This window comes from Anolis carolinensis, chromosome 4, assembly GCF_035594765.1.
Source record: "Anolis carolinensis isolate JA03-04 chromosome 4, rAnoCar3.1.pri, whole genome shotgun sequence".
Classification (NCBI taxonomy): Eukaryota; Metazoa; Chordata; class Lepidosauria; order Squamata; family Dactyloidae; genus Anolis; species Anolis carolinensis.
In genome coordinates this window covers 147,687,642-147,813,431 of record NC_085844.1, presented here as the reverse complement: position 1 = coordinate 147,813,431, position 125,790 = coordinate 147,687,642, and the positions used below count along the sequence as shown (strand labels likewise).

Below are 125,790 nucleotides of genomic sequence, written 5' to 3'. Positions count from 1 at the left end.
TTTTAAACAGCCCTCCTTCCTTTCTTTTTTTAAAAAAATATGCTTTGTTTAATTCATTTTATAGATTCTGTTTTTTTATTTTTTTTTAAAAACAAGTCAATGTAAGTGTCTTTTAAACTGACACTATCTAAAGATATTGAGGTCCCCACACACAAGTTCCTGCACTCTGACATTTGGGAGTCATCAAATGAGACAGCGTAATGTCAGTTTGATATTTGTCACGCTATGCAAATATTAGCCGCATGTCAAAGTTCCAAATCCCATCTAAACGTAATACTTTCTCAGGTAGCCACAGACTTGTGAAAATGCTAAATATTTAAATCTGAGATGAATGTCTGTTCTTAGCCTTCACATTGCATTATTATTATGTGGGAAGTCAAGATCTCTTTTCCATTAAAAAAAAACCCCACACAATTCTTCCAATACCCTGCTATGTGAAAACTGAATTTTTATTATCAGCACTCTCACATAGTGTGTGCATCATAGCACACTTAGCCCTTTGCAGATTTCACTTAAGTATAGTAGGCTGGTATGCAGAAGGAGTATAGACCTAGAATTATCATTAGGCAAAGTTAGCCTATGGCAAGGCAGCAGCACCATTCTCTAAAGCAGAGGTTTCCAAACTGTGTGTTGGGACACACTAGTGTGTCGTCTGTAGTCCACAGGTGTGTCGCATGAAAAATGCTTGCCCTGCGCCCACAAACAAAGGCTGTCTGGAAAGAAGGCACATTCAAAGTCCTCCCAATAGACGGCCATCCAGTCCCAAGAGGAGACCTCACTGGACCCCAGGCAGTTTGTACTTCATTGGAGTTGGAAGACATCACCAAAAGGAATTTAGTACAACTTCCTTCTGCCATTAAGGAAGTACTGGTGTTGTTTAGGTGTAGATGCAGTTATAATTTGCACAAATTGCTGACTGGGTTGCAATAATTACCACTAAAATGGATAACTTTCTAATCAAGGGTTGGAATGGATTACCACAGTAATTATTTCATATTACAGTAGAATCTCACTTATCCAACATTCGCTTATCCAGTGTTCTGGATTATCCAACACAGTCTGCCTTTTAGTAGTCAATGTTTTAAATTCATTGTGAAATTTTGGTGCTGAATTTGTAAATAAAGTAATTACAGCATAGCATTACTGAGCATTGAACTACTTTTTCTGTCAAATTTGTTGTATAACATGATGTTTGGTGCTTAATTTGTATAATCATTACCTAATTTGATGTTTAATCGGCTTCTGATTATCCAACATATTCACTTATCCAACGTTCTGCCGTCCTGTTTATGTTGCATAAGTGAGACTCTACTGTATATTTATAATCGTATATTACCTGCTTAGAACTGGATTATATGAGGCCCCTTCTACACAGCTGTATAAAATGCATACTGAAGTGAATTATCTGGCAGTGTGGACTCAAGATAATCCAGTTCAAAGCAGATAATATAATATAATATAATAATATAAGATTATAAATGGGTAATATAGCTGTGTGGAAGGGCCTTGAGTCTACACTGCCATATAATCCAGTGCAAATTAGATAATCTGTGGAAGAGGCCTAAGTGAGGCCTAACTGTGCCTTGTAACTGGCAGCAATTGGATAAAAACAATTATGAAGATGATGATAATAATAATAATAATAATAATAATAATAATAATAATAATAATAATAATAATAATAATAATAAATCATCCGAAAATACATCACACAGTCTTAGACACTTGGGAAGTGTTTGACTTGTGATTTTGTGATATGAAATCCAGCATATCTATCTTGTTTGCCGTGTCATAATAAAATAATAATAATAATAATATAAGCATAGAATCCAAGAGTTTGGAGAGACCCCTAAGGGCCATCCAGGCCAACCCTTTCTACTATGCAGCAGGACACAATCTAAGCATTCACAACACATGAACAACGTATAAATACTATACAATGCTACACAGGGACATAGACCCCCTCTACCCTCACCACTTTCACAGTACACAAACAACCAAATGCATACTAAACATAAAGACAACCATACAACAGACATTCAATACCACCACTACCTCAACAAGTTCTCACCAACACCACCAGACAAGCCACAGCAACGCGTGGCCGGGCACAGCTAGTGTATGTATGTATGTGTGTGTGTATGTGTGTGTGTATATGTGTATATATATATATATATATATATATATATATATATATATATATATATGTATATGTATAAAAACATTTCGGCCTAGGACAAAGCAACAAAAATACACATCCCAGAAACACTAAACTTGGCAGCATAACCCCTCATCCATGCCTCTACGTTCATACAACAAAAAGAAAAGAAAAATAAAGTCCTAATTAGAGGGAGAGGAATAATTGTTTTTATCCAATTGCTGCCAGTTAGAAGGCTAAGCTCCGCCCACTTGGTCTCCTAGCAACCCACTCAGCCCAGGGGACAGGCAGAGTTAGGCTTCACTTAGGCCTCTTCCACACTGCCTATAAAATACAGATTATCAGATTTTAACTGGATTATATGGCAGTGTAGACTCAAGGCCCTTCCACACAGCTATATAACCCATTTATAATGGACTTAATGTAAGGTAAAACCTTTACCCTTTACCTTAACTACCACCAATTCCTCAATACTTTATTTCCCATACCACCATACTTCGCCACAGCAACGCGTGGCTGGGCCCAGCTAGTATATATATATAAATTTAATGTGCCTTTTTACTACGGAGTAAACAACAAAACCACTGAACCAAATCACACCCAATTTGGCCACAAAAGATATAGTCATTCAGTCTATGTCTTTCAAAGAAAAAAACCTAGAAAAATAAAGCCCAAATTATGATCGAGGTGACCCCCCCCCCCCCCAGGACTTTGTAAAAGATAGTTCAAAAATCAAGACTTTATGTTCTATATTTCATAATTTATAGTAGAAGGTGATTGAGACTTTTTACTGGAGTTTACTGTGGATTATCCCTGCACAGAAGGTGTTTGACCTTTTAGCCTGAGGCAAGAGATAACAACTTCCTTAATCTTTTCTTTAACCAGTGACAGAAGCACTTCCTTTTGTTTACCCAGACAAAGGAGTTAGCAAAGGGAAAAAGCCAGTTTTAAACCACATGCTTTACAATCTTTTCCCTTGGATCCTGGATTTTCTTATGAAACTTTATGAACTCTCGAACTTTGGGTGGCTGGGAGTGGGCAATATGATTTCTGATTCTATGAATGTATTCCTATATGTCTCCCTTCCCAAAATGCCTCAAATATGAAAAATAGAGTGACTGAGGTTTGACTCAGCTACTTGCAGACAGCTCCCCCCCCCTCTGATGGGCTGGAGTACCCTGCCCAGAGGAGATTATCACCTACTCTTGCATGGACAATTATTCAGGCTGTTCCTCCTTCTGAGTTCGGAGCAGGCCATCAGAAGGAAGAATAGCTCACCCTTCATCCACACAATTATTCAGGCTGTTCCTCCTTCTGAGTTCGGAGCAGGCCATCAGAAGGAAGAATAGCCCACCCTTCATCCACACAATTATTCAGGAAACAGCTCTCCCTTTGTCAATAAACCAGATCAGCGTGTCAGACAAATATGTAGATTGGACATATTGACTCATCCATCCTTTTCATAATCTGCTTGGCTGTCCATTAAGCGCTGCTCAGCCCGCCCCTCGTCCCTGATTGGTAGACTGTAGGAAGCCATCTGATTGGGGGGATTTTGAGCCACCCAGTCAAAGAGCCAATCAGAGTGGAACTGGGCGGGGAAAGGCGGGGAGGGAGATTTGAATTGCTCCGCCTGTCTTTTTGCTTATAAAAATTGCTGCAATGTATTATGTGACATGTCATCACGGCGAGCGATTGCGTCTTGACATCCGCGTCAGCTGACTCGAAATAAAGACAACTCGGTTCTCTCTTTTCAGGATTTGGGTGAGATTATTGTGGGAAATAGGGTTTTAATTTGCAGTGCCCCCGCTGGCCAGGATCGAATCCTGCGGTCAGAGGGCATCGGTTCGTCCCTGCTCCAGGGACAAACCCTAAATTTGCTCGACAACAATTTGGCGACCACGAACAGGGACAAGCTTGGGGTCCCAAAAACCAAATTTAACTCCAAAATCCCAAGCTGCTTCCTGGTCTAGAAGCTTTGAGCCAGGTCTCTCAGGAGAAACGTCTGGGAGGGGGACGCCCCTGTGAAAAGGACCCCTTGGTCCGCTCAGACCTTACTCCTGTCAAACCTAAGCCAGACCTCTAGCACAAAGAAGCGGGGGAGAGTGCATTGCGCGCCCCGAAGAGAGATTACCGACTTGAGGGGGGAATTTAAAAGAAAACCTAGGAAAAAACAAAAAAGCAGCCAGGAGGATTGCACCAAAACCTAGGTGGGAGGGGGTCTGAGGAAGAGGGAAATCTTTGGATCTCAGGAACAAATCCTAGTGAGGTGCGGGAGACATCTAGGCATGGAAGGCGAGGTGAGAGCAATCTAGTTTTGCCAAGCACCGCTTTGGACTGTGGGTTGTGGGATTTCCCTCCACTCCCATAGGCTTGGCATCAGGAGTAGTCAGTCATTCATTTCTGCGCACCGTACTCTTGGGGGACCGTCTGTGCTGGCTGGTGACCTGTCCCCCATTAACCTGTAGGGTAACAGGGGGCTGCGTTTGGAAAGAAATGGGTGCTTGCTCTTCTCGTCAGAAATGTCTCATTCCAAAGGAAACACCGCTTGCTAAGGTCCTGTCTGATTGGAATGAGGTTGCAGGAAGGTCCCTCCTGCCAGACAGGATGGTCAGATTCAGTGTAAGCCAAATGACCTCTCAGGCCCCAAGCCACTTGAGGGAGGCTGAGTTGGCCTAAAAATTGCCTGTTTCTGATCAAAATGCCAGGGGGAAGCTCGAGGGGGAGCAGTTCTCCAACTTTTGCCATGCAAGGAAGTTGGGGTCTCTGGCTCTCTTCCGGGGGCCCTCCTAGATCCTCAATCTGAGGAAGACCTAATCGACATAGTAGCTTGCTTCCCCTTGTCCTACCTCCCCATCCGCTTCCCTGCCTGTCCCTTTTTGCCCCCCTTTAGCCCCCACCTCCATCACCCCCAACAAAAAAACCCTCTCCAGACTCTTTCCCCCTCCTCCTCGCACCGTCCATCTTTCTCAGCCCCCATCCCAGCTGTTCCATTGAAGCCTGATGCACCCCCAAAATTGTATCTGCCCCTGCCACTCAACTCCTGCCACATTCTGAGTTTTCCTCAGATGGGAAGAATCACCCGACCATCCTCCCCCTCCTTCTCTTGCCCCCACCAGGCTCTCTCTCTGCGCTCATTCCTCTCTTGGAGAGAGAGGAGAAGGAGGGGCCGCGGGGAGATTGTGCAAAGAGGACCCTTTTTTTTCTCTTCCTGTTTTTGGAGGGGCAGAAAGGAGAGAAGATTCAGCCCTGAAGCCTGCCACCAAGATCTATAGTTCTCCAAGGATCCCTTCCTTCTTTCAAATCAAACCTTCTCCAATTTGAAATTCTGCCTTGCCTACCCTCAAATTGTACCCTTTTTTTCTTTTTCTCTCTCTCTCTCTTCCCCGGCCTGAGTGAAAATCTCTCTCTCAAATCTCAAATCCATTTCTCCTCTCCTTCCTCTCTTCCCACTTTCTAAAATCCCTTATTTCCCTTTGTTCCCATCTTCCAGACACTATCCCTAACGTTTTACCTCAGGGTTGTCTTATATTTTCCTTTGGTCCTTACAAATGGGGGGGCCAATCCTTTAGCCGCTTCTGTTTCTTAATTTCCCCTTTTCTTTCTCTCCCATCTGGGAAGCATGGCAAAGGATTTGGGTGGGGGGGGGGGGGGACTCCCAGAAAAGTGTTGGTTAAATTTTGTGTGTTTATGTAATGTGTGGACTGTAAACTCTTCTCTACTCACCCCTTTGCCTTAAAAGCCACCAGTGATATATAGTTTTCTGGGAAGGAGGGCTGGAATGGACTAGCTTAGTGCTATGCTCTCTCCCTTTTCTTCTGTGCCATCTCACCTCCCTATTTTCAAAGGTTCAAGCCCTAATATTTTGTGCCCCCCCCCCAGAGAAATCCTGCTGCTTCTGTGGTTTTAACATTTTCTTCTCTCTCTCTCCTCAAACCTCCCTTATCTTAGGGAGAAAGGGGGGTGGGGGTGGAAGAATGGATGTATTTTTCTATATGTGAGTTTTTTTTCTCTGTCTCTCTTCCACTTCATGTTTTCCTAGGCCAAAATGCGCTTCAACATTCTCCTTTTTCAAAGCTTTCTCTCCCCCCCCCTTCCTTCCCCTGTGAAGGGGACTCCCAGCATCCCCATTTCTCCTTATAAACATACAGTCAAAATCCTGGTTTACTTTTATAGTAAAGGCACTCTTTCACTCTCCAGTTCCCCAACAATCTCTTTTCTTCCTTTCGGGTCCTTCTCTCTCCCTTTCCCTGAGTGCATGCGTGTGAATGTTTTAAAAATCCCTCTAACTGCCTTTAAATATGAGGAGGGCACTACAGAGTCCAGGGGACCTTCCAGGCACAGCTGAAGAGATCCAGAGGACCGGACCCAACCATCTGACTGAGGACATCAGACCAGACTGCAAGACCCATAATCCATACCTGCCACCATGAACAGTTCTAAGACCTGGGTAAGGGCTCTCGGAGTGCGCTGTGGATTTCATGCAGCAGCTAGAACCCAGAGGCCATTGGAGATGGTCCTGTGAGGGTAAGCCCGGACCCCCAGTCACCCAGAAGAGACAGCCCCACCTGTGGCTGATCTGAGACCCCTATGGGGGAAGCAACACCATCTGCCTGACTCAGGGGCTAGAGGCTAAGACACTGCTGAAAGGATTCTTGCACATGGCAGGCTTTTATGGCCAGACCACCGTATGGTGCCCTCCAGCTGGCCTGGTTCTGCCCTGGCAAGGGGCTACTGAGTGCAGGTCTGCCTTTGACGCTGCCAAGGAGGCCCTCATGACATCACCAGGGGACAGAATTGGCCGCCATGGCAGGAGATGTCCCAGAAGAAGTGAACAGGATTCTACCAGTGACCACCATGAGGGAAGGATGTTCCGCCCTCACCAGAGCTGTGCCAAAGAAGGACCCCAGGACTGCTGGAGCCCTCACAAGGTATGAGTGACTTCCCTGACTAACCCCACCAGGGGAGGGAGGGGGGCTTATAATCTCTCCTTCTTAGTTTCCCTAGGTACTCTCTATCCCATCTTTTCTGTCTCCCCTGTTGGAGTGCTGGACCTGCCTGCGGTCACCAAGAGGCACCGTGCTGTGAAGTGGGATAAAAGTTGTGCCCAGTCTCCTCCCTCCCCAATTGCCAAGGGGGGGGGGCAGCCAGAAGAAGCCAGCGCCCCCAGGAGGCCAAAAGACCGCCGCCTGTGGCCAAGTGGAAAAATTCTACCACGTGCTTCAAATCGTCATCTTCTCCACTGGGGACCCACACAGGACCTCCACACGCTCCACGCTGACTACCCAAAGCCTCCACAAGCTTTGAACACCATTTCTACCTCCACCCATGCCCTATGACTCCAGACCAAGGGACATCTGCTTCAACACCATGGGATCACCCACCACTGGCTGAACCTCAGCTTTCACCTCTTCAAGCTCCTTCCCTCCAACAAAAAGGCACAATCTGATCTACCAAGGCAGAGGCCCTGCATGCAGTGAAATGTCGGGGCTTTGGGAAATGTTCATAGCCATTTCCAAGCCCCGAAGGGGGGAAATGTGATCGAGGTGACCCCCCCCCCCCCAGGACTTTGTAAAAGATAGTTCAAAAATCAAGACTTTATGTTCTATATTTCATAATTTATAGTAGAAGGTGATTGAGACTTTTTACTGGAGTTTACTGTGGATTATCCCTGCACAGAAGGTGTTTGACCTCTTAGCCTGAGGCAAGAGATAACAACTTCCTTAATCTTTTCTTTAACCAGTGACAGAAGCACTTCCTTTTGTTTACCCAGACAAAGGAGTTAGCAAAGGGAAAAAGCCAGTTTTAAACCACATGCTTTACAATCTTTTCCCTTGGATCCTGGATTTTCTTATGAAACTTTATGAACTCTCGAACTTTGGGTGGCTGGGAGTGGGCAATATGATTTCTGATTCTATGAATGTATTCCTATATGTCTCCCTTCCCAAAATGCCTCATATATGAAAAATAGAGTGACTGAGGTTTGACTCAGCTACGTGCAGACAGCCCCCCCCCCCTCCGATGGGCTGGAGTACCCTGCCCAGAGGAGATTATCACCTACTCTTGCATGGACAATTATTCAGGCTGTTCCTCCTTCTGAGTTCGGAGCAGGCCATCAGAAGGAAGAATAGCCCACCCTTCATCCACACAATTATTCAGGAAACAGCTCTCCCTTTGTCAATAAACCAGATCAGCGTGTCAGACAAATATGTAGATTGGACATATTGACTCATCCATCCTTTTCATAATCTGCTTGGCTGTCCATTAAGCGCTGCTCAGCCCGCCCCTCGTCCCTGATTGGTAGACTGTAGGAAGCCATCTGATTGGGGGGATTTTGAGCCACCCAGTCAAAGAGCCAATCAGAGTGGAACTGGGCGGGGAAAGGCGGGGAGGGAGATTTGAATTGCTCCGCCTGTCTTTTTGCTTATAAAAATTGCTGCAATGTATTATGTGACATGTCATCACGGCAAGCGATTGCGTCTTGACATCCGCGTCAGCTGACTCGAAATAAAGACAACTCGGTTCTCTCTTTTCAGGATTTGGGTGAGATTATTGTGGGAAATAGGGTTTTAATTTGCAGTGCCCCCGCTGGCCAGGATCGAATCCTGCGGTCAGAGGGCATCGGTTCGTCCCTGCTCCAGAGACAAACCCTAAATTTACTCGACAACAAAATGAGAAAGAGCTGTTTTCCCCCTTTAGAAATGGCTCAGAAAGGTAGGCCCCGCCCCCTTTAGACCCCGCCCCCTTCATATCCTAGCAATTCCCTCAGCCAAAATGGTGCCCAGGGCACAGTGCACTTAGGCCTCATCCACACTGCCTATGTAGAAGGGGCCTCATATAATCCAATTCTGAGCAGATAATAGAAGATTATAAATATAAGATCTAATAATTACTGTGGTATAATAATACAGAACAATATCTATATATATAAAAGAGTGATGGCATCAGGGCAGCGGACAAAACAACAAAACTACAGGCCCCCCAACCTTGAAATTTGACAACACAACCCATCATTCACGGCTCTAGGTTGATACAACAAAAAGAAAAGAAAAATCAAGTCCTAATTACAGGGAGAGGAATAATAGTTTTTATCCAATTGCTGCCAGTTTGAAGGCTAAGCTCCGCCCACTTGGTCTCCTAGCAACCTACTCAGCCCAGGGGACAGGCACAGTTAGGCCTCACTTAGGCCTCTTCCACAGATTATCAGATTTTAACTGGATTATATGGCAGTGTAGACTCAAGGCCCTTCCACACAGCTATATAACCCATTTAGAATCTTATATTATCTGCTTTGAACTGGATTATCTTGAGTCCACACTGCCATATAATCCACTTCAGTGTGCATACTAAACATAAAGACAACCATACAACCGACATTCAATACCACCACTAGCTCAACAATTTCTCACCAACACCACCAGACAATGCCACAGCAACGCGTGGCCGGGCACAGCTAGTAATCTCTAAAATCTGGACAGTAAATAAAGATCAACACTCTAAAAACAGGGAAATTCCAGAAAGGAAACAACCAGGGCCAACTAACACCTCCCAACAAAGAATTCCCCCAGGCAGGAAGCAGGCAGACTCTGAAGCTGCAAGGCCATTAAATGTTAATCAAGGTGGCTAACTGCAGCATTCATACTTGCTGCACCCAGACTATTAATTGCTATTCAACCTGGCCAACCAAGAATTCCACAAGGTAGAAAGTGGTCATGCTTGTAAGCAGCAAAGCAAGCAGCAGTGCTGTTCAATCTGGCCAACCAAGATTTCCCCTAGATAGAAAACCCCCAGACTTGAAGTCATGAGGCTATTCCATCCCATTCAACCTGGCCAACGAAGGATGGCCCTATATAGAAAGCGGCCAGGCTCTGAAGCAGCAAAACTATTCAGTGCAGTTCAAGCTAGCCAACCAAGATTTCTCCTAGATAGAAAACCCTCAGGTTTTGAAGCCACGAGGCTACTCCATCCCATTCAACCTGTCCAAGGAAGGATGCCCCTATATAGAAAGCGGCCAGGCTTTGAAGCAGCAAAACTATTCAGTGCAGTTCAAGCTGGCCAAACAATGATTCCCCTACAAAGCAAATAGCCAGGCTTCAAAGCAGCTCTCTGATTGAGGGTGCTACTCCAGTTGCCAAACAAGGATTACCCTAGCTATAACACAGCCAGGCACTGAAGCTGCAAGGCTATTCAGTGCAATTCAACCAGGTCAACAAAGGATTAACCTTGGTAGTAGACAGCCAGGCTTTGAAGCAGCGATACCACTCTGTACTATTGAAGCTGACCAACCAAAGATTCCCCTAGGTAGCAAGCAGCCAGGCTTTGAAGTAGTGAGGCTATTCATTGCAATTCTAGCAGCCCAAAAAAACATTCCCCTAGAACGCAATTACCCAAGCCTATTCCGTTGCATTCCAGTTCACCAAACAAGGATTCCCATAAGAAAAAAACAGCCAGGCTTTGAGGCTGCAAGGCTATTCACTGCTATTCCACCTGGCCGACAAATGATTCCCATAAGCCACAGCAAGCAACGCGTGGCCGGGCACAGCTTATATATGTATGTATGTATGTATGTATGTATGTATGTATGTATGTTTCACCTTGACACTAAATCTAGTCGTGTCTGACTCTGGAGGGTGGTGCTCATCTCCATTTCTAAGCCAAAGAGCCAGCGTTATCCGTAGACGCCTCCTAGATCATGACAATCCAGTTCAAAACAGATACTGTGGATTATCTGCCTGGGTTAGAAGCAAGGCTCAGCAATATTGCCACATGCATCCAGAAATCACTCTGATTCTTCATGACTTTGATAATATTCTTGTAACATCTATGCTAATAATACTACATAACATGAACAACATAAAATAAAGACAAGTAATGAATGGACATTTTAAAGCCATTTTCACATGTTACTGAACCTGATACACCTAGGAGCCTTTTGTGGGAATTACACTTTGGGGAGAACAAAATTAAAAGGAAATAAACTCTATAAACCAGTGTTAGCGAAAACCATCCACAAAAGTTTTGCTTCCAATTTTATTTGCTGCTATACAAGCAGCCAGCATATTTCTTTGGAGTATAAACTGTATTCTGCAAAGGTCAGAGGAGAATTAAAGGTTGTAAATATAGTTTTAATCTCTTTCTCATGGCTCCTGAACTTCACAAGTATCTGATGGTCTACCATGACATTTGTGGTGTTCATGCAATCACAATAGCATCATCCTGTGGAATTAATTCAGATCTACAATTCGAAAAAGGTCAGATTTAAATCAAGCCCATCTGCATCTTCATAAAATCTTAACTGCAGGTTTCATTTCATAACAAGAAAGTGACAGAGCTGTCATTTTAATAGAAAAATATGCTAGTTTGCAAGGTGGAGTTAAATCATTTTGATCTGAGCAAATGGCACACAGGTGCTAACATATTCCTCAATTTCCTTAGAAGTAAAAACTGATTAGAGACTCAAGGCAAGAAATATACACCTTTGGTGCCAAAACAAGCAAGCTGTGTTATGAATGCCTCTTTTTAAAGAAAGAATGAAAATAAAAATAGAAGAACAGTACAGAGCACAACATAGAATTCAACATACCAGACATAGTGGGGGAAAAACACAACTTTTTTTTTTCATGTCAAGAGCGACTTGAGAAACTGCAAGTCACTTCTGGTGTGAGAGAATTAGCTGTCTGCAAGGACGTTGCCCAGGGGATGCCCGGAAGTTTGATGTTATCATTCTGTGGGAGGCTTCTCTCATGTCTCCGCATGGGGAGCTAGAGATAACAGACAGGATCTCATTCCGCTCCCTGGATTCGAATCGCCAACCTTTTGGTCAACAGTCCTGCCGACACAAGGGTTTAACCACAACCACTTATTTATTTGGCTTATTTTAAACTGAAGCAACTAACAATCAGCCCTCAGTATCCAGTGGGATTTGGTTCCAGGACCTCCTTTGATAACCTAAATCCATGGGTGCTCCGGTCCCAATATAAAACACTAGTCACAAATCAAGACACCATGATTTAAACAGTTCAGATCTTCCAGAGCCTAGATCTCAAGCACTGTGGGACCTGTGTTCAAGATATAGATGGGACATAGAAGCATTAACCTATAGGACTGTGAGGCTTAAAGTTGGGATGCCTAAGGAAAATTACTCTCCTCCCCAGGCCCATAGCCAGGATTTTGATTCGAAGGGGGGGGGGGGCTGGGATTTTGGTTGGGGGGGAGGCTGAGTCTGAGTGAACGAGGATCTACCCTAGGAAACCTTTTGTATCGTTATCCCAATACCCCCATGCATATGGGATGTAGTGAGCATGGTGATCAGATCATGATATGAATAAACATAACAGTTTAAATAATAAATGTAAGCCCCTCAAGCCCCCCCCCCTCCCGGCTACATGCTCTTCGCCCTCCCCTACTTTTTAGTTTCTCTTATAGTCATCACTTACGCAAGGGGAAGGAATGGAAATATTCCCCAGCTCCGGCCGAGTGCATTTATCTAATAACTGTCCCAAGCATTTGGCCTGATACATTAAGTGCATCTCTGTATATATTTTCCACTCTTTTTCTGATCACAGTTACATACAGTCAATAAACGGCTCTGGTTCTGCCCAATATTGCCGTCTATCACTTTATTACTGTTTCCAACTGCAATCTTTTCAATACTTCAGCGGAAGAAAACCAAGGAACATCTCCAGGGATGTTGGGATATGACTAACTACAATAAATGCATATTACATGGATGCATTTGACATCTGAAGGTAGGTACCTTAACCTACTAAACATGTGTATTACTTGAGGAATGAGTAACCAGGTAAATAGAAATCCCTTAAGTACAATCCTGTCAGGGGACAGCAAAATGTTAAATGGTCCCAGAGAGCTCTTTCATTACACTTCACCAGCTGTCTGCAACACTTGTTTTTCAGTCATGCTGCAATCCAGGCAGACGATTCAATAGCAGCAGAGGCCCTCCTGCTCTTCCATCTATGGCATTCTGTTCCTCCTGCTGTCCTACCGTGTTTCCCTGAAAATAAGACAGTGTATTATATTATTTTTTGCTCCCAAAGATGCTCTAGGTCTTATTTTTAGGGGATGTCTTATTTTTCCATGAAGAATAATTCACATTTATTGTTGAACAAAAAAATGAACATTTATTATATACTGTACAGTAGTTGTCATCACAAACTAGCATAACCAAACTAGACAAACTATGACTCCTGTCAAAAATTTCTTGTTACTACATAAATATAAATAATATAACATTTTAATATATTATTACCATTATTTCCATGTACAACTGGTATGTACATTTACCGATCCCTCAAGTTCTGGTGTTTTGTTTGGCTGGCGCCGGGCATGCTTCCAAACAAAAACTTTGCTAGGTCTTACTTTCAGGGGAGGCCTTATATTTAGCAATTCAGCAAAACCTCTGCTAGGTCTTATTTTTTGGGGATGTCTTATTTTTGGGGAAACAGGGTATGTGAACTTCTTTTACATAAGTAGCATATAGCATAGCGTTCTCCAGAAGGATGCATTGCTGGATTCTGAAAGTATGAAGGGGAAACTTCAACTGCATTTAAGCCCCCTTCTACACTGCCATGTAATCCAGATTTTCAAAGCCGATAATCCACATTGTCTGCTTTGAACTGGATTATCTAAATCTACAGTCATATAATCTGGTTCAAAGCAGAAAATATGGATTTTACATGGTAGTGTTGATATGGCCTTAATTGCCATTACATGGGCATTTGGTATCTGTTGGAATTTTGTTCAAACACACACACACACACATTTTTGGCCCCTTCCACACAGCTATATAAAATCTACACTGAATTGGATTATATGGCAGTGTGGACTCAATCCAGTTCAAAGAAGATATTGTGGATTTTTGTTGTTTTTTCATTCTGTTGCTTCCAACTCTTCGTGACCTCATGGACCAGCCCACGCCAGAGCTTCCTGTCGGCCGTCGCCGCCCCCAGTTCTTTCAAGGTCAAGCCAGTCAATTCAAGGATACCATCCATCCATCTTGCCCTTGGTCACCCCCTCTTCCTTTTTCCTTCCATTTTCCCCAGCATCATGATCTTTTCCAAGCTTTCCTTTTTTCTCATTATATGGATTATCTGTTTTGATATTCCGTTTTACATGGCTATGTGGAAGGGCCCATAAATACCAACATCCATGGATGTTCAAATCCCATTATATACAATGGTGTAGTAAAATCCCTTATATAAAATGGGATTTTATGTAATGCTTGCTTTTTGGATTTTTGAAATTACTCTATCTTCAAACAGTGGATGGTTAAATCTGTAGATATGGAGAGTTGATTTTATACGCTACAAATGATGATGGACAAGAAAATAAGTTCATAATAGACTGCTAATGTAAACTGCTCTAAATCTCCCAAACAGATTGATTTATAATAGAATATCAATATTCTTTCACATAATTGTGGCAAGAGAAAGGAATAACTAAGGTCTTTTCTACACTGTCATATAATCCAGATTATCAAAGCAGATAACCCAGATTATCTGGTTTGAATTGGATTATATGAGTTTACACTGCCATATAATCCAGTTCCCATCAGATAATCTGGAATTTATATGGCAGTGAAGAAGGAGCCTAAGAAAACAAATAATATAGCAAGTTTAGGGGGGAAATCATATATGGCATCGATACATTTATCACCAACTCACAGAAGTCTTAATATCAAGACATTAAAATCAGGCAGATAAGTAAAAAGGAATTTATTGAAGTCAGACTTAAGCACTGTCAACATATAATTATATTGTATCTGTCTCTATTGACATAGAACAGGAAAAACTCACACAGCAAGTGTACCTTTTGACATGAATCAAATTCAACATTTGCCATACATTAAAAGGTAAAATTATTTTTATATTTCTGAACACTTGCTGATTTTATGCCTATTCTGTTTTTTAAAAAGCAATTGAAGTTTGAAAATCAATTCTGATTAAAATTGAATAGGCATAACTACCAAATAATAACATTATTTGATATCCTAATCAATTTCTTCACTTATAAATGGTATGCTCCAGTAGTAAGAGCACAATCTGTTGCTTGTTTTCCCCACAAATATCATTTTCAACTGTCATTACACCCTCTTCAGTTAGTAGTAATCGTTTCCCAAAGCCTTTTTGAGAAATATACTCACTGCAGATGCAGAAAAAAGAGGTCATACAGCCAAACCTATGCACACTGTCCCTTTAAAGTTCAGGGATGATGGAAGACTGCTAAGGTGACATAGTAGTTTCAGCATTGAACTATGACTCTAGAAGTCTGCCTCAGAGGAAGGGTAAGGCAAACCCGCTCTGGCTAAATCTTGCCAAGAAAATTCTATGATAGGTTTGCGTTAGAATCACTGTAAATCGGAAACAACTTGCACTCCCACAACATCAATGTACAAAGGACAGTATGCGTCCTCTTAATTTGATTGTATTGTGCTTTCAAACAGCAGCATTAAGTGTACACCAGCTTTCAATCCACTTGCATAGATGCACAATGTAATGTCACATCCATAGTAATATGAACAGGCAGATAATATAATAGGCAGACACAGTTTATCATAAAAGTATTTGTCAGTTGAATAAGCAGTAAAGAATATTTGTACAGGGAGTCCCCGAGTTGCAAACATCCGACTTACAACTACCCCTCAGAAAGGAACTTCACTCCTGAAAGAGTTATCATGGGGAAAAGATGTCTCCACTGAAACTTTATCACCAATTCTTGTTTCAACAAGACATTTTTTTAAAAATCTAATGATTACAGGGAGAGAAAGTGATTTTTTTTCTGAACAGAGCCACAGATAGCAAAACAAACCCCAAAGGGATGTCAACCCTTCCCTATGCTGCCTAAAGCTTACATCCACACACACACACACACACACACACACATATGGCTGGTGTTACACTTAAAAACATTCCAAGTTACATACAAATTAAACTTAAGAACAAACCTACAGAATCTTTCTTGTTAATAACTTGGGGGATGTCTGTATTTGGAGTAGTACAGCTTAGTATCACTGGTTAGTGGGATTCTTGTAAACAAAAAGCCCTTCAAAACTGAACTAAATCTTTGAAGAACATTCATTGGATTTTAAAAATTCTTCCTATTGAATAAGCAGCTTCCTATACTGGTATGCAAGATATTGATTATCTTAAAAGGGCAATTACAACAGTTCAGCAAAAATCCATAGTTCAACATTTGAAAGCTCTCTTTTCCAAAAGCCTGCATAGAAAATACTCATTTTATTGGGGAACATTTAATTCATGGGTTGATAGCATAAATGGATATTCTGCAGAGTTAGTGTATGTCAGCATGCCAGAAGTCCTAAATAATGCACTCTGTGAAGTGAAATTCCTAAGACACAGATTAGTGTACTAATAGGGCCATTATTTATTATATTTCTCCAACACACATTTTCCCCCATATAAACATCTCTAAAAATGGGGTGTGCCTTAGAATCATGAGTGCTTTTTTATATAAATAAAGTTTTTTTCTGTTGATAATATTGGAATCAGTGCGTCTTACATATGATGGCACTTCAATATAAAAATATGGCAATTTGCTTTCAGTTGCATACACTGAGAAGTAAATGTTTTGAAAGTCAACAAGGTTGATAGAGAAGAGCCACTAATAATTTACTTCTACCTTAATTTAAACTACGTATATGCAAACAGAACTCAAGTCAAATGAAGTCTGATTGCTTCAATGTCAATCCACTGAGCAATGCATGCATTTCTGTGTAAACTGTTGTTACAAGTAATCTGGGAGAAAATTTAAGGCGGGATCGAATGCTTTGCTGCTAATGACAGAAAAGGAGAATAAAATGAAAGAAGGAGGGGATCAACACATCTTCTACGGTAACACTTCAGAACCGTCAAACTTGTGGCCCTTCAGTCCTAGCCAACTTGTCCAATGGCGATGAATTCTGGGAGCTGAATTCCAAAACACATAGACGGCCACAACTTTGACACCACTGTCTGAACCACAAGAACACATGCTTCAGAGAACAAGGAAAACACCGGGACAAAGTGTTCCTAGGGCTGCAGAATAGGAAGGAAGTTCCCTCAGGCAGGAACTGCAATACTAGCACCATATTAGACTTAGGCTTCAGTGTACAAATCAGTCAAAAACACATTTAACCTTGTTGATTTAAACTATATGTTGTCGCCTTTGCCTCCTTTTTTGCTAGAAAGTATTATTTTAAATAATACTACATTCTTCTTCCTCAGATAAAATTACTGTAATTCAATATGAAACTCTTACAGAAAAGACATACATAAGATTCCCCTTATTTAATAAGAGATCTCCAAGATCTCCATGTCCAAGCAGTGATGCTTGAGTCATTAGCTTGAGTGCTTTCTGTGCATCCCTTACTGAACCATCTGTTTTCCATGACGTTTTCTAGTTTCAGTATAATATCACCAAAAGCAGAGCGCAAATGTACTGTATTTTGTTTCACCAAATCCCTGCTTAAAGAAATATAGTTTGCCCTGCAATGGTAAGCACAATATTAAGAAAAGGGTTGTCACCATAAACTTTATTAAAGTCTAAGGTCAGTGCAACACCACTCTGAAATAAAACAGTTCTAAACGTTGTTCACACTAGACCAAATTAGTCATGAGGTCCAGCGCCACCATGCCACCTTCATTCTGTCCCACACAGCAGTCAGGGAATCAAAAGCAGGGCGCACATCCAAAATGGTGAACTGATAATTCTTGTCTACTTCTCCTCCATCATAATAATCAATGACATATCGGACTTCAGTTCCACAGCGGTTAACAATCCAATCATGTCTATCGAAAGGCAGCTCGTACCTAGAAAGAAGCACATATTGTAATGGTGTTGAAATTAAAATGGACAGCCCAGATGTATAGAATCATTACTATAACACAGACCTGGAAAGTACCTTGGGGGCTACCAAAATCCCCTTGGTCAACAAGGGCCACCAGGTGTAACTATTATGCAGTTCTACAGGCTCTATTCCAAAAACATTTCCAAACCCTAGGATATCAAACATTCAATTTAAGGTAAAGTTATACATCTCACCACATCTCAGTTATCACCCAGGTTACCTACAGGATAGCCTTCTCCTTTACATTTTAGCTGTGTATTCTGTTATATGTATTTTAATAGTCTTGTGTTTTAATCTTGTTCTATCTCTCCTCAAGCTACTATCATCATGATCATCACCCACTGAATACAAAGATTCTAACTCTTAAGATAATCTCTGTTTTAATCTATTTTTCACAACATACCCCATCCAGGATCGTATTCTGGCTCTTGGTGAATACTCCTTAGCTTTACCTCCAAAGCGAACAAGTGAAGGTCCACATGGGCACTCCCTGAAAAGTTGTTTGAGAAAAACACAATCACCCATCTAGGCAAAACTAGTACATTAAAAATTACGTGCAGAACCATCCTGTGTCTGTCTCCATTTGGGTAGAGAAAGTGAAACAATACTGGATTGCATCCTTAACATATTTAAATCATGATGAATATCCAATCCACTATGTAGCCAGTGATACTCTTCTTGATCTCAATGTCACAGCAATAAATTGGTACAATTAAATAACACACCCAAATATTATGAAGCTAAGTAGTTGTTGCGGGTCAGTGCAGCACAGTGATTTGAATGCTGGACTAAAACACACTGGGATACCATGTTCTTGCCAAGAAAACCTTATAATAGGTTTGCCTCAAGATTACACAAGTTGAAAATAACAGGAACAACAAGAACAACATAATTCACAACAACATAGTTAGAATGATTTTTTATTATAAGTATTCTAATTGTATCTTTAAAGCGGTTCTGCAATAAAACATTAATCATATCTAGCTATACTTTTATTCTAACTGGAGAAAAGCTAAGACAAACTATGCTAAAGCCACTTGAACATCATTAAAGGATATAAATTCAGGATTCAAACAGTGTTGAATTCATGCAGTGGCTGAAATTGTAGCAGGTGCCCAGAAGGGGAAAAGATCTGTGCTCAGAAATAAATAGTGCAAGTCAAAGGATATATCTCATGGCTATTCCTACTCCTCAGCCATTTCTGGAATAAGTGGCAAGTATTAATTTAAATGAGGGAAAGTGAGAAGTATATTCAGGAGGAACAGGAAATTGTGGTCATAAATAGAACCATTTTTACTTTTCTGTGACATTAGAATGCAAGATCAGTTGAATGAACCACTGAATCGTTGTACTGTTATTAGACCAAGGCCAAAGAAATTGGAACACAAATACTTCTGAGAAGCATGCCATGCATAAAACTAAGTTTTCTGCATATCATGGAAGGAAGGAAAGTTGAAAGTTTCCAAGCAACAGACCAGTTTAGAATCTTCCCCACCCCACTAAAGATCTCATGATTAATATTCAGCAATTGTTTTGTATAATTAAATGCTCTTCCATATTGGCACATACATGTAATCTAAAATGGTTGGACTGCAAGTTCAGTGTCCCAAATTTGCCGCTAGTTCACTATCTCAAGAGGAACAAATTCTATGGCCAAAACATTAAATTCTGTGAACACGGTTAGCATATTCTTGTCTTCTTATAATAAGCATTTCAAGGAAGCCTGAGCAACTGTGAAACTGTTGAGAGGTGGGCAGCCGGGGAGGGGGGGGTATCCAAGATGAGTTCCTCTGTTGTAGTCACAACCCTGACAAAAATAGTCTCCCCAGAAACTGAATACTTCTGTGTAAATACAAATAGTTGCTTTTGAGAGGAAACTTCATCAGAGTCTTTCACCCCCTTCCCCCCCCCCCGAAAAGCATGCTAACTGCGCTCACACAATTATTATCTTATGCTGATTAGTTTTTCTCATGCTAAAGGAACTATTTCAGGCATCTCAGAACCACTTGTAGCAGCTTTCAAGAATTATAAGATGATGAGTTCTATTCTAAAGCCAGGCTTCTTAAACTTTTTCCACTTACACCCCCTTTCCACCTGATACATTTTCACATGGCCATAAGTATATAAGTATATAAAATAGGTATACAAATACACCAGCTTTCCCCATTTTCAACTAGCAGTCCAATTCCTTCTCTTTCTTAATCCAAATGCACTTTTTGTTTTTCAAATAGCCCAATTCCTTTTCTTTGTCCTTATGCTTTTTTGGCCAATTTTTCTAGAGAAGGCCTGCACAACTTGGGAGTAGCAAGGGATCAAAATTGAATAGGCTAAGCGTCTCTGGTCGCAAATAGATTTCGATCACCTCATTTTCCAAGTACGTTATAACTACTGATTAATTAGGGTTGTTGTTGTTGTGTGCCTTCAAGTAGTTTCAGACTTAGGGCAACCCTAAAGTGAACCTATAACAGAGTTTTCTTATCAAGATTTATTCAAATAGGATTTGCCTTTGTCTTCCTCTGTGGCTGAGAGGATGTGACTTCTTAAAGTCACCCGTGAGTTGGGCGCTATAGTCCAAGATTAAAACAACTATACCACACTTTCTGAATTCTGTATTCCTTCCCTCTTTTTCCTAGTTCTTTCTTTCTCTTTCTGCCTTTTCATCCTTCCCTGTTTTCTACCTACCTTTTTCTTCCTTCCCTTTCCTACTTACCTTTCTTCCCTTTTTCCTTTTTCACCCCTTTTCCTTCCTTCCTTCCTTCCTTCCTTCCTTCCTTCCTTCCTTCCTTCCTTCCTTCCTTCCTTCCTTCCCTCCCTCCCTCTCTTTTTCCTACCGCTATTTATTTATTTCCCCCTTTCCCCTGCTTTCCTCTCCTCCTCCTTTTGTCCCCCCTTTTCCTTCGTCCATCCTTTCCAGGGGTGGGCAACGAGGAAGGCGGCGGGGGTGTGCAACGGTTGCGTGTGGACGGATGCAGGTATACAATAGCGGCGGGTGAGAGCATGTAATGGTGGTAGTGGGTGCATGCAGGTGACAACAACAGGTGAGTGCAGCGGCAGCTGTGTGTGATGGTGGTGCAGGGGAAAGCCTCAAGCAAGTGGCATTCGGCAGGCTGCACCAATGGCTTGTGCGAGTTGCGTGCAGCCTATGGGCCGTATGTGCAGGCTTGTTCTAGAGTAAAGTTGGAATTGTCCAACCCTCAATTTGTGTGCAGGCCCCAAAACAAAACAAATCTAGGATCTCAAACTCATAGGTCACACCAAAACCAATTTTGTGACCTATAATATACGTACTCCTATGCACAAAAAGCTACTTATCTTTATTCTAAACTTACAGGGGAAATGACCAACACACTTCCGAGAGTAAGGCTAAATAATACTAGTGAAATTATCTAGTAAATATTCCATCAGTTTCCCATTTCTGTTCTTCTTTTGGAAAGTATACAAACACCTGAAATTATTATTGTAAGAAAATCAAAATTCACCTGCACATTATTTGATAACATAATTTCATAACACAGTGTGGAGAGGGAAACACATTTATAGGTCTACTTGCCGAGCATGAAGTGCTTCCCATTTTAAAATTTCCTTCCAAGCCTGCTCATTATTCTGATTATGAATCTTGATTATATTGGTCATATCTTCAGGGTTTATGTCATCATTTTTCCATCTCCATCTAAAGAAAGCAGTATTGAAGGTGTTAGTAAGCATCAAAGACAAACTGTTCTTCATCGCTCCAAGCTTTTGTTTTAATTAGAAAAGTGAATTGGAGGAATCTTATAAAACAGAAAGAAGTCTATAATCTATAACCAAATTACAAGTAAAAACTATATTTACCAAGCAAGCACAAAGTTGAAATATGCTTCCAAGTGTCTACTATTCTAACACCAAAAAACTAATAGGTAAGCCTTTTGTAGTTTTTCTTTCTTTAGCAAAATTATAGATTAGTCCTGACTAAACTTAAGTTCTTACATATTTTAATGACTGTGCCCTAAATATGACTAAATCTGATTCCAACACTATGTATTTGCAAAACAGATAATTTCCTGTTTTAAAAAAATCCAAACTAATTTCCTAGCCTTAAAGACCAAATATATCATATTTTTATTTAGATACGATAAGCTGTTCCCCAAAAAATAGCTTCCATATGATACACAAAGAAAAAAATTCTAAACATTCAAAAGCATGTAGTATAAAAAAAGCAAAATTTGAAAATGCATAGCCACATTGCAACAATAAATTTAAAAAATGAAAACCAAAAGACCCAATCAAATAAAATATCCCTTTGAGTGTGATATTAAGCTGTAGCGTGGAGCCATACAATTGTCCAGGGTGATAATAGTTTCGTATTCTAAGAGATGTGTTGTCAAGTCCCATCAGTTAAAGCCAACACAGAAAATGGTGGCAGATGATGGTAATTTCAGACCAACAATCTCTGGTTGCCCACATCCATGATTTGGATATTTTGGCCTGTATCACCACTAACAACTCCTGACAACAGCAGGACATGGCATAAGGTCTCTCTATTATCTCAACAGATAGAAGAGCCTCACAGCACAATGATGTCTTACCTTCATAAAAGATGTTGTTTGCAAAGTCTAAATAATGTGGCTATTTAGCAGACCCTGATGGCTTCTTTTGGCCAACCAACCACCAATTGGTTAGAAAATCCTAATTGCAAAGATGTCTAGATTGCTGGGCATATATCTAGTAATTTTATTAAAATGAAATCTTGGCAAGATTAATCTTTTGGGAAGTAATGACATCTGATTTACAGCCAAGAACTATCCAAATATTCCCAACATTTAAGTACCACTGTGCTCCATGTGGTTAATTCATGCATAGCTGTGCACAGGAACACAGTCTTAGCAATTTATGTCCTGTTCACACATTCATCATTTGACAATGGCAACAAGTAAAGACTTGCATGAATTAGTGAGCCATTAGAGACACAGTTTTCTTATCACCCAAACCTTGCTACCTTCCCTTAAGAAGTTGATAGTCTATATTTCAATGGGGAGTTGCTAAGTGAAGAAAAAAGAGCCTAGAGCAGAAGTGCAGAGTAGATAACGTGAGAGACACAGCTAACAAATGATGAATGCAAATTGCACGTATTTAGATTCCTGTGAATCAACCCCTATTTCCAAAGGACAAGGAAGAACCCCTTTCATTATTCACTTCTATCAGTATCAGTAATAGCTCTGTAACTGATACAGAACTTAATGCAATCCACATACCCTTTTCTTAGCATTGCGTTCCAAAACATCTGCTCTGAAGGATACACCCATTTTTGTTCAGAAGCAGCTCTAGGAATGGAAGACTCTTCTCTCACTGTAGATAATGGAAATGGCTGATCAGAGGATGGAAGCTGATTAGGAGGTGGCATCTAAACAAAGTCAGGAGAACAAGAAATTAAAGCAGTGAGCAATATGCTGGGAAGAACAATATATCCAATTCCATATACATTATATTCAAGGTTACTTTTTAAAAGGTTTTAAATACATTTTGTCTAGAGTACTTCCAAAGGTCTCAATGAATTCATCACTTGTTATTCAAACAATGTTTTACTTCGTAATCATTAGTAAGATAAGACCAGTTTATATGTGCAGGCACCTAATTTGTGTTGCTACCATCATAAAACCATAGACATCAGAAGAGCTGCAAGGCCAAGAATAAATCACGAGAGTAAAGACAAAGATCCACCCAGAGAAAAAGTGTTCTTACCATACATCAAGGGAACCACTGATCACATAGGGAAGCTGAAGAAGAAACACAATCTACAAACGAACTACAGGCCCACTAAGAAAATCCAACAAATGTATATTCAGCAAAAGACAAGATGGATCCTCTCACTGCTGCAGGAGTCTACAATATACCATGCAGCCGTGGACAAGTCTACATAGGGACCACCAAACACAGCATTCCCCAAACACTAATCAAGGAACATGAAAGGCACTGCAGACTATCTCAACCAGAGAAGTCAACCATGGCAGAGCACTTGGTGAACCAACCTGGACACAGCATATTATTTGAGAACACAGAAATGCTGGGCAACTCCAGCAACCACCATGTCAGACTACACAGAGAAGCCACTGAAATCCATAAGCATGTGGACAATTTCAACAAAAGGAGGAAACCATAAGAATGAACAAAATCTGGCTATCGGTATTTAAAAATTTATAAAACCAGGACAGTATAAAGAACAACATTCAGAAAAGGGGAATTACAGACAAGAAATAATCAGGGCCAGCTAATACCTCCCAACAAAGGATTCCCCCAGGCAAAAAGCAGCCAGCTTTGAATCTGCAAGGCCATTAAATGCTAATCAAGCTGACCATTTGCAACATTCACACTTGCCTCAAACAGACAAGAGCTCTTTCTACCCTGGACATTTCACAGATATATAAACCCCACTTGCTTTGTTTCCAACAGATCTCACAACCTCTGAGGATGCCTGCAATAGATGTGGGAGAAACGTCAGGAAAGACTGCTTCTGGAACATGACCATACAGCCTGAAAAACTCACAGCAACCCATCATAGAACTATTTCCTTTATTTCCTAACATACTGCTTTCTGAGAATCAGAAGACCTGTCTTCAATCAAATACGCCTTTCATGTTTAAGTGTGGTAGCTTTCTGGGATATAATTATTTGAATTACGTCAGGAATAGTTATAAACATTTTACAAAAGTTGTGTGGAAGAGGTATAGGGTATCAGAACTTAATAGATTAATTTGGGGGTATATACCCCTGTGGCACAGGGGATTAAACGATTTAAACCACTGAGCTGCTGAACTTGCTGATTGAAAGGTCAGCAGTTCAAATCTAGGGAGCGGGGGGTGAGCTCCTGCTGTTAGCCCCAGCTTCAGCCAACCTAGCAGTTCAAAAACATACAAATGTAAGTAGATCAATAGATATTGCTCCAGCGGGAAGGTAACGGCATTCCATGCAATTATGACAGCCACATGACCTTGGAGGTGGAGGCGTCTATAGACAATGCTGGCTCTTCAGCTTAGAAATGGAGATGAGCCACCAACCCACACAGTCGGACATGACTAGACTTAATGTCAGGGGACAACCTTTACCTTTACTATAGATTGATAGGAAAGAACAGGGAACATAAACATGGGTGCTCATTGATATCATTCACATAATAAGTGAATGTGATGGAAATTGATAATAGAGATTCAGTTTCTAACAGAGCCACCTCTGGTATTTAAGTACAAAAACAAAAACTCTCTGCAAAAGTATGCATATAGTTACTTTCTTCAATCTGAGCTTTGTGTCACACACAAAGAGCGAACTGACAGTTAGCTAGAAATTACAAACATGTCCCTTGACATTTTAATCTTCTTACAAAGCAGAAGACACTGTAAATACAGTTGAGCTATCCTCTCCTAATTGGCTTTCCAGGAAACCATACTTTTCCAGAATATCAGCTATTTATTGGTTCTGTTACAAGAGAACAGATGTCCTTTATCATCTACAGAGAATTCTGTACAATAAAAAATAAGATTTAATTATCTCACTAGGGCACATTTCTTACTTATTAGCTTAAAAACGCCTATGTATTCTTAGAGCTTCCAAAACCAAACCATATAACTGGTTCCTTAAACAATGTACTGAATACAAATACTCACAGAACCATATATGTTTTAGGGAACATACTTATATCCCAATCTTTTAAAAGCAGAAACAAATTTTCCTAATTTTAAGGAATTCTATTGTATATGCTTTTAATGGTATTAGAAACACGAAAAATAGAAACACTTATTGGACCGAGCACAAATCTACAAAGAATATTTGCATAGGGAAAGGATGTAAACACATACTACGTTTTCCCATTGCTTCCAATGCCAATGGTCTCCGTGAGTTTTAACTCACTGAATGCAGCAGGAAGAACAACCACTAGAATGAGAAGATAATTCTGAAAAAAAAATCTACTCCTAGAACTTCTTTGAATAAGCTCATCCTCATCCCATGCAGTCTGCAGGGAGCAAAATGAGGATTATGATACCATCAACCACAGCTGGAAATGTGAGTTACCTACACATATTCTTTTATTACTGTTGAGAATTGCTATAAAAGGAAAGATGTACACAATAAACTAATGTAAGTGGTTTGCCTTGTCCTTTACACCTTTGCGTTTCCTTTTACTGTACTGCTGTATTATATTTCTCAAATGCAAATAACTGGATAATTTTAAATTTATATGGAAATTAAGACATGTCTAGCAACAAGAGGAATAATCAAGACAGCAGCAGGATTAGTTGTCTATCGAAGGGATTTGACTGGAGAACAAGGCAAGGAGTTTGAGAACTGCTGTATTCCTGCAATTCCCACATAGACAAAAAAACAGTAAAAATACTTCAAAGTTTTAAAGACTTTGACTAGGTGATATAAGAAATAAACACTTCCCAAGACTCCAATCCTATACACATACACCTAACAGAAATTCCTATTAAGCACAATGGGATCAATGGGCATAGGATAGCAGTATCAGTGTCTCTCTTTCAACCTGTGCTGCCAAATCACAAGTCATGATTCCATGGAAATGTTAATGATGCTGAGCTAAGGCTCTGTGAAGTAAATCCTTCTGGTTTTCAACACACAGATGTTCTTTTAAATCAGGTGGCATCATAAACCCAGGCACGCTTTGGGATGGCTCATGAATGTTTTTGGAGTTGAAATAAGTTTAATATGTAGCTTTACCACGAGGAAGCAAACTGATGAGATGAGAAACATGTAAGTATTTCTTAATATTTAAGATATAGACAAGACACAAATGACCTGGGTTGCTGTGAGTTTTTCAGGCTGTATGGCCATGTTCCAGTAGCATTCTCTCCTGAGGTTTTGCCTGCATTTGTGGCTGGCATCTTCAGAGGTACTATTAGTAGTGAAGCAAGTGAAGTGTGTGTATGTCTGTGTATCTGTGGAATGCCCAGGGTGGGAGAAGGACAGGTTGCTCACCTGTAACCATGTTTCTTCGAGTGTACTCTGTGAATTCACACTAATGGAGAAGCTGCGCCTGCGCAGGTTCCGACGGAAACTCTTCCAAGCTGAAGTTCAAATTTTGGCGGTAACCACGCCCCCCCCCCCCCTTCCCAAGGGGCATATAAGGCGGCCCCAGGCGCCCGCTCTCCAGTTCCTACGCCGCCAAGGCAACGAGAAAGGGAGAGGTTTGCCAGAGGGGAAGGAAGGGCGGGTTTGTGTGAATTCACAGAGTACACTCGAAGAAACATGGTTACAGGTGAGCAACCTGTCCTTTTTCTTCGTGTACTCTGTGAATGCACACTAATGGAGACTGACACGCTAAGGTCCCGGATGGTGGGACAAGGCAAACTCGACAATTTAGTGAATGTCCAAACACATATTTATTAGGACATAATGAGATAACAGTCCCAAGAGACCAGTGCAATCAATTGTCCGAAAGGACCAGTGCAATGCAAACATGAGCATAGTAGAAGAGGAAACATAACATAGAAATTTTTCAATAAACATGATAGAAAAAGACACTCAATTGCGTATAGTGCATATAAACGCTCTCCCAGGGGGGAGAGGGACAAATACATCGTGGTCTTTGACATATCCGCCAGGGTCAATAAGGCGGTACCAAGTAACAGAGCAACTGCTCAACACAATCAGGGAAAAACACATCCCTAGAGGTAGGTATGGGGAAAAACGACCGGCCGAAACTTGAAGGAGAGGTATAGAGAGTCACCTGTGGGTGAATATAAGGAGAAAAGACGTTTGAGAGTCAGGAGAGGCAAGATGAGAGTACTGATCTTGCGAAGGCCGAGTCCTTTAAGGCTTTATTGTCCAGCCTGTAGTGAGAGACAAACGTAAGAGGGTTTGACCAGATAGCCGCTTTGCATATGGAGTCAAGCGGAATACCCCTAAGGAAGGCGGTTGAAGCCGAGAGGCCCCTAGTCGACCTCGGGCGGATGGATGGAGGAGGAGGTCGCTTGGCTAGTTCGTAGGCCAACTCAATGGCCTGAGTGATCCAGTGGGACAGTCTTTGGGAAGAGATGGGATTACCCAACTTGTCCTGGGCATAGGCGACAAAGAGTCTTTGTGTCTTACGGATGTCTTTGGTACGGTCCCTGTAGAAGAGAAGTGCCCTTCGAACGTCGAGAAGGTGCAGTTTTTGCTCTAGAGGAGAGGAGGGGTTAGAGAAGAAAGCTGGTAGGACAATGTCTTGATTGAGGTGGAAAGCTGACACCACCTTAGGGAGAAAGGTAATGTCCGGGCGAAGAACAGCGCGGTCATGGTGAAAACGTAGATAAGGCTCGTCGACCCTGAGAGCAGCAAGCTCGGATGGCCGTCGTGCCGACGTGATCGCCACTAGAAAGGCCAACTTCCAGGAAAGCAGACGGAGATCGGTCGAGGCAAGCGGTTCGAAGGGAGCAGAAGTGAGTTGAGAAAGTACAAGTTCGAGATTCCAGCCCGGCGTAGGTGGTAGCGACGGCGGGCAGATGTTATTGTAGCCTCGGAGAAAGGTTTTGATCAAGTGGTGAGAAAAGAGAGATGGCTGACCGTGGCGTTGAAAAGACCAGGAAAGAGCTGCGAGATAAGCTTTAATAGAAGCGAGAGAGAGTTTCTTCTCGACGAGGGTCATGAGGAAGTCGAGGACCACCGATACTGAGGTCGGGAAGGTGTCGACGTTACGGGATCGAAGGAAGGCGTGAAAGCGAGAGAGTTTATAGGAATAAGCCTTGGTAGTAGACGGCTTATGGGCTGCCCGAAGGACGTCTTGCAGGTTCTGCGGAAGGGAGGCTAGGTAAGAATCCTCCATGCAGTGAGATGAAGGGAAGGGAGGTCCGGGTGAAGAATTTTGCCGTCCTCCCTTGAGAGAAGGTGCGGCGAGGGAGGCAGAGGGCGAAACGTTGCTCTGGAGAGACGAAGAAGGGCCGGATACCACGGTTGGCGGGGCCAGGCCGGAGCTATGAGAATCGCTGTGACCGAGATCGAGAGAAGTCTTTCGAGAACTTTCGGTATGAGAGGAATCGGTGGAAAAAGATAAAGCATCTCCGCTGACCAGTCCAGTAGAAAGGCATCTCCTAGACAGCCGGGGAAGGAGTTCGGGGGAAGTCTCGCCCCGTAGCGGGGTAGCTGAGCGTTGTGGGGAGACGCGAAGAGATCCAGAGTAGGGCGTCCCCAGTGGAGGAACAGACCGTCGAGGATCTCGGGATCGAGCTTCCACTCGTGAGAGGAAGATGTCATCCTGCTGAGGGCATCTGCTAGGTCGTTTTGGGCGCCCGGCAGGTGGATTGCAGAGACCTGTACGTCGTGGGCTATGCACCAAACCCAGAGACGGGAGGAGAGGAGCATCAACTTCCTCGAACCCGTACCGCCCTGTTTGTTGATGTAGAATACTGCTACGAGGTTGTCCGATTGAATGAGGATGGACTTGTGACGGATGAGGCGGGAGAATGCTTTCAGGGCTTTGAGAATGGCGAGAAGCTCGAGAAAGTTTATGTGGTTGGCCCTCTCGGATGGGGACCAAAGATCTTGAACCGTTAGACCGCTCATGTGGGCTCCCCAAGCGTAGGTGGAGGAGTCCGTGGTTATGGTTAGCGACGGCGGGGCTGGATGAAATGGGAGGCCCCTGCACACGTTTTGGTGAGACGTCCACCATGAGAGGGACTGGCGGACGAACGACGGTACCGACAGATATCTGGAGTTGTGGTGGTAGAACGGCTTGAAAGTGTCTATAAACCACCTTTGCAGGACCCGAAGGCGCAGCCTGGCAAACGGGGTCGTGAGAACCGTGGAGGCCATGTGGCCCAGAAGGACTTGGATGGCACGGGCTCTGACCCTCCGGGCAGATCGACAAAAGGCAATGTGGTGGCGGAGAGCTAGGAATCTGTCGAACGGAAGTGAAACAGTCTCTGTGACGGAGTCGAAGAGGGCCCCGATGAACCGGATTCGGGTTGACGGGGAGAGATTTGACTTCTCGGAGTTGAGTTGGAGGCCGAGAGATTTTAGAAGACGCAGCGTGAAGGAAACGTGGTTTTCGAGAAGAACCGGATCGGGCCCGACGAGAAGCCAGTCGTCCAGATAAGGAAAGACCGTGATGCCATGTAGCCTGAGGTGGGCCGCTACGGCGGCGACGACCTTGGTAAAGACCCTCGGGGCCGTAACGAGACCGAAGGGTAAAACGGTAAATTGGTAGGTTTGGTCGAGAACTTTGAAACAGAGGAACCGTCTGTGCGCCTCCCGTATCGCCACGTGGAAGTAGGCGTCTCGTAAGTCTATGGAGGCAAAGTAGTCTCCCCGCTGCAGCATCGGGAGGATAGAGGCAATAGAGACCATCCTGAATTTGGAAGGGCGAATGAATATATTGAGGGCCCTTAGGTCCAGAATGGGGCGTAGCCCGCCTCCTCTCTTCGGGACTATAAAGTATCTGGAGAAGAAACTTAAAGGGTCCAGTTCGGGAGGGGAGGGACGGATGGCGCCTTTGGCCAGTAATGCCTCGACTTCGGCCAGTATCTCTGGGGAAGGAGTTGAGTGGAGAATGCGACCTGTAGGTGGGAGGTCCATGAACTCTAAGGCGTAGCCGTCTTGGACAATGCGAAGAACCCATGCATCTGAAGTAATAGACTCCCATTGATTGTAGAAGGGGGCTAGGCGGTCTGCAAAGGCGCCGGAGGGTCGAGGCAACGTGGGCTCTGCATCGGTAGCGGGCGAGGAGCTTTGGCAGGGGTTGGCGTCAGGTACGCCGGTTAGCCTGCGGAGGAGCGGGGGTGGTTCGACCGCGTTGCTTTTGCGGATGAGGTCCCCGACGAGGTTGGTGATGGGTTTGATTATTCGAGCCCGAAGGCCGCCTGAAAGAGTGGTGTCTGAAAGATTGCGGCGGGAAGCGGCGGGAGCGGTGCGGGAACCAGCGGGTGCGCTGAGGTTGCGGTTGGTCGCCACATTTAGACGCAAGAATTTTAAAGTCATGATTAGACTTGAGTTTGCCATCGGTACCGGAGTTAAATAGTCCGAGCGCGTCAAAGGGAAGGTCTTCAATGACCTGTCTGGAAGATGAGGAGAGACCCGAAGACCTCAGCCAGGCGTGGCGGCGGATGGATATCGCGTGGGCAATCATCTTGCCCGCAGTATCACCTGTATGTTTCGCCATTTGTATTTGGTGGTGAGCAAGCGAGTCTGCTTCCTGTTGGAGGGTAGTGAGGACGGAGCGGTCTTCGTCCGACATCTTAGCGAAGAAGGGCTGTGCCTTCTCCCAGATAATCTGCTGGTAGGCACCCATGCAGGCTCCATAGTTCGCCATGCGGCAAAGCAAAAGGGCTCCGGAGTAAAGTTTTCGACCCACGGCGTCGAAGCGCTTCCCTTCTCTGTCGGCCGGAGTGTTCGACTGACGACCTGAGGATTGAGAGGCCTTAACGACCAGGGAGTTGGGGTCGGGGTGGTGTTTGAGCCATTCCAAGGTATCATCGTCGGTACGGTACCAAGTCTCGATCCTCTTCGAGGTCGGAGGAATGGAGGAAGGGGTTTTCCAGGAGGCCTGGATAACGTCCAACAGATAAGGCAGGAAAGGGAGTAGCGTGGCCGGCGGAGCTTGGGCCTGCACCCTTTTGAAAACTGGATCAGACACTGCTTTGGAAGTCTGCTTGATCTCCAAACCCAGGGCGTCGGCCATTCTGACCATTTGATCAGAGAAAGCACGAATATTGTCAGTAGGAGAAGGCGGGTCCGCCTCATACGCATCGTGGGGAGGAGAGAGGTTGAGACCGAGAGAGACCACCGAGGCCGAGAGGACAGAGTCTGGGCGGTCAACATCAACATCTTCCTCCTCAGCCCCTTGGGGGGACTGAGGGGGAGAAGAAAGCACAGTCTCGGGAGGAGGCATGGCCTCGCGGGAAGAGAGGGTCGGAAGCCGAGGATCCTTGGAGGCTGAGGCCTGAGCTGCTCGAGCCAGGCGAGCCGTTTGTCTGCCACGCTCCGGTGTCGAGGTGGGAGGGAAGAGCTGTTGGCGCGACGAGTGAGGCGGCGCAAGGGGCTCCGGCACCGGCACCCTGACCACCGTTTGGGTAGAGTGGTGGGGTGAGTCCTGCAGCTCCCCGTCAGACAGGGGGTGCAATGGAGATTGAGAAACATCTCTAGGCCTCTGTGCTGGCACAATTGGAGAGGATCTTCTCGAGGAGGTTGCCGAGGAAGATGGCTGGTCTCTCCTTCAGGAGGCCGAGGAAGAGGAGCGCTGAGTCAGCCGTTTCTTTGTCAGCGGTTGCTTGGAAGCAACCTTCAAGGACTTGCCAGGTGTGGGAGGAACCACAGCTGAGTCAGATTGCGCTCGACGAGACTCCTCGTGAGCCCTTTTAAAGGCTATTTTGATAGCAGAGGAGGACGGAGGGGAGCCGATACGAGAGCGGATCGAGGTCACCGAAGCCAAAGAGCTCGACGTCGAGGAAGGCCCCACCTTTCCGGAGCGGGTCGATACGGTAGCCGTCGTCACGGTACACGGTGGCTTGACCGGCTTAGCGGCCCTGGAGGTCCTGGACGCCCTGGACGAGACCGAGGAGGCTTTAGCTGACGGAGGCTTAGCTGGTGGCACCGACATAGCTCTTAGGGCTGAAGACGACGACGTACCCGACGTCGACGGAGTCGGTTCTGGCGCGAGAGATTTTTCGTAAAGTGCCGCTCTAAGCCTAGCGGCTCTGTTCTTTCTGGCCTGAGCTGTGAGAGCTAGGCAGAAACGGCAGGTACTGACCACATGAGCCTCGCCAAGACAGAAGAGGCACTTGGCATGGCCGTCCGAGTCAGGAATTTTAGCAGCACACTGCGTGCAACGCTTGAAACGAGTAGTAGACATGCGAAGAGTCCGAAGTGAACCTTGCGGCGGAAAAAAAGGAACTGGAGAGCGGGCGCCTGGGGCCGCCTTATATGCCCCTTGGGAAGGGGGGGCGTGGTTACCGCCAAAATTTGAACTTCAGCTTGGAAGAGTTTCCGTCGGAACCTGCACAGGCGCAGCTTCTCCATTAGTGTGCATTCACAGAGTACACGAAGAAAAAAGAACACTTGTCTGTTTGAAGCAAGTGTGAATGTTGCAATTTGCCCCATTTCCAATGGACGTCTGAACAAACCTCTGAGGATGTTTGCCACAGATTCAGGTGAAATGTCAGGAGAGAATGCTACTGGAACATGGCCATACAGCCTGGAAAACTCACAGCAACCCAGTGATTCCGGCCAAGAAAGCCTTCAACAACATAAATGCTCTGGTAGGAAAACAATGAAAATCAAAGACATCACAATAAAAGAGACCTTATTTCAATACATATATTCTAGCCAAAGAAGAAAGGAAAGGGGGATCTAAAACTGAAGTCCTCCCCTTCCATGAGAGTCATCAACATTATTACATATACAGTTGAAATGACAGCAAAATTATAATGCAGGAAGGAACATGTCTGTACCAAAGGTTCTATCTTCTTGCAAGACTTGCACATAACTGAAGAACAGTAGCCCTTTAAAAATGATGACACTGTGGTGGTTTCATAAATATTTCTATTTCTGGGAGCAGCCAAGTACAACAATGCAATTTTCAACAGCAGTTTCAGGATGGCTGCATTTCAGCTGGAAGATTCAGGACTTGTCTGCACTGCACACGAAGCTCAGAGTGTTCTTAGTTCATACATAACTGAATCAATATTTTTTTAAAAAATCATCTTAAATGCAGCAAGAGAAAAACATAAAAATAGCTTTAGACTTGTGAGGTTTAATAGATCACAGTATTTGACAGAGCAGTAGTCCCCAATCTTCAGTCCTCCTGATGTTTAGGATTTCAATTCTCAGAAACTCCAGCCAGCTTGGCCAACTGCCAGGATTTTGGGAGCTGAAGTCTTAAACACCTGGTGGACCATAGATTCGGAACCACCTCTGAACTTACCATATTGCTAGGATCAATCTTCTCTGGTATTTGAGCATTAACAGGACATTCCACATATTCATATGCTCTTTCTTGATGGGCAGGAACAGAAGCATTCTGATTCGAATTAGGTTTTATGTGTATTGGACAGCCTAAAGCAAAGCAAAGTATAATTCATGTGGCAGAATGTAAAGGCAGTTAAACCAACTCCCTTTTTTCACCTTTAGCTTTTAACTCAGTATATCCTGCTGCTACTATTTCTATTTAAACAATCTGCATGTGTGGGACTGGCAATTAATTTTGCAAGACAACCTTCATGGCACCTCTCAGGCCCTTCTACACTACCATATAAAACAGATTATCAAAGCAGATAATCCACATAATCTGCTTTGAACTGGATGATATGAGTCTACACTGCTATATAATCCAGTTCAAAGCAGATAATATGGATTTTATATGGCAGTGTAGAAGGGGCCTAAGAGTGCAGTGTGGATTTGAGGTAGTTACTTTGAGCAAGGAGAGGCAACCATTAAGACAAGTGTGCCACAAGATTGTTCTGCTGCACATTATGCCTCAGGGCTGCCGTCCAACTAGGAAACAACTGTTTGGCAAGTTGGTGAAACCCAGTTCAGACTGGAAAACAGAACATGTGAAAATAACTCTACTAATATAAACTATTCTGCTCCAGTTGCTGTCGTGGATCTGCAAGGAGTCTTCTGGGGGCTTTCTTGTCCAGCAAAAACACTGGGAGGAGGCCAAGGCTAAAGCCTTGTCCTCTTCTCAACAATTCTAAGGGATTTCAGGGGGTTAAGAAGTTTTAACTTCATCTGCATTCCAGCTCTTTTGGTCACTGTCAGTGAGAGGGGAGTGAACTATATTTCCTCCTTACCACTGTAACAGGGGCAATTGTGCAGATATGGAAAGGGACATGCAAATTTGCATGATGACTCCCTCCCACAGTAACTGCATTCAAGTTATCATTACACTACACTACACTACATTATCTAACATTGTCTGTTTAAGCAGGGCTAGGTCTTGTCAGCACTTGGCAGAGAAACCACAAAGAATGCCAGTAAATATCCTGGTAGCACTAGGGAAGTCTTGCCTAATCTGCAGTCAGTTAAGGGTGGGTAATACAGGGTTTTATGTGGTAAAACGGAATGAAATAATATAACTTAACTCGATATTGCCAAGTACTATGCCTAACGCACAGCCACAAAGCAAGGTTTCTGGCTTCCTTGATTTCACTAAAACCTTAGGCTGGGCTTCTCATGCTCACTAGAATGAGAACATATCAGAATGTAGAATGAAATGTCCAGGTTGCATAAGCAATTACCTTCCATTTTATTTTGGTGCATTGGACATTCTGAAGGCGGAGTCTTGGGCTGCTCTGATATATTTGCCTCGAGCGCAATTGAGGGAGAGGATGCAGACAAACCCATGGTGATCTCTATTTCTTGCTTAAATTAGATTTCTGGGCAGGACATCTGAAATGCAAAGAATAAGAATATGGTTTTCAGGAGAAGGCAATATTAAAACCAGAAAGATTACTTGCAGAGAAAAAATAAGCAGAAATGTATCAACATATGATTTCATAAATTATAAAACCAGAAATATAAATAGATGAAATGAGAACAAGTCAAACTGTTGCCTTTATAATACTACACAAGTACTATATGAGATAAGAATCCCACATTAGTAGTCCAAGTATGGCATGCTGATCAGTATCTGATTATAGTGATATAATCTACTGGTACTGTACTTTGCATAATCCCCATAACACACGAATAAACACAGTTGGGACACTTTCAGGCTGGATCTACACTGCCATATAATCTAGTTTCTGAATCCAAATTACAGGCTTTGAACTGGATTATATGAGTCTACACTGCCATACAATCCAGTTCAAAACAGATAAACTGGATTCAGAAACTGGATCAGTGTAGATGGGGTCTCAGCTCTGACAAGTGTTTCTAGGATGGCAAGAATCTTCGGTCTGCAAGGTACCTAGAAACAAAAGACCAAACATAAAGGGCAACAGCACTTGAGGCCTCAAAAATAAAAGGAGTGGAAGAAAATGGAGTCTTTGAAATATTTTCTTAGTTTCAGACTGTACAAGGAATTGGTACTTAAAGATTAGCAGACTACATGTATTGAGATAATTCTTGTACTTTTTGAAAAAGCAGAGGAACACACATCCAACCAAACTGATGTTAACAAATTGAGCGTTGAACCAGGACTCTTGGAAACCAGGATTTAGCCAGGAGAATTTACTGCGTGACCTGGTAAAAGTCAAAGTGACATTCTCAGACTCAGAGGAAGTCAATGACATCTTTTCTAAACAAATCCTGCCAAGAAAATCCTAATTGACTTGAAAGAACACAAGAAGAAGGATTTCTCCAACCTAATACTTTCCATATATATTGGACTAAAACTCTTCAACCCTCCCTGGAGATGATGGGGAAGGCAGTCCATCACAACTGAAGAGCATAATATTAGAGAAGTTTAATTGTGCTGTCTTCTCCCTAAATAACTTGACTATCCACCATGGCATTACTCTGTTTCCCTGAAAATAAGACATCCTCTGAAAATAAGACCTAGTAGAGGTTTTGCTGAATTGCTAAATATAAGGCCTCCCCTCAAAAGTAAGACCTAGTAAAGTTATTGTTTGGAAGCATGCCCGCCGAACAGAACACCAGAGCATGCAGGATCGGTAAAGGTACGTATTGTAGATTGTTGTACATGGAAATTCTTGATAGGATTCTGATTATGCTGGTTTGTGATGATAACCACTGTACATTATATAATAAATGTTCATTTTTTGTTCAGTAATAAATGTGAATTCTTCTTCATGGAAAAATAAGACATCCCCTGAATATAAGACCTAGCGCAACTTTGGGAGCAAAAATTAATATAAGACACTGTCTTATTTTCGGGGAAACAGGGGTATGTAAGATAGATATGACATGAAAGGAGCAGGTAATACTGTCCATTACTATACTTCTAGATAAATTGTAAGCAACAAAGAGGGAGAACACTGGAAAAATCCTAAGTGTACTTCTTAGTCACATTTCATGATGAAGCAGCTCTTCACAAGCAGTGACTTTTGGCATATCATTCAACAGCAATCAGAGGATGTGTTATGCAGTTTGCTACTAAAATAACCGAAGGTCATAAAAACATTTTAAAGAAATGTATGCCGGTTTTATAAGAATATGGCTTTCTAAAACTAAAAATGATCTCAGTCTTGCTCCATCACGTACTGATTTTCACAACTTAATTTGACGTTTCTCAGATGTGACTGAATGAAATTACAGTAGTATTGAAATGAGTAATGCAGTTTCTGAAGGAACGGTGTGTGGTATATTTTGACAGCTTTTAAAAAAAAAGTTAGCACCCATAATTAGATTTTAAAAGCTGCAGTGCTAAAAAATGATTTCTCAAAACAGACCTGTGAATAGTCCCAGTTACTACACTGGTCAAGATACATTTGGTGCCTCAAATGTTAAAGCTGTTTCTGGGTTTATTCGACCTTCTGATTCCAAAAAATGGCACTAGATTTCCCTGAGAAGCTTTACTATTTGAGATACAGAACATATGGCATCAACCAGTTGCCTTCTGTTCACCCAAAGAAAACCATAACCATATCTACGGTAAGAACCTAAAGCTGATGCGTGTCCCATATAACCCCAAGAATAGATCTAAAATAAAGTTTTTGTTGTTAGGCTGTGTTGTTTGCACCTGGGTGAATATACCAATGTGTGTGTTCACCTTCACTTCCATGAATTTCATAAGGTTTTCTTAGGAAAAAAAATACTCGAGAGATGGTCAGTTCCTTCCTCTGAAATATGGTCAACCCTCCATATCCATGGATTCTGCACCCACCAATTCAACCATCCATGGCTTGAAAATAATAATAAAATTCCAAAGACAAGCCTTGATTTTACCATTTGATATCAGCGACACCATTTTATTACACCATTGTATGGAACTGGACTTCAGCATTGGCAGATGTTGGTATCCACGGTGACTCCGAAACCAAACCAGAGAGGATACCAAGCCAATAGCACCTGGTATTCATTGGCAGTTCTCCATTCAAGTACAGGCAATCCCTGCGTTACAAACATCTGACTTACAAACAACTCCTAGTTAAGAACGGGGGTGAGATAGATGGATAGATTAACCCCGTTATTGTCACACCATCAAGGAAAATCGAAGAAGCAAATGGATTGGCAATCAGTGATAGATCATTTGAAGTGAAAAAAAAGATGAAAATAATGATATAATTGAAGAAAGGACTCAAGGAAACAGTTGTTCCATGAGACAGCAGAATAGAAAGGAGAAGAGAAGATGAATTAAGACTACTTGAAAGGACTATTTCTCCCCTTTTCTCTCTTTTTTCTTTTTCTATTTTACATCCTTTCCTTCTCCCAAGACCTCACCATCTCTTTTTAAGTATACTGTATTTTTTATTATTTGTGTCAATAAAAAGTATTTTAAAAAAAAGAATGGGGGGTGAAACAACAGGAAGTGACCAAAATCTACCCCTCAGAAGGGAAATTACTCCAGAGTTATCATGGGGGAAAGGTGCCTCCACTGAAGCTTTCTCACCAATCCTTGTGAACAGACTATGCTCTGACACCACGAGATGCATAGCCAACCTTAAGAAATGGGGCCACAAAGTGGAGCCCACGATATGTGAGTGTGGAGAAGAGCAAACCACAGACCCCTATTACAATGCAGTCTAAGCCCTGACACATGCACAATGGAGGACCTTCTTATAGCAATACGAGAGGCACTCTTAAGTGGCCAGCAATTGGTCTAAGGACATTTAGTATAATGCCAAGTTATTAACTTTGTGTTTTTAAATACATTAAAACTGTACAATAAATAAATAATGAATCACTGTTTCCACAACAAGCCATGTTTTTCAAAATCCAAACCTCACAGGGACAGAAAGTGAGGTGCAATCTTCTGAACAGAGGCATAGTCAGAAAAATAAACACCACAGGGGTGTTAACCCTTCCGTGTGCTATCCAAAGATGGATGGATGGATAGAGAAGATACATGGCTGGAGTTCCTGTTCCGATTTACATACAAATTCAACTTAAGAACAAACTTACAGAACCTATCTTTTTTTTTAACTTGGGGACTGCCTGTATCAATCAGGACTGAGTCTACTTAGTTTCCAAGATCAGACAGGATTTTTAGGATAACAATAGCTAGCACTATTATTCTTCAACCTCTTCCCCACAGCTGTATAAAATCCACATTGAACTGGATTATATAAAATCATAGAATTGGAAGAGATCGCGTGGGGCGTCCAGTCCAACCCCCTGTGAAAAAGCAAGAAATCGCATTCAAAGCACCCCTGACAGATGGCCATCCAGCCTCTGCTTAAAAGCCTCCAAAAAAGGAGCCTCCACCACAGTCCAGGGCAGAGAGTTCCATTGCTGAACAGCTCTCACAGTGAGGAGGTTCTTCCTAAGTTTGAAGCCATTGTTCCGCATCCTAGTCTCCAGGGCAGCAGAAAACAAGTTTGCTCCCTTCTCCCTATGAACTCCCCTCACATATTTATACATGGCACTCATCACATCTCCTCCCAGCCTTCTCTTATGCATGCTAAACATACCCAGCTCTTGAAGCCACTCCTCACAGGGCTTGTTCTCCAGACCCTTGATCATTTTAGTCACCCTCCTCTGTACATATAGCAGTGTGGACTCAGATAATCCAGTTGAAGGCAAATATAGACAGGCCCTATATTTCAGGATATGATCCCAGGTTTCCTGTTTTGAACTGGATTATAAATCTGCGCTGCCAGATAATCTGGAATAAACATAATCTGGGATCGGATCAGATCCTGTCTGGAAGAGCCCCCAGATAACCCAGTTCAAAGCAGATATTATGGAATGTCTGCCTTGATATTCTGAGTTATATAACTGCGTGGAAGGGCCCTTAGTATGGAAGTACTACAGAGGGCCCTTCCACACAGCCCTGTATCCCAGAATATCAGGGAAGAAAATCCCACAATATCTCCTTTGAACTGGCTTATCTGAGTTCACACTGCCAAATATTCCAGTTCAAAGCAGATAATGTGGGATTTTCTGCCTTGATATTCTGGGATACAGGGCTGTGTAGAAGGGCCCAGAGTCTGTCCAGAATAACCTTGAGGAGCTGTTCCTTTTAAAAAAGGCACCAGTTCAACAAATGAAGACTTATCCCAAATACTTCTCGGCTCATTCTATACTATGGTTTTTCTTTTCTTTTCTGGACTATAACTCCCAGAAACCCTTGGCCAGGTTAGGTTGGGCAAGGGGTTCTGGGAGTTGTAGTCCAAAAGCGCCTCGTGGCTTTATTCCCATGCCTATCTCACCGCAGCTAGTCAAGTATTCAGGAGTCCGGTCTCGACCTCCCCTTTTTTGGAAATGGTTCAACCCTAATCCTCCTTTCCACTCCAAAGGTAAAGGGACCTTGAAAGACACGTGAAAGGGGTAGGGGGGAGAAATAATAGTGGGGACGCCTGACAGATATGGCAGAGCCAAACCCGGCTCCCCTCACTCACCTTTGTAGGCCCGGCGGTCACCCCGGGAGACGCCTGAACCTCTCACTTCTCGCGAGATTCGTCGTCCGCGCGAGAGGAGCGGAGGGGGGGTGGAGAGAGAAGGGAACTGTGGGGGCGGGGTCTAAAGCGGCTGAAGGGAAGAGGGGCAGAGTGACGGGCTCGTTTCTCAGTTGCCACGACAACCGCCTAGGCTAGCTCTCTACTGTCACGATTCCACACGCCGCTTTCTGCCCAAGAGAGCAGGCCTCGAAAGAGCACCCCCATGCTCTCTCCACCCCTCTCGCCCCCCCTCTCTCAGGCCCCTTCTACATTGCCATATAAAACCCCAGGCCCCTTCTACACAGCTGCATAAAATCCCACATTATCTGCTTTGAACTGGGTTATATGGCAGCGTGGACTCCGTGTGAACTGTGAACTTCCACACAGCCATATAATCCAAAATATCAAGGCAGATTTTTTTTTAATCGTGTCAAAAGCGAATTGAGAATATACTGCAAGTTGCTTCTGGTGTGAGAGAATCGGCTGTCTACAGAGACGTTACCCAGGGGACGCCCAGATGTGTTACCATCCTGTGGGAGGCTTCTCTCATGTCCTTGCATGGAAGCTGGGGCTGACAGAGGGGAGCTCACCCCATCTCGCGGATTTGAACCGCTGATCTTCAGGTCATCAGTTCAGCCAGCACAAGGTGTAAGCAAATGCTCCACCGCAGCTCCTATCAAGGCAGATAATCCGCAATATCTCCTTTGAAATTGGTTATCTGCGTCCACACGGTCATATAATCAAGTTTAAGGCAGATATTGTGGGATTTTATACAGCTGTGTGGAAGGGGCCCCAGTTAAAAGCAGATACTGTGGATTAGCTACCTTGATATTCTGGGTTTTATGGCTGTGATATAACCTAGAATATCAAGGCAGAATAACCCATATCTGCTTTGAACTGGGTTATCTGTGTCCACACTGCCACATAAAGGTAAGGGTAATTTTTTTCCCCTGACATTAAGTCTAGTCGTGTCCGACTCTGGGGGTTGGTGCTCGTCTCCATTTCAAAGCCGAAGAGCCAGTGTTGTCCGTAGGCGCCTCCTAGGTCATGTGGCTGGCATGACTGCACCTTCCCGTCGAAGCGGTACCTATTGATCTACTCACATTTGCATGTTTTCAAACTGTAAGGTTGGCAGAACCTGGGGCTAATAACCGGAGCTCACTCCGCTCCCCGGATTCGAACCGCCAACCTTTTAGTCAGCAAGTTCAGCAGCTCAATGGTTTAATCCGCTGCGCCACTGAGGGCTCCACACTGCCATATATTCTAGTTCAAAGCAGAAAATGTGGGATTTTATTCAGATGTGTGAAAGGGGTCATAGATGCCTGGAGTACATTTGAAAAAAAAGAGAGAAAGCCGTCATATGAAAGCTTGAGCTGCAAACTTCTTTCTCTCAGCCTAAGGGCTACCAGGTCCCTTAACATTGGTTGGCGTTGCAATGAGCACCATTTAGGGCCCTTCCACACAGCCATATAACCCTGAATATCAAGGCAGAAAGGTCTGCAATATCTGCTTTGAACTGGGTCATCTGAGTCCACATATTCCAGTTCAAAGCAGAAAATGTGGGATTTTATTTGGCTTTGTGGAAAGGGCCCTAGAGTGTGGAGATACCCCAAGAGGCGATCCAGCCCAACTACCTTTTGCCAGGACCAGGGCCCTGCAAGGGGGCTCATATGTCTTTGGGGCAGAATTCTCTTTTTTTAGCTGGATCTGCCCCCAAAGCATGTCCTAGAAGCACACTTTGAGAGCCGCTGTACTAGCATATATGCTTGGGTGTTGCCTACTTTCTCCCTTCTCCAGCTCTGAGAAGGTCTCCCTTACAATGTCTCCATGGCAACTCTATTTGGACCAACTAGATTATATGATTCTCCACTGCCAGATAATCTGGGATAGGCAGATACTCTGGGATCAGATCCTGGGATATATGACAGTATGGCAGGTGCCCCAGTTACATCACAAGTAGTCACTTCATCTAGCCACAGCCAATATGCTTTGTTCTTTTTCTTTCCCCCTGCTCTGGGCCCAAAAGGGGTGAGTTTTTCCCCCCGCTCAAACCCCTCATGTATTTTTGGTCGGACAATGAAGGGCACATGCGCCTACTTTGGTCCAGATACATCAAACCATATAGGAGCCTTTCTGGTGCAGACCAACATATATACATATTTGTCTTTTATAGAGAGAGATTTTAAGCTTTTCAGATATAAATTTTACCCATCTTCTAATTTAAATTGTAAGCTGTCGTGGATCTGTAGTGAGCACAAGTTGAAGTATTAACAACAACGTTCCAGTAAATACATTTACACAATTCTAGCCATTGTTTTATTGACACTAAACATGTATAGTACCAACCTCTGTACATGACATTCATTGACCTTGCAAAGGCATTCGACAAAGTGAATCGCAGCACTCTCTGGACCATCCTCCAAAAAATCGGGTGCCCTGACAAATTTGTGAACATCCTTCGGCTCCTCCATGATGACATGATGGCAACAGTCTTGGACAGCAACGGCTCCCAAAGTGACCCATTTAAGGTGGAATCAGGTATCAAGCAGGGATGTGTTATTGCCCCTACCTTATTTTCCATCTTCATCGCTATGATACTTTACCTTGTTGATGGGAAGCTTCCCACCAGAGTGGAAATCATCTATCGGACAGATGGCAAGCTATTTAACCTCAGCAGATTGAGAGCCAAAACCAAGGTCACCACAACATCTATTATAGAACTCTAATATGCCGATGACAACGTAGTCTGTGCGCATTCAGAAGAAGACCTACAAGCCACTCTAAACACCTTTGCAGAAGCATACGAGAAGCTCGGCCTCTCACTGAACATCGAGAAAACCAAAGTGCTCTTCCAACAGGCACCAGCTAATCCCTCTGCAATGCCAGGAATACAGCTTAATGGTGTAACATTAGAAAATGTTGACCATTTCCACTACCTTGGCAGCCACCTCTCCACAAAAGTCAAAATTGACACTGAAATACAACACCGCCTGACCTCTGCGAGTGCAGCATTTTTCCAAATGAAGCAGAGAGTGTTTGATGATCGGGACATCCGTAGAGATACCGAAGTGCTCGTTTATAAAGCCATTGTCCTACCAACCCTGCTCTATGTCTGCGAAACGTGGACAGTCTACAGATGCCACACTCAACTCCTGGAGCGTTTCCATCAGCGTTGCCTCAGAAAAATCCTACAAATCTCTTGGGAAGACAGGCGGACAAATGTCAGCGTGCTTGAGGAAGCAAAGACCACCAGAATTGAAGTGATGCTCCTACACCATCAACTCCGCTGGACTGGCCACGTTGTCCGAATGCCCGATCACTGTCTCCCAAAGCAGCTACTCTACTCCGAACTCAAGAACCGGAAATGTAATGTTGGTGGGCAGGAAAAGAGATTTAAAGATGGGCTTAAAGCCAACCTTAAAAACTGTGGCATAGACACAGAACTGGGAAGCCGTGTCCCTTGAGCACTCTAATTGGAGGTCAGCTGTGACCAGCAGTGCTGCGGAGTTCGAAGAGGCACGAATGGAGGGCTTAAGGGAGAAACTTGCCAAGAGGAAGGAGCGTCAAGCCAACCCTGACTGGGACCGCCTTCCACCTGGAAACCAATGTCCTCACTACGGTAGAACATGCGGGTCAAGAATACGTCTCTTCAGCCACCTACAGACCCACCCCCAAGACACTAGAAATGGAAGAATCGTCCTCGACCTACGAGGGATCGCCTAAGTAAGTAAGTAAGTAAAGTAAGTAAGTATAGTATCAGGATAGCAACCAAGTTGTATGTTTTATATAAAGGGGTCAAGCATTTATTACTTCTGAATGAATTAATTTGGTGCATTAAAAAAGGGAAATTTATGGGGGACAGTGAACAAAGTTTGGAACCAACACATTCTATTTTATATATAAACAAACAATCCCTCAAAGCCCACATTACATTCTGATAGCCCTGACAAACTTGATTGGCTTGGCTTTTGGTTCTGTGCTGGCTGTAAATATTTTTTATTCATTATGAAATGGTAGCTTGAAGCAGTGAATACAGTGCAACTGTACCAGAGACTATGTTATGCTTTGGGCTTGTACACTCAATTGCATAAAGTGCTCAAAATGAGAACATTGTGTGTGTTTGCCTACAGAAGCCATTACTGCAGCAAAGCAATCTCTGCTATCTATTTGCTTTCACATGACTTTGGCTCACTAAGTACTTAGATTAACCAAATAATTAAATCTTATAGTTCCAATTTCTTACAACATATATACAGAGGTACTGTACTGAGGTATGTGTTTGTGCCACTGCTAAAGCTGAATACAGTTCAAATAAGCCAACAGTTCCTTTAATGCTGCAATGCAGATTTAAACTCCAGAATGCCTATGAGTGAAAATAACCTGTCTCTACAGAGCACAAGAGGCACAACCTTTTATGTAAGAGAATGTTTCTCTTTTATGGCCCTTCATATACTTAAATGAAATCTCAGTTTGAGTAATTTACTAATATCACATTATGACAGAAGCCTGCAACATGTAAACAGATGTATTTTACAAAGAAATGTTAGCAAGAAAGAATGAAGACAAAATTTTGGATTGCGGTATGCAGGTCAAATCAACTGAAGTGAATACAATTTAAAAATACAAAGTATAAAAATCGCGATAGTTGCTTCTGGTGTGAGAGAATTGGCCATCTACAGAGACGTTGCCCAGAGGACGCTCAGATGTGTTATCATCCTGCTAGAGCTGACAGATGGGAGCTCACCTTGCTTCATTAACATGAGAAGTTAATTAAGCCCCATTACTAAAAAGCCATGTTTTCATTTGGTGCTGGAATGAAGCCCACTTCAATGTCAATTGGGCATCCAAGGTGCTGCAATTAGAAGGTAGTTTATTTTTCCCCCTCACTGGTGAAATAAAGGAGGCCCTCTCTAACAGAACTCAGTCAAATGTTTACAGTAATACCTTAAGAGTTTACTGTAATTCAGTCTGTGACTGAGCGCTTAATTCAAATTGCTCTTATCTCAAAGCAAATATTTGCAATGAAATGCTGTTAATCCATTACAGGGGCCTGCCTTCCCCTCCCATTTTTTGTTATGTGTTTTAAATAAGGAAATGTACTTTATAAATAACAAATAATGTAGAAATGCATATTCACATGCAACATTTTTGTTTAAAGATCAACTTTAGAATGGTAGAAGCACAAAGTTGTGGCAAGGCAGCAGAAAGCAAAAGCAAAGAGGTAGAAGCATTATTTTCTTCATACTGTACTCATTTTAGCCTTCTTTCCTCTCATACTGTCTCCCCTTCTCTCTCTTCATGAAACCAAGCATACCAGGAATAAAAACCACACAAAATCAACTAACCTAAAGTTCCTCAAAGAGAACAAGAGCAAAGAGGACAGCAATCTCCCAAAGTGGACAAGAGCATGAGGCACAGAGGCTGCTCCCTTGAAGCCTAAAGCCCTATACTCTGGAACTAGCACTCCTTCTGGTGCTAGCTTTTAACTCAAAATGCAGCTCTTACATCAAAGCAAAACCTGGCCGGGCAACAGGAATGCTCTTAAGTCAAGTTCTGCTGTATAAGGAGAGACTTTGTTAACTCCTCCAGGGAGACAGGTTTTAAGGGATTCAATTGATGCTTTATTTGGTCAGTGCTCGTTTTATTTATTTAGTCAGTGCTAGTTTTTCATTAAGCTTATGAGTGCCTTTTTGTAAGGAATATTGGAAGGGAGTGCCTCATACACTTATAGCCATAGCTTGTAAGGGAAGTTTTTGCATCAGTAGCTGTGACTGCAGCTACGTGGGTCAATGCATTTTTAAGGGAGGAGGATACTACATTGGCCAAATAAAAAGCTGGACACGTGCATTCGGCCTAGAAATGCACAGTACTTTTGCATTACATGATTGGCATTATCTACTTGTGAAAATAAGTAGTGTTATTAGATGAAGATGTCTCCAGACCTCATCCTTTGTGTCTTAAAACTCCGTTTTAAGTTTTTCTTCTCAACTCATAGGCATTTTGTCGTCTCTATAGAGTTCCAGAAGAACTATGGACAGAAGTCCACAACATTGTTCAGGAGGCACCAACAAAGTACGTCCCAAAGAAAAAGAAAACCAAGAAGGCAACATGGTTGTCTGCTGAGACACTGGAAGTAGCCCAAGAAAGAAGGAAGGCGAAAGGAAACAGCAATAAGGGGAGATATGCACAATTAAACACACAATTCCAGAGGCTAGCCAGAAGAGACAAAGAACTATTGTTAAACAAGCAATGCATGGAAGTGGAAGAAGACAACAGAATAGGAAATACAAGAGACCTCTTCCAGAAAATCAGAAACATCGGAGGCAAATTTCAGGCAAAAATGGGCATGATCAAAAACAAAGAGGGCAGGGACCTAACAGAAGCTGAAGAGATCAAGAAAAGGTGGCGAGAATATACAGAAGATCTGTATAGGAAGGATAATAATATATAGCTTTGATGGTGTGGTGAGTGAATTACAACCAGACATCCTGAGGAGTGAGGTTGAATGGGCCTTAAGAAGCATTGCTAATAATAAGGCAGTAGGAAACAACGGTGTCCCAGCTGAGTTGTTTAAAATCTTGGAAGGTGATACTGTCAAGGTGATGTATGCCATATGCCAGCAAATATGAAAAACACAAGATTGGCCATCAGATTGGAAAAAATCAATTTATATCCCCATACCCAAAAAAAGGAAACGCTAAAGAATGCTCAAACTTCCGTACAGTGGCACTTATTTCCCATGCCAGTAAGGTAATGCTCAAGATCCTGCAAAGCAGACTCCAGCAATACATGGAGCGAGAGTTGCCAGATATCCAAGCTGGGTTCAGAAAAGGCAGAGGAACCAGAGACCAAATTGCCAATATCCGCTGGATAATGGAGGAAGCCAGGGAGTTCCAGAAAAACATCTACTTCTGCTTTATTGACTATTCTAAAGCCTTTGACTGTGTGGATCATAATAAACTATGGCATGTTCTTGGTGGTATGGGGATACCAAGTCACCTTGTCTGTCTCCTGAGAAATCTGTATAAAGACCAAGTAGCCACAGTAAGAACAGACCACGGAACAACAGACTGATTCAAGATTGGGAAAGGAGTGCGGCAGGGCTGCAAACTTTCACCCTCCCTATTCAACTTGTACGCAGAACACATTATGCAACGTCCGGGGCTTGACGATTCCAAGGCCGGAGTTAAAATTGCTGGAAGAAACATTAACAATCTTAGGTATGCAGATTATACCACTCTGATGGCCAAAAGTAAGGAAGAGCTGAGGAGCCTTATCACCAAGGTGAAAGAAGAAAGTGCAAAAGCTGGGTTGCAGTTAAACATCAAGAAAACCGAGATCATGGGAACTACACCTATTGATAACTGGCAAATAGAAGGAGAAAGCATGGAGGCAGTGACAGACTTTATATTTCTAGGCGCGAAGATCACTGCAGATGCAGACTGCAGCCAGGAAATCAGAAGACGTTTACTTCTTGGGAGGAGAGCAATGGCCAACCTCGATAAAATAGTGAAAAGCAGAGACATCACACTGGCAGCAAAGGTCCGCATAGTTAAAGCAATGGTATTCCCATAGTAACCTATGGCTGCGAGAGGTGGACCCTAAGGAAGGCTGAGCGAAGGAGGATAAACGCTTTTGAACTCTGGTGCTGGAGGAAAATCCTGAGAGTGCCTTGGACCGCAAGAAGATCCAACCAGTCCATTCTCCAGGAAATAATGCCCGGCTGCTCACTGGAGGGAAGGATATTAGAGGCAAAGTTGAAGTATTTTGGCCACATCATGAGGAGACAGGAAAGCTTGGAAAAGATCATGATGCTGGGGAAAATGGAAGGAAAAAGGAAGAGAGGCCGACCAAGGGCGAGATGGATGGACGGTATCCTTGAAGTGACTGGCTTGACCTTGAAGGAACTGGGGGCGGCGACGGCCGATAGGGAGCTCTGGCCTGGACTGGGCCATGAGATCAGGAAGAGTCGGAAACGACTATGCGACAGAGAGAGAGAGGGAGAAATGATATTCACATTAGCAAAAAACACAGGAAGGAAAGAAGTTTTCTCTATTGGTTCATGTTAAGGAAACACTAAATTGGGTAGACAGTGAATGTGTTGTTACCTAATGAGGAAGGAGGTCTGAGATGGGTTGGTATCTAGCATACTCAATAGTGAGGATTGCTAGAAGTTGCAGCTCAGCATAATATGGAGGGCTTTGTCTGTCCTAAGGCAACATGAAGCAACATGCCAGTAGGCCCTTCACACTATGGAATTACAGTGCTGTTATTCCACTTTAACTGTGATAGTTCAATGGTATGGAATCCTGCCAATTGCAGTTTAGGAAATTGTGACAGAGAACTCTAGTGCCTCATGAAACTACAAAGCCGAGTTGGAGCCAGGGCAATTAAAGGGGACCCATAACACTATAATTCTGTAACATGAATGGGCTCCAGCTTTCCTTACACTTAAGTCTGACTACTAACTTCATCTGCATTAGTGGTCGCAGGAATGTAGGTGACAACACCAAAAGATTGGTTGAACTTCACTAGTTCATTTTGGTAGGTTTTTTAAAAAGCCTTAATTGGCTTGTTTATCTCTGGACATAATTCCAGGAAATGGAACAGAATGCCAGAAAACCATCTGTTATCCTATAACAAGGGTATTCCTTAATATTGTCAAAATATTGGTAGGAAATGTGAAGGCACCCCAACACAACGACGATGATGACTATGACAACAACAAAGCCCACATTCTTTTATCTGTTTTTTTTTAATCTTTAAAAAATCTATTCTGAGTCCCCCAAATTAGTCCCAACACCTCCTGAAAATGGCTAGAAGTGATGGAATTATATTTCTGGTTATCCAAAATGGTGGCCATGGCACAGTTACAGAGGAGTCAAAATACTTACACACACCCCACACACCCCACACACACACACACACACACCTGCCTGGAACATGCCCCCCCCCAACTTCACCCATTCTTTTTTTTTTTTAAGTTAGGAGATAGTGCTATGATCTAATAACCTGCTGATGGAAATCTCCCCAGGAACATTCAAGTGAACAGTAATTATCATCTCTCTTTGTTTTGTTTCAACATACACACACAATGTATATACACAGAATATAGAAGGAGAAAATCACAGTACTGTAATTCTTTCTTTCAGTTGAAACATTTATAATGGGATCTCAATGTGTGGCTGTCTGCTTTCATTATCTTTAATGTTCTTACTGCTGTTTACTGCTTTTTCTGCTTATTACGTTTCTTTCTGATGCTGCTTTTTTGCAATTTTTATGTTTTTCTTCATTATTTTAGTTTGATTCCTTATTATTAGCTTTTCTGTAAACATTCATTTAGAAAGCTGGAACAGAAATGATTCCATGTAATATATAAATAACATAAATTGCTTTGACAGTTGCACTGAGGGGAGTATGAATTCAAAATGTTCTGCTCCTGGGCCATGAGACAAATATGCATCAATTAACACAAAAACTCGAGATGCCTTTATGTCCTAGAAGGTACAGTTTATATGCCACATTTGTGGTGCATACATAGTCACCCAAGTGGTTTAAAGGGGGCATTTATAGTCAGCTTTGGAAGTTCGGGAGATATTTTCTCTATTTAGAGAGTCTGAAAAGAAATTAAATAAATTGTACATTACATTGCATGACATAACAATGCTCAAAAGTCCAGAAAATAAGCACCATCAATACATTGCTTCTTAAAAGAACAGTCAAACCCTCACATTTGCTGGGATTAGGAGCACAGGACCACTATGAAAGTGAAAAACTGCAAATAAAAATAGTTATTACCACCAAAGATAATACTTCTCTAGGATTCTGGATCCTCCAGCATGGTTCTATGGTCGACTTCAGCCAGATAGCCATGAGATTTATAGAGAAGTTGACCACAGAAGGATCTAGAAGGAGCATTTTAATCAAATCCGCAAAAGTTAAATTCACAAATGTGAAAGGCCGATTATCAGCTACATTTAAACAGTAGGATTTCAAACTCTACAGCAAGCCCACACATTTTTTAAAAAACAAAAAGACTGTCACGAAATCCTTAAATTACTTAAAGGAAGCCAGTTTCTCTAAAATAGTTGTAGGTGGCAATTCTGAGCAGCCTTTTTATCAGATTGCACTGTTAACCTCTGATATGGCAATTGCATTCTCTCCTTTAGCAGTGGAAAACAAGTGGTCCTCCAGATGCTGTTGAATAACAAATCCCAGCAGTACACCATAGTCCATGAAAAAAAACTTTATCAAATACTGGGAGCCACAATCCATCAACAGGAGAGTCACATGATTTCCATCACTAGTCTATAGGAATATGGAAACTGTGAACACATAAGAGATAATGTCACAATCCTGACTGATGCACACATATAGGTCTGTCCTGACCCTTGGTTTGTCATCCCAGACTCAAATGGATACCAACATTTGAGTCATGGATGACATTTGTTTATATAGAGAATTTCCTTAATATTTGTTTATACATCTTAGGTAGTGATGATGGTAATGGAGATATACATATACTTCCCTCCCCATTAGCTTACAATATCAGAAGAAAAATCCATGGAGAAAAGCTACAGCTACTTCATCCATACATCTGTCTTGATCTTAAAATCACCCCACACCTACTCTATACATGATTAGATAATCTCTAGGTTGAAACCCAGGATCGTCAATTCCCATACCAAAGAACCATATTTATTTTAAAAATAAAATCTTGTAATGACTATGTATAAACTTATCCTTACTTAACATGATGGATTTAGCTGTTTTACTGAATACAGTACACTTTAATGAAAAAATGAGGAAAAATGTTGATTTCTTTCTTTATTCTTATTTACCAATGCCTTGAATATACATGCAACTTATTGCTTAGACATTATTGCAGTTACCTGACAAAATCAGCCTACATAAAGATATACAGAGAGAAAGGTTTTCAAATATTGGTGAAGCATAAATTCGTTTCAATTACTCTTGTTACAAACAATATTAAAGAATAACCTAACAGAGGGGAACTTCTTACTAAAGTTAGAAAATGGCTCAACCACTGTAATCAACAGTACTGCCCCAACTTCTTGTGCCATTATCACCAGAGGGTATCAACTTAGTACTGTTGCATGCTTTTGATTCAGCGTATTAAGATTCACAGTTAACATCTTCATTCCTTGCATTGTTTTCATCAAACTTTGTGCTTAGATTTAATCAGGCCTCTTATCTTGGAATCTGTTGTACCACTTTTTAAGACGGACTTCACAAGTCAGCAGGGCATCCCATTGTACTCATTTTATTTTTGTGAACTGAAATAAAATCTTTTAAAAGCTAAGGTTGATGATGCAGAATATATGCTGCCTGGTATACTTGGTATCTTATTAAACATGCATTTGAAAGGAATAAGATGTGTTTGGATCACATTTATGAAGACATTAAATACCAAATTTAGGCATGAGTAGTAGTGGTTTTTTAAAAAGGAAACACTCCATTTCCTTTGTCACAATATCTGCCTTATTTTATTTAGAGGCAGGGTAAATTTATACCTGATGCCAGAGTTCCATAATCCAATCTTCCAACATATTTTTCTGTTACAAAAGCAATTGATTCAAGAGCTTGTTTTTGAATGGCAGCTGTCACAATCCACAGTAAGCATCGTAGGAGGAGGGGATTTTAATAGCTTTCTAAAGCTTGGTCAGATCCACATCAGGCCCATTTATATGATGGAGATCACCAGATCTGATAAATCCAAATGTAAAACCTATATGTTTTCCACCTAGCGCAAATAGTACCTATAATAGGCATGAGGGTGTAATATTCATCTGGAAAACAACACGGAGAAAGAATTTCTTTTATTCCAGTTCAGAGTCCATGTATCATTTGTTAAGGAAAAGATGTTAGAAATTCCAACAATGGAGTGTGCATTGTATCTACTTTGACACACAATAGGTCCTAGATAGGTCTGACAAAGAAACATAATATCAAATGCTTGGACACAAAAATATGGATTACATGTCAGATATTCGTGGCTTTTGTATTTCACAAGTGTCTATGTCAAGGACATCAAATGATCCCACTGCAATCCTAGGCTTTGTTTGGATATACTGTTGCTAGATTACTAGGAGCAGTATGAAATTATCTGGTTCTGCACCAGAGGTTTGATATCTGCCTTGCAACTGTAATGGTTTTATAAAAACAAGGGGTGCTTCAAAACAGCTCCTTCCACAATCAGTCAAGGATATCTTTTGTTTTATTCTGCAGTTCTAAATGCTTTAAGGAAGACAAACCTATTTAAGCAGTGAGGTCAAATTTTACAATGTTTCAAAGGATTTTCATTTCAGTAAATAAGTGAGGTTCAAATAATTTCCTTGTGCACATGAAGAAATTGTGACTCTTGCGTAAGATTGTACTCTCCGCTTCCGCCATCACAAAGAAAGTGCAGCCATCACACGTCCATTTTCAAACTCAGCTTCAAAGGTAGTTACCTGGTGTTATGCTAGGCTTCTAAGGGCCAAACTACACATTAACACTAAAAGCAAAACATATAGCTATGTTTGGGTTGGGGGAGAACTAAACAGGGGAAGACAATTTGGATTGCAGTATGTGTGGAAGGGATGTGAAATCTCTCTGCCAAAAATCTCTTCACCATTACTCTGCCAAAAAAAGTATCACCCACAGCATGGTGATCAATATTAGGATAGTACACACTTAAACACAGCCCTCTTAAAAGCATGCAATTAGTTGCATTATTTTTAGTATCATGGCCATTATTTTTCTGGGACCATACATCTTTTATCTTGCAGCCTTTTCTCCAAATAGAGTATGATCTCCATATCCACAGAGTTCCTAGACATGGCATGAAAGGACAAAAATGTAGATAATAGTAAAATGAAATGTGAACAGCCATATACAGACCTATTATCACACTTAACTATCCCTGACCATTACCAAATCATTTGCTGAATGCACATTATAATCCTCATTAGATTTAAAATACATATTTCAAAACTAGAATAAGATGATAGGATTATAGAAGAAACTACATAAATACTTCAAATAATGGTCAGTGTTTCAGGAACCCAACTTCTTTGTAAGAGAGCAGTTATATAAAAAAGATCTTAAACTGAAATAAAGAAATGCTTTTATTTACAAATTAAATAAATGAATAAATAAAATCAAGCAGGCTACAAGCTTATGTATCTTGCACTTTCCAATTAAAATAATACATTCTGCAACCTTCCAAAATAAAGGTATTTTAAATTCTTAATATAGAGACAGAAGGACAAACTAAATATATTAAGTGCAATCCTATGAATACTTACTCAGGTATAAACCTCATTGAATTCAACAGTTTTTGTCATAGGTAAGTATAAGATTGCCTTTTTTAATGGAGTGGAAAAAATACAAGAGCACAAACGTGAACATTTAATATTACCTGATGTTGATTTAATACCCATGAATTGCAGTAACTCCAAAGAAGGGAGACTTAACATGCTGAAATTGATCCCAATATTATGCAGAATCTAAATGACTTTTGTGGATGAAAATCCATGTCACTCGTATTATTTTTAAGCTTGAAGAGTCTGAGAGCAAAAACCTAGGAGAAGACCTTCTAAGAAACCTCTTCAGAAACCACATAATTTGTCACTGTTGAAGAAATTAAATATCCTATTTACAATGAACATAAAATAGTTTGCTTTTTAAGTTATTATTGAAAAAAGACTGAAATATTTTGAATGGTAACTTCACCCCAACAAAGAAGTAAAAAACACACTTAGAAGTGAGCCACCCAGCAAACAAGTTGGAACAGTGGCCAGATCACCCAGTTGTCAAATGCTTAGCTATGGGTCCTTATTGTGCTAGTACGTCCCTGTACTTCCCTATGAAACAGAACAAGACTTCACTTTGTAACCTAGCTATTTTCTGAGAGAGAAAAAAAAATCTTTAGCAGAAACGTGAGCCCTTCACTTGTGGGTTTCCATAGTGCCGGGACAATACAGCCCCCCCCCCCCCCCCCCGTGACTCTCTGCTTTGAGAAGTTGCTGGAGGCCTAGATAAGGACACCTTGAGAAATGTCTATGTTCTCTATTGTATACTGGGACCACAAGTCATTTATTTTACTGGTGTTCCGAATTATCCACAGTTTTCAGTAGCTGCAATTCATCTTGGAATGTATCCTCTGTAGATACAAGGGTCTTACTTTAACAGCTTTAACATTTGGTCACTATTTTAACTTAATTAAGATCACAAACCACTATTTAGTTCTGTCTCAGTGATGGAATAAAAAGTAACTAATTCATGGATAACAAATGTGTCAGGCACTTTGCAATCAAAATGAACAAATCAAAGGGGACTAACCAGTACCCAAGCTTAGCCTATACATTTGTTGTTTGTTAACAACTTCCCCATTTTCATCTAAACAAATTACAAGTGTTTATTTAGATTTTGTATTTTTAGGCTTTTTGACACACACAAAGGCTTGGCAGGAAAAAAAATGGCTTATAATTACAAAAAAACAAAATAAAATATTTGTTTAGTTCACACATGCACATATATCACTTGATCTCTCACCATTTAAAGACTCATAGCTAAGTGTATAAAGTACACAAACAGTGTCATAAGAAACACCTTATTTGTGGTCTTTAAGTCAATACATAATATGCTTCTGTCGCCAAGTGATGAAAATGCATCTCTGAACACAGCTAATGCTACTATATTAATACATAAGATATGAGAATACTAATGTAAAGAAAAATGAATGGTCATGACAATCTATGTAATTTCATTGAACAGGAAGCAATCACTCTAATCTGGCAAACATGACATTGTTTAACAAGCTATAAAGAAATATAAATACAGTAAGAAAGAGGAAAATTTGCCCTTCATAGTAATTCCTTCTTTAAACCCATATTATCTAGAAGCCATGGGCATATAGGTCTTAGAAAAGGAACAGTAAGAAGAAATCACACAATAGAGACATGAAATTATTTCTGGACAAAACACAGGAATTCAGCCTGTTCTCTACAATGTTCCTGCTTATTTCTATAGAAATGTGAAAATTAACACATTAGCAGCAAGTTATGACACACGTTATTTAAAACATTAAGACAAATGGCACATTAGGTGAACATTTGATTCAAGATACAGCTCAAGAATCGAGTAAAAAATAAAATAGGCTTGAGATCATGACAGTAGAGAGTGTTTAAAATCAGTGTAAACAAATAAGAGTCAGTTGTCGGTTTTTCTTACAAATATTTTCTTTTCACTTAGTTATATCAAATAGTGTCACTGGATACAACCCTAAAGAGCAAACCTCTGCCATTTGGTAAAATCCCATTTTTATCCTCCTTCAAGTGTTAGATCCAATAGCTTTGCCCTTACAAGGCATTATGACATCAAACTAAGCTGTTATTTATGCTACTTGAGCCAACAGAACGACACAGCTTCTTGTACTTTTCCTTTAAGAGTAACATTAGACATATCACTCTCATTGAAAAGTCAAGAGCTAGATGACTTTGATATTTCTCTCTAACTGTTGTATCAATGTATCAATGTATCAGCTTTGCAGAATTGCTCTAATACAAAATTAAAAATTGCATCTATGATTTTATTAAGGATTTTTCCATTTGATGAGGCAATTTCTTATTTCTCAGTTTGCTTTGGAGAAGAGAGAGCAGAATGGCAATGAAAATAAATAACAAGTTATGCATTTCTTAGCTTCAGTGGTTCTTATGACAATTCACATATTCCAAACAGATTAATGCCTTCTTTCCTTCACCAATGTACACTCCACAAAAAAAAACTACATAGTGATATGACAATGCACTAAAAACATATAAGGTCCCAATAATCATGAAAGGGGAAGGAACACTGATACAAGAAACTGCTCGTTTCTATACTGTTTATCATGCTAACATGTAGTAGAATTCAGATATAGAGGGGAGCGAGAGCTGAAAACAACTCGTCATTCTTTATGTACAGTAAGAGTTAGTACGAGTAATTGGCCTTTAAAAAGAAACCTCAAATTCTACACATTTATGTAAAATGTATATGTTTATGTAAATCCCGAAGGTCATGTGCATGCATATAAGGCAGCAGAAAATGCAGTAAAAGATTATAGATTCAAAGCAAATTACTTGCAAAAATGTAAAAAAGTTGACAAAAGATGAAGCCTCAGTTATGAATATCAAACATTAAGAAAGCAGAAGAACATGCCAGGAAAGCTGCTGTATTAGCAGAACGTAAACCAAAGATCCTGACATTCACAGGCATTAAAAACACATCAGTCTAAGAAACCTGAGTGAAAATTCCTAGGAACAGTGTGCTAGAAGAGTTTGTTCCTTTGCAGGTTCATTTGTCTACTAAGTGCTTAGACCACACTGCTAGGATCAGTGTATACAGCGTGTTGTTGTTTCCCATTCCACATAATGCAAGTCTTCCAATGCAGTGGCCCTGTGCGCCAAGGCCACGGGGTTAAGGGGAGGGCTAAATTCAAAAGAGGTAATACCTTATGTCCTTAAAAGGAGCTTTTTTATGTCAAAAGTTCCCATTGTTTTTTCAATGTACCCAAAGGTGCTCTAGTATAGATATGTAGATATAGATATGAAGTCTTCTAGTCAGATTTGCCATTCTTAAGAGCTTTGGATCTTTGTCCAATAAGACGGAGAACTTTGCAACAACCCCTTGTAATTTTGACCATCCACATTAAGTTCATGGCATCCAAGACAAAGCAGGAAGAAAACCAGGCACACTGAGCTGCGAATCCCAATCGGTAGAAAGCTTCTGTTCCCAACTCAGCGTAAACATTGGCGTAATAAATTGGCATGATTATGATTCTCGCCAGGAAGAATGCAATTGTCATTAGTACTCCATTGATGATATTGAATTTTGAATCCTTGGGGTAGCACAGAACTTCAAGAAACCATCTACAAAACAGAAAAGATTAAAAGAAATCAAATCAAGATATTTTTTAAAGAAAAATAGGTTGACTGCACACCCAACAAACATAGTTTGAGATCTGGAAAAAAGAATCACCTCAATAGGAACCTCAGTTTTGAATTTGAATTTTATTATAGAATTATTTTAAGTACTTTCAGGCAGCTAAAAGCCTTCAAAGTAGTTTTAAAAAATGCATTGAGATTTGCTAATACGAATTGTAATCAGATACACAGTGAATATGCAGTGTCATTTCTTACAACAGTAATACATTTTATAAAGTACTCTAACAAATGTGTGGCTTTTTAATGTTATCTTTATCTAATGAGCAAATTCAAATTAAAGGAATCACAATAATGAGGAAGTGTCCATGAATGAAACCACTAAATGAGTTTTCAGAAAAGTACAGCTTTCCGTCATTCTACCTATTGCGGACAATGCTGAGAGATGATGGGAGTCGCAATGTGATCACCATCTAAAAGGCCACAACTTTACTGTCCCTCCTCTGAACAATTCAGAGTACAAACTGTTCAACATAATCCCATTTTAGCCTGCACAAATAGACAGGGCTGGAAAATAAAAACAGAAAGATTCATCTTGGGAAGGGAATAGAATCCAGTAATAGGGGTAAGGAAGGGCAAAAATAAGGCCAACCCTCATAACATAAGAATCTGCTCTACAGTATTTGTTTTCCCTGATGATGTGTGGGAAGATGAGAGGAGTTTTTGGCACGGATATGGCATTCCCCATGTTATGCTATACTCTCACATACTTTCTCCTTTTTGGCTTAACTAGAACTACATGTGATGAAGTCATAGGAGGACCTGAGCAGCCAAGCTATCCACACTGGACTTCACATTGGCTTAGAGGTAAAGCAACGCAGTAGCAAAGAAGGCCTATGTGGGATTTAATTCAAATTTGTTCACACAAAGTCTCATTTACACACAAGCAAGGTTCCCCAGGAAACTGCAAGTAGCTTACAGTACAAATCACTTATTCTTCATATATGCATGTCATCTGTTTAAACATTCATTATAAGTACCACAGTTCCTATGAAACAATCTTCCTATTAGAATTACCCAACATTCAGGAAGGAAGGAAGGAAGCTTAGATTTAGTTTAGGTTGGCATGTCAAACTTTTTATAATTTCTGTTGCCAATCTGAGAAAAATGCTTGGATTGTTTACAGAGGTCACTGAGTTCAGAAGTTAAAAATACAACTGAACAAGATAGATTGGGTGTTTTCTTTTTGTTAATGATATAAACAGACACATACATGTATGCCAGCATTATCAGCAATTTACACTACTGGCAATCTGGTTTTCTTCAAATTTAATGAATGTACACATTCAAGCTGATAGGACAACAGATCCTTCAGTCTAATAATGCGGCCATTCTCTGCAAACATTTTTGTCAAACAAAGAATCCACTTATTCTTTGCTTCAAACGAGGAACTTGTCCTTTTTCATTGAGAAGGTTTCTTATCTCCATCTAAAATTCCTGGAACGAGATATGACAGGGTGAAAAGTAATTTGCATTCAGTAGAACTTGCATAAGATCAGAGCCAAACTTTTCTTTCATGATCTTTCTGCACATGGGGATGTGGATTTGTTGACTATTCATTTATGTAGGTGCCATCCTAGGGGTTCTTTTATCATGATAAAATGATAAAATACAGCTCTTACTTCAAAGAAGCTACTGTCAACAGGATGTCGCCTTTCTCTGCTGAGCTGTTTCATTAATTCATGTTTTGGCTACAATGCGACCTTAAGTTCATAGCATGAAAGCCTCTGCCCTGTGGTTTCATCTCACACAGTGCCAGAGAACATCACTACCACCTCCAGAGAAGAGCCAGCTGCACAGCTGTTTACCTCACAAGTGCTGTCCCAACCGCAAGACAATGTCATAGCCAAAGTTCATCCTGTCTAGCTTAAGAGATTTCAGATGTTTCCTTTGAATCATATGAAAATGGCATACAACATTTCTAGCATTGAAATCGCTGCCCTGTGAGAACCACTGCAATGGTTCCTTCATGGCAAATGCCCCAATGTCACAAATATACAAGGGTTGAATGAAAAGTAATGCCTCCACCTTCGTAACTCCTGAATAGATGGCAGTACTGGTATGCGGCAGGTACTGGCTTGTTCAGTAGACTCTCCTCTACAGTTCCATTTGGCGGGAAGCCTTAGCATTGAATGGTTGTGTTGTTAAAATGCGAAGTATGGAACCCTGTGCAGACAGTCGGTCAATACAACTTAAGCAACGTGCAGTCATTGAATTCTTGACAGCAGAAGGTGTCACCCCAAAGGGGATTCATCAGAGAATGCAAGCTGTTTATGGTGATTGTGTTGATGTGAGTACTGTGTGTCTTTCGGCAAATAAGTTTAAAGATGTAGAGGTGGGAACATCTGACTTCCGTGACAAACAAAGAGTTGGATGTCCTGTGACAGCAACCACCGAGTTTCACAAGCAAAAGGTTGACAGATTGATTCAGGATGATCGTCGTATCACTCAGAGAGAAATTTCAAGCATAATCAGCATTTCACAAGAACGTGTGGGTCACATTATTACTTTGCTTGGCTATGAGAAGATCTGTGCATGATGGATACTGTGAGACGCTAGTTGCAGAAATAGAGTGTCAACTTCTTCCGTGACGGCTTCAGAAAACTTGTTCATTGTTGGCATAAATGTATCCAATTGTCTTGTGATTATGTGGAAAAGTGAATAGTGGTAGTTAAAGAGCATATTCTAAGGATTATTTCTGCGCTTGATTTATTAAAATATTCCCATTCGAACCCAAGTAACGAAGGTGGAGGCATTACTTTTCATTCAACCCTCATAATATCGTTAACAGGCCTCACTTTCAGAAAAATCAATTAAATTATATATGCTATTATTATTCCATTGCACAACAGAGAAAGCAAGCAAACACAAATAGTACAACTTGAACAGAGCATCATTGCCCTTCACCCGAAGGCAATAAAAGCTGCTGTATCTTTTGGTGCCGACACCACAGACTGTAGGAAGATGACAACACCAGGGAATACTAAAACAACTGGCTTCTTAAGTCTTAAAAAGAAATGCAAGTGCTGCTGCATCTAAAAATATCTGCAGTTAAAAGAGAGTGCAGATATGAATTATTCACAATAATTAAAAGAATGAGTTAACACCTTCAAATTCTAAGCAGACAGAGCAAAATTTGATGCAAAAATTTGTCTATTTAAATACAGAAATAGCATCTATAGTTACTATCTATAATCAATTAATACTGAACAAGGTGCATATGGTTATACAGAATATGGTTCCACACATAGGTAAGGTAAAGGTTTCCCCTGACGTTAAGTCCAGTCATGTCTGACTCTGGGGGTTGGTCTCATCTCCATTTCTAAGCCAAAGAGCCGGCATTGTCTGTAGACACCTCCAAGGTCATGTGGCCAGCATGACTGCATGGAGCGCCGTTACCTTCCTGCCAGAGCGGTACCTATTGATCTACTCACATTGGCATGTTTTTGAACTGCTAGGTTGGCAGGAACTGGAGCTAAGAGCGGCCGCTTCCGCTGCTCCCGGGGTTTGAACCTGGGACCTTTCAGTCTCCAGCTCAGTGCTTTAACGCACTTCGCCACCGGGGTTCCACACATACTCTTCATTTTATAAAACATACAGAAACATTTCTAACTAAGGTTTGGCAACCTAACTTTTTAAGAAAGTTTGTTGGCCTTACTCATAACAGGAAAAGCAGCAGTGTTCAGCAAGATATTGTTTTGACTTAAGATTTTGACAAACACCTTTGATGTATTTGAGATACTACTGTAGTGACAATGTTTAGGATAGAACACCACTGGACAAGGAGTCTGGGGTTGGGATACACATTGCCAAAGATTAGGATAATAATAGGTGAAAGCCCAGCTTTCCCACAGAAAAACCAAAGTGTACATCACACAATGTCCATCAAGTGTAGAACCCTGGTCTCTGTAGAGGTGCAGGATTTTGCTACAGGCAGTGACATCAGATAAGTGAAGATATCTCAGCTCTCAGATTTCACTGGATCCAAACACAGTTATAATAAGAGCAGATCCCCTGAGATCAGTTACAATTAGGTCAGTTATGACTAATTTAAGTCCTGTTAATTATAACGGGTCAAGTATGATTCAAGTTTCAAACCATTCTACTGAATCCTGTGTTGGGGAAAGGGTTGGTTGGATCTATATAAAATAAATAAATAAACTTATTATGGCCAGCATGCCATAACCGTATTTTTAAAGTATTTTAATTAGTGTTAAAATGTTTTCCCATATTTTAGAATGAATGAATGTCACACTGCAATATCAAAATATGCTACAATTTTGTTCATTTTTAAATCACAGCCTTATTGTATAATGCTATAAATCTACAATAGAAAATATTATTTTATTGTTACAACACCATAATGATAAATTTTAAATGTTTTTTAAATGTTAATGTTAATGATATTTCATTAATGTAGTCAGTAGCAGTGTCCAAAATAGACCTTTAAACATTATTTGTCCCATAGGATCACAATGTTCTTCCACTGTATCATTCTTTCATTGAAAATAATCTGAAGTATTTTAGCAGAAATTGAAAATGTATAGAGACATAGCACTGTCACAAATATTATGGTCCATGTGTATTGACCTTCTCTTTTCACTCTAACAGATACAGCAAGAACATAGCAAAATGGACGCACATAAAAAGACCAACATTCCCAGTGGAGGGAAAAGTCTCTTGCAATTCTTCTTGCAGTTTACAACAAAATTGGGTGTGCAAAGAGTCATTTTGCTGACCCAGTCAACAACACTGAACTATACCCTTGCAAGGCAAAAAGCAACATATAGACATTTATGAATATAAGAAAAGTCACTTACCGCTGATTCACAAAAGGGGTAGAAAATTCTGCAAGCAGACGAAAATTGGCAAAATATGCCAACAATCCCCATCGCTAGATGATGAAATAAACATTGACAAGGATCAGAAAGTTTGGTTTCAAATCTCAGGAAAGCAATAAAAAATTAAACAATTACTAAAATATACAGTATACTCATGTTTAAGTCTATGAATTTTAGTCAAAAATGAATGCCTGGGCAGGGAAATGGTATTGGTGGTCAGGAGTATTTGGCCCAAAGTTGGCATTGGTGTTTTCCCGTATGTGTGGAATGATGTTCACTTATCCACAGGTCATATCAAAATTCATAATTTGGGGGCCGTAAAGCCTGTCCCCTCCACTTATACATGAGTACCCAATAGTACATAAGATGCTTTAATATGATATTTTATTTATTTTATTTACAACATTTATACCCCGCCCTTCTCACCCGAGGGGACTCAGGGCAGCTTACAAAAATTGGCAAAATTTAATGCCCAAACTGCAATCATAAAAACAAAACAATATAAACAGATCTGTTAATAACATTGTTAAAACACATTATAAAAACCTTAAAAACGTATATATAATTAATTCCATTCATCCGAGATCCATGATGAAATGAGATCCATGATACATGATGAAATATGATATGTAACTTGAAACATGCAATTGAATATCTTTATCAAGTGAAAAAGTGTACAAAGTATACAGAACATTGTTCAGGAACATCTGTAAACCCTTTTGTCAAATCTCCCCCATCATCCTACCTTTGTGTATTAGATACATCTATTTAAAACATATTCCACTCAGAACCTTGTCGTATATGTCTTTGCAGACAGACTGCTACAGTACACTCTATGTGCAGTTGCCCACAATAACTGTTGATAATCTACAATTACTTCAAACTATGGATGCCTTAACTAACTGTATAAATCCTATTGGTTACTATTGTGCTTTTCAATTAAATTCAGGTTGATAGTGCTTAACTTCAACGTTTTAGAATATGAACTATGAAACAAGGGATAGTCTTTATTATGTGCAATGTTCTGCTTTTTAAAGATTTGTTACATAGGGGCTTTTGATGAGTTTATCCATTAATGGTAGAATGGCCATTGCAGAACAAGCTTTTTTAGTTGTGGCCTTAAAGTTATAGGATCAGTTGTCTACTGTCATTTGATATATGTAAAATCTTCGCCCTTTTAACTGAGCTATGATAGTGGAGGAAGGGGAAATAAGCAGACAGGCATTTTGTGGGCAGCAGACCAATTTTAGTAGATTATAGTAGACTGCTAAAACCTCTGAGGTGTTTTTCTTGTTTATTCCACAGATTTCTTTCATTGATTTTATGGAGTATATTACTTCTCTTGAAAATTTTACTTTGGAAAGCAAGTCTAAATATATCCAAGATCATCATCATCATCTAAATACTTCATGAAACTGAAAGTGTTATCATACAGCTACTAGTGTGTAGTATAAATGATTACTGGATTTAGGGACATAGTTTACATGATTTAACATATTATTATTGGTAACAGGCAGAATGAGAGCGATACAGACAAAATCACTTCAGAAACTAGGTTTGATGGGAGACTTTCTTCACCCAGAAAATAAAAACAAGATCGTAATTGGTGTTATGGGGCATGCAATGATAACTCAACTGGATATCAGTTGCGTGCATGCACATGCTTATTTATTTATTTGTGAGTTATATGTTGCTCTTTCACCTTCTAAGGCAGTGGTTCTCAACCTGTGGGTCCCCAGATGTTTTGGCATTCAACTCTCAGAAATCCTAACCACTGGTAAATTGGCTCGAATTTCTGAAAGTTGTAGGCCAAAATACCTGGGGACCCACAGGTTGAGAACCACTGTTCTAAGGTATGTCAATTTTGTGATAACTTAATCTTTTGACAAACATATCTTTGTATCCATTAGTGATTAAGAAGACAATATACAGACAGTCCCCGAGTTACAGACATTCAACTTACAAATGACTCATAGTTAAGAACAAGAGTGAGATAACAAGAAATTAGAGAAATCTATCCCTAGGAACGGAAATTCATTCCTGGAAGTTATCATGATGGAAAGGGGTCTCCACTGAAGCTTTCTCACCAATCCTTATTTCCACAACAAGCCAAAATTTTCAAAAATCCAATTATCACAGGGACAGAAAGTGACGTAAAATCTTATGAACAGGGGCATAGAGCAAAATAAAATTAATGGGTGTTAAAACCTCCAAAACTAAAACAAACTGTTTTGGCTAGAGTTTAACTTTAAAATGTACTTTTTCCAACTTACAAATTCAATTTACAGAACCCATCTTGTCCTTAACATGGGCACTGCCTGTAGACATTATCCACCCATCCCAAATCCTCTTCTTGGGTAAGGTTACTGCTATTTAACTTGCATAGACAAAGCTTGCTATTTAAGTCTACTTCTGCTGATCATGGCCTCTTCCACACAGCTGTATAAAATCCACATTGAACTGGATTATATGGCAGTATGGACTCAGATAATCCAGTTCAAATCAGATATTGTGTTTTATCTGCCTTGATATTCTGGGTTATATGGCTGTGTGGAAGGCCCCCATGAAGTCCAGCTAGCTAGGCTGTTTTGAGGATCAGCAGAAATATAGTTGTGTGTTTTCTGTATGAAATGCTAATTTGAAAAAGTGGTGCTAGGAAATTACTGCTTGACCCCAAGGTTATCTTTCTCTTACTTGTGAGTACTCTCTTTCAGGAAGTTGTAGCTAATGTTTAATCTCACATTTTTCATTACTTTCATTTTTTCAAGCTTTTTAAATATCTTGATTGGTTTCATTCCAATATTCTGAGGCTATGTTCTTAGTATATTGATGTTTTATTGTCTCTGTATTTGTACTGAGTTTATTCATTAGCCACCCTCAGAGTACTAATATCCTTAAAATAAATAAAACACAGACAAGGCTACGCTAGTAATTGTCTCAAGTTCCTGTTTGGTAAAATATGAATAAGAGATTCTTTACCAGTTATTGTTAACACAATTGTAATATTCAATAAAACACTTCTTAGAAAACAAATCCCTTAAAAATCAAGAATACCTCTTTAATAAAATATTTCAAAGCCATTGTAAGACTGATCAGTTCATTTAAAGATCAAAACTGTTTCAAACATGAATTGAACCAGCTCCACATGATTTTAATGTCTGTATACTGTGAAACATTCTTGATGTATTTCTACTAACTCCTTTAAATGAAGGAAATTTCATTTGAGAGTTCATAAGACTATAATTTCCCAAATGTTGGATTTTTTTTCATGATAAACAATGGGAACGGTGATGAAAGCTCCAGAGATGGAATATCTTTTGTCCATCCTTGACTATCTGAAAATAACAAATGCACCAACTTTCATCCAGGAGCCATTAAGACTCTTTGTGATGGAGACATAATGTCATGAAGTGACGAGATATGTTATTTCAGTTGAAGACAAATTACATTTTATATAAACAAAATCCTTATTAAGGCATTTACAAAGTTTCACAGGAACACATAAGGGATGCACACTAGTCCCTCTCCTTTCCCTTGTTACTTTTTCTGGTAGAGAGAAACCATGTGAAGATGAGAATATATTTCTTGTGTTTGGAGGCTTTTAATATAATTGGGAATCCTGAACAATCAAGGTATATAACGGAGGGAACATAATTTCACAGATTACTTAGCTTCTCCCTAGAGCTCTCACATACACCATATTGTAATTTGAAACCTATATTTTCAGATAGCAACTATACACAACTAGATTTATAGAAAAAACAGGCTTGGTAACAGGTCAAACCAGTTTCAGACTAGCTATCAAACAGAAGACTAAGGACCTTCATAAGAGGCCCTTAGGATTCTTAAGGACACCCAAAATATGTGGGACTCATAAGTTTGGTGGCTGGAATATTTTCAGCTACTGCAAAGGCATTAAAACTGTTTAAACATGGATGCTAAACAGGGTCAGCCCTGGTTAATACTTGAATGGAATATTGCAATGAATACCAAGTGCCGCAGGCTATATTCCAGAGGAAGGCTGGCATAGCCACCTCTGGGTATTCCTTGCCCAAGAAAAATCCATTAAATTCTAAGGATCACCATAAGATAACAGGTGACTTGAAGGCACAAACACACTGTTAGGAAAATCTGGCAGGTAGTTAGAAGGATGAGTCACAGGAGCTTCAAAATAGGACTAGTGGAAGTGAGATTCCCAAGATTGGAATTTAGAATGAACAGTAGGGCTTGTACTGTGAGCTCCCACATCTTCAAACTACTGTGTATTGAGACGGGTAGAAAAATATTATGAGTTTGTGCCTTATCCATTCTGCTTAAGTGGGAAGTTTGAACCTATGACTTGTCTGAATATAACGCTCCTTTTTTTCTTAGGCATACTTATACTCTTTAAAGTCATCTACACTAGACTGAATTCATACCTTAAAAAAAGAGCTGTGTTGTCTTCTAAAAAGTAAGCTATTATAAGGGATGTGAGTTTTCATGATACACAATTAGGGTTAAAATATAGTTAGGTCACAAACCTAATTATATTCTGATGGTAGTTTTGTAAAATAGTACTGATGGGATTTAGTATGTATTGTATTGGTTCATATACTTCAGTAGTTGTTTTTAATAGATGTAGCTATTCATGCAATATTGTTAGCAATATGAATGAGGAGTCAAGAGAGGAAAGAGAACCTAAAACAGTTAGTGTAGACTGATAAATCTACTAGAACATATAATGCTGGCACAGGTTATCACTTGTATTTATGTTTAGTGGACATATCTCAGTATACCATCAACCCTACTGTGAGTGTGTTAATGTTTTCCCATATTAATTTTCCTGTAAGAAAATAACTGCCATGAAAAATATTATAATGAACACACTGAATTGCATCTTGGAGAGGATAAGATGTTGAAACATTTGTTATATATGCAGGTGACTCTGTGTGCATAAAGCTACATAAACACATTTTTGTTTTAAAAAAATTTTAAGAGAAAAAAATCTTGTCAATATTGCATGGAAAATTTATAAAAATAATTTCACTGCAATGGAGTTTTGCCTGGATACAATGGAAGAAGGATAAAAATATATTCCACCTCATGAAATAGGCAAGCTATTTATTCTTTCTTTCTGCTGTTGCCATAAAGACAGAGGAGTTTTTCAAGTCAACTGACCATTTGTCATATGGAGTATCTGTTTATTCTGTTGAGTTAAATCTGTTTTCAAAATCAGGGACAGCTGAATAATCTGTTGCAGACAGATGTGTTATACAATTATGGCACAGAGAAGGCAGATTTTCAGAAAAACTATACAATGTTATCAATTTAGTCTTAGAATCAGAAGCAAAACAGAAAAAATAAGAACTACAACTCTGTGGTCCAGGCTCTGCTTTCAGCTGAAGAAATGAACTCCTCTTTGCCACTGGATTCTCTGCTGAGGTCTTACGTAATACTTGCAAACAGTTCAATGGCTCATACGTTTTCTTATCTGTCAGCACATTAAGATAGATGGGGCTGTGTGCTGCTGATGGGAAGCAGTTCAGCAAGGAAGAACATATGCAGCATTGTTCTGCTTTTAAAAAATGTATCTACACAAACAAATACAGGATTTACACTGCTGGAATTCAGTAACGATTCTCACGGCTCCCTTTCCTAGTAACTACATTGCTTACACTGATGTTTCTTTAAGAGATACGTTTGTGCCAAGTCTTTATGGCTGGCCAAAGTTGCTTCATACAGGTCCAGGGCAAAGTTTTGAAATGGGATCGCCATTGTGAGAATGAAAGCAAGATCAGATATGAGATCTCATGCTATTTCTTAAGATGAAGTCTTTCAGGAATGCAACTAGGTTTAAACATATAATTAAAATAGTTGCATCTTTTTCATTTTAAAAAAAATCTCTTTTTTGTTAACTAGACGGCAAAAGGCAAACATTTATTGTTTGTTAAGCACAATATATATGGATAGTGCCATATAAATCCATAATAAGACTCTCCACCATTTAAAGGCCTAGTTGTCTACTTGCTAAATTACAAAATTAACGAGAAACTCACCAGTACAAAGTAATAAGCATACAGAGCTGCGATATGGTGAATTATAAAAAATATATCCCCAATTGCCTTCCAGTAGAAAATAAGAAGCAGCAGATCTACAAAAGAAAAAAAAAGAAATGCTCAGTAAATTTCTGCAATTATATTTTTATCTCACATCTTTTAACACTCAGATGGGGGTATGTGTGGAGAGGTGAAATTAAACACTGGCAGAGCAATGGTTCTCTAAATTTACTCCAAAAACTTCTGTAATAACTGCTTAATGGAAAACTTGTGGCATGAATACAAGAAATGATATAAATAAATACCACAAAGGAAGACAGAATTCCAGTTTTAAAATATTTACCTATTTTTATCCAGACTAGAGTAGTTCAAACTAATCAACAGGATCTACACATATGTTTCCAATTGTAACAATAGTGCCCTAACAAAGCAAGCACAGTGATAGGCCAGCACAGTGGCATAACACAGGTATACTTCACTGAAGCAAATGCATTCAGGCACAGCAATGCAGAGCTTTTTGTATGAGTAAATGTTGAACATTTCTCAATCTGCCAAAGCTTTCATAAAGTTTCCACATTACTGCCATTTGCCCGCTCATATGCAGGACAATGTCCCTGGGATTTTCTTTTTCTTTAAAGGACCAGCTTTGAAGACCAGATATATAAGAATAGTTGCTCACTACAGTATTTCTGAAATACTCTCCTGACATACATTCTTTTCATCAGGACAGATGTTTATCACTTTGCTACTAAAGAGATGAGTGATTCTAAACAAGCTACTCCTCCTGCAATAGTTTCTTCAATTAATTATGCAGGATTATAGCACAGAATTTACAATAATAAATATTTTAAAGATTAACAAAGGTTGTCATTGCTGACATTTATAGGAAAACACAGTATGATATCTTTTTCTTCATTCACATAATGCTACTGAAAGCGTCAGTGCACAGAGTTAGTAGATCCAGGTATAAAATAAAGCACACACATTATAAAAATAAAATAACAAATGTCCTTTAAAACAAAATAGTCTACTTGCTAGTTCTACCACAGTTACTTTTAAAGTCTGAAATATCTCCTTGCAGTGTCTCCTCCACAGAGAGGGCACACCAAACTGTTGACAAGGAAAGTAACAAAAGACTGGCAAGGAGAAGAAATGCATGCTCATATATGCTGATATATCCCTTTAAGAATGTGAATGAGGAGAGATTCAGTTCACTTAAGAATTGAAACTGAACAGACACAAAGATGATTGCCATCTGGTTTAGTCAATTTCATTTCTCCAGTGAACCAGAAAGAGTTGATACAATTAGAAAATGAAGCACACTTTCTTGAATTAAAGATCTTTATTTTCCTTCTTCTTCATTACAACCCCTGTTCTCATGTTACCGATGTTATATCAGGGTTGCTGCCATAAAAAAAGCAGAAAGGGAGATGAAATCTAATTCCAAAATTCAAAAAATAGCTTCTATACTTACGATGTGGTGATGGCAATAATTAAATAACTCTTTTTCCTCAATCACCATCACATATAAGTTGACAGCAATGAAACTATAAGAACAATGTTTCTACTTTCTAGAGCTTTAGGCGGGATCTACACTGCCCTATATCTTAGAATCTGATCCCAGATTATCTGCTTTGAACTTAATTATATGAGTCTACACTGCCATATAATTGAGTTCAAAGGAAATAACTTGGATTTGGAAGTGTAGATGGGGCCTGGCTCTTCTAAAGTTGAATATTGTTTTGTAATTATATGTTGTGTAACACATAATTTCTGTACATGTCAGTTACAATAAACTTTACCCACATTGTCCCATACATTACCTGAAATGAGGTAGCCTGAAGTAATAGAAAGGTTTATTTGCACTATAGAAGGATCACCCCTATAAAGAAAGATAAACGGTAAATGTAACATTGACTTAATACCACAAAGTTGTGTAGATACCACACATTTGAAAATTTGCCCCTTGGCCCATTGTACACTTGGGGGGGGGGGGGGTAGGCTGCAAGGGGCAAACCATTTTCCAGATTCCTCCCTGCCACAGCAATCAATGCCAACTACTGTACCAGGCATAATGTCAGCTTCACACAATGTTTCAATAGCAGCTGCAGTATACTTTTCCAATAATAGCTTTCAGTCTGTTTTACCATGAAATAGAAGGGAAGGAAGTTCTGTTAAAACAGATCCACTTCAAAGGAATTATTCTACGCAATATCTGTAAACTGATGCCAGGCTTCTAGAGATTACTGATTGATGAGATGTTAAAGCAATACATTCTTATCAGAAACAATCCCTTTAAAATTTTATTACCAGTTTGTTATCCTCTCACTGTGATCCCACAACACTTACAACTATACAACTATGTACTGTGATGTCTTCAAGAAGCCGCAACACAGGGCTGCAATATCTTTCTCTTGAGTTATATTACAATTTCCATGCCTCTTTCAGGCTTTGTTCCCATTTGTTCATATTGGTTTATTGATTAAAATGTATATCCTCCCTTTAAAAGGCCTATGGCCCTCTGATTGCGACTTACATCTTGATTCTTGCTCTACCAAACTTTCTTTTAATCAACAGAATACAAGACCTCTTAATGATTGCTTTTATTATGGCATAAGCCAGGAATGAGAATCATACAACCCTCCAGATTGAAGTCAGAATTTGAATCCTATAGGCCATGATGACTGGATCTATAAACGGCGGATACCTATTCTGGGAGTTCTCACCTGGCAAGTCTAGCTAACCCAGTGTTCCCAGAACATCAGACTCACCAGTAGAAGGCAAACAAGAGAACTTTTATTCAATTTGCAGAAGGGACACATGTACAGCAACCGGTGCCCAAAATGTATAAGCGTAGGGATTGTGGGAAATGCAACCATTCTTATACAGAAGAAATATCATGCATCAACACTGTCTGAGCTCAGGTTTTCCCACCCCAGCCTCTGATTGGCTGTGAGCTGAGGCTGGCCCATATGATGTGTTTGTGCATATCATGGAATCAGTACAAACGCAGATAAGCACAAATAGCTAGAGCAAGGTATAGTCAGAGATGGAGAAAGACAAGGAATTAATTAAAAAGGTTACTTCTGGGGAAAGAAAGATACAATTTATTCAGGGAACTGGATACTTAGTTGCAAGTGTGTGGGAAATGATAAATGGGCTGCTTTGGAAAGATTTGAGATGTGTGCTGGTTTAAATCTGCGCACATCTCAGAGTTCAAACCAAAAATGAGTTATAGCATTTGGGGAGTAGTCTTTGGAAGGGATTTAGGCTGCTGTTGGTCCATTGCCAGTTGAATAGAAGCAAACCTAGGAGAAGGACACTGTTGTATTTCATTCTGGTGGTCCGCCCTTTGAAAACTATGAATCCAGCAAGGGGAGCGTCCTGTGTTCGACAACAAAATGTTGTTGGGGTTGCAGTTCCCAACATAGCCCACCACTGCCTATGCTGATTAGCACTACTGGAATTTGCAGTCCATCATCATCTGGTGAGGCTATATGACTTCCATGCCAGCATAAACTCTTGGGAACCAAAGTTAGTTTTTAAAGCACTAACCTACTTTTGATTTTTTTCCTGATTATAGCTTTAACAAGGCTATGTTCATCCTAGTTTTGTGATACTGTTGCAAATGTTATTCTGTCCTAAAGATGAACTTCAGACATAAAAGACTACTGAAATGCCATATAACCACAGGCTCATAACCACTTTTTCTTAGGTTTGGCTCAACTGGAGAATCTACACCCCACCTTCTACCACATATATACATTTTCTCCTCTTTCTACCTTTCAACCTGTTTCTTGTGTGATGATGGGAGAAAATGAATGTTTTGATTAATAACTCAATCACAGACCAACCTGATAACAGGATCTCCTTAAAAATGGAATAAGGAAAAGTTTAATGATGACTCACATGAAGATTTTTTTGGACCATAAAACAGGCAGGTCGACTTTACGAATGTATTCACAATAAGTTCAAAATAGCATTCAGTTTCAAAGTTGTCAATATCTAAACTTTAACACTTGGGTGTCAATTCACTGATATGTGACTCTGCATTGAAACCCTGGGTCTAAGAGTGTGATTATCTTACAAATACAGATGTACTCTAAGAGTAACTGTTGTTCCTTTAACTTTCTCCTTTTTTCTTATATTCATACATGTCAACCTTTTCCAATTTGCAATTAACAGTATTTAGCTCTAGGACAGAGAGGAAAAAAAGTGTTTTCTAAAAAACGGATCTGTAGCTTTGATTCCTAATGAGAAAATGGCTTGCCTAGAGTTCCATAGAAGAAAGGAGGAATATAAATTTAACAGGTAAATGATGATGCATTCTTACTAAAATGTCTTTGGTGGTAAATCAAAGGTGAACCATGGTGGATTCTTAATTATGGTGCAAAGCTAAAGATGAAATTAGAACATAGCACATTCCTGAGTACCATATTTCAGAAGGAAAGTAAAAGGAGGAATTTCAGTTAATTACAATACTACAAGGTAAACTGTATAAAATAGGCTAATATAAAATTTATTAGAAGGCAAGGGACAAGCCGGCATCTTACTATAATCCTAGCAAATATAGCCAATATTCTTTTTACTTAAAGGACAGCCCATGTTCACTTCAACCTTTCAACAGATTTTTTTTATTTTATCAATCTAGTTTTGTGTCAAAGGTATCCCAAGATATCCTTAAAAAGGAAAGCACTTGGGAGACACCTGTGCCATGATGTCATTTACATGTTTTCAAAAACTATTCTACCATTGAGTACTTTAATATATATATATATACACACATACAACACACAGTTACAATGAGATCATCGAAGTGAAGAACCTCACAATGTAAAATTCATAACACCTACAAGTAAGTGTGTAAGTCTTGTTGACCCCAATTTTAGAAGATAGTTCAGGGGTTCTCAAACTTTGTCAACTGAGTGCCGGTTCACAGTCGCTCAGACTGTTGGGGGCCAGAAAATCTGTGTACTACTACCATTTTTCAAAACTCTGTGATTTGACATGAGAAAACAACTGCATTAAGCAGCTCCTTGAATTTTCTGTCATTGTGTTACCACAGACATGGAATCTGCCTCTTCTTCTGCCTTCAGGAGTAACAAGTCCAACTGGTTCTGATGCTAACTTTCTCAATCTCTCTAGTGAAGTCTCTAGATTCAATGCAAAGTTGATCAACTTCAGGCCCAGGTCTATGTGAGAAATGCATCTTTGAAGAGATTCATATCACCATGGTTATTTCAGTTTCCAAACAGTGCAAGCTTCAACAATATCCCCTTTCTTTGCAGAAGAAAAATAGCTACCTTATTTGATGGTCTATCAAAAGCCGCTACCATCTGATAGACCTCCAACAAGTAACAGGTGTTGTAGGCTATATTTCAGAGGAAGGAACTGGCAAGGCCACCTCTGAAGATTCATTGCCTACAAAACCCCTATGAAATTCATGGAATTGCCATAGGTAGACAGGTCGTTTGAAGACACATACACACACATAAACAATTATGATGTTTACAGTAACTTTGCATTATAATATAGAACCATCATAAGTTTAAATTTGTTGTCTGGTGGGAGCACAGTTACACTAACCATTTATCCCAAAGAGCAGACGAATCCGCTCAGAGTTGATCCGATTTAAAGTGGCCATGACCACCTTAATGCTGCCTTGAACTGTATATTAACCAAAACTGCAGGTTGTTCAGATTCTCCTCAAGAATCAGGTGAATACTGCAACTTTGGGCCCATGTAAACAGCTGGGCTCATTTTGAGAAGAGCCAGCAATTGTTTACACAGCCATCCCATATTCCCCAGGCTCAATACCCCCCCCCCCCCCAGTTGCAAGAGTCAGCAGGTACGGAATCATTCATGTCCGTCACTTGTCGCCTGGAGTGATGCTGATCAGAGTGATAAGGTGATCAGACAAGGGGGGGGGGGGCGATTCCTCCTCTCCAAATCTGACAGTTTTCTCAGGGTGCATCTACACTGTAGAATTTGACACCACTTTAAATGCCATGTTTCAATGTCACTGAATCCTGGGGTTTGCAGTTTATTAAGGCACCAGCTCTCTTTAGCAGAGAAGGCTAAAGATTTTGTAAAATGAACACTCCCATGATTCCATAGCATTGACCCATGGTAGCTAAACCAGTTTCAAACTGTATTACTTTTTGAGTGTAGATGCATCCTCAGTCATTCTAGAATGATATAACTGACCTCCAAAATTTTGAACACACATAACTTTTTCACTATATTTAAGATGGTGAAGAGGCAATCTTAAAAACCACACAGGAATTCAGATTTCATCATGGCTGAAAAACAGCTGGTGAACATGGGAGTTGTGAACAAACTTAATTATTTTCCCCAGCACTATTTTGACTTCAACTGTGGGGTTAAAAAGCAATCCAGTGTTACATCTGAATGACATTGATCACAGGTACATTAAAATCAAGACTGCAAGTTAATGTCATTTTAGATAATATTGTTTGCAAAGAAAAGTGATAATGCTTTAAGTTTCACTATTAATTATCCTCAAATAGACACATTCCACTTCCCACCCCACCCTGCCCACTAAATATACTCTAATACAACAGATGAATGTAGGTAATACATGACAGATGAATGTAGATAAAATATGACATAAAGATTTTACAACAGATACAACAGATGAACTTAGGTAATACATGATGTACACATTTCATTGTTTGGTCCAACCACTTTCCTCCTACATCTCAAAATGACTGATTTGATGACAAGGCTGTACATGACAACAGAATGTGGGTTCATAAATAAAACTTAATTATCTGGATGTGGCTTGAAAAGTCTTATGCCACCTACTTTTTAAAAACCGAGATTATACTAGCAATCTTACAATATTAATACTACAGTGAAATTATTAAATGTATATGCAATACCTGGCTTCAAAAATGCACTGTTTTCAACTATTCACAAAAATGTGGAGCTTCATAGTAAATGTGAAGTCTTCTAATTAAGCCTTTATCTTCAGCTACTGGAGTGGAATCTTACATTTATTTGTTAATCCTGCCATTAAAAACATCATTGCGGGAGGGCACAGAAACAACTATAGTTTTCCTGCAGTGGACATATTGCTGGAAAAGCAATTTCTTGTGGCCTTTAAACCTTCTTCTTATTCCATTACAAACCTGCTGAACCACAGCTAAGCACATTTTAAAGTTATTTGAGAACTCATAGAAAGAATAACTCCATTTTAGCAATCAAAGATAGCTTTGTCCATCAGGTTTTCTATTATATCAGAAATTTAGCTTAGTTTTCAGCTTTAAAAAATCATTTCCAAGCTTTAAAAAAGGTTGTTCCTCAATTTTAAGAAGCTTAATAGTCTCCCTCGCACCCCCCCCCCAATATTTCACTCCAATGAGTGAAGCATTCTCTGTGTGAAATTAATAATAATAATAATAATAAAACTTTATTTATACCCCGCCACCATCTCCCCAACGGGGACTCGGGGCGGCTTACATGGGGCCATGCCCAAGACAATACAATAACCCATAACATAATACAATTAAATAATACATTACATAAAATAAACAGTACAACATAAGATCAAAACAGCAATATAACACGAGCGGGCCGCATGAATACTACATTTAAAAACTAGATTAAAAATTAAAACTCTGGGTGAGAAAGGGATCAGAAATTAAGTGCAGGAATGTGAACACAATGCCAAAAAACCATTGAACTGCTTTGAATAGCTACTAGCCATATTTCTTTTGCATTGCCTTCAGTAAAAATCAATAATAGGTTAATAGCAACATTCATTTTTTGAGACAGACCACCCTTTTGTTAAAAGTTTCATGTCATCTCCACAGAATTTTAGAGGGAATGAGATGGCCTCAAATGTAGATTCTGAAAAGAGGACTAAAATGCAGAATTTCACATGGATCTTATATCAACTCCCTGCACCAATAACTTTTTGAAGAAAAGAACACAAGATTGGTTTAGAAGCTCTCGGTGCTATAAATAGTTTTCTTTACACACATTTATTTCTGTTACTATATAACAGCTAATCAAATATTTCCTGATGGTTGCTGGTACTGAGGCTGTTTAATGATATTTAGAGTTGTGAATCCATGACTTCAAAAGTATTACTCCATATTGTAGTTGAAACAAAGATGAAAGACTCTAAAACACTCTATAAATGTTAGGGATTTGTACAGTAAATAGACGTACATTTTAATTATGCCTGTAGAGATCATTTCACCAGTAGAACAGATAACAATGTGATGGGCCAAGAGAAAAGAAATGAAGGAGAGGGATTTATAAGCAAAAAGATGTCTTACCAAACATGGTCAGCATTTACAGCATCATCATATAATAGAATATACATGCAAAATGCTCCAACCAACAAGGCATGGAACGAAGAAACTGTCCTAAAAAGAGAGAAAAGAAATCTTCATTAGGAATCTACTGTTCTTCAGCTCTAAAAAAGAACTTTCTACTCTTGCAGAAAAATAAAAGATTGCAACCTATTCTAGAAGTTTTATAAAATATCAGTTTTTTTGCCCACAGTTTAAAAAACCCCTTTGCAATAAAACTTGAAAAGGTTTTTCTTTTTTACTTCGGGGATGGGGAAATGTAGCAGGGTCAAATATTACACAATGCAGGCTGCAGGACTCCTAAAATCTTAATCGGGGTGACCAAAATTTGTTCTGTTTCCAGGGTTTGAGGCAAGGAGTGTTAATAAAGTAATATGTAGTTCCTGAGATTTTCAGGAGCGGCATTTGATGTGTTCGAAAGAGTGCTTTCCCTAATAAGTTTTTCTGTAATTTTTTTTTGAAGAAAATCAGGGTCTGGGGAGGCAATGGGAAAGGGGAAAATACTAAAAGGGGGTTGAGGCTACATGAGTTCCCTGCTCTCCAGGTTTGGTTTCGGGGCAGTGTAACAAAACATACTGGAGTGGGAAGAACATTTTGGTTACTGATCCCATTGTTCTTCCAGTATTCACCATCAGATTCTCTTTTTTATGGTGTTCTAGTTTTAGTTTAAAAGAAATAGATTATATTGACGAACTGAGGTGGGGGTTGTCTTGGTGTTTAAGGTTCATACACACCTAGAAAGGCCTCAGGCAGAACCTATGCTCCTCAATTCAGTTCAGCAATGACAATGACAATGGCTCTATGAACTTTCCCAAAAACCTACCCCCATAATGAAAGTGGATGAAGAGAAGCTATATGTATGCACCAGAAATCCTCTGAACTTCTATAGAACCCAAGGTTATAGTGTAAAAATCCTGCTTGAAGTCAATCATGTGAAGAACCTACATTTTGCTTGACGGCATGCTAAAATAATGCTTATTCAGTGTTTTACTTTCTAATACATTTCTGGCTTCAGTTAAGTAATGCTTTTAAAGTAATGCCTTTATATTCTGTAACGCTATCTTTTTGAATAAAATGCTTGAATTTGTCATCACTCCAAGAAAAACGGAAAGATGAAGATCATGCAGTTAGTCTTTTAAAAGCAAGGATCAGTATTTTTCTTTGTCTCAAAATCAAATGAAATAGCTTCAAGAAAAAAATATGAATTCATAACATTTAATATCACATTTCTACTAAAATGATCAGGATAGCTATCAAAGAACACTACAAACAAATTAATAAATAAAACAATGAAAATAATAATCAACAATCAACACTTTATTATGGTCCAAAGACCCTTATTGCACCATAGATGTATACTGAAAATAATAATCCATGAAGAATGGTGAATGGTTTGTGTTCAGATATCTGAAAGATCTCCCCACATGAGCCTGCCCATGTTTTAAGATCTGGGGTTTTTCTTGATCCTACCACCATTGCTGGTGCACATGGTGAAAACACAAAAGAGATCTTTTTCAGTGGCTGCTCCCAATCTATGGAATTCCCTCATGTGGTCCTCTTTCTGCATTCTTTCCACCAACAGACAGAGAATAGTTTTCAAGTTTTAATTGGCTGTGCAATTTGTTTGTTATTTTTATTATGTCTTAGACATGTTTTAATTAGATTAGACCATGAGGATGCAGAGCCAACCTAAAGAAATAGGGTCATGAAGTAGAGTCCACAACATGCAAATATGAAGAAGAGCAAACCACAGACCACCTATTACAATGGAGTCCAAGCCCTACTATATGCACAATGGAGGAACCTCTTACAGTGACACCAGAGGCACTCAAAGTGGCCAGCTTCTGGTCAAACAAAATTCAGTATAATGCCAAGTTTTTAACTCTGTGATTTTTTATACATTATAACTGTATTCTCAATTCGCTTCTGATATAAATAAAATAAATTAGATTAGTCAGGGTGCAATATTTTTGTACAAGTCTTCCAGACTCAAACTACCTTCTTATGTCATTGGGAGGATTTGATCCTTTGGGTGTCTTGGCTTATATCTCCCATCAAACTTACCTATTATGTCAAATGGCAAGGAATTATAGAAGTTTTTGAAAGGACAAAGTTATTCACTTCTGCTATAAAATGCACTTCTATGAAATGAGCTAGATGATGATTAGTCAATTTGTTTACAATAGACAACACTCCCTCCTGTTTCCCCTTCTGTTGTGTATTTAAGGTTTGTCAGATGAAACTTTCCGGCCAGAAGCAGATGTTATCAGGAAAAACTTCAGCTAAAAAGTTTGTATCAAGCTGCTATCAAAAGAACAATAGTAAGTCCATTTAAAAAAGAAGATGGCACTCAGTTAATTGGATATTTGTTCTACTGGCAAGTCCACAAATAGAAAGGCACACATACATTATATACACCGTATAATAAAATCTTCTTAATGGGAAGCAAGGTTCAATATTATTCAATTCCATATAAATTTATTGTATGTGTTTCTTACTACTTATTTTATTACTGTTATATATTTATTTATACATAAGGTATCAAGAAGATTTCTGTTTTGGGAAAAATTACTCTTTTCACAAAAATCCTAAACACATTTTCTTGGAAACAAAACTCATTAACATTTTGGAAAAACATTACTTTGGCAAGTACACTTGGAATCACAATTTATTTATAGTAAAATTCTCTGGTTTTCTTTTTTGTATTCCTATTTAGAAACATTTACCTTGAATTCCATTCAATTTTCTTCTTTTGGTCAAGATTGTTAAAACCAGAAGTTACACGTGAAGAAATCCAAGCACTTAGTGAGTGGAAGCCGAACTGAAATATAGCAAAACTGCTAATGATAACAGCCAGATTGAGTTTACTGAAGGTAGCCATCATTTTTCAGCCTGCTGAAAAACACAAGAGTTCCTTAGTTCAGACATGGATTGAAAGTGACGTATTTACAAGGAAACAACTATGCTAATTTTGAAAGTAACAATAAACTACATTCACACCGATGTTGCAGTTTGCACAGCATGCATGTAATTCTAAGTGCCCTAGGCCTACATTCATATTTGTCCCCTACCCCCATTACAGTTTCCTTGGATTCAATGCTTCGTAACCATAATTCTTTCCAAATAGTGTACAATATCTCTCTAAATAAACCTGCTATGTCATCCTGTCTTCAAATTATGCCAGTTGGATAAGAAAACACTTTGCACAAAGTTCAATACACCAGAATAAGTCAGAGTAGTAACTGTGGCATCCTTATGCTATGATAACTTTAGGTCATTATAACTACTACACAATTGTTACTATGACAACATAAAGGAATTGAGTGGCCAGCATTCTAAGAAGCCTATCCTTGCCTGGGTTAGGTCAAGCCTCTTGTATGCTGACATGCAACAACTGTATAGACATCCATAGAAGTGAAATTAAAATCTTGAGACATCTCTTCTGGCCCCAGTGGAAACAGGTAACAGGGTATGTATAGTTAGCAGACAATGACAAGTTCAAAGTCAATCACCAACATGAACAACAAACAGAGAAATGACACAGCCCCACCTCGTTGGCATCAGTGTGTATTTGTTCCTTGTTATGTCACATAGTAGTTGTCACACACACTAGGAACCACAGCAACAAATCTCACTGAACACCTAACATTTCTGAGGAAAGGCACAGTAACAGAAGTAACAGAAATTAGAGATACAGTAGCAACTTGCTTATCCAACCTTCGCTCATCCAACATTCTGTATTATCCAACGCAGTCTGCCTCCAGATCACAGATTTTTTAAAAATCTTCACAAGACTGAACTTTTTACAGATTTAACTTCCGACAATGTTGTTACTGTAAGTTCATTTTATGTAATTCTATCTTTATTCATAGTCATTTTTTTAATAGTCAATGTTTTTGTAGTCAATGTTTTCAATACATTGTGATGGTTTCGGGATAAATTCGTAAAAATAGTAATTCCTACATAATGTTACAGCGTCTTGACCTGCTTTTTCTGTCGATTTGTTGTAAAACATGATGTTTTGGTGCTTAATTTGTAAAATCATAACATCATTTGACATTTAAGAGGCTTTTCCTTAATCCTTCCTTATTATCCAACATTTTTGCTTATCCAACATTCTGCCAGCCCATTTATGTTGGATAAGTGAGACTCTACTGTATAGTTCCACTGCATCTCTGTACATTGCATACAATTCTGTCTTACAAAAGAAAGACATGTGGGTGTTGTGAATTTACAAACAGACATTGGAGAATAACTAATGGGAGCTAGCCCCATTAAGTTGAGGAATGCTGTCATATGAGGGAGTCCCATATGTTGGCATAACTGAACAGGCAACTTGAAGCCATGCACATCGTGGCTTCAAGTAGCCTGTTAACTTATGCCAACAACCAATGAATTTCAGGCAAGACATATTCAAGAATTGGTTTTGCCAGTTCCTTCCTCTAAAATACAGCCCACAGCACCTGATATTCATTGGTACTCTCCAAGCCATGTAATAACCTGGTCTGATCCAGTTTAGCATTCAAAATCAGACTGGTGCCTTTGGGGCAAGCATGTCCAAAGTCCGGCCTGGAGCCCAATTGTGGCCCCTGTTCAAATTTCCAGCAGCCCTCTACTTTCAGGCCTCCCTCTCTCCTACCATCACTTCTTTCCTTTCTCCCTTCCTGTCTCTCCTTCTTGACATCCTTCCTCTCTTAGTTCCTTCCCTCCCTCCCTCCCTCCCTCCCTCCCTCCCTCCCTCCTTCCTTCCTTCCTTCCTTGGTGATCAGGACACTGGAAGAAGTGGGCTCCTCGGGAGGAGACAAAGAGAGATGACATCCTCTTGTTTCCTTTCATCCAGCTTACGCATCACCTTCTTCTTGGGTAGATGTGACCTCAGGCATCCGGTCCCAGTGGCCCATTGTCTCTCTCTTCCCCCACTTTTCTTTATTTTGTTTTGGTTTTGGGGGGGGGGGGTTGCAAAGGAAGGCTCCCCAATTGCCCTGCTTGCCCCAGGCGCTTGCTACTGCTGCTGTTGCCATTGCCACCACTACTACTGCTGCATGACCGGGAAAGGCAAGCCCTGGAGGCCGAGCGCCTGCATGGTTTCCCTCTCTCCCTTCTCCGCCTCACCTTCATCCCAATCACCGCCCTGTGTTTTCCAAAAAGGTTGCCCTTTACTGCAGCTCTTCCCTTGGGAAGAAAATAGAAGAGCCAGGTGGCAAATATAAGCCACCCTCCTGTCACAATCAAAGCCCTCCTGACAAATGGCCATGCTGCCTCTACTGAAAAACTTCCAGAGGAGACTCCACCAGACTTTGAGGCAGCATATACCACTGTCTGAAATGACTTGAAGGCACACAACAATAACAATCAGCCTAAAGCAGGCCCACACTTCCCATTGAAAGACTGGGGCAGTTTACGTTGGTCAGAATTGTTCTTTGTTTTATATATTGTATTGTTCTTTCATATATTTTTGCACTTTAAAGAAGACATATGCAGTGTGCATATTAATGCGTCCATGATTTTTCAAACTATAGTCTCACCCCCCAATAGGCTGAGGGACTGTGAACTGGCCCTTGGCTTTAGAAGTCTGGACACTCCTCTTTGTGACATTTTGGCTTACTATCATATAGGTGTTGTTGTTGTATGCCTTAAGTCCTTTCTGACTCATGGCAACTCTAACATGAACCTATCATGAGAATTTCAAGGATTTCTTGTTCAGAGAAAGTGTGCCTTTGCCTTCCTATGAGGCTAATAGTGCTACTTGCCCAAAGCCACTCAGTAGGTTTCCCTGCCTGAGCAAGGATTTAAACCCTGATTTCTAGAGTCATAGTCCAACACTCAAAGAACTGCACCACACTGACCTAGTGCTATGTCTCAAACATTCACTTGTCTGCCTTTAATAAGAATATAGGTATAGGTCCTGTTGGAGCTGCTATTCATTCTCAGCACCATTTTCATTGCCTCTAAATATTCAGAGGTCTTTACTCAACATGAGGCTCATCCCCAATCTCATGTAAGTGACTCCTACCTCAGTGGCAAATATCAAGAAATAGCCGGCTGATCCTCAGTGAGAAGGTCATCATTTTGTTCTAACAGAGAATCTTGAGCATTTTCACAACATATGGTAGAGAGTAATTGAAAAGATGCATTCTTGTGCAGCATGGAGATGCAAGAATGGGGAAATCATCTTTTGCTTTCAGCTCTCATATAGTTCTCTCAGGCATAAGGGCTCCAAAGGGAAATACAGAATTCCCACCTTCTTCCTCTGCGATAAGGGCAGAACTCCCTCTATATCACAGTTCATGAAAAGCTGTGATTCTGTCAACTACATGTGCTAATGATGGTTGAACAGATGGCCTCTCCCACACGTGCTACTCACCCCATGTGCCTTCAACATGAGTTCACAATGAGAGCTTGTAGGCTATAAGGGAATATTTTATTCACACAACTTCATCACTGGAGCACCAGCAAAAAGTCTTTCAGCACTGTTCATACTAGGAAATAGATAAGAGAGGAAGATTAAAACAAGGTTTGCTGGGAAGTCAAGAGGAAATTTTTCCTGACAATACTTTCAGATTTGGCACGGGAGGGATACGGACACATTTTGTAAAACCCTACTGTCTCCATCATGATTGATATCTTCTATGCATGAGTAATATATACAAGCAGTAGGGAAATGTGTGGGCCTCACAGTATTGCTGGATTGTATCTCCCTGGTCACATTATCCATCAATGAGGGATGGCAGGAGAAGCCATTCAATCACCTCTGGGAAGCCACGGTTTCCCTCTTCACTGTGATGAACACCACTGTGACAAATCTATCTTCTGATAAACTCCTGCTTCCAAGAATATATAAGAATGTCTGCCTTCCACATAAAACTCAGTTTAAAGCCCTACTGGTCAGATTTGTGAGACTCTTGGCAAAATTTTTCCTGCCAACTGCTGAGAGGTGCAACCCCTCACTTGTCAGAAATCCAACTTCATTAAACCTTAAACTATGGTTGAAGAAGCCAAGTTGCTCTTGGCGGCATCATCTGTGAGGCCAGTTATCCACCTCTATTATCCTCTCCCTTCCTGAGCCATGTCCTTGAACTAGAAGAAGAGATGAAATGATATGAGCATCAAGACCTTTCAACGTCTTATCCATAGCCTCATAACCCCATGTGAGCTCCCAAAGGCTTCACTTGCAGTATCACTGGTTCCCACATTGACCAAAAAGAAGGTGTAACGGTCTGAGGTCCTGACAAGCCTTGCCAGTCTTTCTGTTACAGCATGGATTTTTGCCCCAAGAAGACAGTACATTTCTTGAGTCATTCTGTCAAGACATGTAAGTCACTGCTTCTGTTCCCTTCAGCAAGAAGTCCCCTACCGTCACCATACATCTCCTTAAAGGTTTGGCAAGGACCATTTCATGTGCTTTATTTTATTTTATTGATACATCCATTCAATTAACAAACTTTTGTCATACAGGTCTTATCTTAATATACATTGTTGCAAAAGTCACTTTACCTTAATAGATGCTTTATATATTCCTTGGGTTTGTATCACTCGTTTCCCATGCCCTCCCCCCCCCCCACTTTCTATGAGTTTGACCCAAGAGACAATTATGCTATCAGAGGGTTGTTGTATGTTTTCCGGGCTGTATGGTCATGTTCTAGAAGTATTCTCTCCTGACATTTCGCCCACATCTAGATGTGGGCGAAATGTCAGGAGAGAATACTTCTAGAACATGACCATACAGCCCGGAAAACATACAACAACCCTGTGATCCCGGCCATGAAAGCCTTCGACAACACAATTATGCTATCTTTTCCACAACCTTCATACAAAACACCTGTTGGCCTCATCTGTTTTCTAATGGCTGTTAGCTCCCCCCACAAGCAAGCCTTTGACCCACTTCCTCTCTGAAGATGCCTAGTCCTCCTGTGACCAGTTGCTCAGGCAGATGACCTGAGGCTATGCACACCTGAACAATAGAATCAGAAGGAGCACGTGAGCCTCCACTCATGCAAACAAACAACATCCCCCCAAAAGACACTACAGCCTTAACTCAACACTCTCTCAAATGTTGCCTCTTTGACCAAGCCCACATCACCTCTACTTTTTCAATTCATGAGTTGAACAGAGTGTTACCTGTCACAACAATATACAAATACTAACATTAAAAGAACATATTGGGTAGCCAGATGTATTTCTGACTGAACTGCTGGTTTGCAGTTTATGGCTATCACTGTTCCCCATAATATATCTGGGTTCCAATTTAAGAGACGTTATTAAGTAGTAAAAATGTTGGGTGCCTAAAGATTAGGCACTTTCCCATGAAGCAGGGCTGTGTGCCTGCAAAAACCGAAAAGAAAAAAAGATATGCTGCTTTGGTTGAGGATGTCAAAGACAAAATTGGAGGGTGCAGAGGAATGACCCAGTGAAGAGAGGATGAAAAGGCAGATGGGTTATGGAAAGCACATGTTTAAAAGGTACATTCAGCCCCCAAAAGGCACACCTTCTCATGTCGGTATATCCCTGCAGTCATGCAAAACACGTGATTTCCTTCCCTTCCCCGTGTGGACTGCTCTAGTGCACATTACATTTTAAAAGTCCAAAAAACAACTGATCGGGCTGTCAAAAAATGAAGCCATGGACACACAGGTGGCTAAAAGGAAGCAGAATTGGAAAGCAATTAGAACTCTTTGCAACCATTCCTTTATTTAAATCTTTATAATATTAAACAGAACTTGAATTAACAGTTGGGTGAAGAGAGGGATAGGAAATCTGCTTGTGCTTACATCGGGATCTCCGCATGTGTGCATATGAGGTCCAGCACATCTTGGAGATAATTTCTTTTAAATACTTCCACTGGATATCCCATCTGACCTCCATCTTGATGAAAGGAAGATGTGACGATGATGGGGGAGCATTTCCCGGGGCTAACAAGTCTATGTGCGGACCTGCCGTCAAGTCCCGAGATTTTTTGCCCATTTTAAAACCCGCATTTTGGTGCTGTCTGGAAGCACCCTTACTTAAATTGCTACAAAATGCACTCAAAATGCAAAAGCAGGTGCATACAATTAAAGCAACGTGAGAAAATATAGAGGAAGGACAGAATCTTTTCCTTTCCATAAGGCTCAGGCACAATCAAGCTGCAGCAGCTTCTCCTGGGTGTGTGTGTTCTCTTTAATAACTTTTGTCAGCTTAATCATACTGTGATATTGCTTTGTCGTATTTATCCTGATTTTCATCTGTGAATTGTGGGAGGGCATGCATTTATTTACCAAGACAACAAAGGCCAGAATGCAAAACACTGAACATTTCACAGATGAAAACCAAAAGATGTGTTGCCAAATAACAATTACAGTATAGTCAAGATAACAAAAAATAGTGAGAAAGAATACACTAGTTATGAGAGGTTTTAGCAGTTTTATTTGTTTGTTACCTGTGAAGGGTGAGGTTCTCCTTCTCACCTATTACTCGTTCCTTTCTGTACTTGTTTTTTGCACTTCAGGCTTAATTTGCACCACCTGAAGCAAGCTGAGGACAAAGGTGAAAGTATGGAGAGAGGAAACAAACTTGCAAATTTTAAAAGCAGCTAAAAATGGAACAACAGCTCTCCATATTTGCTGGAGTTAGGGAGAAAGGACCCTCCCCACCCCCACAAGAATATGAAAAACCGCAAATAAAAAGTGGTAAATTTTGTTGTTGTTGTTGTTCTAAGAGAATACCAGTATCTCTCTAGGAACATATAGGTTTTCCAGCATGACTCCATTGTCAACTTCTGCAGGAGGCTAACCACAGAATCACACTGAAGGATCTAGAGGTGCTCTCTCTAGGTCCTCTAAAATGACTTTATGATCAAATTCTGGAGGAACTTGACCACAGAGTCACCCTGGAGGAATCCATGAATAATGAAAACTACAGAAGTGAACGGTGCAAATATGCAAGATCAGCTGTATTAATAGGGACTGTCCCTAAGAGCTGGAAGATATGTAGGCTAGATTTTTAAATTTGGGAAGCCTGAACAACTACTGCTAAAGAAAGAGCCAGAATGATAATTAAAGGTAAATAACAATGTGTCAGTGAAATAATGGTTCAATGTTATCCAAAGTTCCAGCTAAATGACAGTTTCTAACCAAACAAAATGATGAGACTCAAGTCACTTCTAGTGGAACTTTAGGGGGTCAGTGTGGGGTGGGGAGTATTCTGTCATTTCATTAAGGAAATTTGAAGAAGTTTTTTAAAAAATATTTCTTTTCACAGCAAACTGATATTAACATCAGATGTTCAATTTCGTTAGGATCACTAATTCATCAGAAAACTAGCCCCCACTTTGTGCAAGAAAGTGCTTGAGACTGTACTACAAAACATTACATTCTTGGTCAATTAAAGCAGAATGCCTATCATTTATGGGTGTGAATTTAAATCCAATCTGGTTTGGATCAGAGAAACTCCAAGTGTCTATAGATGGTGTTAAGCAACACAATTGGCTTCTGTAGAGTGCTGACTATATCTCTTGGGACAAATGCTATCCTGCTTAAACTAGAAGTGCATGGTAGCATTTATGGTTCATCTGAGTTCTGGTTCTGCTCAAGAGAGTAAAGATGCAAAGCTTTGGTAGAAACCTGAAGCAGTGACTCAAGCTGTGGAAAAATGCCAGTCTGGAGCTCCAGACTGAATACAAAAAAATGCTCTTAGTAAAGATGGGACTAACCATCTGAGCCCAACTGAAGCTCCCATGATATGAAATTATTGTGTAAATAAAGATGATGGATCACAAATGGAAGACAAGGGCCACTAATGTTCATTTTGCTTGCCCATATCTTACATTTTAAGCCCTTTAGAAGAAGCACTCCAAGCTTGGTAAAGTTCCAATGAAATTGAGGAGTCCAGAACACTATTTTAAAATCCCAAGTGTGGATTAAAAGTACTTATTTAAGAATCAGACCTAGACCTATAAGAACAGATACAATATTAACAGTAGCATTACTTATGTGTCTCATTAAATAGGTTTAGCAATGAAGCTTTCTGTGTCCCAGGAAAACTACATTGCATTAATTAGCCCCCAGGGACAGGATTACAAACTTGAATATACGAGCTGTAATTTCAATAGAAAATCAATTGAGATGCTACTCTTCCATAGGGTGCAATTTACAGACCTTATTAATAGGAAAATATTAAGAAATAATTTCCAAAAGGGATTGACAAATTAGAAAAATGTGTATTCAAAATATATTGATTTAATTTTCTAGGCAGAGCAAAATAAAGTCAATTTTATTACATTAAATTTAGCTCTTGGCACACTTTTCAAAGGAACAGAACATTTTAAAATTTAGTATGAGGTGAAAATGATATCCTTACCAATGTTACCAATGTTAGTATCAATTTTAGTAATATCTGTTTCTACCATGTTGTCAGTTCCTTGGGAAAATGTAATTGTGAGCTTATCTGAAATTCAGTTACAACTAAAACTATGTAGACTTTGAAAGAAGAATGCCTGATTCAATAAAGATAAAATCCATTTCAGCTGTACCGATTAGTAATGTTCTTAAAACAATAAAACATTATTGCTTGTTTAATGCATTTGTTTTTCAAAGCAAATGGTCTTGCTGCTGATCTCTACCAGATCAATTTGGCCAGCTTCTGTGCCCCATTTTCAAGTTTCCCATTTGCAAAATGATATTGCAAGAATAGTCCTCCTGGCTGTCATCTAATACTGAAAAACATACTGTACATATTTATTGATTCAATATGAATAAATGGTATCAATGTATTTTTCATTATGTCTAACAACATGACACAAACATCCTTAGACCTGTAGAAAGACTGAGTAATGCCCTTAAATATGCAGGTTATTTAGTGAGCACATGTTTTAGCTGTCTATAAAAGCTGGCTAACATTGTGCATCTCTGAACTCTTAAGAGCAGTGATTCCCAACCTTAGGGCCTCCAGGTGTTTTGCACTTCAGCTCCCACAGTTCCTAACAGCTGGTAAGTTGACTGGGATTTCTGGGAGTTGAATTCCAAAACACTGGGAGGCCCAAAGGTTGGGAACCACTGCTTATGAGCCACACTCCTATACACCAGTGGTTCTCAACCTGTGGGTCCCCAGGTCTTTGGCCTACAACTCCCAGAAATCCCAGCCAGTTTACCAGTTGTTAGGATTTCTGGGAGTTTAAGGCCAAAACATCTGGGGATCTACAGGTTGAGAACCACTGCTATACACAGAGTACATTTCAGTAAACTCAACCAAGTTTCTAAGAAGACATTACAAGACTGCATTGTTACTTCCAGATAGACTATCATGCCTCAAGGAAGCAGAACATCACCTGCTGCCCTGTCCCTTTAAGATTCTAAGGGGGTGGAGCTTAGCCTTGGCTCCTGCCAACCTGGAAATGGCAGTTATTTTTTGTCAGTTAGATTTTGTCAGTTGGTGAAGCACTGGAAGGAAGTGTAGGAAGTAAAAAGAAGTACAGAAATTCACGTCACGTCGGAACTGTATTCAGATTAGATTAAAGAACCATAGACTACAGCAAGCCTTCGACTGTGTGGATCATAATAAACGATGGCATGTTCTTGGTGGTATGGGGATACCAAGTCACCTTGTCTGTCTCCTGAGAAATCTGTATAAAGACCAAGTAGCCACAGTCAGAACAGACCACGGAACAACAGACTGGTTCAAGATTGGGAAAGGAGTGCGGCAGGGCTGTGTACTTTCACCCTCCCTATACAACTTGTACGCAGAACACATCATGCGACGTGCGGGGCTTGACGATTCCAAGGCCGGAGTTAAAATTGCTGGAAGAAACATTAACAATCTTAGGTATGCAGATTATACCACTCTGATGGCCGAAAGTGAGGAAGAGCTGAGGAGCCTTATCACCAAAGTGAAAGAAGAAAGTGCAAAAGCTGGGTTGCAGTTGAATGTCAAGAAAACCAAGATCATGGCAACTACACCTATTGATAACTGGCAAATAGAGGGAAAAAACGTGGAGGTAGTGACAGACTTTATATTTCTAGGCACAAAGATCACTGCAGATGCAGACTGCAGCCAGGAAATCAGAAGACGTTTACTTCTTGGGAGAGCAATGGCCAACTTTGATAAAATAGTGAAGAGTAGAGACATCGCATTGGCAACGAAGGCCCATATAGTCAAAGCAATGGTATTCCCCATAGTAACCTATGGTTGCGAGAGCTGGACCATAAGGAAGGCTGAGCGAAGGAAGATAGACGCTTTTGAACTCTGGTGCTGGAGGAAAATCCTGAGTGCCTTGGACCGCAAGAAGATCCAACCAGTCCATCCTCCAGGAAATAATGCCCGGCTGCTCACTGGAGGGAAGGATATTAGAGGCAAAGCTGAAGTATTTTGGCCACATCATGAGGAGACGGGAAAGCTTGGAAAAGATCACAATGCTGGGGAAAATGTTAGGAAAAAGGAAGAGAGGCCGACCAAGGGCAAGATGAATGGACGGTATCCTTGAAGTGACTGGCTTGACTTTGAAGGAACTGGGGGCGGTGACGGCCGACAGTGAGCTTTGGTGTGAACTGGTCCATGAGGTCACGAAGAGTCGGAGATGACTAAATGACTGAGCAGCAGCAGCAGCAGACTACAGCAATAGAGAAAGTCATTACAACATTGTATTGAAGCCACCTCAAAGATACAAAGAATCCAGTCATGTCAAGTCTTTATACTGTGTGGCAATATCCATCCAGAACTGCATAGACTTAAAAGATGTCTTTCCTCTCAGGGGACTTTATAGTGGCAACAAGAGGAAAAGAGGTTCAATTTGTGTATTAATAAAATATTTTGATTTATCAAATACAGTCTCCGATCTGTTCCTCGTGCTATGGTGCCTTCCAGTTCATTTAGTTAAGCACGGAAGCAGAACAAGACCCTACTGAACATCAATAGGACTTGTTTCCAAGTAACAGGGGTAAGATTAGATGGTTAAAATAGTAGTAAAATCTAGATCTGTGATCATGGGGCAGAATGTGTTACAGTCAGTTAGATGGATGACCATTATTGGGGGGGGGGGGGAGCAAGACTGTATTTTTTTTACTACTTGCATTGACAATGGCATCCTCTAAAATGTATTCTGAAAACTGTATCTTACAAAGTAGAGTCTCACTTATCCAAGCTAAACGGGCCGGCAGAACCTTGGATAAGTGAATATGTTGGATAATAAGGAGGGATTAAGGAAAAACCTATCAAACATCAAATTAGGTTATGATTTTACAAATTAAGCACCAAAACATCATGTTATACAACAAATTTGAAAAGGTAGTTCAATACGCAGTAATGCTATGTAGTAATTACTGTATTTACTAATTTAGCACCAAAATATCACGATATATTGAAAATATTGACTACAAAAATGGCTTGGATAATCCAGAGGCTTGGATAAGCGAGGCTTGCATAAGTGAGACTCTACTGTAGTTTGCTTTGGGTGTTGTGCACCAGTCACATGCAATCTTGTTGTGAGGTGCTCCAAGGCACCATCTTGTGTCCAAAGCTTCTTAAAACCTACACGAAGCAGCTGGGTGTGGTCATTTTAAGGGATTTGGAACGAAGTGGATAACCTTTATGTGGGTAACATTTACTCAATTTCTCTGAAACATCCAAATCAGGAAAAATGTCAATACTTGCCTGCAGTGGTGCACTGGATGAGAGCCAATAAGCAGAAGCTTAATCCCACTAAGGCAGAAGCACAGTGGACATGTTTCTTGGGTAAAGAAATTAGGCAAGTTATTAAGTTCGGCTACTATTGAACTCTCTCTGAGGAACAGATCTGCAGTTTAAGGATGCATTCAGGTTTACAGCTATTGCTGCAATCCCAAGTGACTAGGAATGCCTATTAACAGCTTAGGCTACTACTCTCAAATGTGCCTGTGACTTGAAAAGTATAACCTGGTGACCATGATCTACATACAGTACAACACCCACCTACACAGGTCCAGTATCTGCTGTTTCATTTATCCACATCCAAAAAACAGACATTGTCCAAGTCCTCCAGCACAACCATATGTCGTTCTTCGGCCAGAAGTTCTTCATTGCCATACAGTTTGCTATTGTCTGCAGTTTTGTATATCAACGACAAATCCTGTAATGTATCCCCATGGATACAAAGGTCAAAGTGCATTGGTATCCCTGAGATTAAATAACTGTGATATGGTCTATGGCTGGTTTAGAGACTGCAGTGGTTCAGTTATAGACTGGGGTGCTTTACTGCATATATATGGTATTACCCTTGTGTTTAATTACCCTTAACTGCCAGTCTGCTACTGAGCAAGGATTAAAGTGTTGATATTAATACAGAATTAATAATTCTACCTAATGAAGTCATGGAAGTGGGCCTTCTCTATGGTGATACCTGTCAGGCCCAAATACTTTCATATTTTACGTTTCCTTAAAATGTATTTGTTTATCTTGACCCATCAAGCTGAGAGGTCTTGACATTTTTCACATGCTACATTATTTTGTTTTGATGCATTGTTTTATTGCTTTGTTGAAAATGGCTTATAGACTTGTAAATGAGGGAAAGGCACACAATATGCCTAATGAATATTTTAAAATGTAATGCTATACATGAAGTTGACTCTAATTCAACTTCAGTAACTTTTTGAGCTTATTTTACATAACCAATTTCTGAAGAACTAGGAAAGCCTGGCATAGCATTAAAAATAACAACCTTATTGAACATTTGTCCACATATATCAGTGTGGCTTGAACATCAGACCACAACCCTGAAGACCAGAATTCAATTCCCTGCTCAACCATGGAAACCCACTGGTTTACCTTGGGTGAGTAACATATTCTCAGTATCAGAAAACCCCATGACAAGCTTATCATTAGTCAGAAACTACCTGAAGGCACACAAAACAACATGCAGTATTATAACATAAATACATTAAGGTGGGCCAGCACATGTATACTTCATACGTGTGTAAACAGAAATTGTTGGACAGAGAAGCTATTGTGGTTGTGTTTCTTCATGCCATTTTCAACTAATGCTGACATTAAGAAGAATCTATCATGGGGTGTTCTTGGCAAAATATATTTAAAGGGGAGTTACCATTGCCTTCCTATAAGGCTGCGAGAGTATGGCCCATCATTCATTTTACATGGGACAACAAGACCCATATAAACAGTATTAAATTATACCCAAAAGCAAACTCAAATTTATTAAAATACCCTTTAAAGTTCTGCTATTCTAGTTTCTGTACACATGGAGCACAGAGTTTTAGCAGTGTACTACATATAACTCGTGTCCATTATGAACACACAAACTAAAACTAGTAATTACACTACTAATGAATCCAGTCAATTGAATATTTTAAACAAGAGTTGCTTATTTTTCACCCAAAATTACAGGAAGTTCAACTAAATTTATCTCTGATTCAAAACCTCCTTGAAAGTAGACAAGTGGAACTTGAATTCTAGATGCCACTTAGCTCTCAAACTGAATGGCCCCTTTATGGCACCAAAGCATCTAAAATGGCAAGGGAGTGCCCCTAAAGCAAATCAGCCAGTGGCACCAATAGTACCAGGTCAAACAGAAATGACATCTACTGAAGATATAATTACAAAGGTGAAAAGGTCAGGCGGGAAGGAAGAAACTCCAAGATTCTGCCCAATATAATGAATAACTGATCAATTGGTTTACTTCCAAACAAATATACAGTATATATATCAAATTATTCAGATATTATCGTGTGGATCCCAACTACTCTCCTAACAATTCTCTAAACATTCAAATAGCTGCAAACCAAAATTGTCAATATTCAAGACTTTTCATGCCCTGCAGTTGTTAAGTACCCAAATTCATCTTGTTTAGTGCAAATCTTTTAGATTCTCAAGACATCTCCATAATGGTAAATTCTACAAGGTTTTACATGTAATTTCAAATCCTAGGGTAGAAAGACATGGAATGATTTCAGTATAATTCTAGGAATAGTTACTTCGGAATAAGGCCCATGCAACCTATTATTATTTGTGTATAAACAAGTGCGTGGCTGTTATCAAAGATATAAACAGTCATACTGAATTTTTACTCAAGGAACAAAAGAACTATGAACAATGTCAATGCCTAACTAGAAATGTTTGCCTCTCTTGACTCATAAAATGAAATTATTATGGACAGCGACAGAAATGGCCAACTTGATTAACAATGGCCAAAATGTCCTAAAGGCACCAGATCCTGTTTGATTTTGGAAGCGAAGAAAGGTCAAGTTTACTTAGTGCTTAGAAGGGAGATCACAAATGAATACTAGATGTTGTCAGCTATATTTCAGAGGAAAGAAGTGACAAAACCATACTGCCTAAGCAAACCCTGTAGAATTCATGGGATTGCTATAAACCAAGAGGCAACTCAGAGGCATATACACGCAACAGAGAGGAGTAATGAGCCAGTCTTGACGGATGGTACAGTGGAAGCAGCATCCCGCAGAAAGCTAAACAGGTTACACGAGTAAAACAGCAGCAGTGCCAGTCAGAGGGAGCCAAGACGTAAGATCTTAATAACTGAAGGGCCATATTGTTCTCCAATACTGTTGTTCCAAAAAAAAGCCTCAGTGGGGAAGTGAGTCTGGGGGTCCTTCCACACAGCCATATAACCTAGAATATCAAGGCAGAATATCCCACAATATCTGCTTTATATCTGTAATCTGCCATATATTTTAGTTCAGAGCAGAAAATGTGTGATTTTATTCAGCTGTATGAAAGGGACTGAGAGTCCCAAACTGCAAAAATAAAATACATCCTTGATGCATCATTCCATAGATCTTGCCAACTTTAAGAAAACACAGTGCAGACATTTCCCAAAACCCTGGATGGGCTTAAGCTGCAGAGGCCCCCTCTCCCTCAAGGCAGGCCTTTCTCAGGGCCCTTCCACACAGCCATATAACCCAGAATATCAAGGCAGGTAATCCACAAGATCTGCTTTGAACTGGATTAGCTGAGGGTCCTTCCACACAGCCCTATATCCCAGAATATCAAGGCAGAAAATCCCACAATTACCTGCTTTGAACTGGGTTATCTGAGTTTACCTGCCATATATTCCAGTTCAAAGCAGACAATGTGGAATTTTCTGCCTTGATATTCTGGAATATAGGGCTGTGCGGTAGGACCCAGAATTCACACTGCCATATAATCCATTTCAATGTGGATTTTATAAAGCTGTTTGGAGGGGGCCTCAGTGGGATCCTAGTAGCCCACTCTGCAGCAAATGCAGCCGGACCAAGATGCAAGATCTCTCCCTCTCTAAGGCCCCTTCCACATGCCTGAATAAAATCCACCTTACCGGCTTTGAACTGGAATATATGGCAGTGTGGATTCAGATAACACAGTTCGAAGAAGATCTAGTGGAATTTTCTGCCTTGGTATTCTGGGTGATATGGCTGTGTGGAAAGGCCCTCACACAGGATTTCCCATTCACAAGCCAAATCTTGTAATTCCTCACTGAAGAAGGGAGGAAAGGCAGGGCCAGATAACCCAGAACATCAAGGCAGAAAATCCCACAAGATCTGCTTTGAACTGGAATATCTAAGCCCACAATGCCATATATTCCAGTTCAAAGCAGATAATGTGGGGTTTTATTCAGCTGTGTGGAAGGGGCCACAGACCTGGCACAGAAGGGGACAAAACAGAGAAAACGGGGGCTGCGATTCCTACAGTCTCCTTGTGGAGACAAAAAGGGGAGGTACAAATAACCACAGTAATAATAATAATAATAATAATAATAATAATAATAATAATAATAATACACCCTCCAGAAATCCCGGCGTGGCCCACACCGAAGCCTTGAGCAGAGCGAGGAGGGGCAGTGAGGAGCCTCCCCCAGCTCAGCAGCCATCTCCCCTCAGCCGCTGCCTATCCCTTCCCTTCCTTCCTCACCTGAGGAAGGGCTCACCGCGGCCGCCTTCCTGCCATCCTCACGCCCACAACGAGCCGGGAAAGGCTCCTCTTTGCGGCTCCTGCGGCGAAGGCAACGGCGGCGGGGCCACTGCGGGCTGGACGGCTCCCTCCGCCTCCTCCCTCAGCCGCGCTCCCTCCTTTGCGCCAGCCTTAAAGGCCCCGCTGCCAGCTGCTTCCGCCGCCGCACAGCAGGCCGACACTGGGCTTCAGGCGGCCGCCGCTGGAGGGGCGGGACTAGAGCGAGGAGGGAGGGGTGAGTGGCACCTGCCCTCCCGCCTGAAAGAGGTTGAAGGGGCAGCAGCAGAAGGCGGAGGCAAGGGGAGGGGGCGGGGCCACCCAAAGGGCTTTCCCGCCCTTTTTGAGAGGTGGCAGCCACGTCTGCATCCCCAGCCAAGCGGAGGATCCCTCGCTCGCACCTCGGGCACCTTGGCTTTGAGGGCGGAGCCATATATAGGCCCCTTCCACACAGCTGTACAATCCAAGCAGAGAAGTCAGCCAGAGCAGAGCACTTGTTGAACCGACCTGGAGACAGGACACAGCATATTACAGTAGAGTCTCACTTATCCAACATTCGCTTATCCAACGCATTTTTGTAGTCAATGTTCTCAATACGTCGTGATATTTTAGTGCTAAATTTGTAAATACAGTAATTACTATGTAACATTACTGCATATTGAACTACTTTTTCTGTCAAATTTGTTGTATAACATGATGTTTTGGTGCTTAATTTGTAAAATCATAACCTGATTTGATGTTTAATAGGCTTCTCCTTAATCTCTTCTTATTATCCAACATATTCGCTTATCCAACGTTCTACCGGCCCGTTTATGTTGGATAAGTGAGACTTTACTGTACTTGAGAACACAGAACTGCTGGACCATTCTGACAACCACCATGTCAGACTGCACGGAAAAGCCATTGAAATCCACAGGCATGAGGACAATTTCAACAGAAAGGAGAAAACCATGAAAATGGACACAATCTGGCTGCCAGTATTTTTTTTAAAAAACTCTAAAATCAGGACAGTGAATAAAGAACATTCAGAAAACAGGAATTCCAGAGAAGAAACAATCAGGGCCAGCTAACACCTCCCAACAAAGGATTCCACCAGGTGGGAATCAGCCAGACTTTGAAGCTGCAAAGCCATTCAGTGCTAATCAAGGTGGCCAATTACACCATTCACACTTGCCTAGTTTCCAACAAACCTCACAACCTCGTGAGGATGCCTGCCATAGATGTGGGCAAAACGTCAGGAGAGAATGTTTCTGGAACATGGCCATACAGCCCAGAAAACTAACAGCAACCCAAAACAGATATTATGGGCAAGCCCATAGCCAAGGGAGCAGTTCCCCAAAAATTTTCAGGTAAAACCCCCGTTTTACTCATGAATTTTAACTGGTTAACCAAATCCCCATGCCAAGTCTATAAGAGAATCGAAAATTAGAGTCCCTCCAGAACTACAAGCACTATATCAACCAAATTTTGATTATTCACACTATCATTTCTACCAATTTACATTGCAATAGCAATGTAAAAAACAGGGTTGTGTTATTGCCTCAACCTTATTTTCCATCTTCATTACTATGATACTTCATATTGTTGATGGGAAGCTTCCCACCGGAGTGGAAATCATGTATCGGACAGATGGCATGCTATTTAACCTCAGCAGACTGAAAGCCAAAACCAAGGTCACAACAACATCTGTTATAGAACTCCAGTATGCCAATGATAACACAGTCTGTGCGCATTCAGAAGAAGACCTATAAGCCACTCTAAACACCTTCGCAGAAGTATACGAGAAGCTTGCTCTCTCATTGAACATTGAGAAAACCACAGTGCTCTTCCAGCAGGCAACAGGCAATCCCTCTGCAATGCCAGAAATACAGCTTAATGGCGTAATGTTAGAAAACATTGACCATTTCCGCTATCTTGGCAGCCACCTCTCCACAAAAGTCAACATTGACACTGAAATACAACACTGCCTGAGCTCTGCAAGTGCGGCAACAATTTCCAGGTGGAAGGCGTTCCCAGTCAGGGTTAGCTTGACGCACCTTCTTCTTGACACATTTCTCCCTTTCCCCTTCCATTCGTGCCTCTTAAATTCCACAACACTGTTGGCCATAGCTGACCTCCAGTTAGAGCGCTCAAGGGCCAGGTCTTCCCAATTCTCGGTGTCTATGCCATAGTTTTTAAGGCTGGCTTTAAGCCCATCTTTAAATCGCTTTTCCTGTCCACCAAACTTCTGTTTTCCGGTCTTCAGTTGGGAGTAGAGTAACTGCTTTGGGAGACGGTGATCAGGCATTCAGACAACGTGGCCAGTCCAGTGGAGTTGATGGTGTGATATATATGTATACTAGCTGTGCCCGGCCACGCGTTGCTGTGGCGAAGTATGGTGGTATGGGAAATAAAGTATTGAGGAATTGGTGGTAGTTAAAGTCAAGGGTAAAGGTTTTCCCCAGACATTAAGTCCAGTCGTGTCTTACTCTGGAGGTTGGTGCTCATCTCCATTTCTAAGCCGAAGAGCCGGCGTTGTCCGTAGACTCCTCCAAAGTCATGTGGGATGAATACATGGAGTGGCATTACCTTCCCGCCGGAGCAGTACCTATTGATGCACTCACATTTGCATGTTTTCGAACTTCTGGGTTGGCAGAAGCTGGGGCTAACAGTGGGGGCTCTCTCCGCTCCCCCAATTCAAACCTGTGGCCTTTCGGTCCAGAAGTTCAGCAGCTCAGCGCTTTAACACGCTGCGCCATCAGGGGATATTATTTCCTAAAGGTTGTGAATATACAATATTTCTGATTGGTTTTTGTTTGTTTGTTGGAGGCAAGTATGAATGCTGCAATTAGGAAAAATGATTAGGATGTAATGGCCTTGCAGCTTTAAAGCCTGGCTGTTTCCTCCCTGAGTGAATTTTTTGTTGAGAGGTGTTAGCTGGCCCTGATTGTTTCCTGTCTGGAATTCCCTTGTTTTCAGAGTGGTGTTTGCGATATTTTATGTGCTTCTACTGTCTGTGGCCCTGAGAAAACAGAGGATTTTCCAGACTTTGATGATGGGAATACTTTGTTGGGAGGTGTTAGCTGGCCCTGATTGTTTCCTGTCTGGAATTCCCTTGTTTTCAGAGTGATGTTGTTTGCGATATGTTATGTGCTTCTACTGTCTGTGGCCCTGAGAAAACAGGATTTGCCAGACTTTGATGATGGGAATACTTTGTTGGGAGGTGTTAGCTGGCCCTGATTGTTTCCTGTGTGGAATTCCCCTGTTTATTTACTGTCCTGGTTTTAGAGATTATATTGTTCTGCATTATTCTATCCCAGTAATTATTTCATATTAAAGAAGAATCTCACTTATCCAACATTCGCTTATACAATGTTCTGGATTATCCAACGCAGTCTGCCTTTTCATAATCAATGTTTTTGTAGTCAGTGTTTTAAATTAATTGTGATATTTTAGTGGTAAATTTGTAAATACAGTACAGTAGAGTCTCACTTATCCAACATAAACGGGCCGGCAGAATATTGAATAAGCAAATATGTTGGATAATAAGGAGGCATTGAGAAAAAGCCTATTAAATATCAAATTAGGTTATGATTTTACAAATGAAGCACCAAAATATCATGTTAGACAACAAATTTGGCAGAAAAAGTAGTTCAATACACAGTAATGCTATGTAGTAATTACTGTATTTATGAATTTAGCACCAAAATATCACGATATGTTGAAAACATTGACTACAAAAATGCATTGGATAATCCAGAACATTGGATAAGTGAGTGTTGGATAAGTGAGACTCTACTGTAATTACTACATAGCATTACTGCACATGGAACTACTTTTTCTGTCAAATTTGTTGTATAATATGATGTTTTGGTGCTTAATTTGTATAACAATTACATTTGTATAACGAATTTGATGTTTAATAGGCTTTTCCTTAATCCCTTATTATCCAACATATTCACTTATCCTGCTGGCCTGTTTACGTTGGATAAGTGAGACTCTACTGTATATTTCTCATCTTATATTATCTGCTCAGAACTGGATTATATGAGGCCCCTTCTTCACAGCTGTATAAAATGCACACTGAAGTGGATTATATGGCAGTGTTGAGTCAAGATAATCCAGTGCAAAGCAGATAATATAAGATTATAAATGGGTTATATAGCTGTGTAGAAGGGCCTTGAGTCTACACTGCCATATAATCCAGTGCAAATTAGATAATCTGTGGAAGAAGTCTAAGTGAGGCCTAAATCTGCCTGTCCCCTAACTGAAACCTGGCTGTCCCTTGGTTGCTAGGCAACCAAGTGGGCAGAGATTAGCCCTCTAAACTGGCAGCAATTGGATAAAAAAATATTGCTCTCCCTCTAATTAGGACTTTATTTTTCTTTTCTTTTTGTTGTATCAACCTTGAGGCGTGGATGATGGGTTGTGTTGTCAAATTTTGAGGTTGGGGGGCCTGTACTTTTGTTGTTTTGTGAATCGCCGTGATGCCATCACTCTTTTATATATATAGATGTATAATACACACCTAGAATACTGTGTCCAATAGATATTGACAAGCTGGAAGATGTCCGGAAGAGGGTGACGAAAATTATCAAAGGCCTGGAGACCATGCTCTAATAGGAGTATCTTGAAAAATTGGAGCTTGTTTAGCCTGCAGAATAGAAGGTTGAGAAGAGATGTGATAGTCATGTATAAATATGTGAAAGGGTGTCATAAGGAAGAGGGAGCAGGCTTGTTTTCTGCTGCTCTGGAGACTAGAAGTGCATCCAGACAGCGGCAAAAAGCGTGAGCTCCTGTGCTTTTACGTGGGGTGTCCAAACGATGTCTCAGGTTAAATCGAATTAATTTGGCACAAGGCAGGAAAACCCTGCTTTGTGAAGAATTAATTAGGTACTGGATTAGACCCGGGTCTTCCTGAAAGACCCGAGTCTAATCCAGTATGGCCACTGTCTCGACTGCCCCCTCAGAAGTCCCGTGGTTTCTCTGGGGCACTCTGCACAGCCCTCTTGCATTTCCCAGGCTCCATGAACCCAGAGGGCTGTAACCCTTGCCCTGAAACCCCGCAGAAAAGCCTGGGTCAGACTGGACTTTCCCTGTGTGGAACCAACCTAGGACTCAGAGCAATGGGTTCAAATTACAGGAAAGGAGATTCCAACCTGAATTTCCTGACTGTAAGAGCTGTTCAGCAGTGGTGTGGTGGAAGCTCCTTCCTTGGAGGCTTTTAAACAGAGGCTGGATGGCCATCTGTCAGGGGTACTTTGTGCTTTTCCGGCATGGCAGGGGGTTGGACTGGGTGACCATTGTGGTCTCTTCCAACTCTGTGATTCTATGTGTATATGTGTATATATATGTGTGTGTGTGTATTCACAAATGGCAAATGGGCAGGAAGACACAAAGCTGCTTGGACGGCTTTTAATTGAAACCGGACAGTGCTAACAGATGATAAGTTGCCAATGAAGGTCAGAGCAGATATCTTCAACACTATAGTTTTACCGGCAATGTTATATGCATCCGAAACATGGGCAACAACAAACATGGGCAACAACAAAGAGGAAAAACTGTCAGTGACTCAGAGAGCAATGGAAAGAAGGATGTGTGGCATGTCAATAAGAGATAAAGTCAGCAATAAAGAGCTGCGTCAAAGAACCTGGTCAATGAAATTTATGAGACAAAAAGAAGATGAACAGGACATATAGTAAAAATAAAAGACAACCAATGGACATGTTGCCTAACTAACTGAAAGCGGCCCTTAGACAGATCTTGTACTCAATGGGAACCAATGATTAAGCTATTTGGCCAGAAATTGAAAAGCATAAGATCATATATTTTGGCAAATAGTAGATTTGCAAGAAACCCAAAGGAGTGGATCAACGACAAATCAGAAAGGATAGGATAGGATAGGATAAGAGCTTTGGAAAGCATAGCTTTAGAAAGCCCTGTGGTGTTTGTTTTGTTGTCTGTACCTTTGTTTCACCTCCCTTTCTGTCCCTGTGACAATTCAGTTTTGGAAAATGTGGCTTGTGGAAACAAGGATTGGTGAAACATCTTTATTAGGGACACCTTTTCCCTGAGATAATTCTTTCAGGAGTAAATTTCCCTTCCTGGGATGGATTTCTCTCACTTCCTGTTGACTCATCCCCATTCTTAACTATAAGTCATTTGTAAGCTGGAGGTTTGTAACTTGGAGACTGCCAGTATATATCATATAATGGGACTTGAGCATCCATGGGCTTGGACATCCATAGGGGTCCCCAGTTTACACCCCAGTGGATACCCAGGGACCACTATATACAAACTTTGTTTCATGCACAAAATCATCACAATTATTGTGTAAAACTGGACTCAGGTTTGTGTAGAAGGTGTATACATGGCCCTGTCAACACTGACAATTTAATGCAGTTCAAACCTAGCTTCAAACTGCAGCAGCTCGACAGAAAAACCCCAAGATAACATGTTAATAAACTCTCATAAGCAGAAAATATTTCTTACTGCACTTCAGTGTTCTGTGGTTTGTGTTATCACCATCTAGGCCTCAAACTGGTTCCAGGATATCTTACGGTAACATCTGCACAGCAAAACCCCATTCTTCAATGCCAGTTTGAAACTGCATTAAATAGCCAGCATAGATTGGGCCTAAGAAACGTAAATGAATTCTGTGTTTAGACTTGGGTCCCATCTCCAAGATATATTATGGGCATATATGCAAATGCAAGTGTTCCAAAATCCAGGGTGAAAAAACAAAATCCAAAACATAGCATTTCAGATGAGGGATAACTCAACTTCCTCACAAAATTGGGGTGCAAAGCAGCTCACAGTTTAACTGAGCTACCCAGTTAAAATATACAAAGCATGAACATTATAATAAAATTAAACCAGTGCAATATTAACACACTTCAAATCTTCAGTTTAAAACTTTCTGTATTAAAAATAAGGCTGTAAGTGCAGTCTTTTCCAGCATCCTTTCCCTGCAAGAGTTTTTGTTGTTGTTTTTTTGGTAGCTATTTGTAAGGGATGTGACAGAACTCTGCTGCCCTTTTACACATGTTGTTATTACATTATAATAATGTATAACAGCAATTAAAATTTGTGGAACCAGCACCATTTATTTATTTATTTATTTATTATTAAAACTACAGCATTGCCATCTCTCCTCTAAAAAAGTCAAGAAATGTATGTGGTTCTCTTCTGCAAACTTTTATTTTCACAACAATTTTTTGAAGTAGGTTGGCCTGAGAGAATGACCGGCCCAAGAAACAAATAAACTTTATGGCTGAGTGGAGATAGGATCCTGGATGTCTAATCCATCAAACAAGCCATTGCACAATACTGGTTCTTGCTGTTGGTTGTTCAAAGGTACAGTAAGGCAGAACATTTGACATGCACACAAAATATTAGCCCTCGTGTTCTCGTGTTCTATTTCTTGCATGAAAACAATCTCATAAACTCTTAGGATGCAAGAAAGGAACACTTTCTAGAGAGCTGTAGGATATATATGTGTGTGAGGGAGAGAGATTCCTTTTCATTCCATTCAGAGGCGGTCCAACCATAAGGCGAACTAGGCACTTGCCTGTGGCGCCATCGTCCCAGGGGCGCCATCGTCCTGGGAGGAGGGCACCACTCTCCACCTTTTTCTCTTTTGGGCCTTCCTGTAGCCACACTGGGCCTCCCGGTGCCCGTGCTGGGCTTTCCGGCCGGCGCAGACCCACCTTTGCACCACGGGAGCCCACCTTCGTGGCCTTCAGAAATTGTGAGGTCTACGAATCTTGTGCCTTAACTTGGATCAAAGATTGGCTATTTCTAAAGAACAAGAAAATCTTAAATCTAGAAGGTTTCGACCTAAAAGCCGACTGGCATTTATATATATGGCACAAAGCAGACAAAAACGATAAGAAAATATTCAGAAACCATATAATAAGAACTTCACTAAACAACATATGGGAGAAATATAAAATAAGAATGTTCACCAAAACTCCAATGTGGCTATCACCACTAGCAATAACTCAGAAGAGTATCCAAAGCAACATAAACTGGCCCACATACAGAGATGTCCTCACAAGTCAAGAAAATGAATACGTACTAAAATCACAAGAAGAAGTATTGAAATCATTCGGTCACTTATCATGGATCCACTACAGGCAAATAAAGGAAGAATATATTAAGGATAAACAAGACGGCTTCATGAAGAAAGACTCAGAATGGGACAAAATTCTAGAGTCTGAAAACAAATTAATTACAAAGATATATAAGAAACTCTTGGAGTGGAATACTGAGGAAGAACAAATTAAGGGAAGCATGGTGCAATGGTCCAAAGACATAGGAAGGCCTATAAGATATGAGGAATGGGAATCAATCTGGAAGAAAAATATAAAACACACATATGCAACCGACTTAAAAGAAAATCAAAACAAAATGATTTACAGATGGTACATCACTCCAAAAAAAAAAAAAAGCAATTACAACAAAAATATTCAAATAAAATGTTGGAAGTGCCAGGTGAATGAGGGCAGTTTCTACCACATGTGGTGGTCCCGTCCCGAAACAAAGAGGTACTGGGAAAAAAAATCCATGAAGAATGTGTAAAAATAATGGGAAAGAAACTACATATGAGACCACAACTATACCTATTGGGCCTTAAAAATTTGAAATTGAACACAGATGAGGAAAAAATTCTAAACTATCTGGTTATAGGAGCCAGGATTGCCTTCGCCAAACTATGGAGAACAAACCAGATCCCTTCAATCAATCAATGGCTATTAAAAGTATGGGAAATAAAGACCATGGACAGACTAACCTTCCTGATGAAGAAACACCATGGACAACCAATAAAAGAAACCGACTGGTCAATATTTGAAGAATACATAAGGAAAAGACGGACATACCTCGAAGAAATTCCATAAGAACAAACAGAAATATACAAATCTAGCAACACAACATGTCGCTTCAGGAGGCAAACGGACCCCCCCCCCCCCCCACCCAAATGGACAGTTACCCATGGACTAGCCGACACCACAAGGGGACTGCTCTCTGACATCCAAAGACTCAACCGACTCTCCCGGGCCTCTCTCTAGCCCCCTCCCCCCTCCCACCCTCCTAAAACCCACACCCTTTGCTTTTGTTTCTCCTCCTTTCCCCTTTTTCCTCCCCCCTCTTCTATAACCTCTCTCCCAGCCCCAACCCCTCCTCCCTACCCCCTACTTCCCTCTCCCATTTTGAACCCCACTATTTTAAACCTGTATGCAAAAATACTTAATAAAAATTATTTTAAAAAAAGAAATTGTGAGGTCTGTGGGAACTTGGAAGCTAGGTATGTGGGGTTTATATATCTGTAGAAGGTCCAGGGTGGGAGAAAGAACTTTTCTTTGAAGCAGGTGTGAATGTTGTAATTAATCACCTTGATTAGCATTTAATGGCCCTGTGGCTTCAAGGCCTGGCTTCTTCTTGCCTGGGAGAATCTTTTTTTGGGAGGAGTTAGCTGTCCCTGATTGTTTACTGTCTGGATTTCTTCTGTTTTCAGAGTGTTGTTCTTTATTTATTGTCCTGATTTTAGAGGTTTTTTTTAATACTGAGGGCTATCTGGGTTATCTAAGTCCACACTGCCCTATATCCTTGTTCAATGTTTAGTGCTAAATTCGCAAATATAGTAATTCCTACATAACATTACCATGTATTGAACTGATTTTTCTATTGATTTGTTGTAAAACATGATGTTTTGGTGCTTAATTTGTAAAATCATAATGTAATTTGATGTTTAATAGGCTTTTCCTTTATCTTTCCTTATTATCCAACATTTTCGCTTATCCAACACTTTTATTTTTCAGTGATTGGTTTGGGGGGGGGGGCGCCAAAATTCTGTTCGCCTACACTTGAAAAATATCTAGGGCCGGCTCTGATTCCATTCACCATAATATTTTGCAATACAAGGCAGGAGTGTGCAGAATGTGTCCCCTAGATATCGAAGGACTGTACATTCCAGGATTCTCATCACTATCTTTCACTGATAGGAGTTGCAATCAACAAAATCTGGAGGAAGATACTTTGCTCCTCTTGGATCTATGGCAGTGGTCTTCAGTTGGTGGATTATGGGTTTGACCCAAGATAGCTTGGGCCACGGTGGTGCAATGGGTTAAACCCTCATGTTGCCGAACTGCTGACCTGAAGGTGGGCAGTTTGAATCCACAGGACGAGGTGAGCTTCCGCTGTTAGCTCTAGTTCCTGCCAACTTAGCAGTTCAAAAAACATGCAAATGTGAGTAGATAAATAGGTACCACTTTGGTGGGAAAAGGCAAAAAGACGCTCCAAGCAGTCATGCCAGCCACATGACCAGGAGGTGACAACGCAGGCCCCTCAGCTTGGAAATGGAGAGGAAGAACACCTTCCTCAGAGCCAGAGATGAGCACCGCCTCCAGAGCTGGAAATGAAAGGAGAAGCCTTTGTCTGTGTTATGTGTGTCTCATTGTAACAAAGCATTGAATGTTTACCTGTGTTTGTTTATATACTGTAATCCACTCTGAGTCCCCTTGGGGAGAAGAGTGGAATATTATTATTATTATTATTATTATTATTATTATTATTATTATTATTATTATTATATCTTGCAGTGCCCTCTGGTTATTCCAAATAACAATATCACTTTTTCTAATGACAAGCAGCAGCACAAATTGGAGTGGTCACTTTATGAACTAGTACTGGGAATGAGTCAGGGCCATGTTTGCATTGAATTTTAATAATAATAATAATAATAATAATAATAATAATAATAACAATAAACTTTATTTATACCCCGCCACTATCACCCCAATGGGGACTCAGGGCAGCTTACATGGGGCCATGCCCAGAACAATACAATATAACAGAATATAAAAAGAACAACAAATCATAACACATTGAACAATACAATAAATGATAATATGCATTACAACGCAAAATCAGAAGAACAATAAAAACAAGGGCAGGCCACATGAACACTAAGTTAAAACTCGGGGTGAGAAAAGAAATAAGAATAAAAACCACAAAGAACAGGGTCATAAAATAGTGGTGCAATCTGGAGGATAGATATTGGAGGAGAGCAACAGAGAGGATGTATGTAGTAATTACTCTCCAAAAGCACAATGGAAGAGCCATGTTTTCAAGGTCTTTCTTAAAGGCTGCTAATGTGGGGGCTTGCCTAATCTCAACGGGCAGTGAGTTCCACAATCGGGAGGCCACAGCAGAGAAGGCCCTCTCCATTGTTCCCACAAGGCGGGCCTGAGATATCGGCAGTGGCGACAGGAGAGCCTCCCCTGACAATCGAAGGGATCGGGCAGGTTTATGATAGGAGATACGGTCACAAAGGTAGGTGGGTCTCAAACCGTTTAGGGCTTTATAGGTGATGGTCTGCACCTTGAATTGGGACCGGAAAATAAACGGCAGCCAGTGGAGCTCCTTGAACAAGGGAGTTGATCTTTCCCTGTAACTCGCCCCCGTTATTAATCTGGCAGCTGAGTGCTGGATCAATTGTAATTTCCGGGCTGTCTTCAAGGGAAGCCCCACGTAGAGCGCATTACAGTAGTCCAGTCTAGAGATAACTAAGGCATGGACCACCGTGGTCAAGTCAGACTTCACGAGGTATGGTCGCAGTTGGCGCACATGTTTGAGTTGTGTGAAAGCCCTCCCAGCCACCGCTGACACCTGCGCCTCAAGCGTCAACGCTGAGTCCAGGAGGACCCCCAAACTGTGGACCTGTGATTTCAGGGGGAGTGCAACCCTGTCCAGCACAGGTTGCCACCCAATACCCCGATCCGACGAGCGACTGACCAGGAGGGCCTCTGTCTTGTCAGGATTGCTCCTCAGCTTGTTCCTCCTCATCCAGTCCGCCACAGCAGCCAGGCACTGGTTCAGCATCCGAGCATTTTACATCCAGAAATGAGGAACATCCATCTTTGGTCATCCAAATATCCACCAGCTCCATTCAGCATGATTTTTGGAGTTGACATCAAAAATATCTGAAGGGCCAAAGCTTATGCAATCCTGCTGTAATTACTCCATTGTTAATATTATTGTAAATTGTGAATAATGACTAATTTGTAGGAGTTTCTTTATGCCATTCCTGAAGGACAGTGCAAAAATGCATTAAAAGAATATACACATCGCACAGAAAACCAGTGTTGATAAACCTCTAGGATAAAATGCTTCTTCTGTATGTAGCAAAACAAGATTATAATGACCTAGAAGTAGAAAATGATATGCTTGAATTCTGGATGCTGAAAATATGAGCTCTTTCCTCTGCTTCTCTTTCGGTTGCTATTAGCCCCCTCCGCTGTTAGAAATAATGCATCATGCAAGATTATTCTTAGCTCTTTGATCGAGACAAGGGAATCTGATTGCCTCAAATATTCTAGTCTCACCATGTGCCAATGTACGTAGTTAGTATGTTTTAATTGCTTTCTGAACACATGCTCACATTGGGAACAAAATCAGAGAAGAAATGCCATCAACAGCATGTTAGATAGACTTCTGCAGTCAAAATTGCAGTCATAACAGTTAACATTGGTAGTTCCCAACAATGCCATACAACAATTATTACACAAGGCATTCTTTTAGAGGCAACATGGGCAAACCTTCAATTAAATTATATATTATCAAGCCAAACTCCAGTACTCTTAAGATTTAAATAAGTACATTTTACCTCTCTTCTTTATACATTTCTGGCTACCAAATTAAGGTGGCCCTCTTCTGGAGAGCTCTTGGGTTGTCCCGTTAGCTCAATCTCATGTTTCTCAACAGGGCAGCAATCCTCTGACAAATTTTATTTATAGTAACTGTGCATGTGTATCTATAGCTATAATGCTGTATACATATAATATATCTTGTAATCTGCCTTGAAGATTTGATTCAAGTACCTGTTTAGAAACAATTTAAAATAAATGAAAATATATAGAAAGAAATACAAACTAAGTCGCTGAAAATAGTTCCCAGGCCCTACTCTGTGGCCCACCAATGAAATCAATACATTGTCTGGAGATATGGGAGACAGCCTTCCTAGACAGGATACCCCAATTGTGGAAACCCTCCCCTTGGAGGCCCAATTAGCACTAACATTGATTTCTTTTAAGAAATTAAAAAAAAAAACATGAATGTTCATAAAAGTCTTTGGCTCTCTTAAATATTATGACACATAGTTTTAAACTCTAAACCTATTGAAATATTAAATCTCTTTTAACCCTTTCCTTATGATTAACATGTTTTACTGTGTTTAAATTATTCTTCAACACGATATAATTTTACTTGTAAGCCACCTGAGATGTTTTGATACAGGGCCACGGTGGTGCAGTGGATTAAACCACTAAGCTGCAGAACTAGCTGACTGGAAGGTCGGCAGTCTGAATTCACAGGATGGGGTGAGCTCCCGTTGCTAATCCGTTTCTGCCAACCTAGCAGTTTGAAACCATGCAAATGTAAGTAGATCAATATGTACCGCTTCGGTGGGAAGGTAACAGTGCTCCATGCAGTCATGCTGGCCACATGACCTAGAAGGCGTCTATGGACAATGCCTGCTCTTCAGCTTAGAAATGGAGATGGGCACCACCCCCCAGAGTTGGACACAACTAAACTTAATGTCAAGGGGAAACCTTTACCCTTTTATATATAATTACCTTGAAACATATGAAACATAATCAAATTTAGTGTTTAGACTTAAACTCCATCTCTAAGATTATGCACATATATGCAAATACTGGTATTCCAGAATCAGAAAAAACTAAAACACTTCAGGTCTGATAGCATCTCAGAAAAGGAAAACTCAACTTGTAATGGTATTTTTTCAACTTGCAAGATTTTTGTGCTCATTAATGCCTTCGGTGGATAGAAAGGTTCCAGTAACAGTATTTCATTGTTTTGAGTTGTTTTTTACTTTCTTCTCTCCCACATTAAAAGTGTATCAAGAAGCTTTTTAAAAACTGTTTTTAAACTATGTTTAAAATTCCTTTAGTGTTGTTAATCATTTTATGCTACTTTAATATTAATCTTTTGTATTTCAAAACTATATCGTGCTTGTTTTAATTTGCACCTTTACTAACGATTTTGAGGAAATTGCAAGGTATGAAAAAAGATGATGACGACGACAGTGATGACTAGGTTCAGGATCTATCTTCATGCAAATGACTTCCCACAAGAAAAGCAACAGAAGTTTTTTCTCTTTTGAAGTTAATTACATCATTCTGCTGTCTCACTGCAATCCATCTTTCATCTACCTCTGCGCAATGGTGTTCTCACATTATAAAGGTTGGACAAAAGTTTTTTTTTATTTACTCTGGAGAACTTTTACAATCAGCTTGCATCTTCTTTAAAATAAGCAATCATTTTATCATTCCTGAAAAAATAACCTAAAAGTTAAAGAAACACAGAAAGGTGGAGTAAAGTGAAGGTTGCATGTGTTCCCTAAAAGCACATGCTTCTCCAGTATTACTCCACAGCACATCCATGCCATCAATACTGCCTGTCCCTTAACTATAGACTGTTGGTCAATATCATCCTTCCTGGACAAGGTCCTTGAACAGTAACTCTTGTGTGAAGCTGAATTTCTAGATTCAGTTTTGTTGTATTTCAGAGCTAAATAATATTTTTGGCACAAAACAAGCATGGAGCACATCTACATGGGTACTATATCTCAAAGTGGGCAGGAATTGATTAAATGGCCTTTTCTAGATACACTGAGTTATCTCACCTCCAACATGGGACACAGCCATGTAACACGATTGTGCTTCATGGTAGGGAAAGTTGGGGAATACTCCATAGCTTCCCTAAACTTTGAACAGCTAATTCAGAACTGCCCAACTGTTCACATGCAGCAGCATCAGCATCCAACTTTACCTCCATGATGTAGTAAAAATAAGGTGGCACCTGTGTTTTGTCATCATCATAGTGGTGGCCATAAAACTCCAAAACTCTTCTACCTGTCCCCTTTTGGTTCAAATATCTTCCCTTTTTGTTTTACTTTTCTATGCACATTATTTTATTTCACAAGTTCTCTTTCCTTCATTTAACCTTCATCTGCAATGATCCCCTTTGGAGCAGTAACTAAGACTGGTGCCAGTTACTGCAGGGATAGTTGAACCATATGAACTTCATCCTGCAAAATAGCACATTTTAAATGCAGCATTATATGCTGATATTATGAAGACTTGTGAGGTTTTATTTCATTGCAACTGATACCACCCAACGTTTTATTCTGTAGTAAAGGTGACAAACTCTTATTCCCAGCATAAAATCTATTCAACTCTTTTTCTCTCTAATCCCATCGCTACGATAGTGCATCCTCTTTGCTCTTCTGAAAGAAAATGTTGCCTTTCTCTTCCTCTTTTGAAAATCCAAGTACCATTATTCACAAATTAATTGACTGAGAGCCACTCACATATCAACTAGATCGTTCCAAGAACTCTTAACCTGACTTGGAGCTATATACGAAACTCCCCCCTCTCTCCCCACCCTACTCCTGACTATACTTGTTAAAAAAGATTGTAACTGAAAGAATAACGAGAATAGAGCATTTCCATTATCCGAAGAGAATCTTTTTTTCTCTTAGGCATGCTACCACCTTGAGGACTTAAGAAGATCTGAGATCAGACTGAAGACCAATTTGTCCCACCATTCTGTTTTCACACAGTCTAGTTGCCTATAAAAATGCATAAGTAGAACAGAAGTATAATAGCATTTTCTCAGTATTCAGAAACCAATACTCAACAGCATATCTCTGGCAGGGACTGGAGATATTAATAAAGCCTGTATTACTAGTATTCACTGAAAGCTTCACTTATTATTTAACTCTAACCTAACTCCCTTTCAAGGCCATCCAAGAAAGTGGCCATTACTACATCTTCTGGTAGTACAGCCTGAATGTCACTTATCCAAAATGCTTGGGATACTTGTATTTGCATATACACACATAATGAGCTATCTTGAAGTTGGGATCCAAAACTAATGCCAAAATTGATTTTTGTTTCATATACAACTTTATACACATAGCCTAAAGGTAATTTTCTACAATATTTTAAATAATTTTAGTATGTAACAAATTTTGTGTACATTGAACTACCAAAAAGCAAATGTGTCACTATCCCAGACACCATGGAGACAATTTTGGATTATGGGATTCTGGATTAGGGATGTTCAATCTGTACAGTATATGCACTCTGTGAAGACATACTTGCTTTTATCTCACTTGAAACAGAGCTAAGGTTAACAAATATTAAACCTTTGTGCTGGCTAGACTGCTGACCTAAAGGTTGCTGGTTCAAATCTGCGAGATGGGATGAGCTCCTGTCTGTCAGCCCTAGCTTGTGGAGACATGAGAGAAGCCTCCCAGCAGGATGGTTACACATTTGGACATCCTCTGGGCAACCTCTCTGTAGACAGCCAATTTTCTCACACTAGAAATGACTTGCAGTATGTTCTCAAGTTGCTTCTGACACAATTAAAAAAAATCTCACTTGAATCTCTCTTCATTACCTTTGTTTTTATTTCCGTCCTCAATTAATACTTCACTACTTGGGGTTGTAATCACCATATTGCCACATATCTAGAGAACTTGAAAAATGTACCTCTATATCAAGATGCAATATATCCACATTATTACTTCGACATATGCTGACACTTTCATCCTCAGACCTCTCAGCTTGGGAGTTTAATCTAGCCTTAGGTCAAAATCACAAAGAAATATAAATAGAGACATTCCAATTGACTACTTCTTTTTTACATATACATTCCCTTGTAAGTTCTGCAACTAGGTCACATAGCAACAGAAGTTGGGCGCTCTATAGAAAGGGAAAACAAGAAAGCTTAGAATCTTTGACATCACAATGGCAGGAGCCAATAGATGATTACTTGGAAAATAGAGAGAAATATTACATTTCAAATTGATTATTGACTCCTACCATTGGGATATCACAGCAGTCCGCACTGTGAAGTAATACTGGGGAAGAAATATCACAGTTTTTATAGTTGGCTTGGGGAACAGAGTTAGGCAATCCTTCACTACTAGGTGATGGGAAATGTAGTCTATCAATTTCTAAACAGCCATGTGCTCCCTACCTGTTTTATAACATGCTAAGCAACAAACCTGGGAAGTACCTAGTTGCAAAAACACCTACTTTTAAATTGTTTTCACTTCTAATAAATGTACAATATATCTACCTTATATCTGTTACTTAAGGAATAAGTTAGATTCTTTTATGGTGCAACTGTAACTTTTTCATTCCAAGAACATGGCCTCATTAAATAATAAAGGAAGAAAGTCTCACATTTTAGGTGCTGGTTCATGCTGTGCCTTGTGCTACTACTTCCAAAGATAAAATATTTCAGCAAACCATAAAAAGGTATGGTGTGCAGAACAGAAAGACAATGTCAGTTGTAGCAGACAAGTACTGCAAATTAGACGATTCAGTTTTGAAATAAACCCAGTAGGCACCAAGACTTTATCCAGATTCTTAAAATTGCCATTCCCATCTGGAGAGCCTTTCATTCTAACTGGAAACTAGTCAACATTTAATGGTTTTACGTTAGCACATGCCCAAACAGCTGGTACCATTTCAGCTGAATCTTTCCGGATGCTAATTGGAACATGACTAAGAAAGAATGGCTTATTAAAACATTTAAAGATAAGTTAGCATAAAATCCAGTTAATTAAAATGGTTAAGTAGTTTGTGCCAAAGTACTGAGATATCGTGACAGTTTTAAAGGACCTTTCTCCCATTGCCCCTAACACACATTATCTATGGAAAAGAATAATCCTCAGATACTTCTTAAAAAATTAATAACATACACAAAATTTTAGCTATAAAATGAACAGGAAACAGTGACATGTCAGTAAGCTAAAGATAGTTGCATCTTCAAGATAAGGAAATGGGAATTTTTAAGCATCATTGTTGATGTGAATGGAATATATTAGTATAGTTGGCCCTCTACATTTATGAGTCTGAGTTTTGCCGATTTCATTATTTATGGATTTGATTAATATGTTCTCTCTAGAAGTCTCTACTATAAATATATGGAATATAGAACATAAAGTCTTGATTTTTGAACTATCTTTTACAAAGTCCTGGGGGGGGAGGGTGGTCACCTCGATCACATCCCTGCCCTTTCCTCCCCTTCGTCTTTTCTTTTGGAAGCAGGATTGGCCTTGTTCAGGATGAGATGGTGGACGGAAGAGAATAAAGTGTGTCCATTAGACCCTGTATTGCCTACTCCTGATATAGAATCCTAGAATCCTAGAGCTGAAAGAGACCCTCAAGGACCATCCTGCCCAATCCCCTGTCATGCAGGAAGGCACAAACAAAGCACCCCCAACAGACAGCCTCCAGAGAAGGAGACTCCACCACACTCCCAGGCAACCTACGCCAATCTCCAACAGCTCTTACTCTCAGGAAGTTCTTCTTAATCCTTTCAGTCGAATCTCTTTCCCTGCCATTTGAACCCATTGCTCCCTTGTGCTCTGGTCTCTAGAGCAGCAGAAAGTCAGTTTCCTCCCTCTTTCCTCCTCAATGCGACACCCTTTAAATCTTGAAACATGGTTCTCATGTTCCCTCCCTACTTTCTCTTCTCCTGGCTAAACATCCCCAAGGAAGAAAAGAGGAAGGAAAAAGAGAAGGAAGGAAGGAAGGAAGGAAGGAAGGAAGGAAGGAAGGAAGGAAGGAAGGAAGGAAGGAAGGAAGGAAGGAGGGTGAAAGGAAATGGGGGGAGGAAGGTGGGAGGTAGGGAGGAAAGACAAAAGGGAAGGAAGGAAGGAAGGAAGGAAGGAAGGAAGGAAGGAAGGAAGGAAGGAAGGAAGGAAGGAAGGAAGGAAGAAAGGAAGGAAGGAGAAAGAGAGAGGAAAGGAGGGAGGAAATAGGGAAGGATGAAAGGGTGGAAGGGAAGGAAGGAGAGAGGAAGAAAGAGGGAGGTAAGGAAGGAAGGGATGGAGGGAAGGAGGAAGGAAAGAGAGAAGGAAGGAAGGAAGGAAGGAAGGAAGGAAGGAAGGAAGGAAGGAAAGGAAAGGAAAGGAAAGGAAAGGAAAGGAAAGGAAAGGAAAGGAAAGGAAAGGAAAGGAAAGGAAAGGAAAGGAAAGGAAAGGAAAGGAAAGGAAAGGAAAGGAAAGGAAAGGAAAGGAAAGGAAAGGAAAGGAAAGGAAAGGAAAGGAAAGGAAAGGATAGTGAGAGAGAAGAGGGCCTGAGAAAAGAGCCCAAGGGGCTGCATCTGGCCCCCGGGCCTGGGTTTCCCCGTACCTGCTCTAGATGCTCCAATGCAATCCTATGGCTAACGTTATCCAAATTTATACATATACATGATTTTAAATAATGTAAGCGATTACAACAGGATTGAAAGAGTCTTGTTCTTTCAAAGAGTCTTGTTTTCAACCCATCATTGGCCCTTTTCAGTCCCACCACTGTCACAAGTAGGAATGGTGAGAACAAGAGAGAGGGCCTTTTGGGTGGTGGCCCCACGGCTCTGGAACTCCCTCCCCAAAGAAGTGTGTTTCGCCCCCTTGCTATTGGCCTTTTTCTCCCAAGTTAAGACCTTGTTACTGAAGCAGCCTTTCCCCAACAGCCCACAAAGAGCAACCCATTTCGATCAGGCAAGGCCTGCATGGCCACAGATTTAGAGCTTGAGATCCTTAATATGGCCTGAGGTACATGGATTTTAATGACAATGGTTAATATGTTGTTAGTTTTAAATCTATTTACATACTTGTGTTGGTTTCGATTATATGCTTGGGTTGAGGGATTTTGCTATGTTTTTGTATTACGTAGTTTGTTTTTTACCATTTGTTTGCTGCTTGAAGTCCCACCCGTGGAAGAAAAACAGGATAAAAATAAATAAATAATTGTTCTAACTAGTCCAATTATTTCATGTACTTTTAGTCTGTTTAAATTATTCTTACTGAGTTTATTTGTTGTATGTTGCCTAGAGTTCTTTGAAAATGGGCGGAGGTAGAAATATTTAAATAAATAAACTTTTAAAAACCCATCTATACTGGGTGCAGAATAATACAAGAAAGTGCAGAATGTCTCACGCTATGTGTTTATTAATGGAACCATATGTAAGAAGTATTTCCATCTCTTCTGCATATTAATATAATGAGGTATTCATCTACTATCAAGTTCTAGGATTATTGACCCCTCTCACTTTCTCTCTTTCTCTTTCTCAGGCCCCTTCCACACATCTGTCTAAAATCCAAATTGAACTGGATTATCTGGCAGTGTGGACTCAGATAATCCAGCTCAGAGCAGATATTGTGGGATTATCTACCTTGATATTCTGGGTTATATGGCTGTGTGGAAGGGCCCTCTCTCTCAGGAATGGAGGCTGAATTTGTGGTTCTAAGATGTGTGTGATAAACATGACTACAGAAAAATGGGGCAGTCATAGGGCCCTTCAAGACAGACCCTTTATCTCAGGATCGATCCCAAGTTTTCTGTTAATCTGGCAGTGCGGACTCATATAATCTAGTTGAAAACAGAAAACCTAGGATGAGCGCCTGTCTGGAAGGGCCCATAGCTGCACAGTCTTTCAATCTAGCAACAATTGAGTGTAGGAAAAGCCATTTTCCAATTGCTGGAGATATAACAAGTAGCTGAAATGTTTCTAGTCTAAATAGGAAACTAAGAGGTCCATCTGGCATTTACAAGATGCTCTTGTCAATACAAGGTGAAACTGATATCGAGCTATGATTTGGTAGGGAATCCCCTTCTGAAGGGAACCCCCGCTCCTGCCCCGGCTGCAGGTTCGAGAATCCTGGCAAGGGGGGGAGCCGCTATAAATCAAGGTTTTGCTACAAAATCTCACCCTCAGACGTGAAGAAAGAAGACCAAGTTGTTTATTCAGTTCAGCTGAAAAGGATGACAGCCTGCGATTGTTCGTCAAGGAGCCATATCATGCATTACAGATCAACAACTTTTATAATACAGAAAATGGGGGGTGCGACTTGAATTTTGCGCCATTTGTTTCCCCGCCCTCCTGTGCGCTGATTGGTCCTTGAAGCGGCGGCGCGAACCCCCGTCCAATCAGGGAGCTCCTAGCGCCTCGGTGTTTCCTACCCATCAGAGACGAGGAGGCGGGCTAAACTGAAAACAATGGTTTTGCTAGGGATTAGCGAGGAATTATGATTGAGTCATTGTGTAAATGTCTAGAAGGAAATACCGAAAGCCTTTTCAAACCCTCAAGGTAGTTTCTAAACTGCTTCTTGGGGTGCAAATATACATATTTGTCTGGCAGGCTTTGCCAGATTCTGGTGAGTCAGTACTGATCAGATGGGCTGTATTTGTTTTTGAAAGAGTCTTAGTTCATTTTGACAGCCGGGACAATCATAGGCTTAAATTATTGTCCCGGACCATTGTAAGTGGTCCAAAAACCAGATGGTCACCTTTCCATTAAATGGGCCAGCTCCGATGTTTAATGGGGGAAGACCAGATCTATTGTCCATGCAAGATGGGTGTCTGACAGTTTCCTGGTGCGAGGGATTATCCCCTCTGGAGGGTGTTGCAACTATCTGTCCATTTGATTCCTAGGTCAGATTTCAGTCACTCTTTAATATAAAATATATTTCATGGTGATAAAGGGAAAAGGGGACATGCAGGGTACACAGGTCACATGTGGGAACATTATTTCATCTTATTTCGCCAGTCCCAAAAGCCCAAGCTTAATGCAGGGAATTCATAAGGAAATAAAAGTTCAAAAAAAGGAATTGAATCGGTGACAATCTGGGCGAAGCAGCCCCACTAGGTCAAAGGTCAGTGGGAGGGGGTGCTCCGGAGATGAGAGCAATCCATGGGTGGCAGGCAGAGAGCCCTGGATAGTACGAACCTTTGCGACTCTGTCCTTGTAGAGAAAATCGCACCGCAGCGCGAGGAAACTCAGTTTTTGACAGTTGACAGATTTTGACAATCAGCTGATTTGCCTCCGAAAACTTTATTCATTTGAGAACGGGTGGTCTCCTTCTGACGGGGAGGCCTTTTGAGTTAGTGGTATAGAAGATGGTCATGCTTGGGATCCAAATGAGGGAGATATCACCAGAAATAGGGACTGGGGGGGGGGGTGAAACCGCGGCTCCACAGTTCGCTCAGAGCGAGAGAAAGGGAGGGGAAGACGAAGTGGCTGAGATCTGGAGGGAGATCATGTTTCAGTGCAAGGAAGGATGCAAAATAGCCATAAGGGGAGAGGTTAGAGTAAGGAGATTCTTTATTAGAGGATCTGTTACATAGTTAAAAGTTTGGAAGGCACAGAGAAAGAGCAAAAGATACATTTTAAGTTGCTGCTGGAGCATGCTTGTATGGCCGAATTGATCTCAGCATGGCTCCTTCCGATCTGCGGAACTCACTGCTGCAGGTCAGATTAAGTTGAATGCAGATGGCCGCCTGGGTTCGACCACAAAACCTCCCCCCCACCTGCACCTACAAAACTTTGTACATATATTTCAGCAGAAGGTTCAGTCCAGATGCTGCCTCTTATATGCAGCCTTCTGATCTGCATGAGCTGGAGTGGCAGAAGTAATGACAAAAATGCAGGTTACTATATTTTCAGATCCTTGGCTCAAAAATATGTTTTAAGTCCAAAAATAAACCTTAATTTTGCAATTTCATATACCATTCTACAACGTCATTGAGCATTCATGGATTTTGGTATACATTGGGAGTTCTGAAACGAAACACCAAGGCCCCCTGTAATGTTATGGCAATGCCATGGGAATCAGAATATCTTGTCAGTGTGGCAGCTAAAACATACTCTGCCCAATTATTTCATGTATGTAACATGAATCCATGCCTTTCTTGTTGACTGATCATCCATACTAAACAGTTCAATAATGGTCTTGTTTTGGAGTCTAACAAGTTTCTCCAAGACTTTCATACGCATATATGGTTGCTCTAGACAACTCAGAAACCAACTGAGCTTCATATAGCAAAGCTGCTTTACTCAAGACAGAACATGCCATGAATTAGATACCCAGCAATTACAGCATATTATAATATATAATATATTGACACATGCCACATACTTTGTTCTACTGCCACACCTCACTTATATTTTCTTTCTGTCTCAGTCATACAAAGCACCTTCATCTAACCTCACAAGATGCATGGTCACAGGCCTCATCCACATTGCCAAATAATGCAATTTCAGAATGCAATTGAGCTGCATTCTATGCATTCTATGGCATGGTACACTCATATAATCCAGTTCAATGCAGTTAAACTGCATTTTGAAACTGCATTATATGGCATTGTAGATAAAGCCACAATAAAAGTACACCACACCACTGTCACTTAGCACATATATAGACAATACACACTCACACAGAGAGGCACAGTATGCAAAATGTTATTGCTGTTAACTTTAGTTTTATCCCACCTTTCTCCCCATAGAGACTCAAGGCTGATAACAATGACATGACACAATATAACAGAATTTAAAAACAAGGCAAATACAGAGGTAAAGGTAAAGATTTTCCCCTGACATTAAGTTCAGTCATGTCCGACTCTGGGTATTGGTGCTCATCTCCAGTTCTAGGATGAAGAGCCGACGTTGTCCGTAGACACCTCCAGGTCATGTGGCCGGCATGACTGCATGGAGCGCTGTTATCTGTTGATCTACTCACATTTGCATGTTTTCAAACTGCTAGCTTGGCAGAAGCTATGGCTAACAGCAGGAGCTCACCCCGCTCCCTGGGTTCGAACTGCCAACCTTTTGGTCAGCAAGTTCAGCAACTCAGCGGTTTAACTCACTGCGCCAACAGGGGCTCTGGCAAATACATACACATATTAATAAAAAGTTTATAAAAATAAATATTTGTGTCATATGAAAGTAAAAATATAGTTAAAATACAATTAAAATCACATTTAAAAACTAGACAGCCTCTGCCTAAATTCCCTAAATTGTTATGTATCTAATCTTTTGCTAGTAGGTGACAGGGATAGAAAATTGTGGAATTTTAAGCGAATACTTATCAATCCATGGTTTCTTTTACGGATCTAACTCCAACTGTTAGTCTTAAATAGACTGGAGCCAAGTAAGTAAGCAAGTCTCATTGCTTCAATGAGTCTGCTCTAGTTGGGAATCATGCTATTCAGTGGGATATAACTTCCCAAAATATTTGCACAAGATCACAGTCTATAGCATGCAAATATACATCTGTTTATCTGTTTATAATTAATATGGTTTGAAAATGCATATACAATTGAAGACCAGTAGTATTTGATAGATAGATGTCACCTCCTGGACCATATCGGAATTATCTTTCCTAGAAAAGTAAAGCAAAGGCAATATGGAGATAACATTATTGTTCCATTCTTTCCACAGAAGTCAGGTTTTATCAACAAGTGTTCAAGATACTGGCAAAACAATGCAATCCTACAGATGTCACATAAAAAGGAAATGAAAGAGCAGCAACTGCACAGCAAAAACATGGTATGGAAACTATAATGTTCCCACAAGCTACATGCTAAACTAAACTAATTTACTTATCAACCTTACTAGGTTCTATGCTAAATCAATTAAATTTCGCTTACTGGTAGTTAAGGCCCACACTGAGAAATAAAGTAATGTACAGTATTATCCCTTGTGTCCACTGTTTCAAACCCTAATCTGACAAAATATTCTCTGTTGTAACTTGGAGCAGAAATCATGAATTTGAATTAGGTTTACTGTTATCCATGGCTTCCCGTTTCTACAGTATGTTTAGGAATGCATTCCTCTCAGATAAAGAGGTAGTACTTTATTTGCGCAGTAACTACCACACAATCAAGACATAATCTAGCCAAAAACACAAGTGTAAGTTTTAAAGTGCTATTTTTAGGAACACACAGAAACGATCAAATTAGAAATCTTTCCAACACTTTAGGTAAAAGGTTTTGGGCAAGCTGATATCTGACTTTGGATTTAGAAATTATGATCTTGTAATGACATAAATCAGTGCATGGTTGTGATAGTCACTAAATGCTATAGAATTAGACTCTCCTAATTTGTGTGTTCCTCCTCATTAATACCTTACTTTCGTTTAAAAAAATATTTTTATTACAAAACATTTAACATACTCCAAATTTTTTAGAAACAATTAAATATTTGTGCCAGGGATACAAAAGTTACCATATAGTTAAAATACACTAAAAATACAATTTCAAATACATTTGAAAGCTAAACATCTCCCGCAAAATCCCAGCCACAACCCCCCACGTTACTGCCATGCTGCATTGTGGAGCCTGAGTTCTTAGGGCAGTGAGCATTGCAGACATTGCGCCACACACAAGGTTTTGCACCAAAAGGTTCAAAAGGCCAAAAGGTTCAAAATTTGGTCTTGTCAGAAAAGACGTTAATGTTTGCTATGTGCATTTTGGCAAACATGCGTTTTTGCAATTAAATTGGGCTTAGATGTGGGTTTGTTTCAATAATGGAATACCCAGAATATCAAGACATAAAATCCCACAATATCTGCTTTGAACTGGGTTATCTGAGTCCACGGGGCCCCTGGTGGCACAGTGTGTTAAAGCGCTAAGCTGCTGAACTAGAGGACCAAAAGGTCCCAGGTTCAAATCCCGGGAGCGGAATGAGCGCCCGCTGTTAGCCCCAGCTCCTGCCAACCTAGCAGTTTGAAAACATGCAAATGTGAGTAGATCAATAGGTACCGCTCCGACGGGAAAGTAATGGCGCTCCATGTAGTCATGCCGGCCACATGACCTTGTAGGTGTCTACGGACAACGCTGGCTCTTTGGCTTAGAAATAGAGATGAGCATCAACCCTCAGAGTTGGTCACGACTGGACTTAATGTCAGGGAAAAACCTTTACCCTTTACCTATCTGAGTCCACACTGCCATCGATTCCAGTTCAAAGCAGATAATGTGGGTTTTATTCAACTGTGTGGGGCCAAAGTTAGTACTGAACTTTTGTTCATTTCTCTGAGTAATGCCATCAGTATCCAGTCATCAAGTTTCGGTGGATGCATTATGGCTGAGCCATATTCTTTCCACATACGTATTATTAACAGATTTAATGGTGCTCTAAGGAATGCTCATTTTTAGGACATATATTTTTATAATCCAACCCAAAATGGTGTTTATGCACAGCTGTATCCAAGACTAGTGTATCCCAGACTAGCCCATTGTTTAGCCATGTTTATTACTGTTGTATGCACTGATTTCATTTATATCTTGCCATTCCCCCAATAATGAGAATCAAGGCATTAACAATACACGTAAAACAATGCAGGTTAAAATCTATACAAAAAGGCAATAGATGCCTAAGTATAAAAATTATTTTAGAAGACAGTTAAGCAATTTATAAAGTTAGAAACATTACAATGCATGAAGAGACTATAAACAGACCGTAAAAAGAGTACTGCGCAACATGAAAATGTCTATCCTAGTCAGTTTCTAAAAGTCGGACAGCATAAAAATGTTTAAACTTTTTGGCAGAAGAAGAGCAAGGAGAGGGCCATCCCAGCCTTCATAGGGAGGGAGTTTCAAAGTCCAGGATCAGCCCCTGAGAAGGCCCTTTCACAGCAGTGGTGATGATGAAGGAAGGCAGCTATAGCTTTTCTGTTTCAACGATCTTATTTTTGCAAAGCTATCTCCTTCAGAGACACTGTACCTGCACCCTTTCTTTTCCTTCCACCAACTACAGCACTGGTATACCTGTGCCAGAAGGATGTCCCAAAAGTATTCTGGCCAACATAGAATCTTAGAACTGGAGGGGACATCAAAGATCTCCAACAAATTGTAGTGCTTTGCAGAAATATGTGTATTTAATTTGAGATTCTGTGGCATTGAAATTGCATACAGGTAAGACTCCATTCCTCCATTCAACAACTTATGTGTCCTTTGGAGTTCATGGGTTGCATCAGGGATAGGTGTGTCACAGCCAGAGGGATGCAACCACTGATGCAACCACCACAAGTGCCAGTTTACCTTCGTTTATGACACATTTATGACACAATACAGTGATTTTGCATCCTCCCGACGCTGCACATCTTTTGTACCTCGAGAGCTAACAATGTCCAGTAAACCCATTACTGTGAAGGTTGAATGATGTGTGGGTAAATATGTATTCATGGTACTGGATACTAAGCTGCAAACCACAGAAGCAACATTCAGAAAGCTTTGCAAGGCTGCCAGGATGAAAGGCGAGGAATGCAAATGAGATAATTGAAGCCATGATCCTACACAGAGATTGGCACACCCAACTGCATTAAAACCAATGAAATTAAGTGAACACACCTAACTCAATCTTTATGTGGAAGTAGAACCTATTGAATTCCAGGTATTTCTGGATACACATCTAAGGATTGTGTTGGTAGCTGCAAAAAACAGATTACCTTGTACTGGTTGTCAGTGTGAAAATATTATGCCCATGTGATTTGGTGTGGTGAGAGAAGATATTTGCTTCCTGACACCTCCTCCCATTTCAGAAGGTATGTGGGAGGATTCAGTGTTGATATAAGTGGGAAAGGTGGGATGGGGGAGAGAAGGTGAAATGACGTCAAAATAAAAACAAAAGCAACCAGTAATAAAAAACTGGGATCATGTGATTTATAATTAATGAAGCAAACCATTATAATCCAAACATAACACAATCAAAAATAATATACTGCAGCATAGTCCATGGGGGGTGGGGGAGGGACGGACTTCCCTAACATCCGTGTAATGTAACTTGAAACATACACTTGTCTACAAAGCACCATGGACCAATAGGATATTCCTAGATTTCCAGTTTACTGAAGATGAACAGTGTAGGCAGATAACTCCCTGAAGGGAAGGACCGTGTGTTGGTTAGATTGCTCATAGATTTCAATTATTATCTGGTGGAATAATACAGCAAACTATGAGGAATGAGGTCACAGGTCACAAAGGATCATTGATTAAACAGAGTCACTTGAATTGGTATTCAGTGAACCCATGCCAGTACATAGAGATTTTCCAGGGAACTATGAAAATATAATGAGGCACAAATATATAATGGGCGGCGAGGGGAGGCCTACTACATTGCATAGTTTGAGAAACACTGCATTAAAAGATGAATACAATAATTGAGGCCCTTTCCACACAGCTGTATAAAATCCACATTGAACTGGATTACCTGGCAGTGTGGATTCAGAGAACCCAGTTCAAAGCAGATGTTGTGGAATTTTCTGCCTTGATATTCTGGGTTATATGACTGTGTGAAAGGGCCCTGAGAGAAGGAAAAAGAAGTGATCTCTCCAAGTGTATGGCTAGATTCTCACAATCAGATTTATTTATTTATTTATTTACAACATTTCTACCCCACCTTTCTCACCCGAGGGGACTCAAGGCACCTTATAAAACCTGACAAAATTCAATGCCCAGAATAAAATTCAATAAAATCAAACAACACATTTAAATCAATTAACAATACTTAATAAAAATATTATACAAAGCTTAAAAACATATAAACACTTAAGTCCATTTGTCCAGAAACCTTGCACATAAACCTTAGTTTGGACCATGCAGAATCATAATGCTTATTCATTAAATGCTTGCACACATAGCCATGTCTTTAAGTTTTTCCTAAAGCCCAGAAGAGTCAGGGCCTGCTGAATGTTAGGGAGGGTGTTCCAAAGCCGAGGAGCCACCACTGAGAAGGCCCTGTCCCTTGTTCCCACCAGCCGTGCTTGCGAGGCAGGTGGAACCGAGGGCAGGGCCTCCCCAGACGATCTTAGGGTTCTTGATGGCTCATAGGAGGAGATACGTTCAGACAGGTAAGTTGGACCAGAACCGTTTAGGGCTTTATAGGTCAAAATCAGAACTTTGAATTGGGCTCGGTAGCATATCAGCAGCCAGTGGAGCTGGCGTAACAGAGGAGTAGTACGCTTCCTGTATGCCGCCCGAGTTATCAATCTGGCTGCCGCCCATAGTACTATTTGGAGCTTCCGAGCCATCTTCAAAGGCAATCCCACGTAGATCATGTTGCAGTAATCCAAATGGGATGTAACCAGAGCGTGGCCCACCGTGGCCAAGTCAGACTTCCCAAGGTACAGGCGCAGCTGGCGCACAAGTCTTAATTGTGCGAATGCTCCCCTGGCCACTGCCGACACCTGGGGTTCCAGGCTCAGCTATGAATCCAGGAGAACACCTAAGCTGCGAATTTTCTTCTACACATTAAAAGAATATCCCTTACTGGGATCATGTGTTCCCTCCAAGAGTAAATATTGAAGCAATTGGGGGATCATTTATTTGTTTGTTTGAAACAACATGCTCAAACACAACAAAAGTGTAAGAGGGCAACCCAATTGTAAACTACCAACCACTGCTATTGGGGAAATGCCAAAATCAGGTCATTTTTCCAGGATATTTTGCTCTTTTGAATTAAACCATCCCTATTAGCCAAACAGCCAGGCTCTAAAGCTGCAAGGCTATTCAATGCTAATCAAGCTGGCTAATTGCAATATTCACACTTCCCTCAAACAGACAAGAGTTTTATGTTCCACCCCGGACCTTCCACAGATATATAAACCCCACTTGCCTAGTTTCCAACAGACCTCACAAGCTGTGAGGATGCCTGCCATAGATGCAGGTGAAATGTCAGGAGAGAATGCTTCTGGAGCATAGCTATACAGTCCAGAAAACTCACAGCAACTCATCCCTTCTATTTACGATATCACTTTGAAACAGAGGGTGTATCTATTCTGCAGAATTAGTGCAGTTTGGCCCCACTTGAAATGTCATGGCTCAATGCCAGGGAATGTCGGGAGGTGTAGTTTTAGAAGGTCCTTAGCTTTCTCTGCCAAAGAGCACTGGGGCCTCACCAAACAACTCCCAGATTCTATAGCAATGAGCCATGGAGGTTAAAGTGGTGTCAAACTGCACCACTCCTGCAGAGTAGCTGCATCTCGAGAGTCTGAAAGATGGGCCCTTTCCACACAACTGAATAAAATCCCACATTATCTGCTTTGACCTGGAATATATAGCAGTGTGGACTCAGGGCCCTTCCACGCAGCCCTATATCGCAGAATATCAAGGCAGAAAATCCCATATCTGCTTTGAACTGGGTTATCTGACTCCACACTGCCATATAACCCAGTTCAAAGCAGATATTTAGGGATTTTATTCAGCTATGTGGAAGGGGACTCAGATAACCCAGTTCAAAGCAGATATTGTGGGATTTTCTGCCTTCATATTCTGGGATATATATCTGTGTGGAAGAGCCCATGGACTACGAATCAAGACCTGAGTTTAGATCTCCACATGGCCATGGAAATCCAGGCCCCAGCTACAC

The 125,790-nt window shown here is 40.6% G+C and overlaps 2 protein-coding genes and 3 long non-coding RNA genes across 11 annotated transcripts; 3 read left to right on the top strand and 2 right to left on the bottom strand.

Annotated features, from left to right (window-relative positions):
* Positions 1 to 14,871: 14,871 nt before the first annotated feature.
* LOC100566296 (holocytochrome c-type synthase) lies at positions 14,872 to 40,551 on the bottom strand. Of its 2 annotated transcripts, none has more exons than XM_062977970.1 (7): positions 40,439 to 40,551; positions 35,213 to 35,363; positions 33,898 to 34,028; positions 23,249 to 23,397; positions 21,564 to 21,687; positions 18,421 to 18,503; positions 14,872 to 17,979 (listed from the first exon to the last, which is right to left on the bottom strand). In XM_062977970.1, exons 2-7 carry the CDS (start codon positions 35,316 to 35,318, stop codon positions 17,781 to 17,783), a joined length of 792 nt encoding a protein of 263 aa, XP_062834040.1. In that variant the 5' UTR covers positions 35,319 to 35,363; positions 40,439 to 40,551; the 3' UTR covers positions 14,872 to 17,780. The 2 variants fall into 2 exon arrangements, with proteins under 2 accessions (XP_062834040.1, XP_062834041.1); XM_062977971.1 differs by having other exon boundaries at positions 40,250 to 40,442.
* Positions 40,247 to 62,289, top strand: LOC134298300 (uncharacterized). The gene is made up of 3 exons (XR_010005309.1): positions 40,247 to 40,336; positions 58,196 to 58,269; positions 62,074 to 62,289. It is a non-coding gene; the product is annotated as an uncharacterized LOC134298300 (long non-coding RNA).
* Positions 40,638 to 51,891, top strand: LOC134298301 (uncharacterized). Its single transcript, XR_010005310.1, has 2 exons — positions 40,638 to 44,204; positions 46,493 to 51,891. It is a non-coding gene; the product is annotated as an uncharacterized LOC134298301 (long non-coding RNA).
* tlcd4 (TLC domain containing 4) lies at positions 53,590 to 95,927 on the bottom strand. Of its 6 annotated transcripts, none has more exons than XM_008109191.3 (8): positions 95,548 to 95,927; positions 83,048 to 83,162; positions 79,410 to 79,578; positions 76,648 to 76,737; positions 70,162 to 70,220; positions 68,339 to 68,433; positions 62,283 to 62,356; positions 53,590 to 57,390 (listed from the first exon to the last, which is right to left on the bottom strand). In XM_008109191.3, exons 3-8 carry the CDS (start codon positions 79,565 to 79,567, stop codon positions 57,078 to 57,080), a joined length of 789 nt encoding a protein of 262 aa, XP_008107398.1. In that variant the 5' UTR covers positions 79,568 to 79,578; positions 83,048 to 83,162; positions 95,548 to 95,927; the 3' UTR covers positions 53,590 to 57,077. The 6 variants fall into 6 exon arrangements, with proteins under 6 accessions (XP_008107398.1, XP_008107399.1, XP_008107397.1 ...); XM_008109192.3 differs by having other exon boundaries at positions 79,410 to 79,575; XM_008109190.3 differs by lacking the exon at positions 83,048 to 83,162 and having other exon boundaries at positions 79,410 to 79,575; positions 95,548 to 95,924.
* On the top strand, positions 80,016 to 86,356 carry LOC134298299 (uncharacterized). Its single transcript, XR_010005308.1, has 2 exons — positions 80,016 to 80,152; positions 86,168 to 86,356. It is a non-coding gene; the product is annotated as an uncharacterized LOC134298299 (long non-coding RNA).
* Positions 95,928 to 125,790: the final 29,863 nt, after the last annotated feature.

What these genes read in the sequence shown, in the direction of transcription:
- LOC100566296 (XM_062977970.1), bottom strand. Translation starts at nt 35,318, where the DNA reads ATGGGTTTGTCTGCATCCTCTCCCTCAATTGCGCTCGAGGCAAATATA. An exon ending in AGATTGATCCTAGCAATATG is followed by an intron (nt 23,398 to 33,897) that starts GTAAGTTCAGAG and finishes GACTTTGTTTAG; the next exon opens with ATGCCACCTCCTAATCAGCT. An exon ending in AAGCACTTCATGCTCGGCAA is followed by an intron (nt 18,504 to 21,563) that starts GTAGACCTATAA and finishes CTTTTCAGGGAG; the next exon opens with TGCCCATGTGGACCTTCACT.
- tlcd4 (XM_008109191.3), bottom strand. Translation starts at nt 79,567, where the DNA reads ATGATGGCTACCTTCAGTAAACTCAATCTGGCTGTTATCATTAGCAGT. An exon ending in TTCAGGCTACCTCATTTCAG is followed by an intron (nt 68,434 to 70,161) that starts GTAATGTATGGG and finishes TTTCTTTTGTAG; the next exon opens with ATCTGCTGCTTCTTATTTTC. An exon ending in ATGCTTATTACTTTGTACTG is followed by an intron (nt 62,357 to 68,338) that starts GTGAGTTTCTCG and finishes TTCATCATCTAG; the next exon opens with CGATGGGGATTGTTGGCATA.